Below are 144179 nucleotides of genomic sequence, written 5' to 3'. Positions count from 1 at the left end.
GGTGGTGGCGGGTTTAACGACCCATTTATATATTTACGCGATCTAACCCTAAAAAAGACCTCTATAATGGATAATAATGGCCGAGAAATCCTACGTGTTTGGTTAACATTTCTCGCTGCACTAAGTAATATAATTAAGTAATTTCGTCAGAGTACAGGATAAATAAGCAGACTACTTCTTAATAAATTTCGATGTAAAGCTTTCGTGACTGTAGGGATTCATCTTCTTGGTTCTTTCGGTAAAGTCACGTAGAAGGGAAATAATAAATTAATAAAAATAAAACATAATAAAATACAATTCTCACAGTTTTATTTTTATTATTTTATTATTTCCCTTCTACGTGACTTTACCGAAAGAACCAAGAAGATACTTCTTAATAAATCCGTCTCTCCACGTAAAACATATTTCTCGCACATCCCATCAGTCACATGACCTTCTAGGGGCGTACGATTTCAGCAGCGTGATTAATATAGCAGCAAACTCTGGACCAGAGGTCGCAACCGGGTACCCGATAACCGTACCCTACCCGATACCCAAGCTACCCGTACCCGGCCGGGTACGGGTAGCCGTTTGTGACCCTGGTGCGGCCGGGTACGGGTAGGCCGTGAGTCACTGGTGAGTAGCCGTTTGTCACTCATGTCGGGTAGGGTACGGGTAGGGAACGGCTACCCGTACCCGGCCGGGTATGGGTACCCGGCCGGGTACGGGTACAGGTACCCATTTGCGACCCTGGTGCGGCCGGGTACGGGTACGGGTAAGGAATCAAAACCCGTTTGCGACCTCTGCTCTGGACCGACCGCTCTTGACTATCAGTGTCTCATCAGCAGAGTCGGGCTTGCTAGAACCAACGGTGGTAAACTGCCCCTGCCCGATGTTCAAGGCAACAACAGCCCCGACTTTAAGATGTGGGCCCGAGTTCGATGTTAAAGCGTCTTTTCGCAAAGCATGAACTCATCACTGAGCGTCGTTGCCGAGAATATAACGAACAACTATGCAGACAATACGTCTCCTTCACATATCTGTCTCTCCGCGTAAAATGTTTTAAGCAAAGTATTTAAACACGGAAAAGGTACGAAATTTAAATGTTATTTTATGCAATTGTCATAACCCAACCATGTCGGTCACAAGCAATAGCAGACGTTGGAAAGTTGCGTCACAGTATATTATTGAACTACACCACACGCACCAGCAGATGGCAGACTTAGAATGCCGTAACTCCTACCCTGGGTTAATTTCGTGGTGAAACCGAGCAATGTCTAACAAGGGTTGAAAATTTGACGAAGGACGTGAGCTTACTGCGCTCAGTAGTCGTAGCCTCTTCCCGCAGGTGGAGCGAAACGTCGGACAACGTGCCGAAAGACACGCGGTGCACCACTACACCACAGCGGAGAGTGCGACAGCGCAACCGCGGAAGCCGACGGAAGGTTTTTTCGCGATTCTCTGGCACCCAACGAAAGTCACTGATGGGGCCTCAATCGACCATCCAACAGTCGAACATTTAAATATTCCAATGCATGTGGGATTGCTAGGGGGCATTCAGGATGGCCCACTGTGTGCCTGTCGCGATGGGGGGAATGGTGCGCAAATGTTGAAAGCCTGAGTCTTTCCGAGCTGGATATTATATTTTATAGCGAGTCTATGGGTGTCTTTGCGAACATTCAACACTATTTGACTGGTGCTGATATAGGAAACACGAAATGTCACTGAAGGTGGCTGACGTTCATTTGACATTCAGTGCGCTCATGCAGCCGTCACCTTGGCTGTAATGCTTCGACATTGGCACACCTGGCCAATAGCTTACTCCTGTGCATGGCGTCACAGTTTTAGCTAAAAAACAAATCTGCTGCATAGGGGGCGGAGCGGTGGTGGCGATGTTGCTGCGAATCCGGTGACCCGAGTTTGATTCCCGTCCATGGTTAAAATCAGTAGTGAGCGATATCTGACCCACGTCTACACCTATCTGCACTGACCCAGGTGGTGACGTACGGTCAAACAACACCCATGACAGACACGGTATTTAAATCCATTAGAAACCAGATAAAACACCTTGTCAGTTACGAGTGTATCATGGATACACTCTTCGAGACAAATAAAATGAGTGTACTGTATATCCCCGTGCCTCTGACTAATTCACCTGAAAAATGCTTGATCTTGCCAGATCTCAAAGCCAAGCAGGATCCGAGCCTGCACAATGCTTGGATGGGCTACCACCACGCACAAAAGCGGTTGTCACAGCCTGCAGGGCAAAGTTCATGGCAGCAGAGGCACTGCAGGTAAATCTGTTGTCGTACTATGATGACACAACGCTCCCCGCCTTCATCAACCGGCACTGACCAGCGTGGCGAAGTATGGTCAAAAATCCCACCCCCCTCCCCGGATGACGAGCACGGCATGGGGAGGCGTCCTCATCCAGCAAGCAGCATTGCTTCGACAAAAGGTTCCGCACGCGGACAAACTCACAGCAACCGCGGCATGTAAAGTGACCGTGCACGCTTGACGGAGGTAAACCAAATGTGGCCATTTGTTCACTGGCGGGACCCTCCCCCTCCCCGCCGCGTGTGTGCGTACCACGGCTATCGGAGCTCCCCTCTGCAGCACGTGCGGATGACGGTCGACACGGCAGACAGAGGCCCTGTGCTCGCAAGCCCGGTGGGATTTCAAAGCGTCTACCGCATATGCACGCTTTGCGTAACACTTGCAGCCAACATGTTTTCTTAATCGAACCACGGCGTCGGCATTCCCATGATGAATGATCGCAAGCGTTGGCAACCGGGGTGTTAGCTTTTAATCAGCGCGTACTATTCGCAATTGTTGTCGTTGCCACTGCTGTATCTTTTATTAAACCAGAAGGTGAAATTAACTCGTTGATACGAATAAGAGATTGCCTCTTTTACAAGCGGTGGCCTGGGTTACATCGGGAACAATGTTATTGCACACGGGTCAGAAACATGGTCATTACAGGAAAACATGTATTGTACAAGACACTTAAACGTGCCCAAGAAAGCATGGAGAGACGCCTGCTTTGAATTATACTGAGATATGGAAAGAGGAACACATTGATTAGAGAACACACACCAGTTTAATGACGTCATTCACACTGCTAGGGAAATTAAGTGGGCTTTGGCAGGATACATTGCTAACAGGTCAAGAGTAATAATGAAGTGTTAGCCGAGGAGTGGAATTAATTAATGAAAGAGAGGACATCCACCAGGAGATGGAGCAATGGGAGAGATTGAGTGCAGGTGCAGGGTGGATTGTAACATTGCAGGATCGAGAGAGTTGATGGTGCCTTGGGGAGACCTTCAGCCATCCAGCAGTGGCTTGTTCATGGCTGATGATGACGATGATGACGTTTAGCATCAAATGAAGATAACGGCTCTGGATATATACAGTTTCCCTATTTACATGAGAAAAAAAATCAACATTTTAGTGGCATTGATTTGATAAAAAAAAACATTCATATGTAATGACAACAATTATTTAATAAAAATATCACATGACATGTGCCTGCAATAGAAGGTTAATATTTTCCAAAGCATCCTAGTTAAAACAGTCAACAGTAAATCACCTTATTTTTTTTCAGGTGCCAAAAAATTTCAGGTTAGTAGATATATCTAAATTATATATATATATACGTGTTCACTATCATTTGAAGCATTTCCATTGACGCAAATCTGAAAGTAAAAAAAAGAAACCCAAGGCTTCTCCGTGACCTTGGGCATGGTGATCGTCATCGGCAGTCTCTCCTGGGGTTTCATTATCCTGCCGGAGCGGAGCCTCCAAATTTAGCCTTGTTCACTGAAGGCTTTGCAGCTCGGAAAAACAGGGGGGGGGGGGTAATGTAAGGGCGGGAGTGGGGGGGGGGAAAGTGGGAATAGGGGGGCTGAGGAGTCGGGGTGATTAGAGAAGGGGTGGAGGGAGCGTGGGGCTTAGTGGGTGGTGGTGGTAGGTGGTGGTGGTAGGTGGTGGTGGGGGTGACAGTGGTAGGGGCTCGTGGTGATTGTGACGGCGGTGGTGGTAGCGGTGGCAGCGGTGGCGGTAGGAGGTGGTTGGTGGTGGTGGTTGTGATGTCGGTGGTGGTAGTGGTGGCAGTTGGCAGTGGTGACAGTGGAAGGTGGTGGTGGTGGCAATGCGGTGGTGGCGATAGTGGTGGTGGTGGGAGGGGTGGTGGTGGGCGTGGAGGGAAAGAGGGTGGTGTTACGTTTTCGAAATCGATAGCTGAGAGATAACAGCCCATTTCAACGTCGCAATCCCATTCCATCACATATCCCGAGCTGATCATTGATCAAATCATGCAAGGCTGCGTTGAATCATTTCAGGATGTGTCACTTGGCGAGAAGAAATAATAATGAGCTAGAGGATGAAAGTAAAGACATTTATCTTCTAGAAATAACTTGAGAAGTCATTACCGATGGTTTCTTTTTTACAGGCATGATATTTTATCCCACACAGTTCTTTGGCCGTGAGTTAATGATGACGTCACCCTGCTGCTGCTGCTGCTCTATATAAGAACGGGAGATACAGTAGAGCCCCTCACCATTCTGGCGAATTGCCCGATGATGCTGGATGCAATTACCAGCGAAACGTCGTGCTACTCAAATTGTAAATGTTGTGGTTTCACGCTTCAACGCACCGGTGGGCCAAAGCAGTGAACTAATTTGTCTTTTGTCAACGTGACACTTTTTTTACTGATTGGCCGTGTCGGGTGGTGGAGGGTTACGACACATTTATAAATAACGCGATCTAAACCCAAAAACGTTGAGTATGAGTGATACACCATTGCTCGCACGCGCAACGCCAGATTACCATAGTAGTATTTGCCGTTGCTCTGCGAGAGAGAAAAACAATAACTAAAACTTTTAAAGGGCCAATTTAACGTTCAGCAAAACTTGCACCGCGTCGAGCTGGCTTCGTGTCTAAGGTCGGGCGTTGCTTTGTGTTTCTTTGTGTTTCTTTGTGTTGCTTTGTGTATGTGCACACTGTGTCGAAGCTACGAGGGCGATAAGTATGCTCCAACTCCAGAGTGCCATTTTAATTAATAAACTACACAAAGTGAAACTCAAGCGTGCTTCACAATGTAATACACTTTCACTGGTAGGAACTTCCTGGTTACACCAGCCCACAGGGGATTATTGTGTCCGTCCGTCGTGCAGGGAGGGGCTGGGTGGGGATGGAGGGGCTGGGTGGGGAGGGGAGGGTGGGGAGGGGCTGGGTGGGGAGGGTGGGTGGGGCTGGGTGGGGAGGGTGAGGCTGGGTGGGGGGTGGAAGGGGAGGGGCTGGGTGGGGAGGGGCTGGTCACCCCGTGGTGCCCTTATTAAACTCAACGTTTAACCTACTTACGCCGGCTTGTGCCCGTCCCCACAGTCGGCCATATTTGCGGAATACACCATGCCGCCGTTGACCCTGGCCATTGACCGAGCAACCCAACGTTCCTACCAGCTCCCTCCGCAGGAATGTGTTTAAATGAGAGCTAAAACTTGCACCTTTGGGTCAATGGCGGGGAATAGAGCCCTATTGATCTACTGAGCCTCGCAATTAATGCTGAGTCGTGGTTCAGGGGATGCTGCCGCGACGTGTGATGGTTAAAACGCCGGACTTGCAATCCGAAAGTCGCCAGTTCGATTCGATCTCCAGGAGTGGCAATTGAAACAATGGGGCAAGTTTATGAATTCACCCCCTTCCCCCCCGCCGCCTCTGTCCACGCAGCAGTATGAATGGGTGCGGCACAGTTCGTTGATCGGCAGGTTGTGTGTGGCAGGGATAAGAGGATGGGTGCTTCCCCCTCTTCCAAGGCGTCTGCCAGTGTGAAAGAGTAGGCCACAAATCTAATCCCAGAGTGGCTCTGTGAAGTTCCCTTTAGTATTAATAATTGTAATACTTTCATTTGATTTGGCGTCGTTCATGCCGCCATATACGGCGTGAAAGAACCCCAACACACACGTACACACCAAGCAAATGAAAACCCTACTGCCAATCAAAACCCAAAATTAATAAACAAATGAGGAAATTGGACCATAACAAGAAGCACAAACAGCAAAAAGTGTAACACATTGAAGGCTTTCGCATAAATATATAATTGTGTCGTTAAACCCGCCACCACCCAACACAGCCAATTAGTAAACAGAACATGCCAATTCGTTACTAGTACAGCACACCGGTGTGTTGGAGAGAAAAGCCACAACACTTACAATCTGAGTACGCCGTTTCGCCAGTAATTACAACTAGCTTCATCAGGGGGCAGCCAGATTTGTGTAGAAATCCGCCTGTTTCGTTCCTTAAATAGAAGGATCGATGCGATGGCGTCACTGGTGAGTCCTTCACGTGCGAAGGGGGGGGGGGGGGGAGTATTATTAATGCATATTAATTACAATAGGTATCCATTACCGGTTGGTTTAATCACGTGGTAATCAACGTATATTATGTGTGCACCTTGTTCATGTACATTGTTCTTGTACCGCCTGTCGTTTATGTGCACAGTACCTGCTCTTGTCTGCTCACAGGTATTCCCCATTGACGCATGGTGACCTGTATAGGCATGCATTTAAACAATGTATGATTGGATTTTTTTTAATCTACCGTGTATTATTTGATGATGAACAAAAAGCCATCGAAACAAAGAAATTAGTAGATGCCCTCATGACAGCAGTGGCATAAGAAAAACATTGCAGGGCTGCACCTTTACCTGTGCGTCGTTATGATTGCTTGTGGGGTGGCTCAGAATGTCTCCACGCTGAGTTGTATCGCCCGCTCACCCACCACCACCCCCACGAGCTCTATGGTTCTCCCATCAAACACTCGAATCTGTTATAATTCCGATGTATTAATTATCACGGGTCTCATGACCACGAACTTAGGTTGATTCAATACAACAACAACGACGATGTTTATACCATTGGTACCTCATTTGCCAGTAAAAAATATGATAATTGTTTTTTTACCCTTTTATCTGGCAACAAAACTGACACCTTTTTTACGAGGAAGTCATGTTTGCATAGACCACAATACCTGCAGTCATAATGCAAAAAAAAACATAACTCTGATAATGTATGCACTGTCCTTGAAGTTGATTGGTCCACACCCGAGACAGCTTTCCTTAGAGCCTAGTCTCAAGTGGTGTTGAACCAGATGACGCCAAAAGGCGCACAACTCAAAGACAATGCACCATCAGAGTATGAGAGCTCGGGGTAAGCATTTACACCATTGGTACCTCATTTGCATTACGACTGCAGGTATTGTGGTCTATGCAAACATGACTCCTCGTAAAAAAGGTGTCAGTTTTGTTGCCAGATAGAAGGGTAAAAAAACAATTATCAACGACGATGTTCTCAACACTTCGAATGAGATTAAATAGACCTGCCTTGAAACGGTGGCATAACCTGTCCACAGTAAAATACATTCCAGCCATTCTCAATGGACCATACTTTACCATTTTTTTTTACCATACTCCACCACCGTTGGTCAACGATGCAGTGGGGGCACATGTTCTGATAAGGGCGCCGCCGCGGCGAAATGTTAACTACCTCGCCTGGTATACAGCACCACGTGGGTTCGATCCCGACCCATGACGCCTGTTTATTTTTAGTTTGCGTGTCTCTTCCCGTGGACGCGTGGATTTTTCTCCGGGTCTTTCGGTTTTTTCCTCCGCATGTAGAAACGTGAGTTTAGAGTATTTGCCTGATTTACATTTCCACGTGATAAGCCACTTCGTTGAGCCATCATTTGTGGCCAGGTATCTTCTGAAAAAAAATAACAACTATATAGCTCAAGTGGGCTTTACCTGGTAAAATAAAAAATAGTTTAGTTTAGATATCACTTACCAGACTGGTGTTAGCCATGGCCAGGAAGTGAACTCAGATGTCCGCTAACTACTGTACCCCCTCGTTCTACCTTAGACTTGGCATGACTTAAGCATTGGCAGAGTATTCAAAGCCGTTTTGATTCTCTCTTCCCACTTCTGCACCATTAAAACACCATCGCCTACAGCATACACATGCTTTGTACGTCGGCAGTGAGCCTTCGAAGGTAACCGAATACCACGTGCGTATGTTGTTGTTGTTGTTTTAAAAAATTGGCTTCAAATTTAAACAATGAACGAAACTGCGTCACCGTCTGCTAAACAATTGAATGCCCCCGGCCATGGGGATGAATTTACGTATATCACGCACGGCAATTTCACTGCCTGGTTTCGCTGAAGGGAAATCAATAGCAAGAACTCATGCCTCACTTTAATATCTGGCGAGAGGGTGCTGCTGCCATTTGGCATTCGCCCATAATAAGGCAATTCCTCCTGCACTGAAGACCACTGTTTGTCAATGGCTAGCAGGTGAGGCCCGACGCATGCATTCTTGCTCGCAGCCCAGCAGCCGAGCTTATCTTTGCGTGTGGACATTTGCTTGAAAGTTTTTCGGCTGTCACCTTGAAGAGATGCACGTTCATGCGAATGCAAGATTATCTCTGTGGTTGTTTTTCACATTACCGGTTGGCTGGTATCTTTATTTTACCCGCGTGAGAGCGGTTAAGACAGCAGGTCTCTTTTGTAAGGTGGACGCATGCTAGAAGGGCAAATACAAGTACATAAATATGAATAAAATTGCACGACAACAAAAATTAAAACATGATGAAAAATCGTTGTGAATAATGTGGGGAGTAGTGGTGCCTTGGTTAGGACGCTGCACTATGAACCAGGTGACCCGAGTTCAATTCCCCGCCACAGCGAACACCGCTCGTGATAGTTTAACCTGTTCTTTCTGCCCATCCGCCTCCTTGGCCAACTCGGACTAATGACCAGCCTGGTGAAGTATGGCCAAGCAAATCCCCCTTGACTGCCACGGCGTGGGTAGGGCCTGCGTCCAGCAGTGGATTGACAAAGGACCGTGATTAATGTTGTCGGGACATGAATACACACGTGATAAAAGCAAAGCAATTATCAGAGATGAACACATTTACACGCATCGTATGAGCGCAACGTAGAAACTAAATGAGGTACACAAGCAATCAAGAGTGAATCCACTTAACATATTGAAGGGATTAATTAATTTTACAAGAGAATAATCTTTGACATGTTAATTACAAACGAAATGCCACATTTTTCCGTTTTCAAAGGCTATAATATTTTAAGTATTCATGTCTGTTCCAGGTTTCCGAAGGTCAACATCCATTAAGGATTAAAAATTTACTGGCAAACACAATTTAGAGAGGTGGTGCAAAACATCTTTTTGAAACGTTTTAAAAAGTCCAAGAGCCACCTTTCCAACGAATGAGAAGCGAACTAAAGGCCATTACAATCAATAATAAAATAACCTATCACTTTGTAATTGCGATACAATGTGTAGGTTTCAACCCTCATTAAGGAAACACTGTCAGAAACTTTGTTAAATAAGTTTCATCGCTTTGATTTTGGCACAGGCGAAGCTCATTGGGCAATGCATGCTCATTTTCGATGGGGCCCCGGTTCCAGAAATCTGATTACAGCAAAACTTGTACGAAACAATCCCAAAAACAATCTTGGCTGTCAAACTTTTGCGAGAATGAGCAATATTGTTACTGCTTCGATAAGAGCTATTATACTGGTAGGAACCTCCTGGTTACACCAGCCCACAGGGGATTATTGTATCCGTCCGGCCGTCGTGCAGGGAGGGGCTGGGTGGGGAGGGAGGGGCTGGGTGGGGAGAGGAGGGTGGGGAGGGGCTGGGTGAGGAGGGTGGGGCTGGGTGGGGAGGGGCTGGTCACCCCGTGGTGCCCTTATAAAACTCAACGTTTAACCTACTCACGCCGGCTTGTGCCCGCCCTCACAGTCGGGCATATTTGCGGAATACACCACGCCGCCGTTAACCCTGCCCATTGACCGACCAACCCAACGTTCCTACCAGCTCCCTCTGCAGGAATGTGTTTTGCTACATAGGGCCCAGATTTCTCCACCACTCAAACTCCACCACGGTGTACGACTGACGTGAAGTGTGGTGAACAACCAGCATGACTGACGGTGTTTAGAGGCCTTCATCCAGCAGTGGGTTGACAAAAGGCTGTAAATGCTGATGATTAGGGGTAACCATTCACCACTCCTTGGCGATTCCATCAATTGTCACAATTTAGGTTCAAGATTCAATTGAATGAGAATGTAATTTTGTTGTTGAAATTGCTGTGAACGTAGCGGCTACCAGTGACTACAGGAGACCCATGAACCCGCCACATTTGATATGCATATCGAGAAACATTGAGTCTCATCCTCACCATTCAACGCGTGCATCGTGAACTTAAAATTCGATCGACGAATTGATGCGTTGTTACATCTGCATTGTGTTGTAGGGCCCTATTATCAAGGGTGACGTAGCCAGCACCACGCCTGGCCTGATGTTTACACAACACAACCTCGGGGAGGCCCAGTGCCGGTTTCAAATATGCTTCACTGATGTTAACTGTGAGTGATAATTGAACTCAACTTGCCCGGTTCATAGTTAACACACGACAGACAAAGATCCCCCATACAGCCTTAACAGAGTGTTGGGGCAAGTGGTGTTAGCCAGTACCTATGAAGGCCAGCACGGCACACGAGGGGATGGGTGGCCAGCACCACGCCCGGTCGCCTTTGTCTCCCCAGTGGCGATGTTTACACACCGCACCAGGTACTCATTTGAGGCTGAGTCGACCAAGGGGAGGCCCAGGACCGGTTCAAATAATTGTCACTGGTGTCAGTCGTGAGCGGCAATCGCACTTAGGTCGCTGGGTTAGGAGCGCAGTGCGCTAACCGCTGCACCACCGCTCCTGCAGACACACAGACACACCTCATGTCGGTAAAGTAAGGCTAGCAGTTCACGGCTGCGGCTGCCGAGGTCTGTGCATATACATTTTTCACGGAGGTTCAGCCCGTGACCTGTATTACAGAGGGCTAATGGGAGCCTGCAGTGGAATGAATATATTTGGACAAAATGCATTCATGTTTGGAACAAAGGAGATTTTTTCTTCTCTCCTCTATTTATGTTTCAGAGGATTGTGCAACACACACTCGCGCACGAACACACATACACACACACACTTACGTTCACTGCTGCACTCAAAGTTCCCAATTTAATCTGTCAAATGTAGTGGTCGTCTCTGTATATTTTATGTAGCCAAAGGATTCCATTAAAAGCCACTTAAATATGGTTATGTGGTAGAATGTTAAAATACCACATGGGGATAAAGTTTGGCCATTTAACGTTTGGCGTCTTACGGGAAGACAAACAATAAAGTGCATGCATTTTAAATGTATTTATACATAATTTGACTGTCACGTGGCTCTTTTAAAATGAAATTGTGTGAAGAGATTGAAAAAGTTGAAAGGCAGATAAATTCCTTGGGTATTGAACAAGAGCTGCCTCCATTCTCGTTAGCCAACAGTTTTATTGTGCCACTGCCATGAAACAAGAACATTGCCAAGGCTGGTTTAATCGGCTGTCAGATGACCTCAGGGACCTGAATTTGCATAATGTATGTTAACGCATGCGAATATTGGTCTTTGCCCTCTCATTCTTAATCAACTCGTGTCCTGCAGCTACACAAAGGCCTCTCCGTGCAAAATCAATTTCATCCTTAGAGTTAAATGACTATGACCGTAAGGAATATGACATTATAAATTATTTAAGACACTGAATTCAGCGCAACTGCGAATTGAGTTTTAAAGGTTTCGCTATTTGCCTACCAATGCGCTTTTGAATATTTGCATTACTCTTATTTTCACGCTTTGAGCACCGTACGTTTAATTTTTGTTGAAGGGTTCGTTCCTTATTAATTTGGCCAGAAAAAAATACAAACCACCCTACCTCTGGGCAACCTCACTGCTCCATGTTAAACAGAAGCACGGCAAATGCCACGACTATACCATCACGTCACGGTTCGTGCAATCTTTTGTCACAGAATAACTTCATTAAACACTCAACAACAAATAGACAAATGACTATTATCAATAGTATCATCATCATCATTGTCATTGGATGTCGCCACGGTGTAATGGTGAGCATTACGCTGGACTTGCAATCCAGAGGTCACCGGTTCCATATCCTGGTGTGGCAGTTGACACAGTGGGCAGATAAGTGTCTTTAATCCCGTCCACGTGTGTCCATCCGGCAGTATAATCGGTGCCCTGCAGTGTGGTGGAGTGAAGTGTAAGTACTGCCACCACTTATCTCAAGACGTCTTTCCATCACTATGAGACCTCCTTTACCAGTGGCAAAATATAGTGATAGATTTTTACCCTTTCAACCTTTATGCAAGGCATCATGTTTGCAATAACCACAACACAATCAGTCAAAATGCAAACAAAAAGAAACAAGTCTGATAATGATAATGATATGCACTGTCCTTGACGTTTATTGGTCAACACCCGAGACAGCTTTTCTTAGAGCCTAGTCTCCATTGGTGGAGACTAGGCTCTAAGAAAAGCTGTCTCGGGTGTGGACCAATCAACGTCAAGGACAGTGCTTATCATTATCAGAGTTGTTTCTTTTTGTTTGCATTTTGACTGCTTGTGTTGTGGTTATTGCAAACATGATGCCTTGTATAAAGGTGTCAGTTTTTGTACCAGTTGAAAGGGTAAAAACCTATTACTAACGTCTTTCCTTCGTGAAAGATGTAGGGGCCCTCTTGAGCGCCCTCTCGTGGAGGTCTCTCCACCGGCAGTGCTGTGAGCAAGCCATCGCCGCAGGGCCGCACATTTTTGTACCAATAAACAGGCAAATTCGTATCATCATTATCATAATCACCACCGCAGTATTCCACACAACAAGTGCACGTGCAACATTTTAAATAAGATGCAAGCGGTCCTCTAAGTCGTCGAGTTTCCATGGCGACTGGAAGCCATCTGGCCCCTCTGCTGTGCGCGGGGTTTCAAACCCAATGCGGTCCCCCGTGGTTCAGCAGAAGGGGCTTCATGGTCGCTGACAAATGCCGTCCTCGCGAGGTCAAATCGAGCCCATTCCTCTGGCCGCACACACTGCGTCGAGTCGGAGGTTGACCTTCACGAAGGGCACGTGATCGCTGGGGGCCCCGGTGTCAGCACCCAAATTGACTCTGCCCGCAATAAGTGATTAATGCATTCCTACCTAAATCTAAAGCTCGTTAATTTAGCGCAAGATTGTCTCGATAATTGCGCGCTCGCCCCCCCCCCCCATTCCCCTGCCCCCCTTGCCCCAAAAAAACCGTGCAATCGATATTACTCGCAGCGCAAGTATTTGTGGTTGTGCTGGACGGCCCTCTGGTGTGTTGTTGGGGCTACACCACGTGTTGTCCGGCAGCACGAAGGTCCGACGTTTCGTTCTACATGTCGGGGGATTATTTCTTCATGTGCCGGAAGCTTCTTGAATTCGGTTCCTGTAGAAGCTCTCCAAGCACGTGGAGCGAAACGTCGGACGTTTTTGCCGAACAACACGCGGCACATTCCGAAATAATATTGGAATAGCGTGAATCATCTTCTTGGTTCTTTCGGTAAAGTCACGTAGAAGGGAAATAATAAAATAAAAAAATAAAACATAATAAAATAATTCTCACGACGTTTCGGCTGCTTGCATTGTGGCCGAAACGTCGTGAGAATTATTTCATTATGTTTTATTTTTATTATTTTATTATTTCCCTTCTACGTGACTTTACCAAAAGAACCAAGAAGATTAATCCCTGCAGTCACGAAAGCTTTAAATCGAAGCGTGAATCATGTCAAACAAAATCAGAAGCCATTGTCTTTTTTTTGCCATCAGGGATGCTTCAGAGCAATTGCATATTTTGAAGAGAGAGAAACACAAAGAGCGTTTGCCTGCTACCGTAGGTTGTGTACATCGGTCGGCTAATTAAAACACTGCAACGCGTGGAACGCGAGAATGTCCTTTAGCATTCGTCGGCCCTGCACGTTCAATTGCGATCTACACGACAGATGCAATTGCCATAATTAAAGCAAGGCACGGAGAGAATTGACAATAGAGCATTTGCATTGTCCTTTTCCACACTTTTCTCTGCAGAAAGATAATATGATTTAACACGCAAAGTATTGCTTTAATTATTGTACGCAAGAATGCAAATGCAAACAAGCACAATACATTTAGAATCATTGGTGCGTTTATGTATCAGCATATTAAGCAACAGCATGAGGCCCGAAGTTGCTAAAGGGGCCCTGGATTTACTAAAATAGAGGGATTTATCAAAAATCAGCTCAATTTCAGATTATTATAATTACCAATGAAAAAAATCTCATCATTTCAGAAGCACACTTAAAAACATGTGACTTGTAAATAGTCATACTAATTCAAGTATTTCACATCACTGTGATACTATGAAGCTATGACGCTTGTCCATCATGTCATTTATCTAGCCACGTGATGCACTCACCCAAAAAACAATTACTGCTTCGGGCTATGAATGGGCTGTCACCGCCACTGCAAAAATGTTTGTTTATTTTACAGACACTTCACACTATTGTTAAGCTCGGAATAGAATGTTTCTGCTGGAGTGGCGTATACAAAAATCTGTCTTTTTGCAAGATAGTGTCAGCATGCAAAAAAAAAGCACGCCCATACATCAGAGCGCACGGCACAAATTGAAGCGGGGGAGTTGATGGGAAACGCTTAACATCGAAGTGTAAAATAATTGGAGCGCTTTATTCCAAGCACAACAATTTCCACGACGAATAGTTCCCCTGGAAGAAGGCGAAGAAGAAGAAGAAGCAGAACGAACAATGATGATCGTTAATGGAAACTCGCCCGTGCTGTCGAGAGCGGACGGCAGGAGGCTTGGGAATCATGAACCGCGGCTGTGATTGCCTCTCTCCTATTCGCTTTCGTCGTTCGGCTACAGAGCGGCGGGCGGTGACAAAAGAGGCTTGCGGATGGCGAAATTTCCCGGACGACCACTCCCTTGGGGAGGGGGGGCGAGGCACCGATGTCCCATGGCGCTGGAGGCACCACGTATTCGAAAATCGTCACCCGTACCACCGTTTCGAGGTCATCCCGAGGGCCCAATTAAACGATCCGGGCTTAAAGCGAGCACCTGGTGTTGCGTTAACAGCGGTGAAGTCAATAATCAAGGCGTGTGTAACGCCGGCCAATTATCCCGCACACGTCAGTTCTCAAGGTCACACGATAATTTAGAGCTCTTTGTTGATACGCTGCTGGGCGAGGCAACGCCCCCCCCCCCCCCGAATGCCGTATCGGTCACGTGGATTGACCATACTTCATCGTACTTGGTTGCTACTGGTCGGTGAAGAGGGTGGGTGGGTCCTGCACTGACGCGGGGCGTAGCAGAAACTCAGGTTTCTTAGTTCATAGCACAGTGTGCTCGATACTTCACCAATCACGTAAATCAAAGTGGTTCGTTGCTAAAATGAGCTCCACTTAACAGTTCTGCGCCAATGGTGGAAATTCCACATTCCTGTGACAGGGGTACGTTTATACTTAGGATGGCCACTGTTGACGTCCCGATAAAGTGGTACCAAATTTATTGTCCTCAAAGGTTGTGATGACCCAAGTCCATTCCTAACCAGGAATTAATATTGAGACCATCAGATTGTGACTCACATTATATTACTGTGCTTTCAAGCTGTCTGTGTACTTATGATAAAGTGATATAATATTAATTACATAGAATATATAAATGAGAATGGATCTGAAGTAACTATAGCAGCGGTGTGTGCATATGTATTTAATATAGAGAAGCAGTTTAACGAGTGAATTTGGGAATTTCGGCAGGTGGCAGTTTTGATCATTTGGAGTTGTGGAGACAGGGCGTTCCGGGGAGGCTGTAAGAGGAGAGAGTTGCAAGCGTTGAGTCGGGATGTTGGTGAACGCGTGGAATGAGGCTCTCCGTGCCTTCTGTCGCAGTTAGAAAAAAGTGCGGATGTGGGACCATTTTTTCCAGTATCAAAATGATGAAAAAAATAGGATTAGGATTTCCCTTTCTGGCAATAAAACAGGTGTTCAAATATTCAAACACCCAAATCGATACCTATCGCAAGGCATCCAAATAATGTATACTTTCATTCATCATTAATTTTAAGAATTGATACTTTTGGAACTTGCATTGCCTTTGTACTGTTCGCATTTTTGGCATTATCTGGTCTAACACTGCTGAGACGAGGTTCTTAAAGAAGGCTGTCTCTGGTGTAGGCCAATCAATTCCAAAGACAAAGCGAATATCATCAAAGCACGTTTGTCTGCATGTTTTTTCCACGAGTATGTGTGGTTAATGCAGACTGGATGCCTCGATGCAAAAGGTATCGATTTGGTGTTTGATAATCGTAAACTTCTCCCGTTTTTTTGGTATCGCCAGAAAGTGTCAAGCCTTATTCATATTTTAGTTTCATCATCGTGGTAGATGTTGTGCAGATGGAGATACGAGTTCCTTCAGATATGTGGGAAGACAAGCAGAGTTAGAGAGCTTGGGATAAATGATCCTCACGAAACCTCCACTCTCAGCCGAGCTGGTTTATATCCGTTAAGTGCTGGCAATGCAGTGCATGGCCGTGTCATAGTAAACTGATTTGCTAGGCATGGGATACTTTAATGTGGCATTATTTTTAAGAGTAGGGAAATTCAATGTCTTCACGACCCAAGTTCTAGATGTGACATAAATAATCAATAAAATACAATTACGAAACACTTTAGAGTCAATTGATTCTTAAGTGAATCGTTGCAGTTGTCTCTGTCTCTATATATCAGGCTGGGCATTGCAAATCCATGTCAGTCGTGGAATGGACAGGAAAAAAAGCAAGCTTTTGTGAGCATAATCTATTTGTAATTTAATATTGCCCACACAAGGCAAAAAGAGTACTGGGTAATTGGACCAAACTTGACAAGTGCTTCAAATTGATACCAGTCCTCTCAATACCCCTAGGTTAATGACATCCAATTTACCCTTGCTGGGAATGCCATTTGTGTTTTTTTGTTCTAATTGCGTTAAAGTTAACTGCCTTTTCTCTCCCCTGCACTTTGCCATGAATGCGTTTGTGAGCCACTTACCCTCAACGTATTCTTGTCTCGTTACTGGCAACATCTCTCAATTTCACAATTCCTGCGTTAGGTAATTTATACACGCGAGAACGTGCACTTAATTGACTCTTAAATAAAATTTAATCTGGACTGTTTGCGCTTGAACTCGCAAAATGTAACAATGTTGGCTATTCACATGGCAGTGTCTTTTGGAGCCACTTTCTAAAATCAATATTCCATCACACTCGCAACCGAAAGAATCCCACCGTTAATTTCTTTCCCTATTATATATCTATATTAGATGCTGCACACTAAGTGGTGCAATAGTTAGCACGCTGGACTTGCAATCCAGAGGTCGCCGTTTGGTCATTCCCGCGTGGCAGTTGAGACAATGGGGCCAGTTTCTTCAATCCCTCGGCCACTGTCCAACTCAGCAGCGTAAATGGGTTCACCGCAGTAAGGCGAGCGGCAGGTGGCGTGCGGTGGGGTAAAGTGTGGGTACTCCCCACCTCTTCAAATACGTCTGGCCAGTTTTGTAGAGGAGGCCAAAGCAGTCCTCTGGAGGGGGCTCCTAGAGCTGGCACGAGGGTAGGCCCCTTCCACAAGTCAGTGGAGTGAGCAAGACATCCCAGGGCTGCATATTTTTTTAATATCTAGATTATGTGCTATAGAGACTTAAACGGTGCAAACACTGTGGCCCTATTTGCGAAGGGCTAATCTTTTGGGCGATCTTCTTGGTTCTTTCGGTAAAGTCGCGTAGAAGGGAAAAAATACAATAATAAAAATAAAACTGAATAAAATAATAAAAATAAAACATAATAAAATAATTCTCACGACGTTTCGGCCACAAGGCAAGTAGCCGTCCTCACCTGATGACGGCTGCTTGCGTTGTGGCCGAAACGTCGTGAGAATAATTTTATTATGTTTTATTTTTATTATTTTATTATTTCCCTTCTACGTGACTTTACCGAAAGAACCAAGAAGATGAATCCCTGCAGTCACGAAAGCTTTAAATCGAAATTTCGGGCGATCATTGAGTTAAACGAATGCAGTGCTCGAATTGAGTCCGTTTCACAAGAGCAGCCTTCTGATAGCTCGCTAACAAATACCACATCGCTTGCTGGCTGAGGCCAGCATGGGCTGTTTAATTACACCCTTCACTTTGTCGGCAAAGTCTCATTACTCCTCCGGGGTTATCGATTGGAGAAAGCCCGTGACATTCCGCTCATTTTGTGTAATTAGGCAAAATCAGAGCTGTGTGGGATTAATTGATTGCGCCCCCCCCCCCCAAATCCGATAAAAAAAAAATAGATAATGGAACACAGGAGCTATGGTAACGTGAGTGGAATGGGGTCATTTAACACTTGAACCTGATGGCGGGGTCCCGAATAAACGGAAGTCAAAATCGTAATTAATGAACTTTTTTCACTATGAGACCTCTTTTACCAGTGGCGTCATCTGGTCCAACAGCAATGGAGACTAGGCTCTAAGAAACGCTGTCTCGGGTGTGGACCAATCAACTTCAAGGACAGTGCATACATTATCAGAGTTATGTTTTTTGTTTGCATTTTGACTGCTTGTGTTGTGGTTATTGCAAACATGATGCCTTATATAAAGGTGTCAGTTTTTGTACCAGTTGAAAGGGTAAAAACCTATTACTAATTAACTTTTTCTTGGCGACTCCGTCCCACCGCGCACAGAAACGCCGCGACACGCCCGGCGCGGATCGTTCTGTTGTCGTGTCGTCCAAGCAGCAGCAGCAGCGAGGACGAATGCGCAGAAGAAACAAAACTTTGAAACTTTGATTAGCGCATCGTGTAGAGCTCGTCGGGAGGAACAGATCGCCGCGTCGTTCGCCTTCAACAGACGTAAAATGACGTCGCAACGCAGTTTAAGTGAGAGCCGGGGGCTTATGGGACCCCGGGGTCCCGCCATAGGGTTCACTTAACAACAACGAAAGTAAAACGGTGACGGCAGAGAGCGCCGTGGAAAGGCGATGCCAATCTTCACATCGTGATGATTTTTTTTTTATCGCAGAACGCGTACCACGTGCCGTGTTCACGAATCGTCATCGGCCGGGAACACCGCCGGATGAACGGTCTATCGATAATCTTGATTGGAAGCTTTTGTGACTGCAGGAATCCATACTCTTTGGTTCTTTCGGTAAAGTCACGTGGGTAGAATCCACCTCGGCCGCTGCTACCTAAAAAACCGAGTTCAGTGCTCATTCATCTCCACGATGGGTCGCCCACCGGGGACGTTGATCACTTTTGTCCGCCACGGTCATTGTTACAATGCGACCACTGCTGCCCATCACGGCCGCATGCCCGTGCACACTCGAACTCGCATTGGCGGTCAACGTGGGAGCTCCTCTGTGACGTGCTGATTGGGTCGTGTCGCACGCGGTACGTTCGGCTCCACGGACGATGCGTTTCGCTCCAACATGCTGATTGATTGAGCGGTTTGCTCACTCTCTTCCGCTATTTTAAACCGGGGCGGCGGCAGCAGCGGCGGTGGCTTATGTACTTATGTAATCCGGCACTGTCCGAGGCGAGGGTGGGTGGCGTCTTGAATGGGATTAAGTGTTTCCCCCTCGCACGCGTCGGTTTTCTCGAGGTGTTCCGGTTTCCTCCCACATGTAAAGACCTTCATACTAGAGGACCGCAGAGCTTGGGCAATTGTTGGCGCCGGCTTTCGCGTGGCCGCCTTCTTTCGACGATTCCTCGCGCCTCTCAGTTATTTTATCTCTCTCTCTCTCTTCAAGAGTGAATTCCGCGCGTGTTAAACGTGTATTAAGTTTAACACTTAGAAATAATTGCCGGCTGCTGTTGGTGTTTTATGCAAGCCAACTCTTCCACATTCGGGTTACCCGAAGAAGCAACCATCATACGGAGCGAAACGTCGGCCATCGTGCCGTACAACGGCACGGTACAACCCGAAAAAAATGTATAACACATCAGAGAAGCCATGAGGGCAACAGCTGCGTAGACCTCCAGGACAGGCAACGTCGCTATCACCTGCCGACGTTCTCTAATCCACGTGATCCTCGTATTGCCTCTTAGTACAACATTCCAAGACTCCGCTGCCACCACCCCCTCTACCACTAACCCTGTAAACACGGCAAGTTGTAATTAATATTAAAGTAATAATTAGAACAAACGCGGATGATAAACGGGACAAAGCTAGCTGGCTGGCGGGGTGCGGCAATCGGCGAGAGCAACCGGCGACAATGTTTGGAGCGGCGTCGTGGTGGACAGACAAAACAAAAACACCGCGATTATCCGGCTGCTTCCGTCGATTATCCGGCTGCTACCATCGATTATTTGATGGATTTAATCGATTGTCCGGTCGCTTTAATCGATTGTCCGGTTGCTTCCATCGATTATCCGGCTGCATCCATCGATTACCGGCTGCTTCCATCTTTTATCCGATGGCTTTAATCGATTATCCGATTGCTTCCATCGATTATCCAGCTGCTTCCATCGATTATCCGGCTGCTTTCATCGATTACCGGCTGCTTCCATCGATTATCCGGCTGCTTCCATCGATTATCCGGACGCTTTAATCGATTATTCGGCCGGTCCCCTGGCCGATCCGGCAAAAACCGCTCCAAAGGCTGTGACACCAACCGGGTGATCAGCGCTTCGTGCGTGACAATGAAAATGAACGTAGCTACGCTTGATTTCAGTGTTCGATATAATGTACAGTACATTATACACTACATCACGGGACCGCCCTTGCCAGTATATCAAAATATAAGAATAGGTTTCACCCTTTCTAGCAATATAACAGGTGTAAAGATGTCGCTATTACCCGCGGATGTTTTAACATCTTAACAGCTGTTTTCTCGAATACAAACGATTCAATCGAGTGCCTGTATTATCACTAAGCTTGTAGCGATATGTCCAAATTTGCGTTTCGTGTGGCACGGTTTGAAGTTGCGACTGAATTTGGGGAACATTTTTTTTAAAATGACGTTGTGGTGCAATGTAGCACCGGAGCATGCGGGCAGGGGCATTCACTCTTGCGTTTACAGGTTGTGCCACATGTTCAGGAACCGCAGAAAATCCCAAAATGTTGGGCGAAACGTCGGACAATGCCGAACACACCGGTAGAACGGCACATCCGCTCAAACCTAAACGGGAGTTTTACTTAAATTGGAGCAATTTTTTGCTTTACAAATACAAAAATAACCATCGCACGTACGATTTAATCCGTGCATCGGTAGCATATTAATGTATCTTAATCATGAAACAAAATGCAACACGAGCAACTCCTAGCGATCACGCATACGCGAGTTTACAGGCAGTGGCTTCTCATCAGTGTGCACAGCCTCCGAGAACCCAGTCAAGCTTAGCGTGCAAAAACGATATCGACAACAGCTCTCATTGGAATTTGGCCTTCACTCACCTGAATTGGCCACAGCCGGCCAAAGATTAACAGACGCAATGTGGGTCAAGCAGCAGTGAGACCCGCGAACTGGCGCCCGACGCTTTGCGGTCGGAAAGGGGGCACAAGGGGATGGGATGGATGCCTCCATGGCAAGGCCGTAACCATGGGGTCAACATTGGGGGGGGACCAAATCTTCCAGAGGGTCTGGGGGTCCCCCCCCCAGAAAAAAAACGTCAATTTGAAAACGAATTTACTGCCATTTCCTGCCTGAAATATTTTAAAAAATCACTAACACATAGGATGGATTTTTGTGTTGTTACAATAATGTCTAATAGTGTATTGTATTGCATTGCCCTGTTTTTTCTTTTTTACCTTTTTTTGTTTCATTGTATGTAACGGCAGACATTAGGGATTAATAAAGTACAACCATAACCACAATCATATAAACAGAAATCTATTTATAACGATATATTGGGGGGGGGGGACATTTTGAGCATATTTGAATATTGGGGGGGATTTGCCTCCCCCCAATATCTAATAATTACGGCCTTGCTCCATGGGACTCCCACACACTCACGAGTTTGCGGAGATCTCGGCTGAATTGTGGGGTAAAAGCGAGCACTGAAAATGACCGTACTTCGTCGTGTGACATCGCCACCATCACGGCGCGACAGCCAGGGCCCCTTGGACATTTGCAGCATTCAGATGTCGGGAGGAATTTTATGTTCCAACTACTTGGAACGTAAAACGGCTTACCACGCCTCGAGCCTGCACGGATCGCACCTCTTGCCCAATGCCACGCGTCTATCCGTTGTATGATTTCTAAATGTGGGGGGAAGGGGGGATGGCTTGCACCACGCCCGGGGTTATTTTAAATGTTACAGTGCATACGCTGCACTATAGAATTCCTGCCAGAGGTCGCAACCGGGTACCCGATACCCGTACACTACCCGATAACCGGCTACCCGTACCCGGCCGGGTACGGGTAGACCTTGAGTCACTGGTGAGTAACGGTTTGTCACTCATTTCCCAACGTCTTGTCTCTTCTCACAATTCAAGTTCCTAGAATCAACCCACCCGCACCTGCAACATGGCTTCATCAGTTACCCGATACCCGTACCCTACGAATATTAACAAAATATACCCGTACCCTACCCGTACCCGGCCGGGTACGGGTAGGGTACGGGTACGGCCGGGTACGGGTACCCGTTTGCGACCCTGGTGCGGCCGGGTACGGGTACGGGTAAGGAATCAAAATCCGTTTGCGACCTCTGATTCCTGCACGCGGTGAGAACGGAATTATACGTAGGTGGACAACGTTGCCTTCATAATCGTGACCTCATTCGCATAAAGCGAATAGCATGACCTTTCAAATGCCATCCCATTCATTGCAATTGGTGAATTAGCTTAGGTGGGGTTCTCAGGACGTATATATATATTCAAATGTGCCCGTTTATATTTTGTTAATATTCGTAACTTTTGTTCTCTACGCATGATGTTTCGCCCGTACCTCCGATGGGCTGTTACACGTTCCTCTGTATGCATCACTTGGTTGGTGGTGGTGCAAGTGGAGTAATCGTCATCTCTTTCCATCTGTACGGGGACGATAGCGTGTTGCCCCCTCGCTCGAGTGGGCTTTCTCCATGTGCTCCGGTTTTCTGCCACGTGTATAATAATAATAATAAATAATAATAAACAATCATCCCTAATTGTCTGTAAACATCATAGAGTAAAAACATTGCCAGGGCCTCCTAAAAAAGGGTCCAATGACCAAGTGAGGCTCTCCTGGATTAATAAATTATCGTTTTCTTACTCTGTTGTTATTGCTCTGATGTTGTTCTTCTTACTCTGATGTTGTTGTTCTTACTCTGATGTTGTTGTTGTTCTTGTCCTGTGCTGACGTCCGAAGGGTTTGCCTCGCAAACGAGCTGGGTAACTGTAGAAACGGTAGTTTTCCGGGTGATAAAAACCCCCATTGAATTTGATTGGGCATACAAATTTCCCATTTATTACGAAGATGCCTTCTTCAGGAAGAAGAGCGATTCACCATTGGAACCTCCTTTGCCAGCAGCAAAATATGATCATTGGTGTTTTACCCTTTTATTTGGCAACACAACTGACACATTTTTTTACAAGGAGTCATGTTTGTATTGACCACAATACCTGCAGAATGCAAACAAAAAACACAACTCTGATAATGTATGCACTGTCCTTGAAATTGATTGGTCCACACCCGAGACAGCTTTTCTTAGAGCCTCGTCTCACATGGTGTTGGACCAGATGACGCATTTTGGCGTTTTTTGTTTGCATTCTGACCGCAGGTATTGTGGTCAATGCAAACATGACTCCTTGTAAAAAAAAAGCTGTCAGTTGTGTTGCCAGATAAAAGGGGTAAAAACCAATGTTCAAGAAGAGCGATTGCCCACAATGTGAACTTGAAGTGCATGTTTTGGTTCGTAGACAGTGGCGATGATGCTCGTGGTAGTGTTCTCATGCACCGTTGCCAACGGACGTAGCACGTGTTTGAGGCTTTGTTAGCGAGACGATATTTAAAATCACAGTCGGGGGTGACATTATTGCAGTGGCGTTATATTGAAAAGCATTGGCCTGACGCAACAGTGTGATTATGCGAGTGTCTCTGTGATGTTAAAGTATTTTTTTCTCGTTAATAGAGCTTCAGGCCCATGTTGAACAGCCGAGGTATGTATCTGTGAAATGTGATCTATTTTTTTTGTATATATTTTCTCCGAATAAAAAAAAAGTCTTGCATTGAATTGGTGGCCGATTGAATGGGTCGGTTCAATAGTTTATCAAAAGCAATGACTGATAAATAAACAGAAGCTACTGAATTATACAACCAGTGCCAAACAAATCCTGGGAAGTGTGAATTGCTGCTTCGTGCTGTACTTGTGAAAACATCAGTTTGCAAATTAAAAAGTGACTGTGCAGAATGTTCTCGTTTTATTCAACTCCGATTTAAATTTAGTTCACAAAGACAACACACATGCCAGAGAGAGAGTGGACTAGTGCACTGTCAGTACAACACGGGGGGAAGGGAAATTTGCTCGCACATTCTCACATTAATCATTTTTTTGCGCGCTTTGTTTTCACGTGTACTTCGTCATTGTGACTTCCAATGCCTTGGAACACTTCCAAAACTGAAACACTTTAAGAATCCTGGCCATGAGCCAAGGTGGCACACGCGTAAGGGAGAGAGGAGACGTGGGGGGAGGGTGCGCGTTACTGCGGCTCCTGTCAACCAAAGGCAGCATGGCAAGAACAATCTGCCATTCTTGAGTGTGATGGTCGCGAGCTGCGCTGCAAACCCGGCGACCCGAGTTCGATTGCCGCTCACGGCCAACATCAGTGACGATTATCTGAACGGGTCCGCGACTTCCTCTAGGTTGACTCAACCTCAAATGAGTACCTGGTGCGGTGTGTAAACATCGCCGCTGGGGAGACAAAGGCGGCCGGGCGTGGTGCTGGCCACCCACCACCTCGTGTGCTGTGCCAGCCTTCATAGGTGCTCGCTAACAGCACTTGCCCCAACAGTCTGTTAAGACTATACGGGAGATCTTTGTCTTTGGGGGGAGGGGGGTCCGTGAGTCATTATCAGTGCGGATACATGGGGACAACGCAAAGCTGAGTGCATCGTTTCCACAACATACCATCTTTGCAGTGTGGATGGAATGGCTTTTATCAGTCAAAGCGGACAGTCTTTACTTGATGAATATACTCTTAGTTTTTTCGGTAAAGTCACGTAGGTAAAAAATGAAATAAAAATTAATAAAAATAAAATAATAATAAATCACGACGTTTCGGAGGCAACACAAGTCTCCGTCATCATTTCATTGTTTTACCTACGTGACTTTACCGAAAAAACTAAGAGTATGAATCCTTGCAATCACGAAAGCTTCAAATCTAGAATTTACTTGATGTCTTTCTGTTTGGGGCTTTCACAGTTGTCAAGATCCATACGAATAAGCATACCAATTGATAAAAGCGATCCAATCAGTTTAAAATGGGTAGAATTCCAGTTACTTGAACGTGTGCGCGTATGATTATGCGCAGGGGAAGTTTGCGAGTGCAAAATAACACCCTTGCATGCTCACACCGAAACACTGCACGGCGCTCCAATGTGTTCCTGCGTGGTACCGCGCGTTGCTGCCCGGCACGTTGTCCAACGTCTGGCTCCGCGTTTCTCGAGGAAGCCGAAGAAGGTGCCAAGCACGTGGAGCGAAACGTCGGACATCGTGCGGAACAACACGCGGTAACATCTGGCGCATCTTTAACACACCGGTGTGTGCTGTATTAGTAACGAATTGGCATGTTCTGTTTATGTGCCAAACCTTACTAATTGGCTGTGTCGGGTGATGGCGTGTTTAATGACGCATTTACATTCACGCAATCTAACCCAAAAAAATGTATTATGGACATCTTTACAATTACATTTTTACGTACACAATGTAATTCTTTTTTTAATTCGAATTGAAAATATGTTCTCCCATTTTTCATGCAGAACTATTACATTAATGGACAACTATCCACACGTGTGATGTTTGACCTCACAAGCTAAGCAGCAATGAGCATGGGTAGGTGACCAGGGCTTGCCAGGTGTTGCAGGTGGCCAGGAAATGCAAGTGTCGCCCCTAATATGTGCGGATTTTCTCCGGGTACTATAGTTTACTCTCGCATGACAAATACTCATTACATGGTACTGGCCAAATATTCCAATGCAGGGCCCCACCGAAAAACAATCTTGACATTCATTTAAGTATTTCTGGAAAAAAATGGCATTATTATCTTCATCATCATCATCATCACCTGTGAATATTTTTCAACAGTAAAATAAACATGTAACATCACACCTTGTCTAGAATTGTGGCTCTTTATTAAGCAATCAGCACAAATGAAGCACAGTACCGTATTTCAAAAATGTCAACGTGAGCTCACGCAAGACCACCGAGCATTGATAGAAACCGGGCCAAGAGCCGGGTGAGCAGGCGATGTGGTTCATGGACATTTGACACGATGTGAAAGCAAGAACTCAGAAGAGAGAAACTGGCAGGACCAATAGAATGGCATCTCCACGTTACGAGACAAAGAATCTGCTGGGGAAATCGCACAGAGTGATGCACAAGCTTTGAGACAGCGTGTGGCCGTGGAAGAGATTTTTTTTTTCGAATGGGCCTTTTTTATCCTTTACTCTGCACGTGGTGTACTTTCGCGCATACATACTCTGGTATGATAGTTGGTCACATTGCAGAGTTGTCATTGTATGATAGATTTTTGTTGTTGTTGTTGTTGCAAAGTCACCGGTGACCAGGCTGAGATCATGCACCGTGCGCACTTGAGAAATTGGTTTAATCACGAGTGGCTAGCCGAACTTTTTTTTTATTTACTGTCATATTTAGGTTCAAATGTAATGCAATCAAGTAACTTGGAGGAAAGTGTGACCACTCATTTCAAAAGCTTGAGACTTTTGACTTCCTCATTTCGATTTATGTTCTTAAGATTTTCTCAGCGTGTCTATTGATCCTGAAAATAATTGCGAAAGTACAACAAACAGCTGGAAACATTTCAATGCGATCAACTTTCATCAATATTAATATTTACATCTCATAATTTTGGCACACATAATCATCCGAGGGTATAATAAAAACGATAATAAATTATAAAGTAGGCAAACTTTTTTAACGCAGCATAGCATATGCAAAAAAAAAATCACAGATGGAAAAAAAATGCATTTACATCATATTCAAGTAACTTTACAGAGAGTGACTTTAAATCCACAATAAGTTATTCTGGACATGTGTAAGTTTTTTGTATTTCGGATGCTATTTTCTGTTAAAGAAAATAAAACACCAAAAAAAACATTTTAAATAAACAAACGGTTCTACATCCTAATGATGCTTCGATAATAGAGCTCTTATTTTTTGCCCCGACTGTTATTACATTATTTTAAAATTAAACGTTTGTTTGCAATGGCTTTCAACTTACCGAAAATAGAACGGCACAGCCATACTACCGATGTGTACATATTAATTGTCTTCTTAGTGATAATTAACTCCCTAGTTGTTGAAAGGACACAGAGGGTCGGCTGAACAGCAGATGTTCCCATCCTGTGAAAAGAAAAAATATATAATTAGGGGGCCGTCCATGAATGACGTCACGCACCTAGGGGGAAGGGGGGGGGTCAGACATTTGTGACGATGTGTGACGAGGGGGGGGGGGGAGTATAAGAAATGTGACGTCACATCAAAATGCGCAACTTTTAGACAACACGTTCTACTTAATGAATGTTTTCTCCTACAACATAAGAGTGCAGCGCCACATTAAATACACAGTACATTGAAAATAGTTTAAAGCGATGTGAAGCTTCTTTTATTTTCAAAATGGAAACATGATTTGGGGGGGGGGGCAGAGCTTTGTGACGTCATATTTGTGGGGGGGTCTGACTTTTTGTCACGCCGTGTGACTAGGGGGGGGGGGGGGTCAAAAATCGTCCAAAATCGCGTGACGTCATTTACACACGGCCCCTAATATGTTTGTACCCAATTATACGATCATAACTACCACCATCGTCATCATCCTAATCAGCCATCATACATCCACCGATGGATCAAGTTCCTCCCCACATTGTCAGCAGCATCCATCACAGTGCATTCATCTCACTCCTGCACGTGACCTGACCTCATCGCTGCATCTCTGCGGCGCTTGGCCTGATTCTCTCCTCTGGCTGCCATGCCGTGTGATCAGTCTCATCCATCGGCCATAACAATAGCCACCTTTATACATGTATCAGACAATCATCAGGAATGTGCCCGATCTCATCAGATCTTACAAGCCAAGTCAGAGTTGAGCCTGGATGGTGTTTGCATGGTGAGCACTATGCGCAAATAGGCAGTGGAGGGGGAAAAAAAACTCCGTTGTTGTACTGGACTTATACAAATTTAACATCTCTGCTGCCCACCTTCAACTTACATTGATGCTGCCCGCCTTGACTAGCCCAAACTGACCAGCGTGGTGAAATATGGTAAAATAACCTTCATCATCCACTTAGGCGTATGGAGGCCCCTGTTCCATAGTGGACTCACGTGAGGGCTGTACATGCACGTATACGATGTGTTGCTGTGGGGCATGATGGGTGAATAAAGTAAAGCGAACATCATTTATCTCCCCACGTAAATATAAGATGTGTTTTGGTCTGTCAGGCTAAGGGACTTCTGGACTAATGCTACCCAACAGCATTCGTTTCAACGAGATCATTCGGGACCAGTTTTCACTTTTCAGGCCTCATCAGCAAAGCTGGGCTTGTTCACAACTGTTCAGGCAATTGATCTGAAAAAGCAAATAGGCTGATAGACTTTAAAATATATACATGGTCTGTTAATACATAAGCCTATTTCAGTACCAAGACTCTCTCAAGAGAACCCAGAGCAGGAGCAGCCGGCTTCAACAGACCCCAATCCACGCCGTCTCCAATCGACAACCCACGGTGATCTGCCGCTGTGCCCGCTCGTAAACCTTGTGCGGCCACACGCCCAGCACAGCCTCACTGGGCTCTCCGGCCCGAACACCTGAAACGAGCTACCGGTGTCTAATGTTCAGGCACCATCCTCGAGTCCGAGCCAGTTTTGCGACAGACTTAAAACGGCAGTGTTATTCAAAAGAGCCGACTCTGCGTGATCACCGCGGCGCATTCGCGATGGACTGGACCCACAAAAGTGGCCGTCTGGAACGCTCTTCCTTCTGATATTAGGAAGCCACCGAAGCTATGCACTTTTCAATCTAGTTTGAAAACTTATTTCTTCAGAACTTATTTTTGTATTGAGTTTGTTGTCCTTCCCACACACCGCCGATTAGCATGGTTGGCAACGTATGGTGCGAAAGAAGTCCATCATACATAAGTAAAGAGTGCACGATAACAAATGTTCAGACTTCCAAGCTCTAAGTGCTCTCTAATGAGTCGGCACGTGAAATAAAACTTATGGCAGGTAAAATGTGTGTTGCCCGTGCCCTTCAGTGAAGTAATGCACATCGTCCCAGAGTATGGATTTTTCCTACAATTGCAAAATTGTATTCAAGGCTCGTGGGGTCATTATTGTTCTTTCTCAATGCACTTCCCCGCAGGGCCAAGGTCAGAATTCTTCAGTGGAGCAAGACTTGTTTTATATAACTCATTAAAAGTTTGTTTTATGTGTATTGGGTTTTTTTTTTCTGGCAACGTATACAGGGTGACCCGAGAGTTTACATGGAAAATAACAATAAATATTGATGTGTAGCTATCTCTGAAAACTAACTTTGGGGCATTAGACGGCTGAGCGAATTAATGAGCAAACACGTTTACATCATCTGGCAGAGTGCCTGCACGACAACTCGAGTTACGCGAGTTTACATCCAGATTGGGAGGTTGATTTAGCCTATCATCTCCACTCCAGGATGGATAAAATTGGTACCACTTCGTGGGACGTCAACAGTAAATGTCTTATGGAGGAAACTGGCCCCTGTTAAGTGAGTCATGAGACCCAGATTGTGCCAGTTTTGCCAGGAGGGATAGGAATCTGGGCCTAGACTACCTTGCCTGGTTTCGAAAGTAAACCAGCCTTCTTCACAGTCGTCATGTGAATGTGGTATGAATGTAATTAACAGTGATACATTGAAATATATATTCACCCGATTGTACTATCAGGTCACGCTTGCAACTACGAGACTATCCCGGTACATTGAGTTGTTGCCTGGTTCAACAAAACAAACTTGGAAAAACGTCCACTTGGTAATTGGAGTATTATTTCAAGAGACGAAGCATATCTTTGTATCTCTCGTACGGCGATGCAAATTTCTCTGCAATAAATAATGGCCCAGCGAAGGGGACATCACAGAACTACTTCTGAGATCCCTTCACGTGACCTCTGGTGTAATAGTATAAGGCAGCACTTTGTCACCCACCCCGAGACAGAAAGTAATGTTTGTCGTGCGAGTCAACCCAACTTTGCTTTTTTTATTCTGAGAGCAACATTTTTGCAAACTCAGTGCAAAAACCACGTAAAATGTGATTTCTTTGGTGACTGGGCTGAGACCATCAACTCACGACACTTGAGAACCCAGTTTAATAACGGACGACTGAAGCCAGAATTCAAACCCAGGATACCAGTAGCACCAGCTCAGTGCTCTTGCCTAGGATCCACCTGGGAACCCAAAAACACAGCGATAGTCTGAAGAGCCTGAATTCTGCCGACAAGCAACCACCACCTCGATTTAAAGCTTTCGTGACTGCAGGGATTCATCTTCCTGGTTCTTTCGGTAAAGTCACGTAGAATGGAAATAATAAAATAATAACAATAATTATTTTATAATGTTTATTTTTATTATTTTATTATTTCCATTCTACGTGACTTTACCGAAAGAACCAAGAAAATAATTATTTTATTATGCTTTATTTTTATTATTTTATTATTTCCATTCTACGTGACTTTACCGAAAGTACCAAGAAGATGAACCACCACCTCCTCTCCCACCCCCCCCCCGCCCCCCGCGTTTCCCTACCTGGCAGTGGCAGAGGATACACGGCCCCCCATCCGGCCGCCAAGAGGACCCGCCCAGCCGCTGGGCCCCCCGCTCGTCCCGGCAACTCTTGGTGAGGTCCGGCACGACGGCTGCGCCCGAGTCGCCGTCCGTCTCGCAGGGGCTGCTCACGCAGCGAGCGCAGCAGTTGCCCTCGAGCAGCACCGTGTGGCGGCAGTGCAGCTTGGGGCATGGCACGGGCCAGCAGTCCACCTCACCCTGCTGCCGGACGACGGGTCAAATGGAACGCGCGCGCGGGGACAACCGTGCCGTCACCGTCAAATTTGTCTTCTTGGTTTTTCGCCCCCACCCCGATAAATAAAGGTTTACGAGGTATGATAATTGTTTTTTAACCCTTTTATCTGACAACAAAACTGACACATTTTTTACGAGTCATGTTTTCATAAACCACAATACCTGCAGTCATAATGCAAACAAAAACATAACTCTGATAATGTATGCACTGTCCTTGAAGTTGATTGGTCCACACCCGAGACAGCTTTCCTTAGAGCCTAGTCTCACATGGGTTGGACCAGATGACGCCAAAAGGCGCACAACTCAAAGACAATGCACCATCAGAGTATGAGAGCTCGGGGTAAGCAATGCTAACTACGAGGTAGTTAACATTGCCACGGTGGCGATATGTTAACTACCTTGCCTGGTATACAGGAGGTCGTGGGTTCGATCACAACCCTGACGCCTGCTACTGTATATTTGGAGTTTGCATGTTCTCCTCGTGGTCGCGTCCTCCGGTTTTTCCCTCTACATTTAGAAACATGACTTTAGAGTATTTGGCTGCTATACATTTCCACAGGATAAGCCATTTTGTTGAGCTATCATTTGTGACCAGGTCGCTTCTGAAAACAAAGCTATATATAGCTCAGTGGGCCTTACCTGGTAAAAAAAATGCTTTTCATAGTTCAGTTTAATAGTATCTCACGTGTGCTGGAATATCATAAGACAAAGGCGAAACTTCGCCAAGTTAAACGCAGAACAAAATTCGATGTCTTATGGGACGAAGCATCCATCCAGATCCGACTCCGATCAGTGGGACCCACTGCCTTGGAGAATTAGCACAGATAAGTGGACATCAGGGAGCTGCATCTGAGATCCCTTCAAGTGACAGACGGGACCACAAAGTAAGGGCAGCACTCTCCCACTCGCACCGCAACACAGAGTAATGTTCATCGCACGACGGTTAAAAACGACATCAGGATCAAAATCTTTATTTAGACTGGAGGAATCCAATGAGCTATGAAGTTATTTTTTCCCAGACGTCCAGTTGGATATGTTTAATTCCCATATATAAAACCAACTTCAACGTGATGGATTTTTTTTACGTACAGTCATTGCTCACTGGGCCAAGACCATTAACTCACGACTCTTGACAAGCCGATTTAATCATGGAACTCTGAAAGGCAGATCTTAACTTAGGATATTAATGGAGCTCCCTCAGTGCTCCGACATCGTAATAAACCTCCTGAACTTACATGAAGTACACACCGTACAGTTATACGATCACATATTCTCATAGAAATAAAAGGTCACTTGTGTACATCCCAAGCCGCGTTCTTTCGAAAGGCGAAATCGATCGCCAACAAATCCACGGAACGAATGACGCTCGCAAAAGAGTCATTAAAAACTTCGCCGAGCAAAGTCTGCCTCGGGCTGCCGTCGCCCTGCAGCGGTGGCTGCTCGTCATTGGTGACTGGTGGGGCCAGGCCCCCGCCAAGTGTAATAAGACGGAGAAACAAAAAACACTGAACAACCTACCTGTAGTAATAGGTTTTTACCCTTTCAATTGGTACAAAAACTGACACCTTTATACAAGGCATCATGTTTGCAATAACCACAACACAAGCAGTCAAAATGCAAACAAAAAGAAACAACTCTGATGATGATAATGATATGCACTGTCCTTGAAGTTGATTGGTCCACACCCGAGACAGCTTTTCTTAGAGCCTAGTCTCCAGATGACGCCTTTTGGCGTCATCTGGTAACCAATGTGTGGACCAATCAACTTCAAGGACAGTGCATATCATTATCATCATCAGAGTTGTTTCTTTTTGTTTGCATTTTGACTGCTTGTGTTGTGGTTATTGCAAACATGATGCCTTGTATAAAGGTGTCAGTTTGTGTACCAGTTGAAAGGGTAAAAACCTATTACTATATTTTGCCACTGGTAAAGGAGGTCTCATACTATAAACACCTACCTGCCCATTTGAGGATAATGATGTACATGTATTGGCTGTTTCGGTAAAGTCACGTAGAATGGAAATAATAAATAATAAACATAAAACATAATAAAAAATAATAATTCTCACGACGTTTCGGCCACAACGCAAGCAGCCGTCCTCAGGTGGCGAACAGGTCTGTCGAGAAGACACCTGAGGACGGTTGCTTGCATTGTGGCCGAAACGTCGTGAGAATTTTAATTTTTTTATTATGTTTAATTTTTATTATTTTATTATTTCCATTCTACGTGACTTTACCGAAAGAACCAAGAAGATGAATCCCTGCAGTCACGAAAGCTTTAAATCGAAATGGATTGGATGCTTTAATGCCCCAGTAAAGCAACTGATGTCGACACATTATCACGAACATTTTCCACGCCCAGGCGTAGTTTTTATTTAAACCTAGGGGACCCCCTGATGGCAGCCTATCCCTATATGGGCTGACGTAGCACTGGCCTGCAGGTGGGCCTTAGTTTGGTCAGTTCAGTCGGGGGAGATGCTGCTCTTGGTTAATCCAATTAATCGTTTCCCGTTCCGAGGCATCTGCAAGTTGCAAGGTGTTTCCCCGTCACCACTGAATCTCGGAACGTGCAAGCGGGTAGCGTTAATTTTATTTAGAGGCATAGCGCCGTTGTTTTTAAAGATATTGTCCTCACCGCAGAGAACTGTAGCGACACGACCGCACTCTATGAGAACTGGTGATAAAACGTGCAACACCCCCTCCCGCATGGCCTCCTTCCGATTCTGTTCCGACGACATACGTGTACGATGCTGTAAACGTACGTCATCGGAATGGAATCGGAAGAAAATTTGATGACGCACACGTACGTCATCGGAATGGGTTAAGTATACACCTCTCCGTCCCACCCACTCCTCCCCCTCCTCCGCCCACCGCCCCCCACCATTTTCGTCTCCATGGCCAACCAAAATACAGTATGTCCCCACCGGCCGCCACTGCCCTGCGGACACTCTAAGGCACAAGGTGCAAGGTGGCTCTTACCAGACAGCGGCAGGACTGGCAGTCGTGGACCCACGTGTCCCCGCTGCGGTACGTCACCTGCCCGTTATGGCTCTGGCAGTGGCTGGTGATGCGGTTGTCACACTCGGGGCAGCAGAAGAGGTCCACGTTGGGGTTGTCGCACTCGCACATGGTCCGCCGGCAAAACACCTGACCGTTCTGCGCGGGACACACGGGCGACGGACGAGCGGGCGTGAGATCCCAGAATCGATGTCGTCTCGTCCCCGTCCGTGTTCACGCCATCCCATCCGTCTCATCGCGTCTGCGTTGGCCGTCTCGTGGAGCTGCGGGCCAGACGCTTTGGCGCCTTGGACAAACGTGCCCATCCCGAAGGCTCAAGGAAATTAAAACGTTGAATGTTCATGTTGATCTATGGATGGTCTCCCAATTTATTAAGGGCAACTATTTACCGCGTGTGATACTTTGCACTGCTGCCGAGTAAACGTTCAACAGGTGAGAGTGACACAATGGAAAGGCAAATGTAACAAGTTTAAATGCTGGTAACTACTCACAGCGCAGGTGACAGCCAGTCTAGGTCAAATCTACAATGCAGGTGAGTTACCCCCGGTAATACCCAGCACAGGTTAGACCCAGGTAAGTAAGCACATGTAGGTAAACAGAGGTGAGCTCCATCCCCGGTGAGACTCACCAAACAGATAAATAAACACAGGTAAGTAAGCCCAGGTGAGAAGCATCCCAGGTAAGTAATAACAGGTAAATAATCATGACAAGTTAGCAAGCCCAGGTGAGACCCACCACGCAGGTGCACACGGAGCAGCGGTCGCCCAGCAGGGTCCACACGTGGCCGTTGCGCTTGGTCTGCCCGTCGTGCAGACACTCCCCGCTGCAGTGCTGCCCGCTGGGGCAGCGGCAGTCGTAGCTGCCCTCCAAGTTCACGCACACCGTCTGGTTCTGGCAGCTGTGCCGCCCGGTCACGCACTCGTCAATGTCTGGTGAGGGAGGGAAGGGGAGGGAGGGGGAGGGAAGGGGGAGGGGGAGAGAGGGAGGGGGGAAGGAGGGAGATAGGAGGGAGGGGGAGGGAGGGAGGGAGAGAGGTGGGGGAGAGGGGGGGGAGAGGGGGGGGGAGAGGGGGGGAGGGAGGGAGGAAGGGAGGGAGGGGGGAAAGGGAGGGAGGGGGGAGGCAGGGGGGAGGGAGGGAGGGGGGGAGGGAGAGAGGGAGGGGGGAGGCAGGGGGGAGGGAGGGAGGGGGGGAGGGAGAGAGGGAGGGGGGAGGGAGGGAGGGGGGGGAGGGAGAGAGGGAGGGAGGGAGGGAGGGGGGGAGGGAGAGAGGGAGGGGGGAGGGAGGGAGGGGGGGAGGAAGAGAGGGAGGGGGGAGGCAGGGGGGAGAGAGTGAGGGGGGGGCGTGATACACAGACACCTGTCAGTATGTCCGGAGAGGACTTGTAACAAAATGCAATGATGAGGCTTTGCGTCAGTTTCCTCTAAATGTGATTGTGTTTTTTTAGCAGTAGTTTTTATTCCGAGTTGGTGCAGCATGAATTTCGCGCATATGACCAAATCATGATCACAATCATATTTTATACAATTATATTATTATTTATAATGTGCCTGCCACGTAGTACATCCTCGATGCATTAAATGCAATGTACCCGATACTATTCCAATTTCGAACCGGGCTCTTACTTAAAACAACGGGTAACCACATTTCTGTTCATCAGACCTTCCACCACAAGACACAGATTTGGCATCTTGATGACACAAATTTGCTCCGGTCATTTTCGTGGCCAAACCCTGTTTGGTGTTTGAACATCTTAACACCTGCTTATTTGCCAGAAAGGGTAAAAACCCCATTCTTATACGATGCGTGAAGTTTGGTTAGATAATTTAGACAAATATCGTCGGATCGTTTAACGTGACCTAACCGTCCCCCCAAAAAAAATCCTCTCGTCACGAATCAATCGCTCGACGCGTTCGCCCCTTCGGAGACTCGATTCAACGACGGCCCCAGCGGACCGGTGCCGGCTGATTCGGTGGCGTCGCGTCTGACCGGTGCAGCTGTCTCCGTTGAGAGCGAAGCTTCCGTTGTCGTGGTACCCGGCGCGGCACTCGCAATGGAACCACCCGGGGAGATTGACGCAGTGCGTGTTGGGGTGGCACTGCGCGATGCCGACAGAGCACTCGTCCACGTCTAAGCGAGGAGACAAATCACAAGCGGGGAGTTGGGGGGAGGCGGTGCGGTTGCTTCATCCCAACGTCGCTTCCCAAAAACAACAACAACAACAACAAAACGCTCGTCAAAAGAAAAGCACTGCAATATTCAAAGTGTATCGTGACATGTCTGAAAAAACAGACACACACACACTGGCACATGCCTCAACACTTTCCGGCGATGTGTTTTTTCTGTCTCTCCCTCCCTCCCTCTCGGCAGTTTGCTTTGAAACGGATGTTTTTCACCCGTATTTCTTTATTCACGTGCCATTTATAAGATGCACTGCCCGACTTTGCTTCCGGCGCAGCAAGGCGATAATGCGATTGATGCGAGCGAAGGGATTTGTGTAAAAGCGGCGAGACGCAATGGGAGGCGCTCACGTGGAGGAGCTCGGAGAGAGACACAGAGAGAGAGAGAGAGAACGAGAGAGAGAGAGAGTGCGCGGGGATTTCTAACATCAAACAAAAAGGGCGATAGCATGGCGAGAAGAAAAAAACCGCACGCGGCTCGTCGCGTAATCCACACTAAACCCTGAGAACACAAGGAACTTGAGACCGGCAAAGCCCTCCTAGCTCATCGGGGAATCGCTCTTGCCCCGTCGACGCTCCAGCGAGCTCTGCAGCGCGAAGCGAAACCTCCTTTAATTGAATTACGCCGCTAATTAACGGCGCCCCCCCCCCAAAAAGACGGTCTCCGGCATCGTGGTGGAACACCGCACGGAACAACGGGTTCCTCGTCGGGGGCCCGAGCCTCAAGGCCCGCCGTTTAATGTTGCCGCCGCTGCGTTTCCCGTGGCAGGTAGAAATTTCATTTACCTTTGTTCACGCTCATCCCGTCTAGCAGGACAAGTTTTTTTTGCTTCCTTGAAGCAACCTGATCGTGCTGACGCTGCCCGAGTGTTGAGTTTGATGAGGGTGGGCGCACACTGAAGCCGGACGAGTCTCTACGATTGAACGCAGTGGGCTGCTCACATTGTTAGCAGCCAACAAAGGCGATGAGTTAAGATCCCTCAAGATAACTTGGGTTCCATTGCGCGAGAAGAGACGACTTTGTTGAGATGAGATTGGGGGCCGTTTGACGAGCTGAGAGCAGCCGGATGAGAGTGTCCTATTTATGGAAGTTTTACTGCTCTGTGTGGATCAGGACTTGACGTTTGTAGTTTTGGGGCCGCATTGTGCTGCTGTAAAGATATTTATACTGACGCATTTTCTTGAAGGCCCGCCCATACTGGACATCGGTGAAAAATAGCTTAATAATAGCTCATCGGATTCCTCCAGTCTAACTAAAGATTCTGGTTATGATACTCTTGGGTTTTATCGGTAAAGTTACGTAGGTAAAAAATAAATTAAAATTAATAAAGTAATAATAGAAAAAAAAATTCTTGATATGGTAAATCTAGCTGTGACGGTCCCACCTGATGACAGAGACTTGTGTTGCCTCCAAAACGGCGTGTTTTATTAATTTTAATTTGTATTTCTATTATTACTTTTATTAATTTTAATTGTATTTTTTTACCTACGTGACTTTACCGAAAAAACCTAAGAGTATGAATTCTGGTTATGAACTTGTAATCTTAAGTCGACATTTAGAGTATTCTTAGGTTAGTTTTGAGATGAGGAGAGACGAAATCAGAGAGTTTGGTGGCCACTACTGGACAAAAACCACGAAGGAAAGGAATGCCTCTTTTCCCAAACAGTGGGAACTTACTGGCAGACAATGACAGCAACGACATTGCCTAGACATTGCCCAGGCATTCTATGGGAACCTCATTTGCCAGTAAAAATATGATAATTGTTTTTTTATCCTTCTATCTGGCGCCTTTTGGCGTCATCTGGTCCAACCCATTTGAGACTAGGCTCTAAGGAAAGCTGTCTCTGGTGTGGACCAATCAACTTCAAGGACAGTGCACATTATCAGAGTTATTTCTTTTGTTTGTATTATGACTGCAGATATTGCCGTCTATGCAAACATGACTCCTTGTAAAAAGGTGTCAGTTTTGTTGCCAGATAGAAGGGTAACAAACCAATGCCCAGGCATTGTTACATAAAGAGTAACTTAAACTTAACAGCTTGGGTGAGAAGTGGGGACACGGGCCTGGGGGCTATTGGCTGAGGGGTTGCAGGAGAAATGGCCCAGCACATGGGCATCGCGTGTGATTTGTCTAGATGCATGTGTCTTACGGTTGTTCGTAACTCGGCTACGATAAGTCGACCGTGCGCCTTCCAGTAAAGGCTGTGTGTAAGCTAATTAATTCAGTCGCTCCGAGAAAAAGTTGGCCCATTTTTAATAGGTTGAGAATGTTTTTCTCTTTCCGTAGGCATTCTCAACAATAGATAACAAAGTTATATTTTCTGAACTTCAACAATACACATGTTTTGTGCGATAAAAGTATTGTGACGAGATTGACATTTTAAAATCCCATTTGGCAAAAATGGCCTTAAGGGTTTATTGGTTGCAGATCTGTGCGTGTAAAAAAACAGTCTTAATATATAGACGGCGTATTATTTGTATTCGGTGAGCAATAATCCATCTGCCCCCACAGGCAGCAGATTCAATAATTTGTCATAATTCATCATCATTATCAAATTTTTAAATGTATTTTTTTGAGTATGTGAAATTTGTAATGGTAGCAATTCACATATAAATATATACCGTATGTATACCTCACAGAGGATGGCTTGACGACATAAGAGATTGGTGTCAGAAAGATGTGGCACGACTTGAGCATATTGTCACAAGACAGAGGAAAGTGGGAAACATGACGAAATGTGCAATGGACACCTACGGGCGATCTGCCCATAGTTCGTGACAGAGGTGGGACAAAGTCATTGTTATGCAAGTCCAAGTCGAGTCTGAAGTCATCAAATTCATGACTCGAGTCTGACTCGAGTCCAAGTCACATGACTCGAGTCCACACCTCTGGTTCGTGATAATGATGATGTGATGATGATATCGTGTATGATCCAGTCACATATTATCACGAGAAAATAAGGGCAAGGTGCAGCCCTGCTATTTTGTTTCTTCGTGCCACTGCTGGCAGAAGGGCCTCCAACTCGGGGAGGATTTTTAAAGAATAGATTCCCAAATGCACCATTCAGTGCATGCATGGTGCGCGCACAGATCTCCTTTCAATCGACAAACCGATGCATCGTCACGTGCACGGTTGAATAATTCTGCCTTTTACGAATCTTCGAGAAAATAACAAACAAACAATAATCTCAACTAAGGCCAACGGTGCACGGTGGAACACAATTGCTGCGATACTGCTGGTGGCACGAGCACAAATAACAAAAAAAAAACAACTTAACACGACCATCAATAATACTGCCCTAAAGGGGCAGGCATTTTTTGTTTTGGATCTAACACGCGACGTTTATTGCAGGCAATGGCCTTTCCTCGTGGAGACTCTGCAACGGTCCCGTTTATGAGTCGCCAAAGTGTCCGCACGTGTGTAACTCTCCAGCCCCATGCGCAATTGCTACGTAAATTAGAAGCAGCAGACGCCCCGCGCTTTCTATTGCCAAGCTTAGCCCCAGAGCCAGCACCCGATGAATTATTTATGCAGGTGGCAGTTGGGCGCCTATAGCCGTGGGCTGTGCGCCCAGCCACGTTTATTGCACAGCGGCAGTTGATGGCGCTGCTTCTCTCACTGGCTCATAATTAACAAATCATGCAAGTGGTGGCGTAGGGTAATGGTGGTGGGGGGGGGGGGGAATGCATCGTGTCCGCCCGGTGTAAATTTGGGCTTAATTTGCGGCGCTGTCTTCCCTGTAATCACAACCAGGCCGGCACCAGGCACTCACTCATTGCTCGAGCCAGTCGTGAAATATTTCATTAGCGAATTTTGTGGGCGGTCCAAACGCGCGTTTTTCAAACTGCAAACGACCGCACGTCCCAATGTCCGCCCCATCGTCGAAATGAGACGCTGCGCGAAATCGTCAATCAATCATCAATCAACCGATCCATCAATGCATTTGCCAAAGAGGCCCAGAATGACAGGCCACTGGGATAACGAGCCCCCCCTTTGTAAAGGAGACCTTGGACAAATACAATGAAGAAAAAATTCACGGAGGGAAAAAAAAAATCAGTACACTCAACAATGGGTCATTACGGCTAACAGCAGACTAAAGCCTCAAGAGTCAGTCCACTGTTGGATGAAGGCTTCCCCATGCCGTGTCGGTAGTGGAGGTAATCTTTTACTGATCCTAGGGTGGCCACGACCGGGTCAAATACCACTCGCCACAACGGCAGCCATGTTTTGGAATCAAACTCAGGTCACTAGGTTCATTTCGCAGTGTGCTTTTGACGATACGATTATAATATTCCACAAACAAACACACGTAATGTATGACAGTAACCAATGATATATATTAAAAAAGACACTGGGGCATACGATGGCAAATACACACACCACTGGCTGACGGCCTCCAATTGGGATGAACTCCATCCCTTTGCCCATTAAGGCAACTAGATACTTTGACTCTAACTTGAATATTTATATGCAAATAAAAATGTCAATGTGGCTCTATATGAATAGAGTACGATAATGGCGGTGCACCGTGCCATGAACCCAGTGAACCGAGATGCATTCCCGTTCATGGCGAGCATCAGTTGTGATTGATGACCGCAATGATCTCTGCTCGTCTTCCCTTCTACAACCCACACTGACCAACATGGTGAAGTATGGTCAAACATACTCTTTGGCTTTTTCGGAAAAGTCACGTAGGTTAAAAGAAAAAAATTAATTATTTTAACCTCCGTGACTTTACCGAAAAAAACTAAGAGTATGAATCCTTGCAGTCACGAAAGCTTCAATTCTAGAATGGTCAAACAACCCCAATGACTGCCAACGTCGTTCGGGACGCTTTTATTTAGCAGTTGATTGAAAATGGGCTGCGAATGATTATTTATGAAAGACAACCTTGGACATATATAACTGCTGCTTTATGCTTACCGTTAAAACTCGTGAAGGAAAACGTTTTAAAATGACCTTTCATGTTGAATATATTCCACATGGTAATATGCCTGCTTCCCTCTATTCAAACCAAGTTCTAGCCGATATATGTTTTACTGGTGGTGTCATGTCTTATTAACAAAGTCGTTTTTGCTTTACCCTGGAAGCAATGCCTCATTTGCATTTGTCAATTAGTTTAGTGTATGGAAGCGATACACGACGATGGATATTAAATCATGGCAAAGTCGTGAATATTTGTCAGACGGCAGAAGTGTTCCCTTGAACACGACAATGGCAGTCAACCAGAACAATGTCAGACCGCATACAATGTGGAGAACATCGGACTGTATTGTGAAGTGGAATGTGCTGTCCCATTCACCATACAGCCCAGGCCTGTCACCATAGCTCCTCGGATGCTTCCAGGATAAGTACAGATTATGATTCTGATGTTGATCTATTTGGCATATTGAAACAATAGCCTGTGTAGGAACCTTTTTTTTTTAAATGATGATACTGGTGCTGTTCCGTAAATGGTCACGTGACGGAGGTGCAGAGTGACCCCTGGTTCCACAAGCACGCAGAGAGGGCCGGAGCGGAAACTTTCAAAATAGCAAAATGTTCACGATGTTCCCATTTTTCTTGGTTCTTTCGGTAAAGTCACGTAGAATGGAAATAATAAAGTAATAAAAAGAAAAATTATTAAATATTATTTTATTATTTACATTCTACGTGACTTTACCGAAAGAACCAAGAAGATGAATCCCTGCAGTCACGAAAGCTTGAAATCGAAAGATATTCCCATTAATGAATTGTCTAACATTTTTACGGAGTTCAACACGATAATAATTTAGGAAAAATAGGATACATTACTTTTGGGGAATCCTTCACACACTGGGCAAAGGGGATTCAAATAATATGATTATAAGTATTGTCGGGAAGTGAATTCTTATAAGGCAGCAACGTTTAATAATAAGAAATAAATAAACTAACATATATTTTCACGATTATTTGTTGATGCTGCATCGGCACTGATGTAAAAGCACAATTAACAAAACAACTCAACACACTCACCAACAACAATGCCTAAAAAGAAAAAAATACATGTAATTGGTGAAATTTTGGTCAACGGCTCCAGATCCAAATGCCCAATATGCCAAGCACCCAGCAACAAACAGCACGAATGAATAAAAACCTATTATTATTTTGCCACTGGTAAAGGAGGTCTCATAGTGTAAACGCATACCCCGAGCTCTCAATACTCTGAGAGTGTGCTGTTTTTGAGTTGTACGCCTTTTGGCGTCATCTGGTCCAACACCATTGGAGACTAGGCTCTAAGAAAAGCTGTCTCGGGTGTGGACCAATCAACTTCAAGGATATCATTATCATTATCAGAGTTGTTTCTTTTTGTTTGCATTTTGACTGCTTGTGTTGTGGTTATTGCAAACATGATGCCTTGTTTAAAGGTGTCAGTTCTTGTACCAGTTGAATGAAGTTGTAACAGATAAAAGCAAACACATATCTAAGATTGAGTAAGGTTATTCTAAGAAACGTTGGCAAAGAGCCGATGTGGAGGGCATTCCAAAAATGAGCAGCATGAAGAAAGATACCAGATGGAGAAGTATGTACGGTGGTCGAGCACGTATGTGGAATGTTGAAATATCGTCTTGGTTCTTTCGGTAAAGTCACGTAAAAGGAAAATAATAAAAATAAAACATAATAAAATAATTATCATTTTCCTTCTACGTGACTTTACCGAAAGAACCAAGACGATGAATTCCTGCAGTCACGAAAGCTTTAAATCGAAATGTTGAAATACTTTCGCACCGCATGTTGCCAACCGTCCCAATCGGAAGTGCGGGGAAAGGACAACGTACGAAACACAAAAAGACGTCCTCGAGTTTTAAATGTAGAAAATTAGTTTTCATTTCAGAAAATGAGTCGAGATGAAAACGGAGCATCACACAACATAGGTGGTGTTTCTACATGGACACGTGGGAATATTCACAAATACTTCCCTTTGCTAACTACTCAGCTGTCACATCCAATCTGGGTGCGTGCGTTCTTGGCAATGGCCTATGGCTTTTTTACATGGAGAGCTAAAAGCATGGCTTTCTGCAATTTTTACTCCGCATTAAAATGTAATGAAGTGATACAAAAAGAAAGCTGCTCACGAATTACTCATTACACATTCCTGTCCGAGTGAACCAAAATAATGATAAAAAATGTCAACTTGTTACATGCCGCGCTGTATTCGCTCAGCCTCGCAGAGAGAGAGAGAACGACTCAGGGGCGTGAAGGAACCACGGACAAGCAGGCAGGCGGCAGACCAGGCAGTGAGCCGGCGCCAACAATTTCCCAAGCTCTGCGGTCCTCTATATAAGTGAAGATGTGATTGGCCGATTGATGAGTGTTTACATTTGGGGGGAAACCAGAACACCCGGAGAAAACTACGCGTGCCAGGCGGGCAACACTCTATCCCAAACAGATGGAACAGATAAAGTACACATTTGTTGCACTGTCTTTTGCCTGGCGAGTCAGGGTATGATACCTGGGCACCCACGGGAATGGAGCTTCAGAACATTTGTGTAATCCACCAACCCTTGCCTCAATAGTGCTGGATTGCAGGCATGCGTAGCCACCACCGGCCAGCTAAAATAAGTATAAAAAATATTTGATTTGGAGCTTTTGTGACTGCAGGAATTACTCTTTGGTTCTTTCGCTAATTTCTCTACCCCCCCCCCCCCCACTCTCTCTGCCCCCTCTCTCTCTATCTAAGGCCTCGACACAGAGGCGTTGTTTCTCTGTGTGCCTATGTGTGTGCCTCTCTCTGTGTGTCTCTGTGCTATCTTTCTCTGCTTATGTGTCTGTCTATGTGTCTCCGTGTCTGTGTTTTGTCTCTCTCTCAAATTTAGCAATCTTTGGAAGAACGTAAATCAACCAGGTAGGGTGTTGACTGTTATGTTAGCCGACTCTCTGTGTTGTATTGCTTTATATATCTAAGTTTACTAGGTTTTGTTTTCTCTTTCATTTGTACCTGATGATGATTGCTTGTGTTGCAATCGAAACGTCGTATGCTATTATTTAATTTATTATTTTCTATATCTACGTGACTTTAGCGAAAGAACCAAAGAGTAAGTATAAAAATAGACAAAAATTATGGTGCATCCCTAGCTGTTATGTTTAATTATTATTCTAATTTATAGCCCAATGTGTGAACCCACAGCTGGAGACCATACTTCACCATGCTTGTCAATGCGGGTTGACAAAGGCAAGGGTGGGAGTGGGGGGGGTGCGAGGGGGGGGGCTAGGTCCGGTTCAGATATCACTTGCCGCTGATATATATTCATTGTGGCCGGGCATCAAACCCAGGCTTGCCGCATTCACAGCGCGGTCAGCTAAGCAACGCTCCACCGCTCCCCCCCCCCCCCCCCGTCTGTTTCGTGGCGTTGTGTTGAATCTTGATTTGGCTTGAAAATTTCTGTTGCACCCTTGTGCCACGCAGTACGGTCCACCTTTCAAAAAAAACCTTTCAAGTCACCTCGCACATAGAAGCCCGCAAGTATGACATTTGATAGCGCAGAAACGATAACATCCTTCACAAGTAGTTTTTTTTCCCGTCAAATGTGTCAGAATTACTTTTCTCCCCTTTTTTTGCGTCGTAATTTTTTTCGTGGTATACTTTTAGGACCTTCATACAACGCGAACAGTATTCTTTATTAAATGTCAACTGTAATTTGAATATGTTAATGTTTGGGCAATGTCGAAGGAAGTAGAAGCAGAGGCATCGTAACAGCTTTGTCACTGTCTCAGAATTTAATGTCAGAGCAATTAGCCTTTCACGCTCTGACGGAAACACAAGCCATCTCCCCACTCGGATTAGTTTTTTTTTCTTATTTGCTTTAACCTTTGTTGCAACTTCGCCGTCCTCCTGAATCAGCCTGGCGGTCGCCCTCGCACTCAAAAGCATTGCCTCGGAGATCTAAACTATGGTGGTACGATAAAACCACGGCTCCATCCTCGCAGAAGCAATCAGTTTGAAATATTATATTTCTTTTTTTACACCCGCTGTTTGTATGCATCGCACGCGGCCAATCTGCTACAGCACAATTGATGGCTGCGACTTAACCCTTAACCCGGCAACCCTCTTCGTACAGAAATTACATTAAAATATATCGATCAACGAACTCGGCGTAGGATCCCTCCGTTTGGCCGTATCATTTCAGTGCTGTTACTCATGAACACGTTTGACAGGTTTTTTTTGTTTTGTACCCTGGCACTGGAACGCAAGGGCTTTCACAGGCCAGGAGAACTGCGGCATATTTGACTAAACCGAGAGCCACGGGCTTGGGTTCATTATCTCCTTTGGATGAGAAACAACTTTCGGGGTTTGCGCGCTCATTGCTGCCAGTGTCCATTGCGAGGCACGGGACCTTGCACCCACCTTTGAATGCACCACAGCTGAGACGGTACACATCATATCATGTCGCTGCTCTCACCATTAGCTCTCCGATGTGTGTGTTTGTGGTTGTACCGCATGCTGTAGGTCGACTCAGCCTCAAATGAGTACCTGGTGCGGTGTGTAAACATTGCCACTAGGGAGACAAAGGCGGTCGGGCGTGGTGCTGGCCACCCACCCCCTCGTGTACCGTTCCGGCCTTCATAGGTGCTCGCTAACAGCACTTGTCCCTACAGTCTGTTAAGGCTATACAAGGGATCTTTTCCTCTACCGCATGCTGTTCGGCGCGATGTCCGACGTTTCGCCTCGCCCGCTTCTTCAGGAAGTAATCCGAAGCTTCTCAGGACGGGCGGCGAAACGTCAGACATTTGTACCGGACGCCGGGCGGGACAACACGAAAGCACATCGGAGATACGACGTAGCCGTGTTTGCTGTGGCATGCACGCAAAGACGCTGCCACTGTGCGTGGTGACTTCTTACATTGGCTGCAGACACCTCTCGGTTTCAAGTGAGAGGCGGTGTAAATTCGTTAAAAGAAAATAAACAATTGAAAAAAAAATTTCGAAATAGCTAACAAAGCTAAGCTTCAATCGTCCCTGCTTGACGAAGCAGACGGTTTATTGCAAAGCACACTTGCTGTGAAGGCATATCGAGGAAGCAATTGAAACAACGTGTAATGAAGGCCATCTAACGGAGATGGGCTTAAGATTTTGTTATTTTGTTTCAGAAAAAAAACAACTTTACAGCACACACGATACCCACGATTATGCTGAGAAAACGAGCACTGACATTAAATGCCTTTGAAGCAAATGTGAGCGTCTCGAGAAAACTGCAATAACAAGAGTTGTAAATAAGCGTGTAATGGTAACAATGAAAGCCTACTGATGGCGTTTTTGTGATCACGTACAATTGAAGAGTTTCTTTTTGCACTGCGCTCGCAAGGGTTATTTCTGCCTTCTTGCGAACGTCATCACTAAATCATGGTGAACACGCGATGCCACTTAGGGGAGGGAGTGCGTGGTGGTGCTCTATCCATGTGCTTGCTGCTGCGAGCACTGAGGCGGGGAGGTCATGTCCGATTTCGCGACAATCTCACGGAAAACATCCTGCACAAATTTTCATCAAAAAGGTCGTTTTCAAAAACCTCCACCGACTATGGCGGGGGGGGAGCGAGCATTTTGGCGCAGTGGTTAGCGCACTGTGCTCCAACCCCTATCACTACCCCAACCCCTATCACTACCCCAACCCCTATCACTACCCCAACCCCTATCACTACCCCAACCCCTATCACTACCCCAACCCCTATCACTGCCCCAACCCCTATCACTACCCAACCCCTATCACTACCCCAACCCCTATCACTACCCAACCCCTATCACTACCCCTACCCCTATCACTACCCCAACCCCTATCACTACCCCAACCCCTATCACTACCCCAACCCCTATCACCACCCCAACCCCTATCACCACCCCAACACCTATCACCACCCCAACCCCTATCACCACCCCAACCCCTATCACCACCCCAACCCCTATCACCACCCCAACCCCTATCACCACCCCAACCCCTATCACTACCCCAACCCCTATCACTGCACCAACTCCTATCACTATCCCAACCCCTATCACTACCCCAGCCCCTATCACTACCCAACCCCTATCACTACTACCCTAACCCCAATCACTACCCCTACCCCTATCACTACCCCTAGCCCCTAAGCCCCTACCCATAACTACCCCACCCTATCCACTGCAACCAACTCCTATCACTATCCCAACCCCTATCACTACCCCAGCCCCTATCACGACCCCAAGCCCCTATCACTACCCAAACCCCTATCACTGACACCAACTCCTATTACTACCCCAACCCCTATCACTACCCCAACCCCTATCACGACCCCAACCCCTATCACTACCCAACCCCTAGCACTACCCCAACCCCTATCACTACCCCAACCCCTATCACTGCACCAAACTCCTATCACTATCCCAACCCCTATCACTACCCCAGCCCCTATCACTACCCAACCCCTATCACTACCCCTACCCCAATCACTACCCCCTATCACTACCCCAGCCCCTATCACTACCCCAACCCCTATCACTGCACCAACTCCTATCACTATCCCAACCCCTATCACTACCCCAGCCCCTATCAATACCCAACCCCTATCACTACCCCTACCCCAATCACTACCCAAGCCCCTATCACTACCCCAACCCCTATCACTACCCCAACCCCTATCACTACCCCAACCCCTATCACTACCCCAACCCCTATCACTACCCCAACCCCTATCACCACCCCAACCCCTATCACCACCCCAACCCCTATCACTACCCCAGCCCCTATCACTACCCAAACCCCTATCACTGCACCAACTCCTATTACTACCCCAACCCCTATCACTACCCCAACCCCTATCACGACCCCAACCCCTATCACTACCCCAACCCCTAGCACTACCCCAACCCCTATCACTACCCCAACCCCTATCACTACCCCAACCCCTATCACTACCCCAACCCCTATCACTACCCCTCCTGCTACTCCCTAACCTCCACCCCCAGCTATAAACACATTGTCCTGCGGAAGGAGCTGGTAGGAACGTTGGGTTGCTCGGTCAATGGCCAGGGTCAACGGCGGCGTGGTGTATTCTGCAAATATGCCCGACTGTGAGGGCGGGCACAAGCCGGCGTAAATAGGTTAAACGTTGAGTTTTATAAGGACACCACGGGGTGACCAGCCCCTCCCCACCCAGCCCCACCCCTCCCACCCTCCACCCAGCCCCACCCTCCCCACCCAGCCCCTCCCCTCCCTACCCAGCCCCTCCCCACCCAGCCCCACCCCTCCCACCCCCACCCAGCCCCACCCTCCCCACCCAGCCCCTCCCCACCCAGCCCCTCCCTCCCCACCCAGCCCCTCCCTCCCCATCCAGCCCCTCCCCACCCACCCCTCCCTCCCAACCCAGCCCCACCCTCCCCACCCAGCCCCTCCCCACCCAGCCCCTCCCTCCCCACCCAGCCCCTCCCTCCCCACCCAGCCCCACCCCTCCCACCCCTCACCCAGCCCCACCCAGCCCCTCCCCACCCTCCCCTCCCCACCCAGCCCCTCCCTCCCTACCCAGCCCCTCCCTGCACAACGGACGGACACAATAATCCCCTGTGGGCTGGTGTAACCAGGAGGTTCCTACCAGTACCAGACCCTACACAAACCTCTCCTTCACCACTCCCACCTGTGCTCCTGTCACCATAAATAACTACACCACCAATTTTAATAACTCCACTCTTTATTTCAACCACTATCATCTTATGTACAATTTTCTAATTGCTGTAAAGTGCCTCGGATTAAAGTGCTTTATTCCAAGGTACTTGACAGCAATTTATAAACGCAATGATCTATTGCAGCTTCAGCAGTGATGTTTGTTGCTGGCTGCTTTGCGTTTTGGGCCTCTGGGCCTGGTGATTGGTAACTAAAGCGGTACTATCCCTCCCCAACCATACATAAACCCGCACTGACCAGAGTGGTGAGGTACAGTCAAACGACCCCCATGACCGACACTGTGTGGGGGTGGCCCTAATCCAGCAGTGGATTTGCAAAGGGCTATAAAATAATCATGCGTTCTTATTAAACTGATGATCAGTTGGCAGAGCGTAATGGAGTTGTCTTGAGAAGTGATCTTCGTGGCAAAATCCATTATCGGAATGCAATTTATTCCACAATATCTGCAAAGCAGGTAGAATTACTTATTCTTTCTCTGATGCTATTGGCATTTCTGGATTAAATAATGATAATAATGGAGCAATTATTTACAGACTATTTAATCTAATCTTTTTATCTTATTATATATGTTGAGAATGCCTTTCATCAAGGGGCTTAACTCTTTTTTCCCTCCTGATGACGATCGCTTGTGTTGCGATCGAAACATCGTAGTCTTTTGTTCTTTTCTTTGAACCTATCTACGCGACTTTATCGAAAGACCCAAAGAATATGGGCTGAACATAATAAAAAAAAACGCTACAAACGAGAAATGATTTAGATGGCGGGTGCAATCAAAGTCTAGATGAAGGCCTCCTCATTGTTTTTTTGTTTAACCAAATCTCCGCCAGACGACCAAAGGGAACACGTGCAAGGCCAGATGGTGGGATAGGACCTGCCTGGGAGGGGCAGATCGCATGTCGACTCTGCAGCGTCTGCGCGGGGATCTGGCGGAGGGTACAAAGTGTTGGCGAAACGTCGTGGCATCAGTGGCTTTGGGCCACTGATGGCATCTTGATCGCCACGCTGGTCGTATCGGGTTGGCGAAGGCAGGACCCAGGACCTGTTTAAATGTCGCTCGCCATAGAGATATCACTCACCACTGTTGGCCGTCGCTGGAATTCGAATTCGAGTTGCAAGGTTCATAGCACAGCAGTAGTAGCACTGTGGCACCTCTTCCCTCTTGATTAAATAATCAGCCGCATTATTCAAGGTGTGACTCACGGGTCGGTATTTATAAGACAACTACTAATCACTCAGGTGCTCTAAATCAACTGAACTTGAACTGTCTCATTACAGCACTCGGTATGGATGATTGAATGCTCTAGCGGAGGCCTGTCCTACTAAATTTCCCCACGCCAATGCAACACGGTAATGAGAGGGCCAACGCTCAACTCACAGGCAAGCCTTCCACGTGCCATTATTTAACCCGTTTCATCGAGAGCCCAGGAAAGCCTGAGGTGGAGTTTTCACATTGAAATTAACCCCAAGGCAGAGCATGACACGGGGACCGTGATAAGTAATAAAGAGTGCTTATCCACAAGACTTGCCCATCCTGCCACTTCATCCAACAAAGAAAGACCAAAATCCCCCGTATAGCCTCAACAGACTGTTGGGGCAAGTGCTGTTCACGAGTAGCAGCTATGAAAGCCGGCATGACAGACGATGGGGTGGGTGGCCAGCACCACGCCTGGCCGCCTTTGTCTATCAAGTGGCGATGTTGACACACCCACCGCATTGGGTACTTTTTTGAGGCTCAGTCGACTCAGGGGAGGCCCAGGACCGGCCGCAGCTCGGCTCTCATATTGAATGGCTGTGGAAGCGCACAGCATCGGAGGCACTCACCGGTTTCGCAGAGCTCGCCCTTGAAGCCGGACTGACAGAGGCAGACGCTGGGGGACATGCAGCTCCCTCCATTCTTACAGCCGCCGTCGCAGAAGGCTGGGACCGCCGTGGGGAGGAGTTGCGTGCGGAGTCCAGGGCAGACAAGGGTGGGGAAAGTCAAACTAAAAGCAGAATTGATTTCATCATCATCTTCTTCAACATCATCTTCTTGGTTCTTTCGGTAAAGTCACGTAGAAGGGAAATAATGAAAGAATTAAAATAAAACGTAATAAAAAATAATTCTCACGACGTTTCGGCCACAACGCAAGCAGCCGTCCTCAGGTGAAGAACAGGTCTGTCGGAAAGACAGCGTCTGTCTTTATTATGTTTTATTTTTATTATTTTATTATTTCCCTTCTACGTGACTTTACCGAAAGAGCCAACAAGATGAATCCCTGCAGTCACGAAAGCTTTAAATCGAAATTCTTCAACATCATCATCATAATCGTCATCGTCATCGTCATTGTTAGCAATGTTCTATCCAAACTTGGATAAAGAACTCCCCGCGTATGTCACTGACATTCGGGACAGCCCTGTGATGCCACATATCTGTCTCTCTCGTGGATGTGCACAGTGGTGGTCATCCTGCTGGGTGCTTTGTCTCCTTCGGCTGCCACTCTACCCAGCACTTGTGTCCATCGGCCATACACCCCCATTCCCGTGATGTGTGCTGCCCAGGTCCACTTCCATCTTTTAAAGAATTTGAAATTAAATTCTTGAATATTTCTCTACCTCTCAGTGTGTTTCCAAAGGATTCATTGCATTACACTGCAATACGTTGTTTTCAATGAACGGATGAGTACTGCAACATCCGACCATGTCCTTCCAGTGTTCGTTGAGCTGCATTAGCTTACGATTGCTGAACAAATACATTTTGAGGTCGCACTCAATCCGCACAAAGTGCTTGCCACAAATGAACCGTAGTGCCTCGTTGATCTCGTCAAGAAGCATAAACCATCACGCAAACTCCGGTCATCCTCACAGTGGCTTTTTGGCTAACCGTCGAACAAAAGACATTGACTGCATCGAACGCTTTCAGATGCGCTTCTGCGGCCGTCTGGAACGCTCTTCCTAGGACGCCACTGGAGCTATGCACTATTAAAATTTAGACTGAAAATTATTTTCTTGAGAACTGATTTTTGTGTTTGATTTGCTGTCCTTCCCTTGCACCTCTGATTAGCACGGTTCGCAACAATAAGGTGCAATAGAAGTTCAACATACATACATGTGTCTCTAAGAAGAAGGGTTTTCCTTCCTGGCACAAGCACCGACAGCTGTAAGCAAACCTCCTGGACATACTTCTCTCACATTACGAAAACTGCAATTGATGCTCAATCCGGTCAACATCGACGTGCAGTTTTACGACGGCGAGCCGACCGATCCGTCCCCATTGCTTAAGCACCATCCTGATCTACAATAAAGGTTTATGGGTTCGATCGCGTAAATATAAACGTACCGCTAAACCTGACACCACCCCGACACAGCCAATTAGTAATTTTGTCACGTAAACAAAACGTGCCCATTAGTTACTGGTTCAGCAACACCAGTATATTTGAGAGTAAACCCACAGCATTTGCAATTCGAGTACGACGTTTTCGCCTGCCAGTAACTACAACCAGCATCATCAGGCGGACAGACAGATTTGTCCTGGTGCTGCTGCCTGTGCAGTGATCCGGGGGGTTTGAAAGGGAGTAGGTTGGTGCCTATGAGCCACTAGGCTGCTGCCAAACGTCAGAGAGAGAGAGGAAGGCTGCTCGCTGACTCAAGGCAACTAACTAAGGCACGGATGAGCCTTCCAGAAATACAGTGGCGTTAAACAGAGGTCTGCTCACTATATGACGATTCGAGGGTCAGGACATTTGCTCTGTCACAGCAAAGGCAACCTTTTCTGCAGCTTATGATAATCCATAGGTGTCCTCTACCACGACCAAACCAATTAGAGAGAAAAGGGCTTGCCTGGATCATCGCTGATTGTGCCACTTAAAAGAATTGAAGTCCTACCCGCAGTGCACTCCATGTTACAAATTACAGTTCAGTCATTGTGGCTGCGGCACAATGCCCCGACCACCCTCATGCCTTTAAAAAGAAATGTAAAAGCCTTTTGTGTGTGTGCCTGCGTTATAAATGGAAGTGAAACCAAAGTGGTGGATGGTTAATGCAATTAAAGGTTCGTATAAGAAATGGTGCAACGTGCAACCTACATCATTTGAGCCGTTTAATTACGAGGCTTTGGCAGCTGCACAAATTACACTCCAATCTCCATCAGTTAGCAGTGGCATCAGCGTGTTTCTGAAGAACTGCCCTGGGGGAACGTGACGTAACAGAACTACATCTGAATTCACTTTAGGCTGAAATGTTTTTAGGTGTCAGAGGTGACATTTGTGAAGTTGAAAACGACATTTAATTTGCTGGGTGTTGTTGTTGTTCAGACATTTGAGACCAGGCTGACACCATCAAGACGCTATACGTGGGAGCTCAGTTTAATCACAGGCGGGCTTGCCCGCATTCAAAGCCAGGATCTCAGTGCTTCTGAGGCAGTGTTGTGACCTCTGTGGCTTCTGACCACCTCCAGTAAAATGGTTTATTAATTTAATGTGGTGCACTGTCCTTTTAGCAATCGGTCAAACGTAAGTGCCAGAGACTCTCAGGAAACCAATCAAGTGAATGGGTGGCATGTACAGGAGTTACCATCGTCAGCGTGATGAGCCAAGTTCATTCCACTTCTGGATGAAGGCCTCCCCAAGCCATCACCATCTCTCTTTAGCCGTTAATGCAACAATCTACCTAGCACGTGCAGACATGCTGGTTTACTCACTCCATCTCCTCGGCGGACGTCCTCTAGAAGGCGCATTTTATTTCTTGGCTGCCACTCCGTCACGATTCTGACCATCCACCACCATCCCCTCCAGCGACGTATCCTGCGTAATCCCATTCGCTTTTTCATAGCAGTTTGAATTGTGTCATGAACCCTTGTATAATCTCTAAGCCAACTGCTGGCCTTTCCGTCTCAATCCAATTCCAAGCGTGCATCTCTCCATGCTTCTTTGCACCCTTTTCGGTTTTTGTTCCGTTTTATTTTTCTGTTGTCAATGACCCCGCTTTTGAACCACATGGTAAAAGCAGGCAGTACGCACCGATTAAAAACTTTCGTCTTTTGGACATTTTCGCTTGCAAAGTTATAGTTCTTTGGTTTTTTCGGTAAAGTCACGTATACGTGACTTTACCGAAAAAACCAAAGAATAATTTCTGCAGTCACGAAAGCTCCAAAATTAAGAAAGTTATAGTTGTTGCTCAACATCAACATCAGCCACACGAAGAAGATTGGTTTGCTACAGGAATAGCCGCGCGTAAATCTTCTTCTAATTGCGGAGGCGCTTTCGTTACGAGAAGCCAGCACAGTCTTTAACAGACCGTGCTATCCGCCCCATGTTTTATTTATTACTGACGCCGGGCGTGCCTAATTGAGTCTGGACTGAAACAGTGGTTTATGCATTCAGGCTTCAGTTGCCTCAATTAGCCGCGGCTGAAGCAGGAGGTAAATAAAGTGCGGCGCAGACAATTGCCGTTGTCGTCGGGATGGAAACGCAGAGCGGCGGGATAATTCGCCTGTTCCCTCTCTCCCGGTTGCCTCGGCCATCGGCCATCACGCCTTCTGGCAACGGTATCCGGCCAACGTCTCTGGGACTTCTTACCCCCTGTCTCTCTCCGTCTCTGGACTGCGCCTCACCGTTCGCACGTCGCCTCTGATTCGCGGATGTTCTCTCATGCACGCTTTTCCCTGTCCGTCTCTCAGTGCAAATCCACCCACCGCCCCCACCGCCGCCGCCGCCCGGCAAACAAGGCAAAAGTTGTTGTAATTCATCTTCAAATAATAATTAATCGCATTAAAATGCGCCGGCCGGCTGGCGGGGGCGTCACACGGCAATGTTTTACAAACGTCCACGTGCCAGTCGCCGAGAGACGCATCGGGCAGCAGCGCCGTCTCGACGCCGGCTGGCAGGAGGGAAACTTGGCGAGCGAACACGGCAATCATCGCGGGCGGTTTGGTGAATCAAACCCACGGCAATCTCCGATGTGGGTTGGCTCCCTGATCCGTCCCGCAGTGGAATTCTACACTCCACGCTGCTTTGAGCAATTTTTACTTTAGACTTGTTTTACTTTTTTTTTGTATTTCATCTCAAGGCACCGTGCGGTGTTGCTATTCATTGTAAAGTTCAGTTTTCCCAAAAGCATTCCAACCTGCTCCCATCCGCCTCGATCTTTCATCGTTATGCTGTCTAAACTAACTAAACTTTTGTGTTTTACCAGGCAAGGCCCACTGAGCTATATAGCGCTTTTTTAGTAGCGACCTGGCTATCATGTTGAAATGTGTAGAAGACAAAATATCTAAAAACGTGTTTCTAAATGTGGAGGAAAAAACCAGAGGACCTGGAAAAAAAATCCACGCGACCACGGGGAGAGAGAGACATGCAAACTCCAAATATACAGCAGCAGGCATCAGGGTCGGAATCGAAGCCACGACCTCCTGTAGACCAGACAAGGTAGTTAACGTCTCGCCTTTAATAGCCATTCCAGGTCCACATGCTCTGCTGTGTTTTCCCTCTGACACATATCAACAATCGCTTAGCATAGCGGTTGAACTTGACTTTCGCTTTGCTAACACAACACTCCGTACGCTCCCTTGGGACATTACCGAGTTCAGATTGTTTTTTCCATAAAAACGCAGAGTGGTGTGATTGTGCGTGGACGTACGCTGGCAAGTCGTTCCGTTGCCGATGTAACCGGGGCCACATGTGCATCTGTGGCTGCCCACGGTGTTGGTGCAGATGGCATTGGGGTCACAGTTGTGGGTTCCGCTGATGCATTCATTGTGCTCTGTAAAAAAAATACCACACAGACAATACACACGCGCATAATACAGTATGTCATCATCATAACAATTGCGGCAAAAGTTGATTAAATGAACAGGGTAGCAATGAGCGAAAAAATTGGAATAAAATTTCCGAACATTGTAAGGGAGGGGATATAAAATATATTTGTGCTGTGGCTAAGTAAAAAAAAACATCTTACTGCTTTCAATGCCATCTGGTCTGAATCCGTAATCCGATTAAAAACAGAAAGTGTAAAAAATATAAATAACACAATCCATAAAGAAAGCCACTACAACTACGTCTCCTCTCCACCCTTCCCAGCCGGGCACAAAGAGAGGGAGTGCTTCACGAGATGGTGCGCCGAAGAAAGCCGCTACATCTCACGGCGTCAAGGAGTGCGTTAATCCGCAGAGAGCTTTACGGAACAACAAACAAACAAAAAAGCGCTGTCTGCCGTTTTCCCCTTTCCGTCACGAACGCTGAAAAGCCCGGTGGTGGTAACCGATGCAAATTTCGTTTTGCACCAACGGCGTAAAACTTCTTTTGTTTGACGACTCCATTAATTCCCCCCCACACACCGTGAGCGAGGGTGGCCATTAAGATCATCGTTTCTCCAGGGTGGTAATTAATGGGCTGAGAGGTGAGGCCAGCTATCATTAGGTTGCACTCATTCCAGAAGCAATAACTGCGCAGAAACTTATCGAAACAAAGGTTATAGAGACGAGATTGGTGTCTCTCAGAGTCCCCCGGCATCTGCTGCTTTGTGCTGAAGCCGTTTACCCCAACAACACGATTTAGTTTTCTGAATAAGCACTACCGAGCACCGTGCATTATTGAAAACATATAAAGACATAAAATGACTGCAAATCATTCTCAGGGGTCATTGGTGTCACGAAGACTTCACCGTGTGCTTTTTTAATCCTTTATATTAAGTTCGCTTGCTTGCTCGCTTGCGTGCTTGCTTGTTTGCTTACGACCGTGCAAATCTTTCGGTCGTTTTTTAACCCACTTCCCGTGATCCAATCGAGCTGACATTTTGCACACCGACTCGTTGTGCGTGACAATGCATTTTCGTGGAGAAAAAAATTTACTAAATTTTACACTGTTTATGGAAAAAAAAATTAATTACGAATTGTTTAATGCTGCCAGACAATCATCTGACCCATAGGTGGCAGCCATCTCAAGCCAGAGGACGAGAGGACTCTAGCCGCCACGCATATAAAGGATTTATAGTGAAAAACTTTGTTTTTACGGGTTAATTTTTTTGCGATAATGTTGGCAGTGGTTACGCACGGCACACATACCAAAAGCCCAACACGTTCATCAATAACACTGGGTGGTTGGTAACGATGGTACGGGGATTTTAATTCTTTTTTTAAACATAAGTTCGAAAAATTCAGTTGGCTGGAAGGAACCATTTATTTCCCCCCCAATGTGAACGGGGTACTGACAAATGGGGCGACTGGAACGCCGATTCCATTGCCACCGAAACCAGTTCCTCGTCTCTTGGAATTTCTTATTTACTTGATACAGCAAGTGCGCTGTGGACGGTTCCACCTGAAGACGGAAGCTTGCGTTGCCTCCGAAACGTCGTGATTTTTATTCTTTTATTTTATTTTACTTTTATTAATTTTAATTTTTTACCTACGTGACTTTACCGAGAAAACCTAACAATACAGTTCCTCATCGCGGATCTTCCAGCCTCGCCGCCTTTCTTTGCCCTGCCACGCCATCGGTGGGCCTCGCTGAACAGGCTCTGGGACAGGGCGAGGTTCTCTCTTGCAGGGACGTGCGGTCAGGGGAGGCAGAGGAGGCAGAGCCTCACCTGCCATACTCCAATGAAAATAGCTGTTACGAAAAGTAAAAAAAAGGAATAATCAAAGAAATATTAAGATTTTTTCCACTGATCGGTGTTATAAATGTCATTTCTGTACGATTCCAATCATTTTTAAATCCTTTATATTAAGTTCACTTGCTTGCTTGCGCGCTTACGACTGTGCAAATCTTTCGGTCGTTTTTTAACCCACTTCCCGTGATCCAATCGAACTGACATTTTGCACACAGACTCGTTGTGCGTGACAATGTATTTTCGTCAAAAAATTTCCAAAATTTTACACTTTTTAGGAAAAAAAATTATATTTAATTACCAATTGCTTAATGGTGGCAGGCAATCATCTGACCCATAGGTGGCAGCCATCTCAAGCCAGAGGACGAGAGGACTCTAGCCGCAACGCATATAAAGGATTTATAGTGAAAAACTTTGTTTTGAAGGGTTAATTTTTTATAGTCACAATCGCCAAATTTGCGGAGCTCCGCTGCAAATACAGGAAGAGACGAGAGGTGAGGCAGCGACGAGCTCAGCCTCCCCTCTGATTGCGCAACCCCTCAGTAACTGGATGGAGCGCGGGCAATAAGCGTGTGCCTGTTACTATCTCTCTGTGTGTCAGCAATGTAATGTTTGTAGACCCCTTCGTTTCATGTCCTCGCCTTCCATACTCCAGCTAACTTATTTCACGTGCGTGTATAAAGATATTTAGGCTCGCTGGTCCCGTCATGAAACTGCAATGAAAAAGCACCAGGGGAGACAGCTATCACACTGTTATGTTATCCGACTCTCTGTTGTATTACATTACATTTCTAAGTATACTAGATTTGTGTTTCTATTTAATTTATACCTGATGATGATTGCTTGTGTTGCAATCGAAACGTCGTATGCTAGTATTTAATTTAATTTATAATTTTATCTTTATACGTGACTTTACCGAAAGAACCAAAGAATAATTCCTGCAGTCACGAAACCTCCAAATTAAATTTGAGGGGGGACGTGTCTAACACGCCCCCCTCCGTGAGGCCACACCCCCCTCCGTGAGGCCACACCCCCCTCCGTGAGGCCACACCCCCCTCCGTGAGGCCACACCCCCCTCCGTGAGGCCACACACCCCTCCGTGAGGCCACACACCCCTCTGTGAGGCCACACACCCCTCCGTGAGGCCACGCCCCTGTCAGTGTGTGAATGTGGCTCTGACACGAGCACGTCCACTGCTCTCTTGTGCAGTCACGGAGGACGCTGGCGCATGGCTGGTCGGTCACGTGCTCGCTGAATGAATCAATGACACCGTGGCCCTCAAAGGAGAGACGTTTTTAATCGGCGATCTTTCAGGCAACAGCCACTTCTTCGCAGGAGAGAGATGAGGCGTGGTCCACTCTCCGAATCGTAAATTGTTTACCTTTCATTGTATGTATGTAGAACGTATTCGCACCGTACGTAGCCAACAAGCTACGAAGAAGGCCCATCGCCTGAAACGTCGCCTAGTGTATAGATTCTACTTTGACGGCAGAGACGTGACGGCGGTCACTTCGGCCCTCATGTTTCAGTTTGCCTGCTTCAGATGCATAACGAGCACATTTCATACGGTTAGTTGCGAAAGCGACACCTTTTAATTGTTGCTTAGAATAGGGAAAATTTTAAGATCCTGGCCTGTAGATGTATTAAAACTGTTCATCATTTCATAAGCCAGTTTGCAGCATATCTGTTTAATTGGAACATTTCTTTTCCCGTGTCATTCTATTCGAAGGCCCTTTCTCAGCAAAAGCACACAATGTGGTGTTAACATTATTATCGGAATGATTAACTCTGGCGGGATAAGCAATTATCGAATACGGCATTATATATTCCAGAAAAAAAAAAGAATCCATACTTGCGTCCCTTCACCTCATCCACATTACATCGCTTCCCGCAGCCATAATGAAAGAAAAAAAAATTAATGAAAAATTATGCCGAGTGTGATACAATCCCCCATCCGACGCTTGTTTTGCGCGCTTGCAAAAACGTGCCGTTATCTCAAAGTTTCTGACGCTACTCATGAAATGCACGCGGCGCGAAAAGCTGGAGCATAATTTTCTGCTGAATTCCAGTCGAGGTTTTCTGTTATTATCAAACAATTTATGTTATTTATCACTTCACGAACGTCGTCGCTGAAATTCGCCATAATTTGATTAATGTAAATATACACCGACAACTTTGCTCATGCGTGTCAGATTGACTCGCTAAGCACATGCCAAAAAATCATTAATTATAATTATCCTGCACGCACGGGCAGTAATTTAAGAAATTCCCTCATGCTATTAAGGTAGCGATAGTTTCAAAAAGACAGCCGCAGCATTAATGAGGTCACTTCCCTTGAGTCAAGAAAAAAATGTCAATACATCAATTAAGGAGTTATACAAAATCTATACGTAAAGGTCAGCTTAAAAATTTAATAAAATAAAAGACCTTTTGAAAACAAGATAACAGGCGGTGTGATTAATTCAATTACAGCTGAAAGCCGGCATATGGGGAAGCTGGTCAATAGAGTGTGGCAAATTATAAATTAAAGGCCACCCTTCATATTAAGTTGGCTTCAGTATGGATGGCGAAGCTGGTGTGTGGAATAATAAGAATTCAAGAATAAAATGCTCAGATGCATTGCACAATCCACCTCTTATTAACCTCTTTCTACTGCGACTCTTACAACGCCTCCCCCCTGTATTTAATGAGCATTTACTCACAGAAAGTGCCACCACATTTTGCCCATTATAAAGAAATATATAGTTTTACGAATCATACATTTAACGATTATATGGGTTGTTTGTCTTTAACGCGTTCGGTTTTGTAATCTGGGGTTTCTTTATCGCGCGGTGAGTTTTAGAGCGGTGCCCTGCGGAATAAAACTGCCGAACGCTGGCGATGGAAAGCGAAGCCCGACCGATGTTATGATGGAGAACAGTTCTACCGACCTAGACGCAATAATCCACAATAACAGATGACCCATTACGGGGCGACAAAGACGCCCTACAACTCCCCCGACAAACCACCTCCCTCTGTGGAAGCAGCAAAGTGCGATAAACAACATAATATTCCTGCAAATTGACCCCAAACGTGGTTCAAAGAGCACACTCACGCGATAAATGTTCATGCATGCCTTCCACTTGCCGCGAGCCGTCAAGTGCACGTGGCGTACTTAGTGCGAAGTTATCCATTCGGGACATTGCAGGTGCCACTCAAGATAAATGTACCGGGCCTTTTGTCGAATTGGGCCTAATGCATGTCTCACCGCTGAGATGTTGGTGCAGACAGCCTCGTCCGGATTGGACCTTTCAAACGCGCACCGCCGGCTCACGCGCACAAAAAAATGTTCACGTTGCATTTTGCTGGCATCCAGGCCTCGTGACATGGTAGGGTAGGGCAAGGGGGTTGTGTTCTCGCTGTTGCCGTTGTCTTTCGTGTCCGAAGACGACGTCGCGGGCGGTCACGCGCCTTGTGTGCGCGACCGAGACATGCATGGCAGGTCTTTTTTCCCACGTTGGTTGCGCTTGTAACGGGTGACGAGATGGTGGGGGAAGTGGTGGGGAGGGAGTGGGGGGCTATAGCTGTTCCATGACCCCAAGCTCAGGTCTCTCCCCTCCAAAAATAAAAAAAATTACAACCAGATATTCGCAGCCCAATTTCATAAGTCTTTGCAATATTTTACATACAAAGCTGTCTGTTACCATACAATTTGGATAACGGTGACATTTCCGCAATAAATATCGTACACATTGAACCATTTCCTACTTAAAAATACTGAACTAAAAGTAGGGTACATCGCGATGTAGTTTGGTGGTTTCCATCTAAGCCACCTATTTAATTTAAGAAGAAAACAATTACTTCCATCAGGTATTTGTCCCAAATAAATATTTGCGAAAGCAGGCGCCTCGTAAACATTGCAATGCCGGGTGCAACCTAGGCCTGGCCAAAGTTAGGTGGTTAAGCCAACAGTATAACATACCAGGGCCCCACGTGTCTCTCTCCCTCTCCGTCCAAGTTACCCGCATTGTTTGTCAATTTCGACGCAATCTACTACAAAGGAAAATTAAACACCGCGATCGAACGATAATCCTCGCTTTTCGTAAAAATATGCCCACGTACAATAAGGCTGCACCATCGCTAATATATTTCCACCGGTCTCTGGAGAGGGGATGATTGATGCCCCTGGGCTGAGGGCAGCGGATGATGACAGCCACCCACCGAGCCGCTCTGATTATGGCAGATTTGACGGAGCAATTACTGGTTGGCAAAACACCCCCCCCCCCCCCCAATAATTATCGGGAAGAGTACAGCCCACCCCCACTATCCCCCGACATCCCCCCCCCGCCCGTTGCCTCGCAATGCCGCATATAATCAAATCAAAATGGGTCACTGCGGATAATTGCACGCAAGGTAAAATAAATTAAACAATACGTGTGGGACTTTTCCTCCCCCCTCCCGTCCCCAGTTTGCTCCAGCAAGCCCTTAATGAGGCAACGGTTTGCGAGGAGTCTAGCGGCCAAGATGTTTCGCGGCTCTCCCAAAGTGTTAATTCTAGATTTGAAGCTTTCGTGACTGCAAGGATTCATATTCTTAGGTTGTTTTCGGTAAAGTCACGTAGGTAAAAAATTAATAAAGTAAAATAAAAATAGAATAAAAATCACGACGTTTCGGAGGTAACACAAGCTTCCGTCTTCAGGTGGAAACGTCGTGATTTTTATTTTATTTGTATTTTACTTTTATAAAAAAAAAAATTACCTACGTGACTTTACCGAGAAAACCTAAGAATATCTCCCAACGTGGTTTGGGGGTTGCGCGGCGCGCATGTTGTTCCGTACGAGTTCTGACGTCTCGCTCTCGCGTGTTGCCACTCTCTTCAGAGTCTGTTCCGCCCGCACGCAACCAGCGAGCCAAATGCCACGCAGCGCAAATCCGATAACCTACACGGCTGACGTTTCGTTATATATTTTTGTTTGCAGGGTTGAGTTTTGGCGATCGGTGTCTTCCTTTGGACCACGGTCGCCACGATATCGTGATATCGTCTTTCACGATGTCGTGATATCGTCTTTCACGATATCGTGTAAAGACGATATCGTATTTCACAATCGGCTATAGATTTTACGTTGGGCTGATTTTTCGCGATATTAGTTTCCCGCAATTTTGGAACTGCATAAAAATGTGTTGTGTTGTTTTTGTGCATTGCTGTACAAATAAAATATTACAGTACTTAAACGTTCTTCAACTGTAGTTTACTCACCCATACGCCTGCCATAATTCATTATTACCCTTACAATTGATGGCGCTTATAATGCATATGCCGTCAGTTACACTTTAAATAAGTAAATTATTAACCAAACTACCTGAATGATAGCATCATATGATTACCATGCCATTAATTACTCTGAAATAATGTTTCAAATAGCAATTAAATGGATAATTGCTATTTATTCACAAATGTATTATATGAGTTTGCTATTTCGTAACATTTTTGTCAGGAAATAATGTACATCGGAAAGATAAAATGGGGCAGTGATAATCACGATTTGAAGATATTTTGAAAAACTGACGATAATGTTACCGAGGACCTCACATCGGATTGCCATATCTGAGCAGCGCTACTTTACTTAGATACGCCTCTGAGATAACCGTGAGCTCCCACCGACGACAGTCATTGTGGGCTGTGGGTAACGCACGTTCCAAATACAATTCAATTTCAGGTTGATCCAATGACTCATACTCTTAGTTCTTTCGGTAATGTCACGTCGGTAAAAAAAATGAAATTAAAATTAATAGAAATAAAACAATAAAAATCACGTTTTTTTTTCACCTGAAGACGGAAGCTTGTGTTGCCTCCGAAACGTCGTGATTTTTATTGTTTTATTTTTATTAATTTTAATTTCATTTTTTTACCTACGTGACTTTACCGAAAGAACTAAGAGTATGAATCCTTGCAGTCACGAAAGCTTCAAATCTAGAAATGATCCAATGACCTTTATTTAACCAGGTGAGGGCCCGGGGAGTCATTACATCGTTTTCAAAGGCCACATGGGGTGACCGTGGCTGATATTATGAAAGCCGCCGGGATAAACCTGCAAACATTTCAGATCAGTATTATTGCCATCTTTGCAATGCTCCGCGAAATTTGGTGCGAGCTTTTATTTTTATGAGGTCGGTGAGGCATTTGGGGAGACCTTCATCCGGCAGTGGATTGATCATGAAACGTATTTATTTTGATCTTATCAAGGAAACCACATCTCAAGATTTTGTCAGGGTGGCTCAGAGATCAGAGCACTGGGCCAGGCACCGCTGTGGAGATATTGGGTTTGAATCCGGGCTCTAACTGCTCATGATTATTCTAGATTTGAAGTTTTCGTGACTGCAGGGATCCATACTCTTTGGTTCTTTCGGTAAAGTCACGTAGGTATAAAACATAAAATAAAAAAAATTAACAAAATTCAAATGAAATCACGATCTTTTGATTTGATTTTAATTTATTTTTATTTTTAATTTGAGTTGGGTGGCACTGCTCTGTGAAATGTCCGAATGGATTCTTTCGTCTCATGACGTGACGCCGATAAAGCAATTCTGCCTCTCTACTGCTGGATGAGAGCCTCCCCATGCCTGTCCGTGTCACAGGGGGGTTAGCCTGTGGCCATGCTTATCCACGCTGGTAGGTGCGGGTTGGTGAACGCGGAGGAGCATAGAAGTACGGTCCAGCAAATGGCTTAGCTGCACCGCCCCTCTAGCTCCCAGCGTATTACACAGCCCCACAGCCACCTACGACCACCCCGCTTGTGCACGTTGTTCAACCGTGCAAACACCACCCACACACCGGGGCTCAACCACGATTTCCCAAAAATGGGATGCGATCGGGCGCGTTAAGAAGTGGTGGTGTTTTTTTTTTGTCACAGGCGAGCGTTGAAACGTCGTCATCGTCGTCATCGTCGTCGTCTTCGTCGTCGTCGTCATCATTGCCGTCGTCAGCTGCCCACTCCGTGACTCACCGGTGCACGAGTAATCGTCCACGCGCAGGTACCCGGGCAGGCACTCGCAGTGGAACGAGCCCGCCGTGTTGGTGCACGTGGTGAACTCGTGGCAGTAATGGGCTCCTTCCGCACACTCGTCCACGTCTGCAGGTGTACACACACCGGGGGGGGGGGGGGGGGGCACCGTCCAATTAAAACCGAGCGCGGACGACCGATAACCGTTCATCAAAGGGGCACTAAATAAATAAATAACTCCACCGCCCTCCCATGTCTTCCCCCCCCCAATCCGCCTCCGTTACGGCGTCCTGACCAACGGGGTGGAGCGGGAGACGGCCACTAAACGTGTCGTGGGCTCGTGATGGAGATACGCAAGGAGCTTGTAAAGGGCAGTGAAACCTTCTTCGCGTGCACCGGATTTAAAGAGAGAGGAAGAGGACGATGCCTCCCGCGTTCCGTCTCCTCACTCGCTGATATCCCCACGAGCTGCCCCAAGGCACCGTTGCAGCAATGACGGCGGTGTCGATACAAACAAAAAAAAACGTTCACAACTCTCGGCGCTTCCAACGAGGCGAGGGGCAAGTGACTGTCAATCTCTTCGAAAACTTTTGCCGTTCACGAAATCACAGCTCACGAAATTGCAGACGGCACACCGTTTTAAAGAAGCTTGCAGTAAAGTGCCCGAGAAAAAGGGCTTGTCTTGGCGATCTCTGTGTGATTTTGATTCTTCTTCTTCTTGCCAAAAGAGTGCAGAAATTTCATTTTTTAAAGTCATCATCCTCTTCATGAGGGGAAATCACTTGAAATAAGTATAACCCGTAAAAACAAAGTTTTTCACTCTAAATCCTTTATATGCGTGGCGGCTAGAGTCCTCTCGTCCTCTGGCTTGAGATGGCTGACACCTATGGGTCAGATGATTGTCTGCAGTATTAAACAATTGGTAATTAAATATTTAATTTGTTTTCCCTAAACAGTGTAAAATTTTGGAAAAAAATTTTCACGAACATTAATTGTCTCGCACAACGAGTCTGTGTGCAAAATGTCAGCTCGATTGGATCACGGGAAGTGGGTTACAGAACGACCGAAATGTTTGCACGGTCGTAAGCAAGCAAGCAAGCACACAGTTTGCCGATTTTGGGCTCATGTTTTGCGAACTGTGGTCTGAACTAGGCGACCTGAGCTTCTTTTTCTTGCCACGGCCAAACGTATGCAGCGAATTTTAGCTGACCCTCTTCCCACGAGAACTCATTCATAATGTTCATAGAAAAGATGTCCTAATGTTCCACATTTAGACGTGTGCCATTATTTAATGCACGACAAGTACAGACGTTGCAATAATTTAATGTTCACAGAGGCAGGGACACTTTTCTGTTTGCGTAAAAAAAGACGTGGATTTTAAAATATTAACACAAGCGCTGTACTTAACAGTCTTAAAAAATGTAAGCCCTCTGAATTAAACGAAACGAGCAATAATGAGGAGAGTCGCTTTGCCGAGTATGGGAAAAAGTGTTTTTTTTTGGGAATTTCAGCCAACAAATTTTGTGCAGATATAAATGTCTGCCACCCAGTGGAGTTCAGGGTGGGGGGGGGGGGGGAGACACCAGGCAATCCGGAGCTCCGTGCTTTGATCTCCAAGTGCAGCAGCTGAAACATTGGGCAAGGTTTCTTAAATCCCCTCACCGGATCTCGGAGGCCAAGCACGGTCGAGCGGCTGATCAGTTAGTACTTGGACAGGTGACCGTCAGAGCTTGCCAGGTGAGGGCATGTGTATCAATTAATCCAATAATTAATACAATTAACGCATCATAGCACCCATTTGCCAATGGCAGCCACAGTTGGCTCCCAGGTGTTAACTACCTCACCTCGTTTACAGGAGGTTGTGGGTTCGATCCTAACCTTGATGCCTGCTGTATATTTGGAGTTTGCATGTTCTCCTCGTGGTCGCGTGGATTTTTTTCCAGGCGCTCCAGATTTTCTCTCCACATTTAGAAACGTGCGTTACGTATTTGGCTGATGTAAATGTCCACGTGATAAGCCACTTCGTTGAGCTATCATTTGTGGCCAGGTCGCTTTTGAAAAAAAGTTCATACCTCAGTGGGCTTTGCGTAGTAGGATGGGGATGGTTTAGTTCTATTGGTATGCTTTTGGGTGATTTTTTTTTGCCTTCCATGTACTTTGCACTCCTATAGTGTGTGTTGCATTGTTTGTTGACGTGGCGTTCTTTCCCGCCCCTCCTGGACATCTGTGATCAAAGAGCCTTGTAGCTCATCGGATTCCTCCGGGATAAATAAATATACATGGCCACACCAGAGCTAATCGATGGGCAGGTTGTGTTGGTGGGGCTAAAGTGTAGGCACTTCCGCCCTTTTAAAGACATCTGGGCAGCGTAAAAGAGTAGACCGACAGTGCACCATAAAGGGGCTCTCTTAAGAGCTCCTACCAGTGGACGTCCGATTGCCAGCAGTGGCACGAGCAAACACTTGCAGGGCTGAACCTTTGCCGTGTCTTCAACGAGCACGCTCCCTGCCAGAACCCTCAGTGAACTGGCACGCCGCTCAAACAATTGCACACGAGAGCGCACGCGCGCACACGCCAAGCATTTTAAATTCACTGCCGAGCTGCAGAATCTTGGCACGTGTGGCGTATCTACCCCCCCCCCCCTCTCGCCGCGTGCGATGCGATGCCGTTTCTCCCAATAGCCCGTGAGAGTTTCAGGGAATGTCCGCGGAGCCGCTGAAGTCTGCAGTCTGTCCGTGCATCGCCAGCACACACGCGATACCAGGAAGATAATGGCTCCCGGCAGGACAAAAGAATACGAAAGCAGATATATTTCCCAGTCTCTTGCTACTTCCGTCTCCTCTCTCTCTCTCTCGCCTTTGAAATACAATGAGTCTGGAACGATCAGCAGGCACGTTTGCTTGCGATACATGTGTTGTGAGGCTCGTGAAAGCTTTAATTGGATACCCCCTCAAAAAAGCTAACTCACAAATAATATATGTAATTTTTTTTTTTTACAATTTTCACAGTTAAAACAAAGAAAGTAAAATAAACGTCTTGCTCCTCCCCGCGGGGATGAACAGACGGAGTCAACCCCTGACCTGGATGATGAATTCACAACCTCCCGACTAAATTTCAATTTAAAGCTTTCGTGACTGCAGGGATTCATCTTCTTGGTTCTTTCGGTAAAGTCACTTCCCTTCTACGTGACTTTACCGAAAGAACCAAGAAGACGAACCTCCCAACTGTGAGCCACCAGCCCTACCGCTGAGCCACCGGGCTGGCCTTGGCAATTGTTACACACACGGTATGATATGGATCACCAACTCTATTTAATGCCCCCCAAAGCAATGAAATGCCAGGGGGGTGGAAGAGAGGCTGTGTTGGTGTGTGTGTGTGCACTGGTAATGGCATGTTTGGGCAAAGCAGTGGGGGCATTAAACTCTGCAAGGCATCGCAGCGTGTGCTTTGAAAACCTCTTTGGCTCGGAGATCCACAAGAGACCATCAATCGCGGGACGCGTTCCTCCGCACAATTCCTTTGTACACCTCACAACCGCTGCGATTCGAGGCCAAACTGATGACACAATACGGTTGGTGTGTGAAAGAAAAAAACCCAATAGCTGGAACATCAATAGTGGCCCAAGAGTAGCAGAACCCAGCGCTGCCAGCCAGCCGTCTCTGCTGCTGCTCTACAAGGGACCGCTGGGACACTGGCTCTAAAGTTCACGTGGTTTTGATGTCTTGACAAGTGCCTTTCTGTCGACTACCTGTGCGGATCATCGCGAGGCTAACCTAACATGAAGGAATCCCCCGTTTCTACCGAACGGTGTAATTGTGTTAAGTTGGCTTGCATTTGTGAAGCTCACTACTCTGGGGAGTTATAGGCTCCGAAAGCTGTTTGTAACCACTCGGGTTGAATTTCTCAAATCGGTATTACTGGGAATGCTGCTTGTCTGGTTGGAGTAGGGTTGAGTCTTGTTATTATTATTATACCCTATATACATATAATGAATGTTTAACAGGTTCATGTTAATGGTGAGGCCATAATAAGATGCGATATATGTGGCACAGCCAAATTAAATCCTGTAACATCATAGCAGACCATTCCGACTAAAATGAAGCACTGTTTAGTGGGGAGAGAGTGCATATATCTCCGCCAGAAGCTGGGAATGTGTATGTTGGTAGTCAGAATCAGAAGTTAATTTCCCGAGTACTTTGATGCAATAGAACTGGGCATGGGTAAGAGTAGCCGAACTAGTTTTCTTTGTAAGCACGATGCTATATTTCCAATGAATTGCACACTGAGAATAGATTTAATGTTTAGTGAAACATCCTTCAATTAGAGCATTTGTCATCTATTTTGCATAACGGCCATTGGAAGTGCTTATAAAAACAATGAAAGGCGTAACTGTAGCATGCATAATTTATGTAATTTTGTCCGCTCTGGAAACAAGAGAGCTGAGCTCAAATAAGGATTTAAATAAGGCTTCTGTAATCTTTCTCTTTCATGTGTTGTTGGTTGTTGTTGTTGTTGTTGTTTTATTTTCTTCTTCTATTGAAACAGCCATATCCATACAGTTGTAGATTGAAATTCAAATTCAAAAGGCCCACAGCATTTATCACGAACGAGTGCAACTGGGTGTAAACTTACAGAAGAAAAATGGGCTCTGTGCCTCACTGGCAGATCAACTTATTTACCACCATGCTCAAATCAGTCACGGGAGGCTGCAAATGTGCGTCTCCCAGATAACTGCGTAAAAGCGCGGTCCGCATTCAGTTGAATAATCACGAATTTATTCTTTGTCACCACGCCAGATAGCCTCGTGCATTCTTACGGACTAACCAAACGAACACGGAGTGCTGCGTGTCTGTCACGGCTGCAGGTTGATGAGAAGCCAACGATTTTGTCCGATGCGTTGAATCATCATCAGCAATGATAAATCCACTGTCGGATGAAAGCCTCAGCAATCATCCACCATCTCTCACAATCCCGCTGCACACGAGCTGATTTCATCACTCCATCTCCCTGGAGGACGCACTCTCTCTCGGATGCGTTCCATTTCTTGGATGCAACTCCTGATATGATTCTTAACCATCGGTCAACACCTCTTGTGGCGATGTGTTCTGCCCATACCCACTTACTCCCTTCACCAACCTGTACTGAACAGCGTGGTGACACGGTCAGACAACCCTCACATGACCGACGCACTTAAAGCCATGGGTTTATAGTTCATTTAACAATTGAGTTAATTCTTGCAGTGGCAGACCTTGGGGTATTGCCTATTGGTTCCACAGGATTCTGAATTCCCAGTACTTTCCAATGCATATTAATGACCTGAACCGTGTCTATTTTAAGTCAAACTAGGCACACATGTTTGTAGAGCAGCCTATGGGCCTATTATTGTTGAAATGTGAGCACAACATTTTTTCTATGGTTCAACTTCCAACGATGGCATTGTATATTTACGCCACGCATTATAAATTATCTTAATAAAATTAAATAAAAGCCGACGACGATGGTGACAATTACTATATAACGTTGTTTCTGATGATGATTGCAATGTTGATGATGGACACTGGGCGTGTATCTTCAGTTCGATTCAGAATCGGATCTATTATATTTTTTCAGCAAAAATCCTAATTGGTTTGGTGACACCGTCCGACTCTTTCCGAACGTCAACGATAACGATGACTATGGCGGTGTTGCTCTATGCTCCTCAATGTGCACCGAAGCCGACTTTATTGAGGGCGACAATTGGCACATAAAATCGATTGATTGACACAAACAGAAATCATGATGAATGCTAACGATGACGCTGATGATGATAATGATGTTGATGATGACAGTGATGTAGACTATACTGATGCTAATACTGCTAGTTATGACGAATATGATCATGCCAACGTTGAAGACAATGGTGACTATGCAGATGATGATGATGGTTACGGTTGTCAACTTTGAGGTACAGAAAACTGGGACATATCATGGGGAATGAGAACATCTCACTAAACTGGAAGAGGGTAGAACTACATATAAACATATGGTCTTGCATGGTGCATTATTGCCGAAATTGAAATAAACCTGGACTCTTAAAGTTTTGGGAAGAAGTACAGATTTCCTTAGAACAACAACAACCTCAACAAGAGGACAATCCTGGGGAAACCAGGAAAAGTGACAACCGTAACGATGGCCCAGATATGAAGAGGGTTGCCACCTCTCTGGTACAAAAAAAACTAGGACATCTCAGAGGAAAAAGTAGATGCAACTTTTCACGTTAAAAGTTCCATGAAGACGGAGAGACTTCCCAAGACAACTGCCTCAAAGAGAGGACCATCCTAGGAGGGAGGGGGGAAAACAAAACAATAACCCAGGACAGGTGGCAACCTTAGCCGTGACAGTGGCAGGTGGGCGGCAGGCTTTCACCTTGGCAGTAGGCCTCGTCCTCGCGGATGGGTGTGAACCCCGGACGACAGACGCATGCCGCGCGCGTCAGCAGATTCTGGCACTGCGAGTGATCGCCGCAGATGTGGCCCTCCCCGCAGAAGTCGTGTCCTTTGCACGCAAGAGGAGAGAGGGCCACATTGTCACGGCGTCAACGAAACTTTACGTACGTCGAACGTCTCGCACGCACACTTTGAACTTCTTTCGCACCACGTGCAGCCAACCGTGTGCTTAGCGGAGGTGCGGAGGGAAAGGAGAACGAACTGAAAGACAAAAAAAAAGTTTTAAAGAAGTGAGTTTGTCAATCTGGATCATTTAAAAGTTGCATAGCTCAAGTGGATTCCTATTATCGGAACGAAGAGCATTCCAGACGGCCGCAAAGGCACATCGGAATGCGCGCAATGGAGTGACCATCTTTATGAATAGTGTTATGATGATTGCATCGATTCATTTATTAATATTAATTCTTAAGGCGCTAAATTTATTGTGTGATGCGTAACTGCTTGCAATTCACGAGGATTACGTGCACACAATCACAACGGTGTCACAAACTGAACGAGAGTTGCACTCGTTGAATCCTCCGCCCATGTTGAGGACTCGGTGTCTACCAGACTATTCAGACTGAGTCTAACAGACTATTCAGACTGAGCCTATCAGACTACTCAGACTAACTATTTAGACTCAGTCTATCAGACTATCCACACTGAGTCTATCAGACTATTCAGACTGAGTCTAACAGTCTATTCCCCTGCACCTACGATTAGCACGGTTGGCTACACACAGTGCGAAAGACGTTCATCATACACACACACAGACTGTTTCATCTCATCCGCCACACCGCATTTAGCCACCAGCTCACAACACTCCTCTTTCTGCTTCTTTACTCGCACCGCTCGACTTTTGAATTTCCTCGCATCGTTTCTTTCGCCCAAGTTCTATTAACCTTGCTCAATTCATTTACCCTTTACAGGTGCTGGTTTTTTTTGCTGGTCGCTTGGTAGTTTTTGGCCAATGGGTCTACGCTCAGCAACTATGCTAACACATATATATATAACGATGGGGAAACTGCAGAAGCATTATACAAATGAGTGAGTAATAACGAGACAAAAAAATAAATAGCTTCTTGAATTTCGATTTAAGGCTTTCGTGACTGCAGGGATTCATCTACCTGGTTCTTTTGGTAAAGTCACGTATGTTATCATGAACGCTTAGCCGTGACGAATCAGCAAATCGCGACGAAGAGGCGATAACTCTTAAGCGTCTATTACTAACCAGACAACAATGAAAATAACAACGTTGCTTTCCCATTGTTGTGGTCGTTTTGTTTAGAAACGTTTCAAAAGTCAGGAGCCGATAGTCCTTGGGATATAACGGATTCCTTGGTGCGTAACGCATTCTACATCCACAAGCACACGCGTGAAAACCGTAATTTGAGAAGTGAATAATCACGCCATTAGCTAGATAATTAGGCTGATTAATCTTTATAGCAGAAAAAAAATACATTAACTGCATGCGTTGAACAGAGAGGTTTGGGTGTCATTGCCTGCCACATTCTTCCAACGGATTTTTTACTTTTATTCCAACCATGTACGCTTCACCACCAAGATTACCGCTGACACTGACCAATAAACCGCGAGGATGAATGTACGTTTAACTTCTTTCGCACCGTACGTAGCGAGCCGTGCTAATGGGAGGTGCGGGGGAAGGACAACAAAATGAACATGAACACTTTGAAACATTTGTGTGGCTCATTCGGTGCCAAATGGTTAATATTCGGTGTTATTAAGAAATCACTGGTGGCGGTGGTGCGGCGTGGCTGGAATGGGCCCTTTTAAGCCCTCCATGTAGCCTGGCACCTGAGCTCGTCTGGCCCATGGGCCTCCAGTTCAGTTATACCCCCTACACGCGGGAGGCTGCACATGTGAGTCTCCGAAACCCCCGACACATGAAAATCTGCAAATGTGAGTCTCCGTACTCTCTACACACGGGAGGCTACAAATGTGAGTCTCCCTACTCTCCACTCACTCGACAGATGTGCCGCTAACCGACTGACAGCTGTTTCCCACGAACGCACCTAGACACATGACTGCACCACCAATCGACCGTGTAGCGTTGCGGGCGGCTGGGAGATGGAGTGCGGGGGGGGGGGCACTGTGTGGTCCTGTGCACGAGCCTTACACAGGAGGATAGAGCTAGAGCAGAGAGCACGATAAGCAAAAAACAGATCGTGTCGTTGCTCATTCTGTCAAGCATTTCATCTCCGTTAAAAGTTTGTTCAACACTTGACTGTGTCCTGCCCCCCCCCCCCCCCCGCTCTTGAGTTTTTGTATGCCCCCCTCTCCCCCGCCCCCCATTAAACAAGGTCATGTTACAGCATTGCCACCAATGGCCATTTTCTGCAGGGAGTGGTAATGAAGCGCTGAAAGGCCATTACTCCCATTTAGCGAGTCACGCTGTGTGTCAAGCATCTGCTTCACCGTCCTCCTTCTCCTCGTCGTTGTGTTCACGCCGCCCGCGGGTTACTCACCGCGGCACACTTTGCAGCATCTGTCCGGAAGGTCTATTTGTTGCTCGGCGATGCAGGACAGAGTGGGACAAGGACCTTCGTCAGCCAAAACCATCAACCCGTCCTGCGCGCGAGACGGGAGAGAGAGAGAGAGCAGAGGGCGCTTAATGAGACGCGCGTTCACGCGAAACGGAGCCGTTATTTACGAGCAGGCGAGAGAGGGCCACTGAGGCCACAACTTTTCCAAGGGACGCCTGGATTTCGCAAAAGCGAATAGAAAGGTAAACATTTTTTTTTGGAGGAGAGGGGGATGGTTAAAAAATAAAACGAAACACAAAATGTCACGAAAACATACATACGCACTTACATTGTATATGATACCAATGTAAGACGATTTAAAGTGAACAATATGAACTTACCGTTAATATTAATACGATTGGAGACAACAATTACGCAGAAGGCCATGGTTGAGCAGGGCATGTAGGAAAGAGTGCCTCGCCCCTCAGTGTGCCGATAAAATAACAGATCGATTGAAGGGATCTCAAAAGTAGTTCGTATATGACAATTGTTTTTTTACCCTTTTATCTGGCTACAAAACTGACACCTTTTTTTTACAAGGAGTCATGTTTGCATTGACCACAATACCTGCGGTTGTGGACAGCTCTCTAACACACGGAGATGCCATTAGCGCTGAGTTTGGTACCACTGGGAACCTGGGTTCGAATCCAGGAAAGCCACCTTTGATTAAACCAGGTTCTCAAGTGTAGTGCAGTTGAGGTCTCTGCCTGGCCACCGTTGACTTTCCCCAAAAAAACATTGCACTTAATTTGACTCCAGATGTGAGAAGTAAAAACAAAAATGCGTTTTACTGCTATTCAGCAAAAAGCTAAACATTCCTCTCAATGGCAGAAGCAGGTGCAAAAGTGCCACCCTCTGCCGGTGTGGACCAGAGGTCATCTTGAACGGATCTCAGAGGAAGCCCTGCCATCCCATCCTCTATCTACATGAAAGGTCTCACATTCTTGGTTCTTTCGGTAAAGTCACGTAGAAGGGAAATAATAAAATAAAAATAAATCAAACATAATACAAATTCTCACGACGTTTCGGCCACAACGCAAGCAGCCGTCCTGCGTTGTAGCCGAAACGTCGTGAGAATTTGTTTTATCTTATTGGTCCTTTCGGTAAAGTCACGTAGAAGGGAAGTAATAAAATAATAAAAATAAAACATAATAAAATAATTCTCACGACGTTTCGGCCACAACGCAAGTAGCCGTCCTCAGGTGAAAACCAGGTCTATCGAGGCGATAACGTCTGAATGTTATTATTTTATTATTTCCCTTCTACGTGACTTTACCGAAATAACCAAGAAGATGAATCCCTGCAGTCACGAAAGCTTTAAATCGAAATTTGTTTTATGTTTTATTTTCATTATTTTATTATTTCCCTTCTACGTGACTTTACCGAAAGAACCAAGAGTATGAATCCCTGCAGTCACGAAAAGCTTTAAATCGAAAAAAAAAATAACACGAAGGGTCGTGCACCTCTGTGAGAGACACAAATGGGTACGTGGCGTGACGGCGACTGCATCATCGAGATGAAGTTGGGGAAATGATTATGACATTTCCGTTTGTTTGTTTTGCTAATGCGGTGCCCATGGACGCCTCGCCAAGTGTATGGGCACAAGCAGACACGAGCTTCTCTCGGTCTGCAGATTGTAATCGTCTTCAATTATTCTGGAGCTCATTGTTTCCTTCAACATTGACTGCTATAACTTAATCTAATCATGGTTATTGAATGTATACACAATTCAAACGTACATTTCCCGCGTGCTGAACAGAACACATATTAAAAAAATATATAGTGGTACATTAGCAATGATATTATGACTTGTGCAACCCTTCTAATATCTCTTTAAACGTGGCACGTTTGCAATATAATTCCATTACTATGCATTAACTCAGGATAAAAACCACTCCATTTATTGAAATCCCAAGTTCTCCCTCTCCATCGATATTCCTTATTTAAACAGTGTACGCAATAAATCACTTCAAAACGCGATTAAACTTTGCTACGAACCGAACAAAGAAGCGGTGTTATTAATAATGGCTTTCTTTAAATGCGAAGAGAATGAGGCATGCCCCTCTAACCAAAACCTTGCTAAATATGAAGTCGTGGTAATGGGTGTTAAGCCAGTAGTAGCTGACATCGCTGCACGAGCCACATTTTCTATGAATATACCGACGAATTATTCTGTCTTCGGATACGGCCTTAACATTGAATTTTTAAAATAAATCTCCTTTCACGAGCTGAAGTGCTGTTCAGCGTGAGACAATTTATGAAATAGCAGCAAAAACGGGAGAAAGGAAGGCTTTGTGAGACATTGTGGTTTCATTTAAAAAAATCCCCTGTTTCGTAATGTAAGTGAAATAAATGTGATGGCTACAACGGGACACGCTGACCTTTTCATATCCACAGCGGGATAGGCCAACGTAATTATATTTGTTTACACAGCCCTGTTTAAATAATACCACCCTCGGCAATGAGACGAACCTTATCTGCAGTCAATACATCAATATCGCAAGCAGCGCTTTAAATGTGAACACCGATAAGGAAAATAACACCCCAACGAAACAGACCTTACCGAGATTTGAAGCTTTCGTGACTGCAAGGATTCACATTCTTAGGTTTTTTCGGTAAAGTCACGTAGGTAAAAAATTAAAATGAATAAAAGTAAAATAAAAATAAAATAAAAATCACGACGTTTCGGAGGCAACACAAGCTTCCGTCTTCAGGTGGAACCATCACAGCACGATAGCTGTATCGAGTGAGAGACTTGAGAGACTTGATACAGCTATCGTGCTGTGACGGTTCCACCTGAAGACGGAAGCTTGTGTTGCCTCCGAAACGTCGTGATTTTTTTTTATTTTTTTTTTACTTTTATTAATTTTAATTTTTTGCCTACGTGACTTTACCGAAAAAACCTAAGAATATGAGGCCTTACCGAGTCACGGAGAACAAAAATGAAGATGCAAAACCGACGTAAAATACTTCAACTCGCCTGTTCACACGTTTAGAAGATAAATGTGGTGAAGAGAAAATAGGTACAGGTGCAGCCCTGTAACGTCTTTCTCACACCACTGCTGTTTTGGCCTACTCTTCAGAATACCCACACTTTACCCCACCACGCTCAACCTGCCGATCGACTCACTGTGGTGTCGCGATTGATATATTGCTGGGTGGGAGGGGAGCGGGCAGATTTGAGAGACGTACTCGTCGTTTCAACCTGCCGTTCCGGGAAAATCGAACCGGCGACCTCTTGGGTTGCACGTCCAATACGCTCACCATTGCACCGAAGCAACAGGGTGCCATACGACCCCTCTGCCAAATGAAGCTGCTTGTCCAAAAGTAACCACGAGGGAGCGGATTCATTTTCCAGACCCAAGGTCACGCTACAGAAACGCAACAGAGCCAGAAAGCTCACTTAAAGTTGACGGCCTCGGGCCGTGCCAACATTTTAATGGCCATGGTTTAAAAATAAAAAAGTGACATCTGCGTGCCGACAGGACACCTGCCTCAAAGCGCCCTCCCGCCGGATAAAAGGATGAATGACAACAGCTCACAGGTCGCGTTGGCTGGGGAGCAGTGGTTATCTTTGATGTGATAAATATCACACGGTGCTCATGGGCGGCGAGTGAAAAAGATTATTTTCGGGGGGGGGGTGCGGGGAGAGAGGCGGGGAGGGGTTGACTTTTTGTGTGAAATTACATCTCTTAAAGTAAGTAAATAAACATATTTGGGGGAATGGTTATTCTCTCGTATCAATATTGGCTCATCGAATGCGTAATAAAATGTTGAGCTCATCTCTGCTGTACTTTCCCGTTATCAGAATGCACATTGCAATTAGCTGATTGATGGAGAGTGAAAATTGCAGTTGAAATTTGCTATCACCTCCTCTGACTGAAAGCCACAAGCCAGCGGCCGCAACGCGGTATTTTTTCTTGGAAACTTCTGCTCATGTCTCATGAACGGCGGAAGGGCAGAGGTCACGGAAATGGTGACGTGGCTCAGCGGTGACGCGTTTTTCCGCTCGTTGTGTTCTGAGCCCCACGGCCGCCCTAGTTAATACCGCGGGTGTTTAACCAAAACACACACACACACACCACCCGCCGTCTGCTTCACAGAGCGGACATTAATGACACCGTGATGTTACACGGACAGAGTGTAGTTCCACGTGTCTTGGCATCATGGCCCGAATTTTGATCAATTCCGCAAAAACGTATCGACACAATTACTCAATTGGAGAAGCATGTGTGGCAGTCATCGTCTGCGCATGTGAAACTCAGCAGGACTCCCACTGACTCAGCGAGACGTTCCTTAGGTAAACAAAGAAAACAACAACAAAAAACACAACATAAATTGTGGCAATGTGGTAGGATAGTACGGCTCACGCTGCACTCGTGAAGTTGACACTGCTGCTCCCTCTCCTTCCTCACCGCCACCTTCGCGCCGGAGAGGATCGCCCGGTTCCCGAAGACGCACGTCGCTGTGAAAGAGAGGCCACGTTTATTTTAGAACAAACGTCAGCATCACAATTGAATCTCTGATTAGACTACGAGGAAGAATCCGATGAGCTATGAAGCTCTTTTTCACAGATGTCCAGTAGGGTGGCGGGTGAGCAAGTCACAACGACAAACAAACCCCCAAAGAATGATAGGAGTGCAGAATAGAATATTCAAATGAATAAAACATATAAGTACACACTGCAATAGTACGAACATTCTTGCCAATTTTCAACACTTAATGCAAGCTAGGGCAAGGCAGCAAAACAACAACAACAACAAACGCAGTCCCAGACCACACCACAACAACGCACAGTCGTCCCTCAATAAAGTTGCACTTTCAAAATGTAACTACCGGCAAGAGGATAAAGATCAAAGTTACAAATCACAGCAACCGGTGACAAACTGGAATTTTTCACTTTCACTCAAAATGCAGGGCACACTCGCCAAGAACAGACGTGCCATGTCAAAACTGCTTTTCTGTAGAAACTAAAGTGTTTTTACAACTTATACAAGCAATCCGCTGGTGGAGAATGGCAAATGAACACCTCCGATAGAAGCACGCTACTTCGGATATAAGCACCACTGACTTTGCTCCCAGGGTGTGTGCTCATATCCAGCTTCTCATCATCGTCGTCGTCATCGCTATCCATGGGCAGATGGCCCAGAGGTGTCCACTGCATACTCTTAGTTCTTTCGGTAAAGTCACGTAGGTAAAAAAAAAAAAATTTTACCTACGTGACTTTACCGAAAGAACTAAGAGTATGAATCCTTGCAGTCACGAAAGCTTCAAATCGTCATTTGTTTCCACTCTCCTCTCCGTCTTGTGTCGATATGCTCAAGTAGTGGCCACATCTTTCTGGCACCAATCTCTTGTGTTTTCTCGCTGTGTATTTTATTACTATTATCATCATCATCACCATTCAAATAACGGTTTAAAGATGTAAGCGTCTGACATTTATGACTGATGCATTATAAGAACAACAATTGACGACGAGAAGGTAAAGAAAGAGGGCAGTCCTGCAACTGCTCGCTCGCATCACAGCTGGAGGATTGGCCTCCACTCGAGGACATTTTGGCCTGCTTCTTCCACGGTGGCCAAACGCCTTGGAACAAAGAGGAGGGAGCACCCGATTTATTAACGAACTGCGTTGAACCCATTTAGACTGTTGGGCGGACAGCAGGCGTGGGCATTTCAGAAATCTGCCCAATGGTTCAATTGTCGCTCCGGATGGTGGGGGGGGAGGTCGAACTGGCGAACTCTGAATTGTAAATCCACCGTGCTAACACAGTTGCACCATAGCGGCATCTGATTTGAAGTAAAATCTTCGGGCAAATTTTTTTTTAAGTGAGAGAATAAAAAAAAGGACGACAAAAGGTGAAGCCATAATTGGGAAAGAAAATAAATAATGAGAAATAAAAACGGTGAGAGAGAGAGAGAGCAAAACTAAAATAAAACACCTACCCTGAACGACCAAAGGACTTTGTGTCACAGTCTAATTTGTGCTATCTGCCTGGAACATACGCCAAGGCCCGCTTATCTACCCGGCAATGACAACCCACCGCGAGGCGAGCACTGCACATGGATGCAGCTGTGCCCAGCGCTTCATAGAGAGTGCGGCCCTCTCCTTGGGAATTTTCTCAAAATTACAAAACATAAATCACGCTCGTGGCTTTAGGTAGATTACAAGAAGCTCAACTTGCAATCCTGACAGGATTCATCAAACAAAAAAGGAAAATGTCACTGTGTGTTCACCGTAGCACCGCCTGAGTCTCTCCCGAGATGCCCAGTTCCTGTTCAGTGGCTTGTGGCTTGAAATTTAATTACGATGACAAAGGTGTGCTGCAACACTTCAATTAATACAGCACGCATTTTTCAGCCCGCATCGACTGAATGGTAATTTGATGCAGCCCGTGGTTAGCTGAGGTTACAATGCGGCAATAGCGGCCGAGAATCTGAGGCGCGACTATTTGGGCTGTAAGAAAATTACATACAAAACCGTCACTACATTTCGATTTAAAGCTTTCGTGACTGCAGGGATTCATCTTCATGGTTCTTTCGGTAAAGTCACGTAGAATGGAAATAATTAAATAAAGAAAATAAACAAAACATAATAAAATACAATTCTCACGACGTTTCGGCCATAACGCAAGCAGCCGTCCTCAGGTGGAGAGCAGGCCTGTCGAGAAGACAGAGTCTGAATTATTTTATTATGTTTGATTTTTATAATTGTATTATTTCCATTCTACGTGACTTTACCGAAAGAACCAAGAATATGAACCGTCACTACCTCAATTTCAAAATAAATTAAATCTGTATACCCGCACAGAAATGCTGCTTACGTTATTACTCAGAATACATTAACTTTCTTGTGAGCGACTATCTGGCGCAAGCCCACAGGATAGGCCAATCACCAGATGTTGTGTATTGGTATTGTTTTATCATTCGACCAAAGCCACCGACCATGTCAAAGCACCCACATTGACTGGAGGTCCTCATTACTGCACGTTATTGATACTCGTGACACCGATTTCGACCCATCATTATCAAATTTCTGAGTCATGGCCCCAGTTTAAGTATTGGGCTATTCACTATAGTGACCAGGATGCGTTTACGCAACAATTCACGAATTGATTCGTTTGCTGCAACTGTGTCGGTAGACTGCTGGATCAAGGCATTCCCACGCCGTGTCAGTCACAGAGGAGTGTGTGACGGATGCCTCACCACACGCTGGACGTTGTAATGCACGGGCATAATATGACTTTGAAACCCCCCACCCACCTCCTACGCATTTCACAAGTAGTACTAATCACATACCTGCATTTCCCATAAATATGCTAAATTCCTCTTGATATGCAAATTATTTTGTCAAGGCGCCCTTCCACCCTTCCAACCCAGCTTAAATGTACGCTGCCAAGCGTGGTGGTGTTTCATTCAGACGCTGTCTCCCCGACAGACCTGGTCTTCACCTGAGGACGGCTGCTTGCGTTGTGGCCGAAACGTCGTGAGAATTATTTTATTATGTTTTATTTTTATTATTTTATTATTTCCCTTCTACGTGACTTTACCGAAAGAACCAAGAAGATGAATCCCTGCAGTCATGAAAGCTTTAAATCGTTGGTAAAGAGTGGCACCGAGGACCAGCTCGTTATTATTTACACGGCCAGACGTAATAGTTCAGGCGATTCACACACACCGGGCTGGCAAATGAGCGCAAATTTTCCGTTTTCAATTTAAAAATTCACACGTTCGCGTTAAACGATTACACAAACCACGCGCTAAGTATTACGGTGTCATTATCTCACAGTCGACTTGTGAACGCTTTAATGAGAACACACGCCGCGCGCGATATCGCCGTACTAAACCGTGGCGCTGCTACAACCTTACATGACCTGCGTATGCAATGTTATCCCCCCCCCCCCCCAAAATCATGTTATTTACTACGTTGTGTTATTTTTCGTGTAATCATTAGACTGGCAGGCATTGGGAAATGTAATTGTGAGTTGCATTTCTCTGCAGTCTATTAAGGTTTTAATTTGGCCTAGTTGTGTAAGGCCGCACAGACTCTCTCTTTAAAGCCAGGCAGTTGACCCTGACGGATTACCCCCCCCCCACCCCACTCTTAATTTTTTTTATTTTCTCACTCTTGCAAAAAATTTCGTGGAGGGGGAAATCACTTCCCTATAATATTTTATGGAAAGCCCTCCAGTGGATTTTTTTTTTGTTACTCGGACCACATTGCAAAGTAAATGATGTATTTAGATTTAGAATTTTGATAATGTGTAAATAAATAGTGTACAAAAAAGATCCTGTGAATAATTGGAGATGTTGCGATAGTGTTCTATTGTACCTCAAATGGACAGGGGAGTTGTCGTTAGAGCACTGCGCTAAGAATCCAGTGACCCGAAATTCGATTTCTGGCTACAGCCGATATCAATGGTGGGCAATGCCCGTACCGGTTCTGGTCCCGTTACATCTTCACTGACGCGCACACGTAGCCAGGTCACTTCTGAACAAGAGCTCTTAGCTCAGTCGGCCTTACCTGGTAAATATATATATGGAAATATTATAAAATAAAAATATGGTCAAACAACCCCCCCCCCCACCCCCCAACAATCAGAGGCTGTGAGTTAAAATTCTGGTTGAAGATTGGCTCAGCCCATCATTCTTCCAGGGTTGTGGGGGGAAACCTTCATCCAGCAGTGGATTGACTAAAGGCTAACATTGGTGTAAACAATATATTTTATTTATCAAGGAAAGCCTCGTTGAGTCACGTAACTCTATTTCAAAGACAGATTATATTAAAACCATTTTAACCTTCTTATCAATTACAGCGTTAATGATTTTGGAGCCGGAAGAAAATTGTAAGCCAAGCTTAATGTTTTTTTTTCTGACAAAATCCAGTTAAGCCAAATGTCAAAATCTATTTTCCATTATTGACAGGAAAAAAAACCCGTTATTATCATCTTTATTTCCTGCAGGAATTCATCTTCTTGACGGATGCTTGCGTTGTGGCCGAAACGTCGTGAGAATTATTTTATTATGTTTTATTTTTATTATTTTATTACTTCCCTTCTACGTGACTTTACCGAAAGAACCAAGAAGATGAACCAGCATTCATGTTAATCCACCACCAACACCAAACGCATTTGAAGAATACGCCGTTCACTGAAAAAGATATGGAACTGTGTCTGATGACGAAGAGGAAATACCATGTTTAGTTGTTTTCTCCTTTTCACACTATTGTTATGTAGGCCAGGTTTAGTCACAAACCGTACCTCTCCATAACAAAGGCTCACCCTCTTAAGCCTCACCTTACCATATGAATAAAAAGTGTGCCGTACTTGGCCCTTCCCCCCTCTCCAACCATTATATATACGGAGTGGTAGCTCTTGCAATCTCTCATTTACTTGATACAGCTGTCGTGGCTGTGACGGTTCCACCTGAAGACGGAAGGTTGTGTTGCCTCCGAAACGTCGTGATTTTTATTTTATTTTACTTTTATTAATTTTAATGTTTTACCTACGTGACTTTACCGAAAAAAACCTAAGAATAGAAAATGCGACTCCACCCTGTAATATGTGGCCTGGTGGCTCAGCGGTCAAGCGAACGGCTCGCAATCAGAGGCTGTGAGTTCAAATTCTGGTTGAGGATCGACTCAGCACATCACTCTTCCGGGGTAGATAAAATGAGCACCAGTTTGTGGGGGGAAGTCAACTGTGGTTGTCCTATGAATAAACTCGTCCCTGCCACGGGAGCGTGGAATACGAGAAACGAATCAATGACTTTTATGACTAAACATGAAAATGCACCAAAAACAAAAATCATCCCCCCCCCCCTCGGTATAGCCTTAACCGACGTTTCGTTTTGAACACTACCAACACACCAAGAAACGATTTTGAATACTATGTCACGTATTACAAATGTTGTGGTACTACATCACGGATACAAAGAACTGCCACCCCACTTTTGTCGGCTAGCAAAGGAGTTTACAGGTTGTTTTTTTTTGTTCATAAATAAACCATCCCATTGCAGTGACTAATTTGACGGCAAGCCCCAATTTTTCCAGCTCGGATGCAATCCAGCACAGTTGGATCAGTGCAGGGCACGTTGACATAATGGGGCTCGCAATGCCGGCTTGGAAGGGGAGCCTCGTAACGCAGCGTAAATGATGCGGAGTTTAGTTTAAAATGAGAACTCGTACCACTCTGTGTCCCAGTTACAAGTTTCCTGGGTTAATTTAGTGGCATTAAAGAAATAAATATATGACTCTGCACTTCAGACTTTGAGATGTGTTAGCGAAATAAATAAATAAAGGCAGAACAAAAATAGAATTGCCATCTCCTCCTCCTCCTGCTGTACGCTACGTACGAAGCCAGGTTCGTGAATCCTCTGACATGTCACATTTATTGAGTGAAAAGTGCATTTGATTGCATTTGAAAAGTAAATAAAGACGCATTTCTACAAATATGTCAAAGCATAACTCGTAATAATGACTGACACATTAATATGTCCTCTCTGCCAAAAGTCATACATAGTCTCTGTAAATGACATGCATTGGAGAGCTGTGTTATACTCTTAGGTTTTTTCGGTAAAGTCACGTAGGTAAAAAATAATAATAATAAAATTATAATAAATGAAAATAAATCATTTAAATCACGACGTTTCGGAGGCAACACAAGTCTCCGTCTTCAGGTGGGACCGTCACAGCTAAATTTACTGATACAGTAAATGCGTTGCCTCCGAAACGTCGTGATTGAATTGCTTTATTTTCATTTAATATTATTTAATTTTGATAATTTTTTACCTACGTGACTTTACCGAAAAAACCGAAGAGTGTGAATCCTTGCAGTCACGAAAGCTTCAAATCTAGAAGCTGTGTTATACACTAGCGATGCATACAACAATGCATGCAAAAGGTAAAGCTGCCGCCCTGAAATTCGTCTTTCGCACGCCTTCGCTGGCAGGGCTACCAATGGACCGAGTTCTGCAGCGTCCCCCATCTAGGTTGGGGCCAGTTGTCTTGGAAGGGGTGGGGGAGAACCCACAATTTACCCCACCACCACACGTGACCTGCCAATCGACCAGCGGTGGCTGCACTGCTGCGTGGACAGAGGCGAGGTATAGAGGGAGGATTGAAGAAGAAAAACCTTCTCAACTTTTCAAACGGCCCCTTCGAGAGATCGAATGGGTGACCTATGAATTGCAAATCCAGCGTGCTAACCGTCGCACCATGGCGGCGTTCCTTATATATATAATGTAATAGACTCCAAATAAATATCGCATAGGCACTGCGTATGTGCATTAAATAATTCAGACCAATCCATAAAAAGACAAAATCCACACACAACAAGCTGTGAGATGGACTATGGGCGAGAAAATGGTAATTGCTAATCAGCGAATGCACACACACACACACGCGTAGCCTGTAAAGTACTTACTAAGGATGTAGTAGTGAGAATACAGGAGGGGTTAAATGTGCTGTCAGAATACACACAGAGCAATCATCTATAATTAATATCCTAGGCGAACCAAAAACAGAGAACATTAAATGCACTTTGTGGGCAGAAGTATACCACATTGAAGTCATCAGATGTGGCAGTGAAAAGGCAACTGAATAAGGATCTTAACTATTTATTTGGAGAGGATAGAATATGAATGTCATGAATATCGTTCTCAAGGTCTCGTGCTTTGTAATGCCACTGTAACAAGCAATTGGACCGAGTGTGGCTGGTGTGAATAAGGCTAAAAATACGTCGTTGCATTTAAGACAACACTATTGTCTGCCCTTGGCACACACAGAGGTACAATGTTAGGAAGGATGTTTATTTATTTATTATCCGCTTCATAGGGCAGATTGAAAACTATAACCGGTAAATCACACGGTAGATCATGTTAAATAAAAGTGTAAAAAATCTACAGTAAATGGGAAAAAATATATATCCGAACTCGTAAAATGTTGCCGCTTTCGCGAGGAGATGTTATCTCCCTTGCTTGGTACGTAGAATGTCGTGGGTTTCATCCCGGACCATGACGATGCCTGTTGTATATTTGTAGTTTGTGTGTTTTTCTCCCGTCGTTGTGTGGCTCTTCGCCAAATCCTCCGGTTTAACCCGCCGCATAGAGAAACCCGTATTTAAATTATTTGGCTATGACTATCAATTCCCAACGATGATGATAATACAAGCCACTTCGATGAGCTGTAATGTGTGGCCAAAGCGCTCAGTTAGGTTTCACCTTGGAAAATAAGTAACACAAAATACTAAATATAAGAAACACTCATCTTCTTGGTTCTTTCGGAAAAGTCACGTAGAATGGAAATAATACAATAATAATAAAACATTCTAATTTTATTGTTTTTATTATTTTATTATAAAACATAATAATTTAATTATGTTTTATTTTTATTATTTTATTATTTCCATTCTGCGTGACTTTACCGAAAGAACCAAGAAGATGAATCCCTGCAGTCACGAAAGCTTGAAATCGAAATAAGAAACACTGCAAACTTACCCCTTATATTACTATCTGCACAGCTAAATAATTTATCCTGATTACTTCCCCACCTCCCCCCCCCCCCCCATTATTATTTGATTTAGTTTTGTTCCGCAGAATTTTCTACACGGACATGGTGTCAAGCCCCTCTGACGCACGAAACTTCCACATTCCACGATATTTATGTATATATTTAAACATCTGCCAAGAACGATTTCAAAAGTATAAAGGCACGTACATTTCTATGCTACAGGGAGCATGGGGCCGACTTATTTTCATGCCACTGAAGCAAAAAAAGCAACCTTTCAGATAGCGAAAGTATCAAGAGGTAAGCATTGGGAGCTGGAAGCATGCCCCTGCCAATGTTTTTCTCTCTTCCACGTGGATCTCCCAGTTCACAAGATGCGGGAGTCTAATCTGAAGAATAAAAGTGGGTGGAAAACCTTGCGCTACAAAATAAGTTGATAAAAAATAAAGAAAAACCTGGCACCTTCAGGCAAAGTCCTGGTTGAATGCTAACTCAGGCCATAATCCCTTTGCGGTCGATAAAGTAGGTATCGCTTTGTGACAAAGTCAACGATGCTTTTACTATGGAAAATCTCAGGGCTTTAAACTAATTATGATCTCCACAATGATCATTTGAGCAGGATTTTTTTTGTTTACCTAATTTAACAAACGTATCCTCCAGAATCTCAAAACGTTATCCTAATCAAGGGCGCGTACAGCACGACTAAGCAGGAAAATCATAGAGCTGCGGCTCACTGTGGGCATCAACATACGAGTGCACATGTGGCATACCGTCAATAATGAAAAATTAACCCTGTAGTGGCTTACACAATGGTTCACTGTTTGGCATCCCATCAGATATTTCCACAAGGAGCCACAGAAACCCTGGAATTGCCCCTAGAATTGGCCCTGTCAGCAGGCGAGCGAACATGAACGTTCTCTAAAGATGTTTGCAATCAGGTTTAACCAAAACGCATGCTTGTCATAAAGCATATGTTATCAAGGCAAGGGTTTGTGGGTGACGTAAACTCCCAAACTCACGAACACTTTCCTATGAAGTTCACCCGTTGATTTTGCCACCTCATATTGAGGACTCTACCGGACTGTCTGTTTCGCCTCGTCCATGTTCAACCACCACATTGCAGGGCACAGCACTTCCCTACTGCTACCATGGCTTCTGTTGACATGAACTTCACTCATTGATTCTTCCACTCACGTTCTGGGCACGGTCTACAAGACCGACCTGGTTCAACCACCACACTCTAGGTCAAAACAATTCACTTTCTGCTCATTTCCGCCGCACTGCTCAACTCTGGAATTCCCTCCCTATCCCCTCGTTTCCCAAGTTCTCATGAATCATCGAGAGCGCTATTTGTTGCTGGCACGGTTGGCGTCAGAAAAAAAGGCTCCCGCTGGACTGTGATGGGGTGGTCAGGACACGACAGCACAGCAAGCGGGTTCATGATCCCGTCTGCTTAGTGGACCCTTAGATAGCGCTATCGGGTGCTTCGCACGTGTGGGTGAGCTTACTCCGGGCACTCCAGGTGAATCAGAGAAACATTCGCAGACTAGGTCAGGGATACATTTCGATTTAAAGCTTTCGTGACCGCAGGGATTCATCTTCTTGGTTCTTTCGGTAAAGTCACGTAGAAGGGAAATAATAAAATAATGAAAATAAAACATAATCAAATATTTTACTAGAAATAAAACATAATACAATATTTTATTATGTTTATTTTATTATTTCCCTTCTATGTGACTTTACCGAAAGAACCAAGAAGATAGGTCAGGGATCTCAGCTGCACTGTGCTTCTATGCCCTCGCGTCTATATTCTACTACGCCCATCGATTTGCACTGACCCACAATGTCAAGTTTGATCACAATAACTCAGATTTCCCAGTTGCTCATCCAGCAGTAGAATCGGCAAAACGGGGCTGTGTGTCTACTGCACTGAGAACCAATGTTTCTCACTCATTATTGGGCTGATCTGGACTAAACAAACTCACGGTGAGATTTAAGGGGTAACGAAACATACTGAAAGCACGGGTGCTCAATACGAATTACATGCTGTACACTCAGCTTGCCAGCCCATAACAGTAAGAGCAATTGGCTTGTATGTGTGTGTGTGGATTATTGAGCTGTTATGCGTTGGGCTTAGGGAGCTTTCCTGCATGCAGCTAGTCCTAAAAAATATAGAGTAAATTGACCGAGTCGTTATTTTCGTTAGGTTGAGTCGCGCGTTCGTGCGTGCTTATTAATAATTGTATACCTAGTCGTGGTTCATCATTATATAAGCGGCAACTATAAAACACATACGACCGTGTTGCCCCACCCTGCCCAACCGCGCAGTCACACCGCCGTGAATTTCAAGTGCTGGTCCACAAACGCCAATGAAATTTACAAGTATTGATGCCGGATCAATGCGAACAAAAGCTTATGGGTTAGTTTGGGATAAATGGAGGGTGTCAGCAAATTCAAGGATAGAGCTTCACAGGTGAATGGCTTTGGAGATATCTGAGCATATTTCGTGTCAGCAAACACGGCTTCTGTATGATTTAAAAAAGCCTCAAATGCAAATAAAATTGAGCTTACTTGGACAACCATGCCAAGACATCAAAAGTGTATGGTAACATTCGCACGGTATCAGGATGGTGGGCTGTGGTTGTCCTCGTAAAACATATGTTAAGCTCAATGGGCCTCAGAAGCTGAAATAAAGTCTGAGACTGAGTCGGTGTATATATAACGCACGCGCATGTTAAGGTACAGCGTGTCTACGAAGGTGTCATGAATGATTAAATAACTGTAATTATTCATAATAAATATTTTTTTGGGTCAGATCGCGTAAGTATAAATGTGTCGAAACATTTATATGTGCACAATCAAACCCAAAAACCTTTACTATGAATAATGTTGATAAACTAACTGTAACTAGAACAGCCGTCTGCGTGGGGTAGATTACAGATATAAGCTACAACGCACGCACCAATTAATATGAATATCGTCCCGGAGTCTTTCATCGTGCTACATCCGCCCCGATGAAGCTGCGCGCGCCTCTGCGTTGGCGACTCGCGTCGTGGCGAGATTGCGGCTGCGATTGCTTCCAAGTGCCCTCGGTTGTTGCGTGCCCTTTGAAGGCCGCCGAGCGCTTTTCGTTTTCTTGTTTTGCGACCGGTTTACATTGGGCCCACGGGAAGGAAAGCGTCGCGAAACGAGGTTTCGACGACGCCGTTCGAAAATTTGTCGCATAATTTTAATGACTTAAGAATGGATGACACCTTTACGGACACCTCGTGTTTACAATCCTAGCGCACAATTATATTCCTCGTGTTTTTCGTTTTTATTCTTATTATTTTGCACCGGTTCTAACCAGATGCTGTAATTAAAACGTGTTATCCCAAAATAAAAAAAGAACAACCCGTGACTCCGTTACAGATTTGCTAATGAATGTGTTCATACCATGGGATGAAGTCCCGGTAAAATATAACACATTATTAAACCAGTGCAGATTTGTGCAGTTGTAATGTATAGCTCCCCGATGTGTTTTCAGGTCGTACAGCGTGTTGTTCGACGAGAGGCCTTCATGAAGAAACTCCCAGCATTTGGAGTGAAACGTCGGACATCGTGCCGAACAGCACGCCGAAGTACAACCCAAAAAAAACATCGCAGAGCCAAATATAAAAAAGAGCTTTGAGTTTGTCTTAGGTCCTGGTGTTTCTCAATAGGACCTGCATGGTTCGTCTGCATCAGCTAATTTATGTTCCCTTGCATTCTAGCGTTCCCCAAATATTGCACTTCATCCGTAATACAGCGTTTTTGTTGGGTTAGATCGCGTAAGCATATAAATGTGTCGTTAAACCCGCCACCACCCAACAGAGACAATTACTAAAGTTTAGTGTCGCGTAAACAAAACGTGCCAATTCGTTACTAGTACAACACACCGGTGATTTGGAGAGCAAGGCCACAACATTTAAAATCCGAGTACATTCCACTTCACTCTATGATTAGTTCACTCCATTTACACCCCCTCTGCAGAATGAAAAGTTCCAAATATATATTTGTTTCCTGACTCACTGCTTTTAAGTGGTGCACTCGAATGATAAACTAAGTGAGGCCCGTCTGTCCGCTACAACTCGTCTTCACTTAACAATCGTCCCGGAGAATTTTGGAACGTTCCATTTTGTCTCGCTCTGGGGGGCGGGTGAGGGGGGGGTGAAGTGACGTTGATGCACCAAATCGAGCTCGACGGGGTGGGGGAAAAAAGGCCGCCCCTGTCCAGTAGCCAGTGCCGGATGATCCGAGAAGCAAAAGTAGCTACATATGTAGCTACGGGCCTCGCACTTTCAATGGCCCCGTGCTAAATGCTTTCAAGCTATCAATTCCGTCTTCTTGGTTCTTTCGGTAAAGTCACGTAGAAGGGAAATAATAAAATAATAAAAATAAAACATAAAATAATTATCACGACGTTTCGGCCACAACGCAAGCAGCCGTCCTCGGGTGAAGAACAGGTCTGTCGGAAAGACAGCGTCTGAATGAACACCACCAGGCTTGGCAGCGTATATTTAAGCTGGGTTGGAGAGGGAAGAGCGCCTTGACAAAAGAATTTGCATATCAAGAGGAAGTTAGCATATTTATGGGAAATGCAGATATCGAAATCTATCAATTCCGGTTCAGTGATTCTGCACTTGCTCTATTACTATAGTACTATACTGCCTTCAACTTTTATGAACAACTGGGTGTTTAAGATTAGCGATTAATCGTATTATCTGGCCATTTATCAAATGAAAAAAAATTGTGTTTTAATATTTACGTGTTTTTTTTTATTGAGGACCCCTTGATAACATCATGCTACAGGCCCTGCATGAGCTTCATCCGGCACTGCCAGCAGCTGTCTGCGAATTAAGCCGGAGACGATTGACTCTAGACGCAGGCCTCTTGCAGGAACCGAGACGGTCTATGGCCAACGAACCCTGAAGCTCGTCACGCTTCAGAAGCTCTCAGCTTCTGCCGTGATGATGGGGCTCTGAGCCCAAAGCGCCATCGAGCAATTAATATTTAGCTTTTTGAAAAATGTCTTGGTAAATTATTTTTAAATTCTATTGTTGCTTGAAATTATTCACTTTGAGCAGTTTAGTTGTTTGCTTTTTTCTTTTACACTCGGAGAGGAGGGTTGCTTACTGGGTATGTTGAGAGAAGACTCAATCGGAATACCAAGTGGTGTTGCCCTTGCGCTGAGAGGTGGCTAGGAGATGGCAGTGCAGCAATTGTTGAATCTATCTGTGTGCAGCTTTGTGTGTAACCTCCTCATATGTGATGCTCCAGTTTCCTCCCAAACACTCATATACGGAATTCACCAAACCATTAGCCCACCACTGATAACGACTTGTAAAACAGATGTACAGCCCTTTGTCAATCCACAGCTGGATGAAGGCCTCACCATGCCGTATCAGTTTTGGGCGTTGTTTGACCATAATTCGCCGTGCATGTTGGCGAAGGGAGTCGTGAGGATGTCAACAGCTGTTCGGACATCACTCATCATTGTTCGAGAATCAAACTCAGTGGACTCGCAGCATCACGTGAGGAACACTGATGTCATCACTGAATCGCATTTGAATATGAATAACATATTTTTTGTAAAAAGCAAAAAAACGCTAAGGGAACGAATTGGCAGTGGTAGGCAAGCATGCAAAAAAACGTAATGTTTTTTTAAAAATAAATAAAATCGAGTGATTACAACCCCCTGTACTCACTTGTGTTGTGAGTAGTCAAAGGTTATTGAGTAATTTGTAAAACTCATTTGTATGCAAAGCTGATAACTGGTAAAAGGCAAAAAAAATGCTTTCGCTATCCGTAACATCAATATCATGAATCCCAATAACTGCATAGCAGTAATGGTGAACTCAATAAAAAAATAATATTCATATATACTGCACTACATATAACGCCTAAGTTATATACATGCTAACAATGTGAATTCAAAATCCAAAGATGCACATGACGTAAAAAATAAATCACTTACCCACTTATCTTATATACTGTACTGCGTTACAAATAAAATACCACGCAAATAAATGATGATGAAAAACATATAATCGTTTTTTTGGGGGGAATATCGGGGGAAAATAAACAGCTATCGATTAATCTCTCCACATCAAAAATAAAATATAAAATGTATATTTTGCAAACAACTCACAATATGAACGCATATGGAATACAGGCGTTATTTTGATCAAAATAATTTCTGCTGCGGTGGAGTAATGGTCAGCAGACTGGACTTGAAATCAAGGTTGCAGGCCTGCTTCAATCTCCCGGATTGCCAGTTGAAACAATGGTGCAAGTTTTGTTTTATTCCACCCGACTGTCCACCCATCAGTATAAACGGCTTCATCGCGGTTAGTCGACAGGCAGTTCGCGAGTGGTGGGGTGAAGTGTGGTTATTAAGACATCTGGTCAGCATTGGTCAGAAAATCAAATCCCAAACCAGAGCTCCCTCTATCAGAGGTCATTTCGCCAGCAGAGGCGTGAGCAAGCGAGGAAATAATTTCAGGCAACACCTTTACCATATTCTTAGGTTTTTTCGGTAAAGTCACGTAGGTAAAAAAAAATTAAAATTTATAAAAGTAAAATAAAATAAAAATCACGACACAGCACGATAGCTGTATCAAGTGAGACTTGATACAGCAATCGTGCTGTGACGGTTCCACCTGAAGACGGAAGCTTGTGTTGCCTCCGAAACGTCGTGATTTTTATTTTATTTTTATTTTACTTTTATTATTTTTTTACCTACGTGACTTTACCGAAAAAACCTAAGAATATGAATCCTTGCAGTCACGAAAGCTTCAAATCTAGAATTAACACCTTTACCTTTTTTAACTGAGACCCGAGGTCATTAAGTAGCAAGGCTAAATAGCCCTTGACACAGGGACTCTTTAAGGGCTATCTCGAGGGGAAGTCCTTCTACCAGCAGTGGTGTGAGCAAGCCATTTCAGGGCTGCACCTTAATTTTTGCACCTGGGGGCACCACGGTGGCGAGATGTTAACTCCCTCGCCTGGTATACAGGAGGTTGTGGGTACGATCCCGACCCTGACACCTGCAAATTTGGAGTTTGCATGTTCTCCCCGTGGTCCTGTGGATTTGTATCCGGGCCCTCTGATTTGTGCCTCAACATGCGTTGAGTATTTGGCTGCTGCTCGACATTTCCAGACGAGCCACTTCGTTGAGCTATCATTTGCGGCTGGGTTACTTCTGAAAAATAGCTCTATAGTTCAGTGGGCCTCACCTGCTAAAATAATAATAATAATAGCATAATAGTTTTAGTTTTATCTTCACCTCGCCGTATGAAACACTGACGGATTATTTTTTTTCTGGTCGCGAAGTGGCATCTTTTTTTTGTTTCTTTTGCGAAAACATCAGCGGCCTTTAGCGCGAGAGCACCTTCGATCGCAGCTCTCTCGGCGCACAACGACCGGAGGAGCATCTCCTCTGCTCGAAGTCACGTGGCAAATCTTGACGCCGCCGCCCTCACTGGGCCACGTGGTGCCAAACGGCAGAGCCGAGTCGGTGTGTCCACTACTGGGCTAGAATTGGAGCTCATTGGGCACTGAAAGTAAACGACGTTTGAGCGAGCAACATGCCATTCACAGATCAATGTGCGCGGCGGCCAATGAACTGCAACTGCGCTGTGCGATGGGGGGCCTGCGTTCACGCGCCTGTCCCCTGTCGCATTCGACCGCTTTAAATGAATCACCTGGCTTGTGTAGGCCATCGAGAGTGGATTCGTCTAGAAACACCGGGCGCAGTGAAGTCCATTGCCCCTAGCGTAGCTTTAACTCCTCTTGTCAATGAACCACATTCAGACACAGCAGCAACGGCAGGGAATGGTGGTTCCAATGCAAGCATGCGTTTCTTTTTTAATAGGTTGTTTTTTTTGCAACCTGATGTTAACCTATTTACCTTCTTATCTTACCTTGAAATAATCCATATAGCGCCTTATCCAAGGTGCTTTACGCAGAATCGACAACAGTGCAACGTACGAAAGTAACGGTGGAGATGAGGTGACTAAAACAGATGAGAGAGGGAGCAATGGGGGTAGATCTGTGACGCGTGAATTCGGTGAAAGCGAAAATTGATGACGGTCAATGATGATCCATGGATTAATGCAATGAATGGGGGAATTAGTAATACAACATAATGATGATCCATAGATCGATTGAATGAATGGGGGAATTAGCAATAGACATAATGATGATCCATAGATTGATTGAATGAATGGGGGAATTAGCAATAGACATAATGAGAATATGAAGAGGGAACGGTGGTAACGGTGGTAACGGTGGTGGTTACGTGGGGGAGATTAAGGGGGTGGTGGGGTGAGCTCGGGAACAATGAGATAGTTTTGAGTGTGGAGCGGAAAGCTAGCGAGCGAAGGTTTCATGTGGAGGGGGGAGGGTGAGAAGAGAGAGAGCGAGCGAAAGCGTGGATTGATCACAAGTAGGAGCAGGAACAGAGAGAGAGACATCAAAGATTGAGAACGCAGAGGGCGAGAAGGCACATCAAACGATACAAGCGTGCTTGTATCATTAGTCGCCCATCACCTTCCTCTGCTGCCACGGTAATATGAGGATGTATTGCTTATGACAATGATTTGTTTTTTGAAATGGAGCCTTATACACCGGGGCATCTTGGAGAACATTACATGACATCATATCTCAACACATTTCAGAGGGCACTCCTAATGGCAGCCTTGTGGGCACAAAGACGCTTAGCATCTGGTCTGCATGCGGGCATTCATCTGCCAAAGGCAATGATTGCTATGTCTAATACCAATTGCTATATATAAACCTAATTGAGTAGTGTTATTCCAGAACTGTGCATATATACACATATTTTTTTTCATTATGTTAAAATATTCTTATTTTTTCCCCCTCCTTTCGTTATAATTATGCTCATGTGGTGTATTAATGTCTTTGCTTAAATGGTGTATGCATTTCCAAGCTATTGTCTTATTTGCTGATTTTGTATAATTTTTTAATTTGTGAAATTTTGTTTTACACGTAAATAATTTCAGCGTATTAAATATAGAGAGTAAGCAGTTCTCTCTTACCATTTTTTTATGCAAAAAGAACATTAAAGACTGGTGAGAAAAAATACAAATTCAAACACGTGCCGGTACAAATGCACCAATATATATTATTTATTTCAGCAAATCTGGCTTCCACAACATGAAAGGCAAAGGACACAACGCCAATTAGCACCAATGATACGGGAATAAAAAAAAAAGTTGGCAGGTCAATTTGTCATTTATTTTTTCATGAAACTATAATTAACAAGGATCTTTTCATGTGTTAGACCTGATAGTACAGATTTCAGTAAAAATATCCATGAAACAGTGTGTTACAAAACTATACCTTTGTAATGCCATTTTAATTACCCTTGCTGGTTTTAATTGCTAATAATGGTTTTGGTTGTTGTGTTTTTTTTCAGCAGGGAAATGAGGAAGGTTGGTGGAATGGGATCATGCTTTCAGGAGAGTATTTAGTTGCTATAAATATCCACGCGATAACATCGCCACTGCGGCTAGGAGATGTTAACGTCTTCGCCTGGTTTACAGGCGGTCGTGGGTTCAACGCTGATGTCTGCATATTTGGAGTTTGCATGTTCTCTCCGTGGTCACGTGAATTTTTCTCTGGGTCCTCCGGTTTTTCTCTCTACGTTTATAAACATGCGTTTAGAGTATTTTACTGTTAGAAAATTGCACGGGATAAGCCTCATATTCTTTGGGTCTTTCGGTAAAGTCACGTTGATACAACCTATCTACGTGATTTTACCAAAAGACCCAAATAATATGAATTCCTGCAGTCACGAAAGCTTTAAGTCAAGGATAAGCCTCCTTGTTGACCTGGTTGCATCTGAAAAAGACATATACAGCTCCGTGGGCCTTACCTGTTAAAAAAAAAATTGTTTAGCTTAGGAGGGTGGGTGGGGGTAAGGAGATATTGACCATACTCTTAGTTTTTTGAGTAAAGTCACGTAGGTAAAAATGAAATAAAAATTTATAAAAATATTTTTTTTATTTTAATTTCATTTTTACCTACGTGACTTTACAGAAAAAACTAAAAGTATGAATCCTTGCAGTCACGAAAGCTTCAAATCTAGATATTGACCAGCTGCTTAACACAGCGAGATGTAGAGTTGGATCAATTAAGCATTAACTTTGCTGCACTCTTCCAAGACGCCTTGGTAAAATTTGGAAGAGTAGACCAATACCCCCGAGAGGGGCTTTCTTAACGTTGTTTTTATTGTGGGGGGCCTTGTGTTGACAGTCCCGTGATCAAACAATTACAGCGCTGCGTTATTTAACTTCACCTCCCCTTGCCCATAAACTTTGGCGCTCCACAGAGCCGGCTCACAAACCAGGGCTGTTTGCACTTTTACTGACATCGAAGATGGATGACTGCTGCCGTATATATTGTTTTTTTTTACCCTTTGGTCATCACAAAACGGAAATCTCACATCACACCACCCTATCTATTTTCTATTTAGTCAATGCAAACCCTATACACATTTCAGCTTCACTTTGTTTTTTTTTCAGGTTTGTTCAGCTAATTTTGTATTTTTTCCTTACGAATATCAAAACGTGACCGGTCTGTTTGCGCTGTGTAATGAAATTGGTGTGGCTATCCCGGCGGTGTTCATTTCTTGGTCTTCTAATGGAAGTGATTATCAGAGAATATACATTTTCACCATGCAGCCCAAACCAAAAAACCGCACGTTGATCGTGAAGTGGTGAAAATTACATTTCATATTATATCCTCCCGTCCCTTATCTCTTTCCTAAACTGTTTAATTTTCATGTCCATTACAGTAACGTGTTAATTTGAAAAGTATGTACCCAGAGAATATACACCAAGCATTCGCAACACGTTGACCCATATTATGTGCATTGACAGTGCTTGGTCAATTCACTGTGTGATGAAGGCCTCCCCGTGCCGTGTTATTTGTCGATTACTCGCCATGCTGGTAAATGGGATATAAAAAATGGAGCTGTAGAAGATTGAAACATTTCATGCACATCGTGCTGACATTGTACCCCACTACAGACCATATCTATGGTATAACTATGTTTTTTACAGACCATACAGTAACTACTTGTATAACTATGTTTTTTACAGACCATAACCATGGTCTGTAAACGGACACATTAAATATCATACTTATGTATAATCCATTTACAGTGAACTGCAATTTTAAGTTAGACATTTAATAATCCACACACATATACTACAACTTCGAATATCCGACCATCACATATCAGCCCTGACCAATTAATCGTCAACAACCAGTGCAGTAATTGTGCATGGTGTACCTGTACGTTTCTATAGATGTTCACAAATATGACTTTTTTACATAGATTCATGTGTTCTCAAAATAACGTACATTTGTAATGACGGTAAAGTCTACCTGCAGTGTGAGTGGACTAGTGGCCACGGGAGGTAATGACAGGGCAGTCAGCCTGCAGTGTGAATGGACTAGTGGCCATGGGAGGTAATGACAGGGGAATCAACCTACGGTGTGAGTGGACTAGTGGTGGCCACGGGAGGTAATAACAGGGCAGTCAGCCTGCAGTACAAATTGACTAGTGGCCACGGGAGGTAATGACAGGGGAGTCAGCCTGCAGTGTGAATGGACTAGTGGCCACGGGAGGTAGTGATAGGGGAGTCAGCCTACAGTGTGAGTGGACTAGTGGCCACGGGAGGTAATGACAGGGGAGTCAACCTATGGTGTGAGTGGACTAGTGGTGGCCACGGGAGGTAATGACAAGGGAGTCAGCCTACGGTGTGAGTGGACTAGTGTTGGCCACGGGAGGTAATGACAGGGGAGTCAGCCTGCAGTGCGAATGGACTGGTGGCTACGGGAGGTAATGACAGGGGAGTCAACCTACGGTGTGAGTGGACTAGTGGTGGCCACGGGAGGTAATGACAGGGGAGTCAGCCTACAGTGCGAATGGACTGGTGGCCACGGGAGGTAATGACAAGGGAGTCAGCCTACGGTGTGAGTGGACTAGTGTTGGCCACGGGAGGTAATGACAGGGGAGTCAGCCTGCAGTGTGAATGGACTAGTGGCCACGGGAGGTAATGACAGGGGAGTCAACCTACGGTGTGAGTGGACTAGTGGTGGCCACGGGAGGTAATGACAGGGGAGTCAGCCTGCAGTGCGAATGGACTGGTGGCCACGGGAGGTAATGACAGGGGAGTCAACCTACGGTGTGAGTGGACTAGTGGTGGCCACGGGAGGTAATGACAGGGGAGTCAGCCTGCAGTGCGAATGGACTGGTGGCTACGGGAATGACCGAGAACAGGAGCGTGGCCAGGTGACGGAAAAGGATGGTGGAGTCAGCTAGTAGAGCGAGCGGTCTTGAACCATCGAGAAGGTTCGGGAATGGGGGTGTGGCCTCGGACCGTATATAAGGGAGATGCGTGGGAGACTCGGAGCTGTTGCAGTGGGGGTCTCCACTGTTCAAGTATGAGCACGTGGCTCCTTAAATAAGGAAACCATCTCAAGACAAGTGCGTCGAAGTCGTCATGACACATTCACTAGATTCTAGAGCACAGGGAAGCATTCGCTTATCTTTAAAGTAGAGTGTAATTTCTTATTACCAACAACATATTTGTGCATGGTGTTGGAACTCATTTTCTATACTCACAAGAACTTATCACATATCTGCCTATACATCGGTGAGAGCCAGTCAAATATGCTGCGGTGCACTATATGTGTATATATATATATAATATTTGCTCTTTAATAAATAGATCATTCGCTTTGAGAGAGGGAGATAACAACCCAAAACAATAGAGTGCTCAGCCAGGAGGCTTCCATCACAAAGAGCAGATAAAATAACTCTTGCCCTTAAACACATCACCTAAATCTGGGAGGTGTTTGTTCCAAAAGCGGAAATAAGATTGAAACACCATTCTATTCAGTCGCTTGAAATAACTAAACTTGTTTTCATGGCTTCTGAGGAGGGCAAGGGTGGAGGGATGGGGGAGGGTTACAATTATATTTTTTTGTGATATATACACCAGGGGGTTCATTCAGAGAAACCCGTGACGGTATACTGTACAGGGTAATGTGGGCCGACATGGGAATGTACTTGACCTTTACTCTGCAATTCTTTCGGTAATCATCTTGTGCCCAACGTGGGACCGCCCGTGGACAATCGTTTTGAAAGGGGAATGACGAAGCCTGCACAGGAGCTTGTTTTCAATTGAATAACAAATGGTTCTGATTGTGTACGTTTTTGTTGTTTAAAGAGCCGAGTTCTCAGAGGCAATGCTCGCGAGGACACCTTTGGCACCGTAAGCACGCTGGGGTAAACATTAACGGCGAGCGATACTCAGGGCTTCATTTCCTCACTCGATATGCTCACGGCACACTTGCTGGTTTGAAGTCGGGATAATCACCACGAGGCTCTGTCACTAAATCACAAGGTACAGCCTATTCATCATATATTATATTCCTATAATGATAAGAACAGGATTATAAAACGTAACGAGGACAAAATAAGGCGGGATGGATGTGGCGTGACAATCGTTACTGGAACAGCGCGTACCCGACCTGTTTCGGGCTGAAATTAAGAATTGGCGACACCACAATTCAAACGTTACAAATGAATGACGGTCGTAGAAAAATAATTACAATAAACACACAAAAAACAATCACGGGACATCATGATTAATTTCACAGTACTTGCGGCATATTCAAACTAAGTTAGTGGCTGTGCGGCTATTAGTGACAAATATTTGTTCTATGCACGTGAAGGCACAAAAGGACAGCATGATATTTTTTGCCGCATGGCGGAAATAACTTAACGCAGTGCCCCCCTCTCAGATTTGCCAGCAAAGTCCTCCCCCGCTCTGCGCACGTGGCATTCTAATCCGAAACACTTAAATGCAGGGCCCATCAAGCTGATTCGCGCTCTCCGTCTCGCGCCAATGCAAATGCGCGTTTACACCGAGCATACATTACCAAGAACGGTTGCCGTCGGCTGCTCGGCCCGTGACGGCCACCGCTGTTGCAAGGGCTTTTTAAATCTTTTATATTAAGTTCGCTTGCTTGCTTGCTTAGGACCGTGCAAATCTTTTGGTCGTTTTTTAACCCACTTCCCGTGATCCAATCGAGCTGACATTTTGCACACAGACTCGTTGTGCGTGACAATGAATTTTCGTGAAAATTTTTTTCCAAAATTTTACACTGTTTAGGGAAAAAAAATTAGATATTTATTTACCAATTGGTTAATGCTGGCACACAATCATCTGACCCATAAGTGGCAGCCATCTCAAGCCAGAGGACGAGAGGACTCTAGCCGCCACGCATATAAAGGATTTATTTTGAAAAACTTTTTTTTACGGGTTAATTTTTTGTTTGTTTGTTGCGCGGCTCCAGCAAGCGCAGGTCCGTGAAACAAATCTCAGCCATGCCCCTCCCCCTCGATGGCCACGTGCCCAGAGCCCCCCACTCCACCCACCCCACCCCCGTGGCGTCCCATCCATCACCGGTCCGCTCGTTTCACTCTAAAGATTCCCCCGGATGGTAGAGCGGCGTGCTTCAGGTGCGCTCCGAAAATAATAAAATAAAAGAATGACTCACGCTAGGGGAAAGGCATTGTCTTCCAAAAAGTAATTATATTCTTTTGTTTAACTACAAAGCCCCGTTGATATTTTTTGTTTTGTTTCTTTCAACTCTTTCATTCAAAGGTTAAAGATATAAAAGCACTGCCCTGCAATTTCTCGCCCGTGCCACCGCTGGCTGAAGAGCCTCCACACGAGAGGGAGCTCGAGAGAGGCCCCCTACGACTACACATTCGTCTATTCCTCCGTGCTGGCAAAATATATTGGAAAAAGTGGTAGTACCCACACGTTACCTCACCGCACACGGCCTGCCAATTGACTCACCGTGGTGTACCCATTTATAAATCGAGGTGGATGGGAACAAAACAAAATGTTTAGAAACTTGCAGCATTATTTCAATTTTATTATATTTTATTTTTATTATTTTATTATTTCCCTTCTACGTGACTTTACCGAAAGAACCAAGAAGATGAATCCCTGCAGTCACGCAAGCTTTAAATTACCGTGCCGGGAGATAAAACCGGTGACCTCTACATCACAAATCACGTGTGCTAACCATGAAACAATGGCAGCAGTTCAATCACAATGCCCTTCATACTTATGAGTCTGAAGACCAATTTCGAGGACGGTCCTGCTTTACGATGTTTTGACAATAACATTACAACCAGTGTTTGAGATGTGCGGAGAAAACCAAAGCATATGGGGTGATAACACTCAGATGTCTACATCGGTAGTTTCAATAATCCATTACTCTACTCTCACCTCCGATTCCAGTAAAGTACATCGGTTCAACTGTTTGGCTGTTTCCATATTCGAGTATTTAAAGGAAGCTTGAGTGCCTGCAGAAAACCCCACGTGTCTACGAATAGACAACATTCGCTCTCTACACAGTTAGGTCATAAACCTACTTGATGTACTCATTCTGAAAATGCAGCTCATTCGTTACCCTGGGGATAAGTGTCTGCAGTGGTGGCGTTAGGCATAAGCTCAGGTGCTGAAAGAGATCAAGGGGGCCCATGATTCATGGAAAAAATAGGGGTGTATCAAATATATCCTCAAATTAAAATCCTAATAAACTCAACAAGCCAATTTATTTTTTTCGATTTAAAGCTTGCGTGACTGCAGGGATTCATCTTCTTGGTTCTTTCGGTAAAGTCACGTAGAAGGGAAATAATAAAATAATAAAAATAAAACATAATAAAATAATTCTCACGAAGTTTCGGCCACAACGCAAGCAGCCGTACTCAGGTCTGTCGGAAAGACAGTGTCTCAATCAGACGCTGTCTTTCCGACAGACCTGTTCTTCACCTGAGGACGGCTGCTTGCGTTGTGGCCGAAACGTCGTGAGAATTATTTTATTATGTTTATTTTTATTAGTTTATTATTTCCCTTCTACGTGACTTTACCGAAAAAACCAAGAAGATGAAGCCAATTTATCTCCCTCAAATCTTTCTCTTCTCCGTATCTCTCTTCTCTTGCACCTCTGATTAGCACGGTCGGCTACGCACGGTGCAAAAGAAGTTCAACATACATACGCGAATACTCTCATCGCACTACCGTCTCAAAGTGTGTCGATATTTCTCTCGTCTCACGACATCTACATCTCTTGTTCATATACATTCTGTCATCTTGCTAGGATTTAATAAATTGCAAGGGGGGGGGGGAGTGGGGGGAGGGGAGGAGGGAAGGGGGTTCAATGGGCTAGCACCCCCACCCTGAGCATCCACGAAGACAAAGGCTTCGGTCACACGCTGCCTGCTTGCAGCGTTGACCCGGTACATCCACACAGCTTTACGAAAAACCTGGGCTTAACTGTGCTCAATCCTTTAGCAGAAAATTTCATAGAGGATAACCGTTTTTTTTCCGTATCAAAATGAAAACGCTGAAACTGAACCTTTGATAGACAGACCCGCATTATGTGGTATATATATTAAAGATCACTTTAAAGAGCCAAGTGCGGCCTGCGTTCGAGTCAAATTATGCGTGGCAAAAAAAGAGAGCCGTAGAAGTTGAATAGAGCCAGACCGAGAGATGCGCGCAGCTGAACCGTCCCTTCACAGCTTGCCTCGCTCCCATATTCACGACCTCACGCGCCCGGCACTTTTTAAATCCTTTATATTAAGTTCGCTTGCTTGCTTACGACCGTGCAAATCTTTCGGTCGTTTTTTAACCCACTTCACGTGATCCAATCGAGCTGACATTTTGCACACAGACTCGTTGTGCGTGACAATTAATGTTCGTGAAAAATTTTCTTCAAAATGTTACACTTTTTAGGACAAAAATATTATATTGAATTACCAATTGCTTAATGGTGCAATGCAATCATCTGACCCATAGGTGGCAGCCATCTCAAGCCAGAGGACGAGAGGACTCTAGCCACCACGCATATAAAGGATTTATAGTGAAAAACTTTGTTTTTACTGGTTATACTTATTACAAAATGAAAATCGGACTCACCCCCACTCGAAAATAAACACCTGCCTGCCACTCGCCACCGCAGAAACACCCCAGGACATGCCCACACCCTGTGCCAACATTGCCTTCAAGGACATTGCACATTAATTGATTTACGGGGCAAAGGCGGGAGGGATAAACGTACGTAGGAAGCTGCGGGGGGTGCTGGGTTGGGGGGGAAGGAGGTGGGCGAGGGTTCGTCAAAGGAGACACCGTTCATTACGCAAAGCGAGGCGAGGGGGTTACAAAAATGCACTTACGTCGACATTCCTTGCAGCATTTGTTGGGGATGAATATGCCAGCGGAGTCCGAAGGACACTGCAGCGCAGGGCACGCAAGCTGCTCGCACTCCACGCTCCCATTCTGCAAGGTAGAAGCGTTGACTCCATCAGGATGTTATTTACCCATTGGCAACAGCAAAAACTCCCCGGGGGGCTGCGCAGAGCTGAGCTGGGCTGCCCAAGTTAAGGAGCATCGAGAAGACGTACGGTGCATTGCGCTCGTTGGGCCAGAAGAGCCTCACCGAGTCTCGGGACCATTTGTTTGCAGGAGAGTCCTGCCAAAGGTTTTTTTCTGTAAAGGCCGACGATTTGCTGAATTCCGAATTTGGCAAATTTGTGACCGTGACGCTGGCACACACGAGGGGCCTACTCTTGGGAATGGCGTCACGGGATCTTTGACGTCCTCTGTGCAGCAGGCGACATGTAAGTAGCGTTCTGGATTATTCACCCGCAGTGATGATCAGGGCAGCCGCTGAAATCAAACAGTGGACCTCTGCAACAAGCAGCCAACGCGATACCGCGAGGCCACGTCACCAACCCATGACATCACGCTTAGATGCCACAAAGACAAATTGTCAATAGTACGGAAGTTTCAGAGAGCCAAATTAACTAACGATCAGTCAATTACAGGCGCATTGCTCATGCAAGGTGCAGCCCTGACATTGTTTTCTCATGTCACTGCTGGTGGAAAGACCTATCCTCAAGGGAGCTCTAGTGGGAATTTTGGCCTACTCTTCCATTCTGGCCAAATGTCATTGGAAGAGCTGCAAGTACCTACGCTCTACCCCACCACACGTGACCTGTCTATCGATTATTTGCGGTGTACCCATTCATACTGGCAAGTGGACAGAAGCGGCGGAATTTTAAGAAACTTGCCCCGTTGTTTCAACTGGCACGGTCAGAGTTCTCATGGGAGCAGTGATCTCTGGACTGCAAGCCCAGGGTGCTAAAAATCACACCACGGCCGGTATCCTATTGCTCATGCACCGTTGCCAACGTGGCAACGTGAAACCGACAAAGGTGAATAATGAGCATCCCAAAATGTGTTACCTGGCAAAATGTCAAAAGTGTCAAATAAAGCACACGAAGGAGACAGGCGATTGGAGCAAGTGACATAAAATTGCCGAGCACGTGTCAGTGTGGTCGAAACGAGATTCACGTTGACGCAAATCTAGCATCGTTAATGCCAACTCACTCTCAGTGTATCGTGCATCGTACCGCTTAACAAAATGCAAGCCCATTCCTGAGAAACACATCACGTTACCATCTACCGTGCGCGGCACGCACATTCATTGTCTGAGGAATTCGCAATCGAGGTCGCGAGCACGAACAGAATGGCAGCTTTTAGCACTTAGATAACTCACCGACGGCACACAAAGGCAACAACAAGTCACTGCCGTAAGTGAATAGTTGATATAGATGACATACAATATTTAATGTAAATAGCATGCATTAAGAGTGATGATGCCAGTATGAATAAGTACTAGCTGCCATCGGCATCATTTATGGGAATTAATTTAGCAATTTGAATAAGAGACAGTGATCACGTAAAGTATTGATGGTATGCCTTCACTGGTAATTCATAACTGGCAGCGACCTGATGATTCCTTGCTTTCCAATCTACGGTCGTGTCATTTATAAAGGGAATGAGAAATGTGTTTGTGGACTAAATAACGTTATAGAATTATAAATGTCCTATCCAGAAAACTGGTGAACCCATCCATAATGCTGGGTAGACTGAGGCTGGGGTGGGGTGGGGTGGGGAGGGATTTGGCATCACGGTGGCTAGGAGATGTTAACTCCCTCGCCTGGTACACAGGAGGGCGTGGGTTCGATCCCAACAATGACGCCTGCTATATATTTGGAGTTTGCGTGTCTTTCTCATCATCATCACGGTGGCTAGGAGATGTTAACTCCCTCGCCTGGTACACAGGAGGGCGTGGGTTCTATCCCAACAATGACGCCTGCTGTATATTTGGAGTTTGCGTGTCTTTCTCATCATCATCACGGTGGCTAGGAGATGTTAACTCCCTCGCCTGGTACACAGGAGGTCGTGGGTTCGATCCCAACAATGACGCCTGCTGTATATTTGGAGTTTGCGTGTCTTTCTCATCATCATCACGGTGGCTAGGATATGTTAACTCCCTCGCCTGGTACACAGGAGGTCGTGGGTTCGATCCCAACAATGACGCCTGCTGTATATTTGGAGTTTGCGTGTCTCTCTCATCATCATCACGGTGGCTAGGAGATGTTAACTCCCTCGCCTGGTACACAGGAGGTCGTGGGTTCGATCCCAACAATGACGCCTGCTGTATATTTGGAGTTTGCGTGTCTTTCTCATCATCATCACGGTGGCTAGGAGATGTTAACTCCCTCGCCTGGTACACAGGAGGTCGTGGGTTCGATCCCAACAATGACGCCTGCTGTATATTTGGAGTTTGCGTGTCTCTATCCCCGTGGTCGTGTGGATGTTTTTTCGGGTCCTCCGGTTTTTCCTTCCACATTTAGAATCAACATCACGCGTTTAGAGTATTTGGCTGCTATACATTTCCACGTGATAAGCCACTTCGTTGGACTATCATTTGTGGCCATGTCGCTTTTGAAAAATAGCTATATAGCTCGGTGGACCTTATCTAAAATAAATAATAGTTTAGTTTATTTAAGCACCGTTGTACAACTGGTGTGACAGGAGATCGAACCGCCGACTTCTGGAATGCAGGTCCACGATGGCTTCCCTGTAATTTGTACAGAGAGTGAGCAATCTGTTTTTGGAATCGGCGATGTTGTAAAAAAGAAAAAAACATAAATTTGCCTGCAATCGTGGTCACGAAAGCTCTGTATTATTAAAACATAAATTATTTTGACAGACAGCCCAGCCAGACAGATGGAAGAATAAATGAAATAGCTGCCACAGACTGCTGCCTGGTACCTTGCATGAGCAGATCTTACAGCCCGTCTCCCAGCGCTGCCCCTCTGTGTACGTGACTCCTTCCACTCTGCACGTCAGCTCACAACGACAGTTTGCCATCTCGGCCAGGCGGTGTTCAGCACCTCTTAGCTGTTGGACAGCACACACAAACACACAAACACAACAACAACAATAGCAACAGCTGCCATTCGCCACTAACTTAAGGTGATCTCACCCCAACACGTGTGCCAGGCTAGGTGCTCTTTGAGGCCTCGCATACAATGCATACGCACACAAACCATTGCATGCAATTATACACATATACCCGTGTGCAGAAACAAACGCGCGCTTGCACGCAACGACATGAAGACAAATATCCCCCGTATAGCCTGAACAGACTGTTGGGGCAAGTCCAATTAGTAAGCACCTATGAAGGCCGGCACGGCACAGGACGGGGGTAGCAAGGGACATTCCCAGCCACCTTTGTCTCCCCCAGTGCTCATGTTTGCACTTCACACCAGGTACTAATTTAAGGAGAAGCCAAAATATGAGTCACTATTACTGGTCTTGGGTGGGAATTGCACGCACGCAGACGCTCAAAGCACGGGCACATACATACACATACACACATATGTATAGACACACGAATTCACACACGTGACCTTGGTTACTTTGGCTAAACAGAGCCTGATACAAAACGCCAGTGACACGACAGTGATTTGAGTGAAAAAATCCAGCCATTATTGTATTTCTAGCCAGAGAATGTTGCGATATTCCACACGTTCAAACTTATAGCAGCCAAATGCTCCGAACGCACGTCGATTTTAAATGTGGAGGGAAAAACCGGAGGACCCGGAGAAAAACGCACGGGGGAGAGAGAGACATGGAACGTCCAAATATACAGTAGACGTCAAGGTCGGGATCGAACCCACGACCTCCTGCGTACAAGCCGAGGGATTAAACATCTCGCCACCGCGGCGCCACCATGCAGCCCAAGCCTGTAACACCTGTTATTCCCCAGACGTTTTCCATCAACGTTATAACCAAACTCACCGCTGCTTACCTATGAAGATGCGATGGGATTGGGTGCATTCGGAATAATTTGCTCTGGATTATCCGCACGTGTGGGGCGTTTTGTCAATCCACTGCCGGATAAGTGGAGGCGGGGAGCATGGACGCGATGGCAACACATGTACAGTCGAACAAGAGAAGTTGAATCCCAGCATTATTTTGACCACCACATAGCACGGTCCTATATCCGCATGGTGGTCACCCATCCGAGGTCCAGCCAGGCTCAAACCTGCTTAGCTTTTGAAATCTAGCAAGAATCGTGCACATTTCCAGGCGATTTCGTATTAGGGCCGGATAGAAATAAATGAATATCCAGAAACTCCATATCTTGGGGAAAGCTTTTTTTTTTTGGCATAACGCTTTGAAATGTTACTAACTTGCGAATGCCAGCGCGTAAAAAGGCAGAGATAATTTCGAGCAGTCTCGATTGGAATAGGACGGCTCGCAACATTGCCCGTCGCCTGTTGCATAACACGGGTCATTGGCACGAATCACCGCAGTGACGCCTTCCCGCTAACGTCACAGCGTCGTTCAAAAACGCCGCGAGTGAGACCATTACTCCCCGCAGGCTGCCGGCTGCGTCTACCCTGTGAGTAAGGTGGGGGGGGAGAGTTCCACGTACGGAGTGGAAGTGCAAAATTAAAACACCCCCCCCCCCTGTGGAGCAAAATGCGTTCAAATTTACTGATGTGGTTCAAAAATCATTGAAGCAATACGCGTCGCTATGTGTGTTGGGGTTGGAGGGGCGGAGAGGGGAGCGGCGGTGCAGTGGTTCACGCACAGCATGACGAACCTGACGACCCCGATTTAATTCCAGGCCGCGGCTTTCATCAGTGGTGGGTGATATCGTGTCGTGATTATTTGGCTGCTGCTATAACAATGTTGACGCGATGAGCAACTTGGTTGAGCTTTCATTTGTGGCCCGGTCGCTTTTGAAAAATAGCTGTATAGCTCAGTGGGACTCATGTGGTAAACTATTTTTTTTACAGTTAAATCGTTTTCAACGCTGTGGGATGCAGGCGATGTGATCATGCGGATGTGCGTGGCAATGCCACCAAGGAGTTCTCGCCCAAACCGTTCCCCAGCCAGCAAAACTTGTTTTTGTTTCGTTTGAAGAAAAAAAAACCTTGCACATTCCTTGATAGAAGAGGATGGAAAATGAATTCGAATTTACCATCCGATAACTTGATGCTGTACAAGGAGGTAAGCAAACACATGACACGTTTATACAATCACAATTTAGGCAATATAAAAACTCCTTCACATAAAATACATTTAACTGCAAGCATCTGCATAAAAAAATGATTATTTTCCAATGCATATGTGTTGCCTTATTCGATTCCTTAATGTGACCTCTGCAGACACTTGACTCAATATATTTGCCACAATGGAAAAATAATGAAGAATGATTCCTGACTCCGATGATGACCCCAGAATCGTAATAATGCTTCAAATCATGAAAGAAGGTGAAACGTTGGCTGCCTAATAACAGTAATATTTCTTTTGACACCGCCTTGTTTAATACGGGCAACAAAAAAAAATCGACTGTGGCTCTCATTGTTACGAGGATTAATGTGGAAAGCCCAATGTGTATTTGGAGCCACTTTACAACAGGCAAATGCATCGCTGGCATTTCTTTCACTTTTCAACACTCTCAGCAGATCATTGCGAGCAGATCGTTAGTCAGGTAGCATTTCCATATTTTTTTTTAGTTACTTGTATTTTTTTTTACTCTTTTCCTTCTCATATTTTTTGCTGACCGTAAAACATTACATCAATAAAGCTTTCTGCCATTAAAAGTGTGGTGCATATTTCACAACAAGATCAAAATTAACAGCTCCCATGCGGAGTGCCTGCCATCAACATCGGGGTTCAATTTTAACTGCTCAATGACCAGCGAAGTAATCCATCTCTCACTCTACTGAGAATCGGCATAAGATGCTGTGCATGTCTAAATATATTTACAGTGTGTGGGGGAGCGGTGGCACAATGGTTAGCGCACAGCACTACGAACACAGCGACCAAAGTTCGAGTAACATTCACGGCCAATAACAGTGCCGGATATTTGAATTCGTCCTGTGCCTCCCCTCGGATCGAACTCAGCCTCAAATGAGCACCTGGCATGGTGTGTAAAGATCAGCACCACCCACCCCGTCGCATGCCGTGCCGGTCTTAACAGCGATGCAACCAGTTCACGTGCAGGCACTAGGTGGATGTTGCTACATCGCAGGATCGTGAGAACGTGACAGCGGCTTGGCGAAGCTGTCATCCAGCAGTAGATTGATGATGATGATTATGATGGGGCATAGAAAGGGAGGGGGCGGGGGGGAAGTAGTAGGAAGTAGAAGGAAGGGGGTGTATGCAGTTTATAATCTGTATAATGAGAAGGTCAGTGTAATTTTTCGATTTAAAGCTTTCGTGATGGCAGGGATTCATCTTCTTGGTTCTTTCGGTAAAGTCACGTAGACGGGAAATAATAAAATAATAAAAATAAAACATAATAAATTATTATCATTGTGAGAATTCTTTTCTTATATTATTTTATTTTATTATGTAAAATTTGTATTATTTTATTATTTCCCTTCTACGTGACTTTACCGAAAGAACCAAGAAGAAGGTCAGTGTAGTTAAGGCGTTTGTTCCCCATCATCCTATTTTCCCGGGGGGTGTGGGGGGTGTGAGCAGCTCCCCGACAATGATGAGCCGCCACTGAGTGCAGGGCATCTCAGCAGACTGAGCAGACGCCTTCAGAGCTGAAGATCGTGAGTTGGCGTGCATGAAGGTTCTCCGAGGTTATGTGCATTTGAGTTGTGGTTTTTCACGTGGTGCGACCTGTAATACACAAGGTGTCGCAGATCTGCGCACGTGTGTGCGCAATTTTCAATCACAAAAAAAAAAATTCGGAATGCTTTAGCGGTAATATATATATGCACAAATGAACAAAAAATATAATTCCACACCGGATTGATTAACTTACAGCTGTAGAAAGCATTTCGCTGTACGTTTTCTCACCACTCCCTTCGAAGAAGAGTGCATGCATTATACTAACTTACCAGCGTTTTCAAGGCACCGTATTATGGAGTGCATTCTATAACCATCAGTCAACCTGGCTCACATCGCTCTGCTGTGGAGAAGGGACATTCTTCCGTTGCGGGGCACAGTGAATGATGATAGCGGTGAGTTATTTCAATGAACGCTGCGTGCAGCTGCACAAAACATTTTTTTTGCAAACGCCTTAAAAATATGCACATCCATTGTTCTCCTCCTGCGCAAGTTACATTTTAAGATAAAGGTGCAGCCCTGCAATTCCTTGCTCATGTCACTGCTGACGGATGGGCTTTGAGGGTGTTTAGATTGCTCTTCCACAGTGGCCAAGCAGCTTGGAAGGGGTCAGAGTACCCACACTTTACCCCACCGTGCCCGACCTACCGATGACTAACTGTGCTCGCACACATTTTACGATTGAGTTTGACAGAGTCGGGGAGGAAATTTAATAAACCTGCACCATTGCTTCAACTGCCGACTTCTTTCATCCTCAACGGACTTTCATCCTCATTATGACTCATCACTCGAGTCCACCATCCCAACGGGAAGCGGTGAGACAAAGACACCACTGTGGATCAGTTTCGTCTGCATTAGGACCCATCCATCCCATCCCCAGCACCGTTAGCGACGCTGTCGCCTCGACAGACCTGGTTTTCACCTAAGGACGGCTGCTTGCGTTGTGGCCGAAACGTCGTGAGACTTATTTTATTATGTTTTATTTTTATTATTGTATTACTTCCCTTCTACGTGACTTTCCCGAAAGGACCAAGAAGATGAATCCCTGCAGTCACGAAAGCTTTAAATCGAAAAAGTTCAACATACATATGTTCTGGATCGCAAGTTCAATGTTGCTACCCATCACAGCACGGCAGCATCCGACAATGCTCTACCACGGCTCAGATAGGTGCCATACCTGATCCGTCATCTTGGCCAGCAACTCCTGGAGGTCCATGATGTTCTGCACCAGAGTGTGGAAGTCGCTGCAGGATGGACACGCTAACGTGCGCAGCAGAGGAGAAAGGGCAAGTTACTGTGGCTGTGTAGATATCACTGAGATGACACTTACAATGCGACCGCCTGTGTGTAGCCATATGTATATATCTATGTTGAGATCGTATGCACGATATGTAGTCAACCGTGTTAATCGGCGATGAGGGGGAAGGACAACAAATTAAACGCTAAAAGCAGTTCTAAAGAAATGAGTTTTCAATCTAGATAATAAAGCGCATAGCTCAAGTGGCTTCCTAAGTGGAAGAGCGTTCCAGACGGACGCAGAAGCGCGTCTGAAAGCGCTCGATGCGGTGACCATCTTTGTTCAATGGCGAACCAAAAGCCACTGTGAGGACGAGCGGAGTTTGTATGATGGTTTACTTTCCTTGACGAGATCACCAAGGTTTTATTAACAGCATAGAGGAGACTGTTATTGTGGACCGGAATCAGAAGAAAAACTGATGATGTAGACAAACGTCATCGGAATGGGAAGGGTTGCATTTCCTTTTGTGCATCAAGTATCCGCACCAGACGTCTGACAACTTACGACTCAGCACTTATCACAATCAGCACTTTAGTTAGTCACAAAGACGAGGGTAAGGACTTACTGTGATTGAGATCCGGACATTGTGAGACGTATCCGTTGGGCGTGATGATGATCCTAACGTCTTGCAATATGCCCTGCACAATAAAAACACAAAGAATGTTCATGCAAAGTTTAACTTTATTCCAAGATATATTAACTGTATTTAATGAGTCTTACTCTCGCACAAGAGTGATTTGTCACGTTTGCCATCAGCTGCATTAAACTGTATGTGTTTCATATTCTTCTTACTTGGAACAATAACAGACTCAAGAAAGGAATTGTCTGGTAAGCGTTCTCAATTAACTCCTACGAGTCGATGTTCTCTATCTCGCTGCAATAAGTAAAATTCTAATTGACAAGAAACGAACCAATTAGTCGTTCTTTTGGCAAACGTATTTCTTTCACTCCATAGCGCGTCTTTGTATCATCACGATCGAGCGATGATTAATCCATTCCCAAACTAAGGCCTCTTCAAGCCAACACAGTCACTCGCGATCCTGCACTGATCCACCTCGCATCCGCACACAACTTGATTACTCATACTCTTAGGTTTTTTCGGTAAAGTAACGTAGGTAAAAAATTATAATATATAATAATGATAAATGAAAATAAATCAATAAAATCACGACGTTTCGGAGGCAACACAAGTCTCCGTCTTCAGGTGGGACCGTCACAGCTGAAATCCTTGCAGTCACGAAAGCTTGAAATCTACACTTGATACAGTAAATTTAGCTGTGACGGTCCCACCTGAAGACGGAGGCTTGTGTTGCCTCCGAAACGTCGTGATTTAATAGATTTTTTTTCTTCTATTATTCTTTTATTTTATTATTTTTTACCTACGTGACTTTACTGAAAAAACCTAAGAGTATGAATCCTTGCAGTCACGAAAGCTTCAAATCTAGAATCACAACTTGATTTATTTAATCTCTGTGTATATTGTGCGAATTTGTCCTGCAGCGAAGAAAACAATAAGATAATCAAGGGAGTTTCTGCCGTCTTTTCTTTGTTTTACAAACGCAATGCTGGAAATCTATAGAAACAACTCTCAGGCATCGAGAAGGGCGGGAGGGGGAGCGCTATGTACACAATCAAAATCCATGAGGTTCACTCCGTGTCATCTGCGGTTCTTAAATCTAATGCGGCGGAAAGTCTTTTGAAATATCTTACGTGCAAGAGAACGCTCGCATCAGACAGCTTTTTCTCATTCCTTCTGCTCACAGTGATGTTGTTCTCAAATTTACAAACACTCTCCTAAGTGCCGCCGCCGATAGATCTCACCGCAATATAAACAAACAAAAAATCAGTTTAACACTTAATTAAAATGTTGTAGCAGACAAAGGCGGCGAAGCGCACGCGCCTTAAAAATTCACAAGCACGCAGAAAATACAACAGTGGTACCACACCCCCCACCCCCCCACCCGCATCTTGAGATGTGGTTACATTTGGACGCCACATGCATCCAAAGCGTACTCTATTGCACTGTGCAGCCAAACGCAGCTGCTGTTGGTGAGCACCCATTGAGGCTGGGAAGACATATGACAGGGTGGTGACGTGGTCAGCAACACACTATCAGCAGATACTCATTGACACTTTGCACCAGGTAACGAACAGAGGCCCACGACGGTTCATATACCATTTGCCAACCGATGTTAGCTGTGGCTGAGAATTTAAAATAGACCACAGGGTTCACAGCACAATGCACAAACCCTTCCAAACCTGCACAGGCTGTTGGGGCAATTGCTGTTAGTTTGCACCTATGCAGGCCGGCACGGCAAAGCGTATTAGGGGGTGTAACAGCCAGCACCATCCCTAACTTGTCACCCGAGTATTGATATTCGCATGCCGCATCAGAAATGAATTTAAGGCCGAGTTGATCTAGGACCGGCGCATATATAATGATCACCGATGTTAACTGCGGCCGGGAATCCAACTCGGCCGGGCGGTGTTCGTAGCGTGGTGCGCTAACCATGACGCCACCGCTAGCCCATAACACACGCACGCCAAACACAGCAAACAATTTTATAATGCACTCAGATCCGCCAAAGTCCGCGCTTTTAAAGCACCGACTGTGATCTAGCACCAGCCGGAGATTAAAACAGCGCGGCCAGGCACGATCCTTCTCTGCCTCGCGGGGAGGTTTATCAGAGCGAGCCGGTCGCTTTCGCCTTTGACAATGATCAATGTACCTCCGGGTCTCCGGTTTGTTAGCAGCCCTGGAAGACGTCTCTAGTGCAGATTGACCCCCGCACCCAAAAACGGCACACTGCTTCCTAGCGGAGAATGCCCTTTTCGTTCTCTATTACTCCCTTATTAATTCATTGCTTGGGAAATAACAAGTTACCCCGCCACTAATTGAGAATTTTTTAAAGGTACGGTTTGTTCCGACGGAGCTAAAATTATGATCCTCCGGTAATGGAATGAAGCGACACTTGAAATAAATTAATTAGAATGTAAATTACTTGCACGCTTCGAATTTCACACCTAAATTAGACACTTTACAATGCATGCCGACGGTAATTAGCCCACATTGATGTATCTAAACAGCCATCAACCATTAATAGATTTGTACACTGAGTCATCACGCACCTCGCTTGAGATGGGGGCGGGGTGGAGGGGGGTGTTGCATTTTTCAGCGCCAATGCTCCTCTAAACCCCGTCCTACTATCTTATTTGCGAAAATAGGTAAAAAAAAATAAGAGCGTCTCTGCATCGCTAATAGATTGCGTTGTTTTTTTGTAGAAACACCAACGCGATCGCGAACAAAATATAAGATTGGTTGAGAAGGTGGATGTCGGAGTGTGCACGAGCGCGCGTGCGTGTGTGTTTTCTCAGCTGTGACACAGTTTATGTCGGTCAGAGCGGTTTCAAATGGCTGCAGATATGCACACCATGATATGAAGGCACTTCCAGCCATGTAGAACGAGCCATTTCAGTACGAAATAAAAAAACGCGAATCTGTCGGGAATAATGAATTAACCGCACGAGTCCAAAACCGAGTCACACGATTGCGCTGGGGCCCTTTAAGTCACGGCGCATTCCGCTACGGTGTGGGCAATGCAATTTGCATGTGAATACAAGAGATATTATTCACCACGCGTTCGGCGTTAAATTACACGAAGAATTATTATCTTGCAGAGACCCTCGCGAGAAGGCACGTTGCAGGTACGGGGCCCACATCGTCTCCCGCGGACGGAAGCAGAATGTAGCCAGGGCGATTTCGCGTTTTGTTCTGCCTCTCTGGAGGGCACTATCTTACAATTCACACAATGGGATCATCATCCGAGTTAATTTATTAATATAATGATTGATTGTTTTACAACCCCTTTATCAATCCGTTACTGAATTAAAGTCTCCATTTTCTGTGTCAATTTATAACTGGAAACTATTTTTTAATTGTTTTACCAGGTAAGGCCCACTGAGCTACATCGCTCTTTTTCAGAAGCGACCTGGCCACAAATGATAGCTTAGCGAAGTAGCTTATCACGTGGAGATTAATAACAGCCACATACTCTAAACGCACCTTGATTGTAAATTGACAGGGAAAAAACGGAGGAGCCGGAGAAACAGGGAGAACGTGCAAACTCCAAATATACAGGCGTCAGGGTTGGGCTCTTACGCTGGCCAGACATATTGATAGAGGTCAGAGGGCCCACACTTTAACGCCACCACACGCGACCTACCGATCGACTCATTGTGGTGCACGCGTTTACACCACTGAGTGGACGGAGGTAGGGGGCAGGGGAGGTGATTTAAGAAACTTGGCACCGTTGTTTAATCTGTCACGCCGGGAGATCGAATTTAACCGGCGAACTCTGAGTTCCAAGGCCCAGTGTTCTAGCCGTGAACCCACAAAAACTTACTCACACCAACTGTGCTTTTATTTTCTTCTTGGTCGACGATGAAGCTGGATGAAATCTTCACCCGGTTTCCGGAGGTCAATTGAACCGAGCGGTGAATAATCTTCTCTCGGCAACGAAAGATAAACCGTTGGGTAGGCCCGAGGAGGCCTCTTTCACCCTTGGGAGTCCTTTCATCCTTCCAATATTAATCTATTACAGTATATGCACTGACATTAGGCGGTTAAGAATGTCTACCAACCCCTGTGTAGAGAGATCAAGGCTCGGGTCAAGGGGAGTCACTAACAAAGTGGCATCAGAAATTGCCGGGGAAAGGTGGGGGGAAGGAAGAGAAAACATTGCCTCGCGCCAGAGATGGGGCATGAAGATGCCAACGGCTGGCTTTTGTCTCGCGGAGAAAGAGGTCGTCTATAAATGTCCAGCTTTTAACATCACTGAGAACATTTCAAAGTGGTGTTTGTGTTTACTTTTTGTTTCTACCCTCCCTTAAACCTTTTGATATTCATCTCTTCTTATTTTTTGGGGACATGTTGTTGTGCCGCGTTATTTTGTGGGCATCACAGGGAGTGTAACTTAATGAGAGGTTGACTTAGTGCTCGCCCATGAAGAGGTAAAGGTGCATCGCCGCAAACGCCTGCTCGCGACACTGCTGGCGGAAGGCCCACCGCTTAAAGGGAGCTCGAGAGAAGCCCCCTCGAGCAGGTTATTTTGGCCTACTCTTCCACGCTGGCCATACATCTCGGAAGAGGTGGGAGTATGCACACTTTACCCCACTGCACGCGGCCTCGCAAACATCGTTCCAGAAGACCCAACGGACTAATAGAGTATAACGTTATTTTATTTTAGTTTCACGTCGTCAAATACACCCTTGTCAGTTTATTAGCCAAAGTGTAACCAGGCCAAGACGAGGCAAATGGAACTGCACGTCACAAAATAAATAGTGCTTGAGGGGTAGTATCATTGAGCCAAATTAGAGTTCTTACTCTTGGTTCTTTCGGTAAAGTCACGTAGAAGGGAAATAATAAAATAATATAAATATAAAACAATAAAAATTCTCACGACGTTTCGACTGCAACACAAGCAATCATCATCAGGTGTGAAATAGACCGGTTGTGCAACACAAGCAATCGTCATCAGGTGTGAAATCCACAGGCTGTGGATTTTACACCTAATGATGATTGCTTGTGTTGCAGTCGAAACGTCGTGAGAATTTTTATTGTTTTATATTTATTTTATTTTATTATTTCCCTTCTACGTGACTTTACCGAATTAACCAAGAATATGAATCCCTGCAGTCACGAAAGGTTTAAATCAAAATTCAAATTAGAGTTCTTACTCTTTTGTATAAGTAGGTGGGCAACGTGCACTTGTAAATTTGTCACGCTTGTGTCGATCTGCTCGTACCTTGTAGAGGGCGTGCTTGGAATGACGCTGGCCCAGCCACAAGCCCGTCGATTCGGGCAGGTTCATGTCTGGCGGACCAACCACTCGCTCGTAAATCCTGAGCGCAGGGGGCAAAGATGAATTAATTAGGAGGCAAAGGTACGTACGGCCTGCGATTGCTTACTCACATCACTGCTGGAGGAAGGGCCTCAATCAAAGGGAGCTCAAGCGAGCCCCTTTAGAGCCCCTTTAGAGCAGTAGTTCTTAATCTGGGGTGCACACAGATCCTGGGGGTGCGAGATGCCCTTTCTGGGGGTGCGAGACGTGGCCAGATTCTTTTAGAAGCTAAGTCATCGAAAGTGCAAATTAATCATGGGCACGTCAGTACAACTACTTTGTTTCATCAAACCAATGCATTTATTCACATCATACATTTTTTTTTACGATTCATAATTACCAAAGGGGTGCAGGGCTGCAGTAAAACGTCAAGAACCACTGCTTTCGAGAGTACTTGGCCTCGCCTTCCATGCTGGCCAAACATCTTGGAGAAGGTGGGTGTACTCACACCTTCCCCCCCATCGCACGCGACCTGCCTATCAACTAATTGGCTGGATTGCACCCATTTATCAAATTCATATTGCCGAGTGAAAAGAGGCAGTGGGGGGAGGGAAGTGAGTGAAGGGAGATGAGGGAGGGGGGGGGGTGTTGAAAAAACTTGCCTAGAATTTAAATTGCCGCGCCGGGAGATCATATTGAACCGATGCCCTCTGGATTGCAAGTTCAGTGTGCTGACCATCACGCCAAGTCGGCATCCCTCATTGGGAGGACAAGTAATCCCACAATTAAAGAGTCTAGTTTAAGTGTCAAGTTTGTTTTGTTTAAAGAGGTGAGGACTCCGGAGATCAAGGGATAGCCTAATTTTGAACCCTGACCTTGGGTCATCAAAATGACAAAATCAAAATAAATCAAATAAACGACAACAATAGAAATATGATTCAGAACAACAACAAAAACGCCATCACACGTGGTAAAAGAACAACAAAATATTGCACTGACTGCAAAAACTACGAGTGCATCTCCAAGCAGGGAATACGTCAATTAAAAACTGTGGATCAAGTACTTGTAACGAAAATAAATTAAATATATATTACACAAACAAACAAACAAACCTGGCAACAATGAACAATTCAAACTCACGGAATAAAACAATCTATCTTAATAAATGGCGTCAATGCCAATGGTTCAATTCAAGATATGTAAATAACTGCCATCACGGTGCCAAAATGGTAACGCCGTCTGAATAGTACTCTTTGTTAAGCGTGTGTCATAATTAATCTGTCTAAAGCCAATCACACATCATAAACAAAAGGTCTGGGCTAAATAGGTGCGACTAAAATTAATTCAGGGGAAACAAAATAATCAAGGGCCGAATTCACATCTCAAGGATATTTTACCTTGCCTTTGACAACGGACAAAACTGAATAATCAACAACGCATGCGTCTGGGTTATACAGACAATAAGTCTCGTCAGGTTAGAATATAAAAGTATTTCTTACACGATCCATCAGCCAAACAGCATTCTGGCAGTGCATAGCTTCAGTGGCAATGATTTGGTACACTCAAATTTTGGATCAGAGTCAGACTTGCTTGAATCAATGCTGGCGAGCTGCCATAGGCAAGGATCATCTCTTTAAGCTCTGGGTCCTAGTTTGACGCACACATATATCATACATAGCACAAAAGAATCATTAGCGCTGTCGTGGAGAATATATATATAACAAACAATAGATAAGCAGACGATATGTCTCCGTCTTTCATCTGTCTCTCCACGTGAACATGAAAGTATTTCTTTACCATCATGTTACAATCTCGCAATGCAATATTGTAACATGATGGAAAATGCTATCGGATAGTTGTTCATTACGCGCATACATTTAAAACGTTTTGTTGGTTTTAACTTCACGAGGCGTATATCACATTTGCAAAAATACTAGAACCGAAATAACCACGGATAATTAACGACGAGGTATCCAGCATCGCACGTGGGGAGCTGGTGAGACTGGATGGATATAAACCAGCAGCACTGCAATTACTCGCTCACGTCACTGCTGGGGGAAAAGATCTCTGCGAGACATTCCTTGGCCTACTCTTCCACGTTGGCCAGACGTCTTGGCAGAGGTGGAAGTACCCCGAGGTGACCTCAGCACACTGAACCTGTCGACAGCTAAAACTGTGGTGAGCTCATTAATACTGCCAGGGAGATGGTGGCCGCGTGGTTTCAAGAAACCTGCCACATTTCTTCGACTGCCACACTCGGAGGACGAATCGAACCGGTGACCTCTGGATTGCGAGTCCCGGTGCGTTAACGATGACACCACGGGCAGCGCAGGTATCCAAGGGTGCCAAGAGGAACCCCAAAATCTATAACATCACCAGCAGACACCCCTCCCCCGCACCCATCGAACTTAACCCGACCCTGTCAATTTAACACGCTGAGTCTTCGCATGGTGTCGTTTCCTGCGTCGGGCTGGGTGTTCAGCATTTCTCTATCGAGCGTTTTCGCCCCACGCACTTCTTCTGCGTGCACCTCATTGTGCGTGTGTGTGGGAGGGGGTAGGAGGTGGCAGCCCAAGCGGGCGGTGGGTGCGCGTGGACGACACGGACGTGCCTGTTGCAGTCAACGTGAAGCAGGATGCGGGAGGGCCCGATGGTGAGGGCCATGCGGTGCCACTGGCCATCGGCCAGGCGGTACGGGAAGGCCTCCGTGGTGGCGCGGGCGCCTCCGTCCCCACCCACGCGGTAGTGCACGCGGATCTCATCGCGCTGCCCGCTGCTCTCCAGCTCCAGGTATCTGCACGTGGGAGGGAGGTTGAGAGCGTTCGAGATTCAGTGAATAACGGGCAGCAGATTCGTGTCTGACATCAGCAGCAAATTTTTCGATTTAAAGCTTTCGTGACTGCAGGGATTCATCTCATTGGTTCTTTCGGTAAATCACGTAGAAGGGAGATAGTAAAATAATAAAAATAAAGCATAATAAAATTATACAATTCTCACGACGTTTCGGCCACAACGCAAGCAGCCGTCCTCAGGTGAAGAACAGGTCTGTCGGAAAGACAGCGTCTGAATAACCTGTTCTTCACCTGAGGACGGCTGCTTGCGTTGTGGCCGAAACGTCGTGAGAATTGTATTATTTTATTATGTTTTATTTTTATTATTTTATTATCTCCCTTCTACGTGACTTTACCGAAAGAACCAAGAAGATCAGCAGCCATGTTCAAAAGCCGAGTTCAAAAGTGACACCCGAAGAGCAATTGACACCATGCCATGCCGTCCCGCTCGACTGCCCAACAAGTTGCCCCAAGACGCCAGCCGATCTGCTCCAGGAGATTTTGCATGCCCCCTGGCCTGAGGCAAGGACGCCGCTACACACTGCATGCCACAGGCTCGTTTACGAATCACACACTCGCTAAACAAATTTACGTTTATATTTCCCTCAAATTCCCAAAAGTATAAAAAAAACTCACCTCATAAAGCTCAACAAAAGTATTCCTGATGGTTAAGCAAATAACATGTTACATTTTGCGGTGTTAATAACAGTTATATTTGCAAACGTCGTATGAACGTAATATTTTTTTTTCTCAAGAACGAAATAAAAATATCACGTCTAAAAAAAAAACACAGCGAGCTCGATATAATGTTTATATTGTCCGACAATTAAATAGTATCTTGCTCATTGTGATCAAGAAATGTACAGTAAATTCAATACGTTGATTAAAATAATTTGCTCTTTTTATAGATTATTCGTCCGAAGACCCTGGAGAGGATGATAACGAGTACAACTGCACAGCTGCCTGACCATTAGTGTTTGAACGATGCATTGAGTCATTGATAATTGATTCTTAAGTTCATGATGTAAGCATCAAGTCATGTGTGTAAGAATCAATATGTATAAGTTACATGCAATGGGTTTCACGTCACTCCACCCTCCCTTGGTCATTATATGCCGCTATATTCACCATAATGGATTCATAATTGATTTTTGCGTCAGATTGCGCTCGTGATATGCGTGTCATAAACCCTCCTCCACCTGACAGAACCAATTGATAGAGTTGTCATGTGATGAACAAACATGGCAAATTTATTTCGGCCCAGGACCTGAGGCCATTTTCACAATTATTTTTCGCAAGCGCCTGATGATGCTGATTGTCACGGCCAGCGAAACGTCCGGACCCAATTGTTCAATCTGTGTGGATTCCTCTCCAACAGCACACCGGTGGTGCCACCGAAGCGGTAACGGTTATTAACGCTAATATTCGCCGCGGAAGCCCTGCCCGTTAAGTAAGTAACATTAACAGCAAGTCACCGAATCGTGGGGGTGGCAGCCCCATAATTCCGACCGCGGCAAACATAATTCCTGACGTGCGTTAAATATTCAATTTGGTTTCGTATTTGGAGGGATGGTGCGTAAAAACTTTCTCGACTTCAAAAGAACGCGTCCATCCTCCAGCGCAAGCAGCAGCAAGCAGCAGCAGCAGCGCTCGTTACGGAGCCGCCTGATTAATTGCGGTGGGACCCACGGCAGAGCCACGCCGAGACTGCAGAGCGGCACACGCGATGCACGGGGCATTGATCGTGCAGCCCCCCATGTGTACAGGAGGAGGAGGAGGGCTGGACTCGATCTCACAGGCCGATTGTGGTTCACTCGCGCTGCCGCAAGGAGATCGACTTCACGCAAGGATGCGATGTACATTTGCACAGGAACGAAGATTATTATGATGAGTGTCCTCCAGATTTTGCAATTGTATCGTGAATTGTTCTTGTATTGTGTTTGTGCTTTGCTGCATTTCAGGTATCTTATCTTGCATTTATATAGCGCCTTAACCGAGGCGCTGTACAGTGGACTATGGTACAAGATGGTTGGCGAGATGAGGCCAGATGAGTGGAGGGGATATTTGTAAAATGAGGCGGCGGTGGTGGTGACAATGCGTGTAATAAAAGAAGATGGAAATGAGACGAGTGGATTGATGATGGGTGACCGTGGTGAGTTGAGGACAGGGAAGGCGTTAGCACGAGTGGGGAGGACAACAAGGTGAGACGGAAGGATGGGCAAGAGAGAATATAATACGTGGGCTTTAAGAGAGGAGCGAACAGGGTGATTGTTTGTCAAGCAAGGGCAGTTTATTCCAGCGACGAGGGGCTAGGAGAGAGAATGAGCAAAACCGAGACCGTGCGCACAGAGGAGAATGAACGGAAAGAACCAGCAAAGATTTAGAATGCAGACAACGGGCAGTGATGTGAAGTGGGACGATGAGAAGAGAGATACGGAGGAGCCAGGCCAAGGAGAGATTTATAAACTAAAGGTAAGACGTTTAAAGAGGCAACGACAATAAACGGGGAGCCAGTACAGCTGAACGAGGAGGGGGGGGGGCGATGTGTGAGAATGGAAGGGAAGATTAAAGATGATACGGGCAGCAGGCGTTTTGAATTTGTTGGGAGTGGTTTGAACGCGTAGGATGGTAGACCGATCGAGGGAGAATTGCAAGAGTCTAGTCGAGTGAAGATGAGGGAGTGAATGAGGAGTGTGCTGGCAGTGATTGTGATGAAACGGTTGATTGTGCGAATGTTGTGAAGGTGAAAACGGCAGGAATGGGTAGTGGCAGTTATGTAGTCAAATAAGGAAAGTGATGAGTCGCAGATTACACCAATCTTGCAGACAGGCTACCGGAGGTAGAGATAATGGGGGAAATGAGATAGTGGGACAGGGAGAAGGAGAATGTGAAACTGGGAAGAAGAGGATTTGTGTTTTCGAGGGTTGATGGAGAGCAAGTGTTAGGTCATCCAAGACTGGGTGGCGATCGCACAAGAGAAGATGTGCAGGGCAAAGATCAGCAGTGAAGGAGGAGAAAGATCGAACAATGTGGGTGTCGTCAGCAAAGAAATGATGCGGGAGATTGAACGACGAGTGGAGGGATTCAAGTGGAGATATATAAAGAGAGAACATAAGGGGGCCGAGAACAGAACCTTGGGGGACATGGACATTGACGGGTGGGGGGGGGGGGTGCAGCCTGGGCATCTTCCGCGCTCTGGTCGGAGCCAGGGTGTGTGGGCTGGAGTTCCGCCATGCGCGGCTGACCCACGCCGTGCCGGCCTTCAATGAGCAGTGGGCGATGGAGGAGGCCGTGTGCTCGGTGGCAGATGACGGGGAGCTCTGCATGCTGATATGAGCTACCCGTCGGAGGCCGTCGGACTGCGAGAAGGGCGGCGTGCAGAACGAGAGAGAGCGAGAGAGAGAGCGAGTGAGCGAGAGAGAGAGAGCGAGAGAGTGACCGAGAGAGTGAGCGAGAGAGTGAGCGAGAGGTGGGGGTTTACAGAAAGCAAAGTTTAAATAAAATAAAAATAAAAAATTACGAAATGATGAACGAAGCAAAGTGCCGACTACACCGAGCATCTTCTTGTTTCCACTGATCGTAAAAAAAAAGAGAGGTAACGTGATTGAGTGAGACAGCTGAAGTGCGCGAGGAAAGTAAGGACTGGACCCAAGAAAGAGCGGTGCCCGAGATGCTAAGAGAAGAAAGGGTATAAATGAGAGTGGGGTGATCAGTTGTGTCAAAGGCTACAGTGAGGTCAAGCAAAATAAGAAGCATGGATAGCAACTGCGTAAAAGTTATTCAAACAGCTGTTCGCCCAACGTAAACCTGAGTCTCCTAATGATTGCATCGTTACATTATACAATGCTTACAACACACGTGCCATCAGTCGAACTAAATAATATTAAGTGAACGAAGACAATGATATCGTAGAATTGCCATGCTGTCTATTGCTCCATGACACATTTACAAGCTACTAATTTCAATGGGTAACAGGTATTTATTTTGAACTGTAATTATTATAATCTGTACTTTCATCAACATTTTGTCAGGATATAAAGTACCCTTAATAATAGGCAGGAAACGATAATTACGACGCAGCAATATTGTTAAACGATTCATCGTAATATCGCGATAGCACGGCGCGTCCGAGTGTGGGTGCTGTTGTGAAAGTGGGTTTTCATTTGTTGAGAAAGGGCAATCATTACGATCGATGGGCAAAGGCGAAAGCTGTGACATTAATGAGAATACTTGGCGCTGCCTACTGAGTGCCGCCGTCTTTTTTTTTTCTCCCTCCGTGCCCCTCGAGGAAGCAACAAACAAAATCAGTGGCACCTACGTTGCCATCGTACAGCGTCGTGCCCGCTGAGCCAGAGAGAGAGAGGAACACTCTGAGGTGGGTGGAGGTGGTAGTGGTGGTGAGAGATAAAATAAACTAGAAACTAATTTTATTTTACCAGGTGTAAGACCCAGTGTGAGCTATTAGCTTTTTTTTCAAAAGCGACCTGGCCACAGATGATGGCCCAACAAAGTGCCTGATGTGGAGATTTATATCAGACAAATACTCGAAAGGCATGCCGACTCTAAATGTGGAGGGGAAAACTCAAAGGACCCAGAGATCCACGCGACTATGGGGAGAGAGACATGCAAGGTCCAAATATAAAGCAGGCATCAAGGTCGGGATCGGGATCGAACCCACGACCTCCTGTATACCAGGCGAGGAAGTTAACTTCTCGCCACGGTGGCGCCCTGATGCGTTGGCTTGGAGGATGGGAGTGATTATTGATTGCCCTGTAGAACATTTGACTCCATAAACAGCAGGTTAGCTGCTGCTTATTAATCACGATTGTCATCATCATCAGCCACGATCAATCCACTGCTGGATGAAGGCCTCTCCAAGCTGCCACAAGCTCTTCATGGCCCTGCAATGTAACAATCTAACGAGTGACAACACTTCACACTGCAAGGCAAAGTATTCCGAAACCGAACGATTGTCCAAAAAAAACGTCGTGACATTTTTTTATCGCACGCATATTTTCTCACCTTTTCTCCGCTTCGCGGATTGACAGCAACACTCCAGAAGTGAGTGGCTTTTGCTTGACGGTTGCTAACACGGTGAACTCCGTCCTGTTTTGCAGGAGGTGAACAACTTTCCTCCGTAAGCGTTCCGGCGCTTTCAGATTCCTGGCCGAGTCTGAGATGGGGGGAAAAAAATGAAAAAAACGAGAATTACGGGAAGAAAATTCGTGACCGAAACTGGGTTCGCGCGGCCAAAACGGAGTGCAAATGGTCACGGTTATTCTTGAATCCGCCTAGAATGTCACCGCCTCCGCTTGCGTGAATGGTACCAGTTCTGTGCGTCAGTACAATCCACGTGTGCGAGAAACAACAGTCAACATCGATACCGCCGTCAGCGGCGAGTGCTATCCGAGCCGGTCTTGGGACCACCGTTCGCCAACCCACGATGACCACCAGCACGGCGAAGTACGGTCACAAAACCCCCACGGCCGACACCGGCTTTTGGAGGCTCTTATCCAGCAGTGGATTGAGAAAGGACCCGCCAGCTGAACTGTATACACTTCACATTTTTGTGATATGTATAATAAAACCGCAGTTCTATGTTTCAAGGTTAACTTGAAGCCAACACTCTTCTCCAATGCAGTGGAACCTCATCTGCACCCCTTCGAGGACACTGAATGCAACAAGCGTCGATCAGCTTTTTTTTGTATCGCAGTTTTTTGTGCTCATGTCAAGAGGAGACATTACATCTGAAAACCGTTCCCCCTGTCACGATGCTTCTCGCACGTGGACAAGCAATTGCGTGTCTCACATTTAAAGACTATTCCTTGTCATTTCCGCTTTCAGTGGGAGATTGCACGTGCTACTTGGCCACGATGAATGTGAGTTCTTGTGAACTACACCCCTTTACCATGGCGGAGATGTCTTATTGGAATTGTAACATTTCCTATGGCCACAAATTGTCCATGAGCTAAACGATCATGTCGAGCTACTGCTAGCTACGGGAGGGCTTTGGCAGATAGAGTTCCTTTCCGACAGACCTGTTCTTCACCTGAGGACGGCTGCTTGCGTTGTGGCCGAAACGTCGTGAGAATCGTATTTTATTCAGTTTTATTTTTATTATTTTATTATTTCCCTTCTACGTGACTTTGCCGAAAGAACCAATAATAAGAAGAAAAAGAGTTCGTTTAGTTTTACTGATCCTCCTCCGTTGCAGGAGCACAGAATGCAGTGGTTTACGATATGGTCCGTAGTTTGGGTTGCATGGCCACATTCACACTGCTGTGGCTTCGTCTTTAATTATCCTTTTCCGAAGGAGATGTGTGTAATGGGTTGTAGCGGAATTATATCCGATGCAATTACGTTTAAATGTATTTTTCTTTTGTTACACGGATGCCTGTTCAGAATCAGTTGCCCGGCTATTTTACAAAAGGGAGGTAACCGTGGTGCATGAGCACAGCAGCAACAAACTAAAAAGACACAAATATCGGTATTGCAGAGCGTGTGGTCCTTACGAGACATTTTGCACAACACACAAGAAAAAAAAAGAAACCAGTGCAAATATAATTTGAGAACGAGGCGTGCCAGAAAAAGTTCGGTACAGGTGCAAGTGACCAGCATATTTGAGTCCATCAGTAACAATAAACACACGCAAACCGAGAAAGACGGCGCCTATCACGTGGAAGCAAAACAAGAGTTAGGTGCATGTGCAATGAAAGCGCTGTTGCGTTTTGGTCTACTTGGGAAATAAAGAGGGGCAGTGAAAGGGGGGGGGGGGGAGCTGTAGCTAAGCGTCAATGGGATTCCAGCAGCCAGGAGAGAGAAGCAGGACGATGATCGCAACACATTTTGAAAAAAATGGACAAATGCATAAACGTATTAAAGATGAAAAGCACGCGACAATCGGGTGGAAACCAAAGGAGAAAGAAGGGAACGTCGCATCCGAAAATGTATTTTTTATCTTCGTGTAAAGCTCGGTGCCGTCGCGGACAAAGCAAACATTGTCGTCATTAATCGGGGGTGAGGTGTGGGGAGGGGAATGTAAATGGTACCCAGAATCGGTCCCTTGGTGAGAACGTTTGTATATTATTTAGCAAAAGTGGGGGACATGGCCGTCTCGTTCGTGGCTACAGGGGTCATGTAAACCCATCACATACACCACATTTATAAAAAGGCAAAGGTGCAGCCCTGCAAGTGCTGGCAGAAGGACTTCAACTAGAGGAGGCTATAGAAGGCCCATCTAGTGGGTATGAGGCTTACCCTTCTATGCCGGCGAATTATTTTGGAAGACAAGTACTCAATCTGCCAATTCACTACTCCTGGGTGTGGCCATTGTTTGTATATCTGGTACTGGGTTATCGAACGGATGAACCCTGGATTGTCAATCCAGTGTTGTAACCTTTAAACCAAGGCAGCATTCACTACATACACGAATTGGAAACTATTTAAACTAAAATGTTTTAAAATTTTACCAGGTAAGGCCCACTGATAGCTTCTCAACGAAGGGGCTTTTCACGTGGACATTTATAGCAGCCAAACACTCTAAATGCCATGGAAAGACCGCTATCCAAATCCTAAATGAAATAGAATGTTTCTAAATGTGGAGGGAAAACCCGAAAGAACTGGATAAAAAATCCACGTGACCACAGAGAGAACATGTGAACTCCAAATATACAGCAGCAGGCATCAGGCTCCGGATCCAACCCACGACCTCCTCCATACCAGGCGAATCGGATAACATCTCACCACCACAGTGCCCTGCACTGTAGTACATGCGATTCTAAAAATGTATTGTGAGCTTAAGAATCGATATTAATCGATGTTAATCGTACATTATTCCGCCCCTAATGAAGAAGCGCTGCAAGCGAGTTGCTTTGCCCGTGACTGGCTCTCGCCATCGCCGCTGAAGATTTCCTCTGCCACACCCCACGTGTGCCACCTTGTTTACGGCTTTTCATTTTAAAGGAGAGCGAACGTGAGCCTGCTCCTAAAGAAAAACGACGCATTGAAATTGTTTTTTTCACAATTGATGACTTCTAAGTATATGAAGTGAAACAGTTTATGCAACGAGCAAGCTTATTGATTTAGGCTGTGCCTAAAGGGACGCCTTAGCGAGCTGATTTAATCCTCACTCTGCAACGCTGCCGCGTTTGGTTATCGCGGTTGTGCCGCTGTGTTGCTCTTCAATGTGCTCGTCAGTGCCACGTCCGAAATTCTAAATTTCACAGCCCGCTCGGAGAAAAAAAAACGCGACTTAAGAAGCTCCCGGCAACGCAGGGCGAAACGTCGGACATCTTGCGAAAACAACGCGGTGCAAACCCACACACGAGTGTCGGAGAGCGAACTGTTGCGAGTTCCAACGAGGGGGTCTTCGTGAGGCGACGTACGCACGCAATGCATGGGAATCCGTGTCTCTCACACGTCACTTTGCAAACTACAAAACGCGAGCCGCTAAAGATACGCGGAGGTTGCGTTTCCATACGTCACGATCGCACGGGCGCCCACTGGATACGTTTCAACTGTCATTTCCACGTGCAATTAATATGAAACTGTATTGGATAGAAGCGACATACTTAGTCACTGGATGTCATTGGTGGAACTGTGCATCGATTCGTAGATTAATCTTGACTCGTAAGTTTATGATACATGCATATAATTGGTTTTGTAACAATCAATGTTTTAAATTCGTACATTTTGTATGCAATGGGTTCTGGTCACATTTACAGCCGATGAAGGCACTACAGTTCGCCACGTGATGAATTCATAATTTATTCTTGAACTCTTGAAAGTATAATTCAAGCGAAGATGTCCCCGCATTCATTAAATCGTAACTTTTATTTTGAACGCGCTTCTGAGGATTGTGTTTAAAAGCGATAACACACGACTCAAAGTACAAATTAAAACTGGGCGTGCAATGCTCCATCACCGTAAAGGAAAACACGCACTTGTAATTACTGGAGAATGCGGCGCGACCCCTTTGTTGCTGATCGTATATTACATTTACGTGACCCCTGACACTACTCTAAAACAAATCTCCGTGATACTTTTATGCCTACTAAGACACACACGCGGCGAATTGGCAACAGACAGAGGCCCAACTTTAAGCGCACGCCACTAATGAGAACAATCGCATATCCAGGTCCGAAGAGACATTTTCTACAACAACAAAAACATTATCCCGAGATCTCCTGGAAACTGCGCTACAATTATCGTTTCGCAAGCCATTTGAAGGGAAAAAAAAGCATAAACAACACTCATAAGCACACACTTAGGAGCCAAATGTAGCCCAGAGCCCCTTTTAAAAGGCACAGCCCATAACGCTACACGCCGCACAAACACCGGTGATGATGCAGCGGTGCCCACTGACAATTTCAGCGAGAATTAAATATTAACTCGGTCGCCATTTGTTGCGCGTTGTATAACGCCTGTAACATCGCCCTTCGTTTATCCAGGACGGCCACATTGAGTTGCAAGAATGAGCTTTTCACGAGGGCCCGATATTGGCACGTTTGGCCAACGGCTTAATTGAGTGTGTGTTGGCTTGCGGAGGGAAAGCAAAGTTCCTGGGGCAAAATCCCTGCATATCAAGGGACGACTCTCTCAAAGCTCCACACATATTGATTCATTCGACTGCTACAACCCCATCGCCTGGTCATCTTGCAGCTCCGAAACCTAACGTACCTTGGATTTTCCAGACTGTCTCCCACCCACATAGTAACCAGCCTCAACCATGCCAGCTCCCATTATCTGATGCAGATCTGATGCATTTACGACGTTTTCGTGAAAATCACAGAGCCATTGTGAGAGTGAGAACATTTTAATAGCTGGCATCAGCCTGTGAGGTCAAAGTTGGTCTTCATATTATTTCCTAATTAACGCTATATGGCAAAACACAGCTCTTGTGATGACATTATAATAATCAATAAGAATATAAACAATAAAAAGGGTGCACTCATTTCTATTCTGCTTTATTTTATCTCGCTAAATCCCAAAACGCCCGTTCACTACCAAAAGCCAATGTGCCTTAAATGGAGCGGGAGAATATGAAGCGACACAGTGGCTGCCCCTTTGCATCTGGAAGCAGGTTTTCCCCAGTGATAGCAGAGATGCGAAAGCGGGAGTGAATATATATATGGTACATCTATGGGTGACGGAACACAATGAACTGCAAGCGCAGCAATGGGCAGCCGGTTATCAAAAAAAAACTATCTTAAGTGAAATCCAATGGACGAAAGTGGGCTGCTTAGCAATAGAAACATCTGCATTGCCAGTCAATTAGGAGGCAATTAGGAGGCAATTCTAGGGAGGCAATGAAGTCTGAATTTAAAACCGTCGAATGGAAAACAAATGCTTTCACAAAGTCAAATGCAGCTCAAAAACCCAGGGACAAAAAACACATTCCTGCGGAGGGAGCTGGTAGGAACGTTGGATTGCTTGGTCAATGGTCAGGGTCAACGGCGGCGTGGTGTATTCCGCAAATATGCCCGACTGTGAGGGCGGGCACAAGCCAGTGTGAGTAAGTTAAACGTTGAGTTTTATAAGGGCACCACTGGGTGACCAGCCCCTCCACACCCAGCCCTCCCCACCCTCCCCTCCCCACCCAGCCCCTCCCCACCCAGCCCCTCCCCACCCTCCCCTCCCCACCCAGCCCCACCCTCCGAACCCAGCCGTTCCCCACCCTCCCTTCCCCACCCAGCCCCTCCCTGCACGACGGACGGACACAATAATCCCCTGTGGGCTGGTGTAACCAGGAGGTTCCTACCAGTATGAAAGCATCGTCAGACATCCTTGGCTGAAAGTGCAGACTCGCTTTGTCTCTACACTACCAAACTCAGACATGGCCCACCCCTCCCTCGCTCCCTCCTCCTCCCGCTAACCATGAATTAATAATAAATCATCGCTTCGCTATTGACTCTGGACGAGCCACCTTTATAACAAATAACACCCGATTCACCCGGGAAGGTCTCACCGAGTCTCTCATTCAATCTTTCTTTCATGATTGTTTGGCATTTAGGAGGAAGCCAGTGTTCCTGAAGGAAACCCTCGCATACCGCACGCGTCAAAGGGGTTCAAAGCATGCGCTCTGCACAGATGGACTCAAGAATCCTCCACCTGGCAGAATTTTGTCGTAGTCGTTGTTGCACGGAGCTGTGGACGCGGGGCCTACGGCGCGGAGTGTGATGAACGATGGATGAGCGTGTGTGTAAGTACGCGTCGCTCGAGTCCACGGCGGCCCGTCCGTTATGGTTCAAATCCTCCCTCTCGAGCGCTCGTTTCGCTCGTGTGAAGGTGCGCGTTTGGCAGCCACCGATCGCGGCAAAGCGCGCGTCCGTGCGCATTGCGTCTGCGGTGCGGTGCGATCCGCGCGCGTCCGTGCGCGTTCGTCGCGCCGGATGCCGTACAACAGCGGCGTGACGAGCGCCGTCGCAATCGATGGTGGTGCGCACGCCAAAAAATAAAATACCTGGACGCATTCTAGAGAAGAGACAGCCGGTTCGAGGCGGCAGCTAGGGAGGTGGAGAAGAAGCATTTCTGGAGTTCTTTTGTCAAGGCGCTCTTCCCCCTCCATCCCAGCTTAAATAGACGCTCCAAGCCTGGGGTGTGTCATTCAGACTCTGTCTTCTCGACAGACCTGTTTTTCGCCGGAGGACTGCTGCTTTGCGTTGTGGCCGAAACGTCGTGAGAATTATTTTATTACGTTTTATTTTTATTATTTTATTATTTCCATTCTACGTGACTTTACCGAAAGAACCAAGACGATGAATCCCTGCAGTCACGAAAGCTTTAAATCCAAAATTTCTGGAGTTAATATGAGCGCGGCGTGCCACCATCCCTCCCGTTTCTACTCGTGTCTCTCTCTCTCTCTCCGACGTGACGCGTTGGGGTTTGACATTATTCGTCCTGCTGTTGCTAACCCTGGTAAAGTTTTAGCTGTGGGGGGGTAGGGGTGGGAACTTTACACGGAGACTTCACCTCCAGCCGCATCGTGTACGTGAATGTCGGCCGCGTTCATATTTAATGAACGGTGCTATCCGCGCGAATTCAGCCGACAGTGCAGCCAAATTGCTCTGAGCGCGCCGAATTTCACCGTATCTCGGAAGCCAAGCAGGCTCCAGCACGTGATCAGTTAGTTCTTGCATGCGTGACCACCACAGCTTGCCAGGTGTTGCAGGTATGAGGATGTTTATCAATTCATCCAATAATCAATTCAATTAACGCATCGTAGCACCCATTTACCAATGGGAGCCACAGTGGTGCGATGTTAACTACCTCGCCTGGTATGCAGGAAGTCCCGTGCTCGATCGTAACCCTGATGCTTGCTGTATGTTTGGAATTTGCACGTTCTCCCCGTGGTTGTGTGAAATTGTCTCTGGGTACGCCAGATTTCCCTCCACATCTAGAAACATGCGTTAAGAGTATGTGGCTGCTATAAATGTCCACGTGATAAGCCACTTTGTTCAGCTAACATTTGTGACCAGGTCACTTCTGAAAAAGAGCTATACGGCTAAGTGGGCCTTACCAAGTCCAGTATGTCATCACCGTCACTCCATGGCAGCTTATAACAAATATAGTTCGTTTTTGTTTTAATCCCTAAGCATGCTTCACTACATCAGAGCACTGCATCCTCGATGCTTTGTGGCGTGTGTTTTTTCAATGCACGCACATGTACACCCTGTTATTGTTTTTGTCAATCCACTGCTGGATGACTGTCCCACCATGCCTTGCGTGGCCGTGAGGGTTATTCGACCAGGCTTCACCATGCCGCTCTGCTCACTTGCGGGCTGGAGAAGGTATAGGGCAGAGGTCGCAAACGGGTTTTGATTCCTTACCCGTACCCCTACCCGGCCGCATCAGGGTCGCAAATGGGTACCCGTACCCGGCCGGGTACGGGTAGCCGTTCCCTACCCGTACCCGTACCCTACCCGAAATGAGTGACAAACGGCTACTCACCAGTAACTCACGGCCTACCCATACCCGTACCCGGCCGCACCAGGGTCGCAAACGGCTAACCGTACCCGTACCCGGCCGGGTACGGGTAGCCGGGTATCGGGTAGGGTACGGGTATCGGGTACCCGGTTGCGACCTCATGTGTAGGGGAGGGTCGAGGGGAGGTGCAGAACAACAACGGATGTTGCCCTCTGCTGCCCACAACGCATGTGACAAATCTGACTTTAGCGGCGCATGGCGGTCACCCATCCGAGAAATCCAAAGAACTGTGCAGGCTCAATCCCGCTTAGCTTCCAAGCAAGGTCTGACGAGTTCGGGCGCGTTCCAGGGGTGACTTGGTCACAGCGCTCGCTCTCTTTAATGCGGCAATGCAACGGCGGGTGGAGGCTGCGCACTCCACCGAGCCCTGCTTCAACGGTGACACCGCAGAGGCCACGCTCCTCAGAGTGGCGCCCCTTTCACGCGGCGGGGTGGGCGGGTGGGATAAATGATTCATGGCAGGTGCCTTGTTACGTGCACTTCGCGGACGCGTGCGCGTGAAAATCGCCACCGCAAGCTCAATGCTCACAGCCCCCCACCCCTCCATATCTCTACCCCCCCCCGTCCGCCCCCATGGCCCCCCACTCCAACCACAACGGAACACGCACTCTACTCACCGAGCGTGCAACCGCGGCAATGAGCTCTGATATAATAACTACAGCAGGAGGTGTTCCTCGGGCAACAACCTTGAGCCCAAAGGAATCCCACAGATGCCGTGGTCTGACTCAGAGAGCCTCGGGCATAGGTACTGAACGCTAACAATCCCATGGGTGGATTGGTCTGAATCTGTGATAGCCTGGGACGAGTGGGGTCGGCAACCAAAATAACAAGAAGAGACATTTTTGTTCGAATTCGGTAAAAAAAAACCTTAATATTTCAAGAGCCGCAACGCAATGTGGTGAATAGGAGACACGGTGGTCCCTTAATGCATAACGTCACGAATCAGTATTTAAAGAGTCGCACGCGGATCAGGAGCCACAAGTTGCCGACCCCTGCCCATGGTAAACTGGACTCCCATGGTAAACTGGACATCCATGGTAAACTGCACTCCCATGGTAAACTGACCTCCCATGGAAAACTGGACTCCCATGGTAAACTGACTTCCCATGGTAAACTGGACTCCCATGGTAAACTGACCTCTCATGGTAAACTGGACTCCCATGGTAAACTGACCTCCCATGGTAAACTGACCTCCCATGGTAAACTGGTCTCCCACGGTAAACTGGACTCCCATGGTAAACTGGACTTCCATGGTAAACTGCACTCCCATGGTAAACTGGACTCCCATGGTAAACTGGACTCTCATGGTGGACTGGACTCCCATGGTAAACTGGACTCCCATGGTGAAATGGGCTCCCATGGTCAGGGGTCAGTAACCAAAATAGCAAAAACAGCCATTTTGTACAAAACTCAATATTTCAACAGCCGCAATGCACGTGAATACGAGACGGTTGTCCTTAATAAGTAACGTCCACGAAGCGGCAGTCCTTAAAGAGCCGCATGCGGCTTCGGAGCCTCAGGTCACTCTCGTAAAAACACCGTAAGAATCGCAAAGGTGCCTTCGTCTGACTCTCTGAGCTTTGGGTAAACACATTCCTGCGGAGGGAGCTGGTGGGAACGTTGGATTGCTCGGTCAATCGCCAGGGTCAACGGCGGCGTGGTGTATTCCGCAAATATGCCCGACTGAGGGCGGGCACAAGTCGGCGTGAGTAGGTTAAACGTTGAGTTTTATAGGGGCACCACGGGGTGACCAGCCCCTCCCCACCCAGCCCCACCCTCCCACCCCCACCCAGCCCCACCCTCCCCACCCAGCCCCTCCCCACCCTCCCCACCCAGCCCCTCCCCACCCTCCCACTCCCCACCCAGCCCCTCCCCACCCTCCACACCCAGCCCCTCCCCACCCTCCCCTCCCCACCCAGCCCCTCCCTGCCCACCCAGCCCCTCCCTGCACGACGGACACAATAATCCCCTGTGGGCTGGTGTAACCAGGACGTTCCTACTAGTATAACACTGAGCGTTAACAATCCTCAAGTTGCCGGGTCTGAATCTGTGAGGATGGAACATTAAGATTAAACTCCAAGTATATGATGACAGTCGCCTTAATCTGACTCAGTGAGCCTCAGGCATTAACGCTCAACTTTAACGATCACAATGTTCTCTTAGTCCAACTCTGTGAGCCTGTCAGATGTTCCCCGACGACAACTTCCCTCTCAAAACTCTACAATATCCTGAACTGGTTCACACAAAATAAGCAACCCTACAGCCTCCGGCAAGTTGAATTGGATTTTCTTAAAACGTACAACCGCTCTCCGCACACGTCATGCAGCTGCGCTATTTGCCTATTATGCGAACACGAAATCCATCGAGATGGCGAAATATTAACACTTCATGTATGAACTGTGCCTCTCTGCAGACTCCATGCACGGAAAGTAATGTTCTGTTGTGTGTCTTGGAGAACGGCACATGCCGTATGCGTGCGTACAGGGTGTGCATAAAGGTGTCATTCATTATTGAAGAATTATAATGAGACTGCTGTTTGAGCAAGGTCAACGAAACGATGCGCGCGCGCACACACACTCTCACACGCCTGGTAGTCCGTAGGCTTTCTCATACGAGTCTCAATTTTATACGTAGGCTTTCGCGACCAACGCTATGATTCGTGGTGATTTTTTTGTGGGCATTAGTTCGTGTAAGAATGTGCCGCAAGCCCTCCTCCGCCCGACAGAGCCATATTCAGAGTCACTTGAATCAAGCGTGCCAAACGCATTTCTGATTCTCTCTCTCTTAAAGCCTCCACTCTTCTTGCGTTACGAAATTCTCGTCATTTGCCCCTGCACTCCTTCCCGTCCCTCCCCTACTTTGGCGTGATCCCTAAGTGCCCTCTATGATTGTCACTCATTCCCCAATCCTTGCACGCACCTGCCATAAAAAATCACCCTATTCAGCCACCGTTTTTGAAACAATGTCAAGCGCCTTGAGCGAAGAAGGCACTTGACGCTTGGTGCGAAAGAAGTTCAACCTACATACATTAATTCAGCAGAACCACCGATGTTAGAGAGTAATATCACGAAAAATGTGATGTGTAAACTATCTAACTATTTTTTTTATTTTACCAGGTGAGGCCCACTGAGCTCTTTTCCAAAAGCCACCTGGCCACACGTGATAGATCTACGAAGCGAATGATCACGTGCAAATTTATATCCAAATTTATATCTGCCAACTATTTTAAACACATGTTTCTAAATGTGTAGGGACAAAACCACGGCACCTGGAGAAAAATCCACGCGACCACGGGAGAGGACATGCAAAATCAAATTATACAGAGGTCAGGTTTGGGATTGAACTCATTACCTCCTATATATGAGTCTATATACAGTCTCAGTTGTTGAAACCTCGACGCGTCCGCTAAGGCACTTGCCAGACGCATCATGTCGAGATTTCGAAAGAGTCCCATGTGCTCCCCCCAATATCTCTGCTGCGATTGTTTCCGACGCTCCTGTCGACCGTGCTGTTGAGGATTACTCGAGTGTTTCATGTTTAATGGAAGCTCAAGTATATTAATGAATATGCTGGCAACATTTCAACGATGCACTTCGAATGGCTGTCCAATTATAATGCATCAATAATGGATGAGACCTTTTGTGGAAACCCCGTAAAAGCAACGCCTTCGAGTAATGAAACTGGGCACGTTTGCCCACGCGTAGTTCCACGCAAACGCCCGGCGATGTGGCGGCACCACGTGATCACAACACAACACGACACAATTCACGTCCCATTGTAAGGCTTACTGATCGACGACGGCCTCCTCTCGCTCGGGTTTGCTCGACAACGCTTCACCCACCGCGCTGGTTAGTGAAGGATCGAGATCACCTCGGATCGGATAACCACCCGCCACTGACGTTAGCCGTGGCCTCGAAATCAAACCGATGCTGGTGTGCAAGTGGCTCGGCGCGCTAACCCGCTGCAACGCCACTGATGGATGACGGTTTAGCCACGTGGGTCTCGTGGTGAACAGCGATAGAGGTGGTGGGTTCGTAATGCGCATCTGCCCATTGCGTAGTTTCGATGTCCTTCCACCCCCGCACCTCCGATTGGCACGGTTGGCTAGATGCGGTGCGAAAAAAGTTCAACATCCATACACTGCCCCATAAATGGTTACGATACAAAGAGGCACGAACACCATACCCGTGCATCAATCAAATCCTGACGGCGTTGAATGGATTACCGAGGCCAACGTAGCTGTTCCTCCAACGCCATACATAAGAGAGAGAGAAGGGGGGGGGGTGTGCACACAGGAGCGGCGAGTGTCTTGTGGATCCCTTACCTTGGAAGAGGTAGGCACCGCTGCTGGGGTAGAGGCCGTGAACCGACTGCACGCCGTCAGTCTCGTTGTGGAGTCCCATCTCGGCCATGACCTCCACCTGCAGCGTGGAGTCGCCCGCCACCCCAAGTGCTGGAGCAGCAGCAAGAACGGCAAAGAAATGTGGTGACGATTCCGCGGCGAGTCGCAATCAAGCCGCAGGAACACTAAAACTCTTAGGTTTTGTCGGTAAAGTCACGTAGGTAAAACATAATGAAATTTAAATTAATAAAAGTAATAATAAAAATCCAATAATAAATCACGACGTTTCGGAGGCACAGCTCGATTTATACTTTCACCAGGCTCACTGTTCATGAACTCTTGGAAGTGCTTGCACAAAGGATAGTAACATCTCATCCTGTGTTCTTTGGAATCTGAATTTGATACAGTAAATCTATCTAGATTTACTTGATACAGTAAATCTTTACTAAATCTAGCTAGATTTACTGTATCAAGTCAATCTAGCTGTGACGGTCCCACCTGATGACGGAGACTTGTGTTGCCTCCGAAACGTCGTGATTTATTATTTTATTTTCATTATTATTTTTATTAATTTTAATTTTATTATTTTTTTACCTACGTGACTTTACCGAAAAAACCTAAGAGTATAAATCCTTGCAGTGACGAAAAGTTCAAATCAAGAAGGAACACTCAAACCTGGGCCTTGTGGGGCACGATTCTAGTCGGTAAATTAAGTCGAGAGATGAATTGCGAATGATGAGCCATGCTTCATTGACTGCACTTGGGACCCCAGTTCGATTCCTGGCAGTGAACACAGATTAGCCAATGGCTATCTCAACCTGGGCCTGGACCTCTCTACCTCTCTGATAGGCGCATGCACTCGGCGGCTTGTAAAGGCGCCGAGTCTCTGGAGAGACACATGCCACTGGGACTTTCCGTGTGCGTGGTGCTTGCCTCGCCACCACCATGACACCAGTGTGGTGTGGCACGCGTGCCGACTTGAATAGAACTTCGCTAACAGCCTATCCAGGCTGTGCATCAGACTTGGCGTTGGGTCTTCTTGGCGTGAGATTGATTTTAAAACGTGTGAACAGATTAACGCGTGCACTCTGTACTTGAAGCATTGCCCCGATACATCAAGTTCCATTAAGATAATTAAAGATGTCTAAATATAATGCGTGCCCGCCGCTGGTTCTAATCGCTTTCTTTCCACTGCTCCAGCCTCCTACCTGTGCACTTAACAATAATGTGCACGCTCCTGCCGTGCAATGCGCCTGCTCCACTAATCAATACAGCGAAAAATTATCAATCATGAACACATCCATTAATGTAATTGATCATAACGCTAAGTGTTCATCCTCCATCGAATTCCAGCGGGGTTTTTTAGCTCGCTGCTAAAAAAATGCAACTCGTGAAGTGCATTTAATCATTTAATTTTAATTCCTTATATAACGAATATAAAAAGCTGTACAAAGGTGAAAGCGCAGCCCTGAAATTGCTCGCTTACGCAACTGCTGGCAGAAGAGCACCCACTAGGAGGAGCTCAACTGAGGATATTTTTGGGCTATTCTTCCACTCCAGGTGGTCAATTGTTTGCCTAGTAGCTGGTCAACCTTGGACCTGGCATACTCAGTAGGTTTGAGCCTGGTTAATAATTAGGACTTGATTGGGTGATTCATGAGGACGTATTAGGTGTTGTACAGGCGATTCTACGAGTTTCATTTTACCAGGTAAGGCCCACTGAGCTATTTAGCTCTTTTTTAAAGCGACCTGGCCACAAATCATGGCTCAACGAAGTGACTTACCATAATGCGGCAATTTATCGCAGTCAAATACTCCAAATGTGGTTAATTGATGGCAGTGATGAGTGGTGCCACCCCCTCGTTTATGTGGTGGGTATTCTTCGGGTGTTGTGATTTTATATCACAGGCCAAACACGAATGAATTAATAACATTGGCCACAACATCCCAATGCAGGACTCTCCTCCTCCGTCAGCAGTTCTCCTGCTGTGTTTGTTTCACCTGATGACGGTTGCTTGTGTTGCGATCGAAACGTCGTGATCTATTCATTTTCTAATCTAGGTGACTTTACCGAAAGAACCAAAGAGTATGGTCTCCTGCAAGTCTCTAGCCTCAGAGAGGCCTTTCTGGGTAACTAATTGGCAGTATAAAATATATTTTTGTAAGAGCAGCAGGGCAGTGTTATTCGCAGCACGCTATGGACATGCATATCTAAGTTCGACTCGTGGCCACGGATCGTGGCATATGCTGTGCCACCCACCCCAGGAGTGTACTGCATTGCCAAAAAAATTTGAAATACTAAATTGGCTCTCACTCTTAATTACGGATACAGTCGCCAATCACCAAACGGTCTGCCGTTATGCGTGTCTGGTTTCCCAATCTTATGTTGCCAAATCACGGGGCTTAAAGGCCACCTGGATAAAACAACGCGCATCTACGATGAGCCCCATCGCTTCAACGCATCAAGTCCCGCGGCACATCTTCTACAGTGCACATGCATAATCCACTTGAGAACGATTCCATGGCGATGCCCGAGGAACCCGCCACCCACGTGGATACGGGTCGCGCCGCCAGTGGGCTGCTTAAACGCGGCAGATATTCCATGCGGGAGCGGCTCCAACGAGTTATATTCGGTGATAAATTTCCGATGTTGTGCAAGTCCGGAAAATAATCCATGAGAAATTAAGCTCCGTATATTTTTTATTTATATATATATATACGGTACGTACGCAGCATTCGTGCAGCCCCTTTAGTCAATCGATTCACTGTTTGGATGAGGGCCTTTCTCCAAGCCGTGCGGGTCCCAGGGACCGTACTTTATCACGATGGTCACTGTTGGGTGGATGATGGCGGGGAGCGTAGAAGCACCGTACAACATTGCATTTTATTGCACACTTCTGCTGCCCGTAACGTGTCCTCCCCACTTACTATATTATCGACACCCGTGCTATGCGGGGCGGTCGCACATCGAAGTGCTGTCCCAGACTCGGCACCCCCGATTTAGCTTCCGAGGTGTGGCGAGATCGAGCGCATTCCCAGTTGATTTGGTCATGAGCGTGCTGTCGCTGTGAGCCACTATCCCCGTTACGCACTGCACACTGGTACACGGACAGTATCGCTTCGACTGCGAAGCCTCTGTCGAGTTGCGCTGGCGTCGACGTCCGACGTTTCGCTTGCGCGTGCTGGAAGGCTTCTCCGGGACGTGGAGCGAAAAACGTCGGGGACATCACGTTCAGCAAGCCGCGTGGGTGCAACCCGAAGGCGCGCGATAGAGCAAAGACAAAGATCCCCCGTATAGGCTGCACAGACTGTTGGGGCAAGTGCTGTTAGCGAGCACCTATGAAGGCATGGCACGGCACACGAGGAGGTGGGTGGCCAGCACTACGCCCGACCGCTTTTGTCTCCCCAGTGGCGATGTTTTTACACACCGCACCAGGTACTCATTTGAGGCTGAGTCGACCTAGGGGAGGCCCAAGACCGGTTTAAAGTAATCGTCACTGGTGTTGGCCGTGAGCGGGAATCGAACTCGGGTCGACGGGTTCGTAGTGCAGCGCGCTAACCACTTACACTACCGCTCCACACACACGTGCACACACGTGCACACACACGTACACACACGTACACACACACGTACACACACACGTACACAAACACACACGTACACACACGAGCACACACACGTACACACACACGTACACAAACACACACACGTACACACACGTACACACAAAGATCCCCCATATAGCCTTAACAGACTGTAGGGGCAAGTGCTGTTAGCGAGCACCTATGAAGGCCGGAACGGTACACGAGGGGGTGGGTGGCCAGCACCACGTACACACACACGTGCACACACACGCGCGTGTGTGGGCGCGTGCACACACACGCGCGTGCACACGCACGTGCACACGCACACACACACGTGCACACACACGTGCACACACACACGCACGTGCACACACACGCACACAGAGACGGCGACGGATATTGTACTCGACACTCTTGAGGCAAGGTGCCGAGAGAATAATCCGATGCACCTTGTGCGCGCGCTGATGATTAATGGGGGGAGCAGGGGGGCATTAACAAAGCACTGAGCAAGGGATGCCTTACTGTGCCGTGGACTGTTTAATGCCGTGAAAAATCACGACTGCTGTTGTTTTACAGACCGCACATCTACTTAGTCGGGACTCGCCGTTCGCCTTCCCTGACAGTTCGCGGCCGAGTTGCGTGCGCAGGTGATACAGATAACACAACAGATGAATCAAGACGGATCGGCGGAATCATTGGATCTACCACCCGCGTTCACACGCAGCACAGCGATTAAATAGATGAATAAATATCCCTCCGTCATTCTCACCGCACATTTTTTTGTTCATTTTAGTCCAACAGTCGATCGAGGATTCTCAGACCAATTGTATCCAGCGGCGTTGGTTTTGAGCGCGCAAATCTTCGGATCGATTTTGACATTCAGTTCCCTTCTCGTTATCAGGTCAAAGCTTGTTAAGGAAATTATGTTTTGCGTTTGCCAGATGCTATTGACAGGAGCACTCCATATACAAATCGGAGCCCTAGGTCAACGCAAAAAAAGCAATCAATATTGCATGTTTAAAAAACACACACACCCGTTATAGTGGAGCGTTGAGTAACGTAAGCAAACACAAGTTTACTTAATATCACGTAAATTAACATCTACACAGAGAGAGAGACAGAATTAGGTTTGCTCATTCGCACGCGAAACCCACATCACAAAGCAGTTATCAATTACAAAAATAGATATTCTCCAACACCCCTGCATTCACGTTTCAACACCCAAGCTATTCCTGCATTATAACGCGCATCACAACTCAACGCATCCTCTCCATCATCATCATCATCAACAGAAGCAGCAGCAGCTGCTACAGATAGCACAACCGCATCAGTGTTAGCAAGCAGTACTTAATTAAAAGCGCATCACCACCACCACCATCATCCTCACACTCACCTGCGTGCGCTGACAGGAATACCCTGCACGCTAGAGCAAGAACCAACACATCCATGGCGATGATGCTGCTGCTGCTGCCTGTGCGAATCTCTGTTCGCCGTGAGCGCATACGGTAGTAAGCTATCGAGTCCGCCAGCGCAGTGAGCTGAGCGAACACAGGGGCTGAGATACCCCGGCAGGAGCAGGAGGAGGAGAGAGGATGGAGGGAGGGTCTGTGGGAGGGAGGGAGGGAAGAATGGAGGAGAGGAGGAGGAGGAGGAATAGGGGGAGGTTCAAGCGTGCATGAGGTGTCTCCTACCGCACACCCGGCGTTCGCTACGAGTGGTCAACGGCTGATAGCTCTTCCCGAATGCTCCGGGAGATACCATCTCCTAGGCAGCAGTAACTCTTCCCACCCCCCCCCACCTCCGCCTATCTCTCCCAACAAGCATTCAAGCAGAGGTGTAGGCGCGCATTGCTCTTTGCATGCGAAGCAAATGGACATGTTCCTAACTGCGAAGTGTCATTGTACCAACACGTTCGCCAATTACAGAATGACAAAATTCGTATCGGTCTGGAAAGCCAATAGACGCGACATTGGTGGAGACTCAGAAAGGGGCTTCTGCGTGCACGTGTGTGTTGTGTGTGTTGTGTGTGGTGAGGCAGTGTTGAATTTTGTGTTCATTAGTGTTTGTACACCACTCCTAATGCAGTGCCTATATATGATTAATTGTAATTTTAACAAAAACCTCACTTCTCAGTGTAAGCGAAAACGTGACGCAACATAGCTTTCAATGTTAACACAAGTGGTCATGCTTGTCTGTATAACCGCATGCACATGGTTTTTAGTTTATGCATTTACAATTGATGTCTAAAACAAAATAACACCCGGTAAATGTTTATTACTAACACATTTATATTGCTTTTGGTTTGCGTGGTTTTTTTCCTTCTTCTGTATATACTGTGTGGTTGCTTTGTGCAGCGTTTTTATTTACATTTAAATTATTGCTGTTAACTTTAAAGCAGCTCAATTATTTCCGCCGTGCAAGCTGTCCGGATCGGTGTTTTTTTCTTTATAGCAGCACCTCTTAAGGCTGACATGACATGCGGTTGTGGGTGCGCGTGTGGGGAGCCGTGGTGCAGAGCCGTGGTGCAGAGGATACGAACCCGGCCAACACCACTAACGATTATCTGAACCGGTCCCGGGTGTCCCCTAGGTCGACTCAGCCTCAAATGAGTACCTGCTGCGGTGTGTAAACATCGCCACTGGGGAGACAAAGGCGGACGGGCGTGGTGCTGGTCACCCACCCTCAGGTGCGCTGTACCAGTTTTCATAGGTGCTCGCTAACAGCACTTGCCTGAACAGTCTGTTCAGGCTATACGGGGGATCTTTGTATTTGTCTTTGTGAGGGGAGCGGTGATGCAGCGATTCGGGCGCTGCGCTACAAACCCGGCTAGCACCAATGACGATTATCTAAACTGATACCGGGCTTCCCCTAGGTCGACTCTGCCTCAAATGCGTACCTGGTACGGTGTGCATTAAACATCGCCACTGGGGGAGACAAAGGCTGCCGAGCGTGGTGCCCTCCCCCCGTGTTGCCATGTCGGCCTTCAAAAGTCTAAAGACGATACCGGGGGCTTCTTTGTCCTGTGCGGGCAGCACTTGATAAGCCTGGTCATCTTTGTTTCTCAAGAGCTGCTGGCCGTCACCACACCGCTGCTCCGAGGTCACGCCGACCTAG

The 144179-nt window shown here is 46.0% G+C and overlaps 1 protein-coding gene across 2 annotated transcripts; it reads right to left on the bottom strand.

Moving 5' to 3' along the window:
• Nucleotides 1-26220: 26220 nt before the first annotated feature.
• LOC133351340 (protein kinase C-binding protein NELL1-like) lies at nucleotides 26221-142678 on the bottom strand. Of its 2 annotated transcripts, none has more exons than XM_061566459.1 (20): nucleotides 142459-142678; nucleotides 137463-137591; nucleotides 125177-125327; nucleotides 119935-120117; nucleotides 117288-117384; nucleotides 112049-112121; nucleotides 111364-111446; nucleotides 106356-106484; nucleotides 103406-103508; nucleotides 77954-78048; nucleotides 73527-73629; nucleotides 70982-71110; nucleotides 64580-64705; nucleotides 55632-55754; nucleotides 50841-50936; nucleotides 36160-36300; nucleotides 34908-35101; nucleotides 34134-34310; nucleotides 30882-31118; nucleotides 26221-27457 (listed from the first exon to the last, which is right to left on the bottom strand). In XM_061566459.1, exons 1-20 carry the CDS (start codon nucleotides 142565-142567, stop codon nucleotides 27407-27409), a joined length of 2529 nt encoding a protein of 842 aa, XP_061422443.1. In that variant the 5' UTR covers nucleotides 142568-142678; the 3' UTR covers nucleotides 26221-27406. The 2 variants fall into 2 exon arrangements, with proteins under 2 accessions (XP_061422443.1, XP_061422442.1); XM_061566458.1 differs by having other exon boundaries at nucleotides 30882-31121; nucleotides 142459-142677.
• Nucleotides 142679-144179: the final 1501 nt, after the last annotated feature.

The sequence above is a fragment of the Lethenteron reissneri genome, chromosome 37 (assembly GCF_015708825.2).
Source record: "Lethenteron reissneri isolate LAM-NWPU_2019-01 chromosome 37, ASM1570882v1, whole genome shotgun sequence".
NCBI classification, from domain to species: domain Eukaryota; kingdom Metazoa; phylum Chordata; class Hyperoartia; order Petromyzontiformes; family Petromyzontidae; genus Lethenteron; species Lethenteron reissneri.
The sequence above is the reverse complement of the archived record's forward strand: the minus strand, read 5'-3'. Positions and strand labels throughout refer to the sequence as shown.

Excerpts from the sequence above, each read along its gene's own strand:
- LOC133351340 (XM_061566458.1), bottom strand. The coding sequence starts at position 142,567 with ATGCGCTCACGGCGAACAGAGATTCGCACAGGCAGCAGCAGCAGCATC. Across the intron at positions 64,706-70,981 it reads GGACGAGGCCTACTGCCAAG|ACGTGGACGAGTGTGCGGAA; the intron begins GTGAAAGCCTGC and ends GTACACCTGCAG. Across the intron at positions 27,458-30,881 it reads GTATCCTCTGCCACTGCCAG|GATGGGAACATCTGCTGTTC; the intron begins GTAGGGAAACGC and ends TTCTTTTCACAG.